Below are 121,983 nucleotides of genomic sequence, written 5' to 3' on the forward strand. Positions count from 1 at the left end.
GACTTCAGATCTTGTGCCTGACCCTCATAAAGCATTATGCATACAGGAGATATCAAGAGGGATCTTTTTCTTTTCCAAACCTGCCTGCCCTGCCTTGGCACTAGAATTGTCAAGTATCACCCCAGTTTTGTTCATCTGTGCAGCCAAGAGAAACCAGGCAGAGCCAAGCTGTTTGTCTGATTTCTCCATTTGCAGCTGCCATTATTTAGAGCAATTAGATGTCCCTGCTGATGGTGTTCCAGTGCTTCCCCATCCTGTGGGGCAGGAGCAAGGATTTCTCATTCCTCAGAGCTGTATGTGTTTACAAAGCCTTCCCAGGGCTTTGCCACAGGCACTGCAGGCATGGAAGGGTGAATACATCCCCACTGGAGGTTGTTGCCAAGCCTCCCTGTAGCCAAAGAAGAGGGAAAACAGCCCCACGCTATCTCCTGCAAGGCAGGGAATTGTAATGTCCAGTGAGATGTGGATACTGGAGCGCTCAGAGCCCTCAGCCAGGAAACCGGGCCCCTTTACAAAAACTGCTACACAGTCACATAAACACACCGTTCCTGCTCCAAAACACTCCTAGCATCATGGAAAAGGCGAGAGCAAGCAGGTGGATGGAGAGAGGAGGGACGTGGGAGCGCAGGGTGACGACAGCAGCAGCGCTGTCACAGCACCCAGGGCCAGGAGGCGGCCAGAGGGCACCTGCTTTGCTGTGGGCTTTGCTTTGCACCCTGGGGGAAGGAGGGAATGATGGAGCAGAGCCCTGGAAAGCTGGAGTGGGCTGCCTCCAGGCAGGCAGCACGCTGCTTTTGCCACTGTGTGTTTTGAGAGATTGTGTGATTTGATGTAGAGTCTGTTAGAGTTGGCTGTAACCTGCTTATGCTTTGTCCATGCAGATAAAGTTGCGTTCATATTACACTTCTCTGCCCCTCACACACACTCTAACTCTGAGAAGTGTGGTTTGAAAGAAAACACACACTGCAGCCTTCCCAGGAAATGCCCATAGAAACTGTGTGTGTGCAGGAAACAGCTACAAAGGGAAGGAGAGGAGGGACCAAAGCCCAGCAGACCTGGATTCTTAGAGACCATGTGCAGCTTCTTCCTCTCCAGCTCCTCAGGGCCCTTTGGCTGTCCCTTCATGTTGCTTCCAAGGCCCCACACATTACAAATGTCTTTCATGAGGGTTTGTCAGCCTCCCACCATGCCTGAGTCCCATCAAGTCTCTTCTCCTCTGAAGAAGACACTTGTGAGGGCTCAGTAGCCATGACTGAAGCCAGATTTTCAAACAGGGCCAGCACTCCATAAACCACTGGGCTTTTCTGAAAGTTTGGCTCTGAGGAAAGCCTTTATTTCCTTTTTATTTTTTTTCCCTGCACTAGAACTGAATCAGCAATATAAACATGAGGCTGAATAAGCTGAATATCTCCTCCCTAGTGGGTTTCTCTCTTTTTCTGCCTCCTTTATTTCTGCCAAGGTGCTGATAACCAGCATGTGCCATGTGGAGGGGTACCCTTGGGGCTGACAGAACCCTGTTCCATGGGCATTTTCAACGCAGGCTGCAGAAAGAGCTGGGAAGGAGAGAGTGGGAAGGCCTTGACTTGCCTCACAGGTTTGCCAGCAGCAGATTCTTCTTTCAGTGAGTGACTTGAAAATATTTACCTTTTTTTTGAAGCAAGAAGGCAGAGAAAGGATTCCCTTACTCCTTCTCCTGGTTTAAAAGAAGGCTAATTTGGGATGTGAAGCCCAAATCAGTGCACCTTCACACCTCCACTTAAACTGGACTGTTTCTCTTGAACAGCCAGGCTGCAGCCCCCCTGGCACCAGAACGTGGCTGTGCCCACGGCTCTCGTCCTCCCAGGATGCAGAAACATCAATGGAGTAGCATCCACTAAAAGTTTTCTTTTACCTAGAGGCTGGCATGGGGTGAGACCAGCTAGTGGCTCATGTTTTCACAGGTAGGGGCTCCAGATTTGTTCCAGAAAGGGTTTGATTTCCCCTAACTTCTTCTGAGCCCAGCAGCTTCAAAGACATGTCCCCCACACTCATATCATAACAACATTTAGAAAGCAGTTTGAATTTCTTCCAGCTGGCCTCATGTTACAGAGATCCCTATCAGCACCCGGGAGGAAAGAATTAGCAAGAATAACAAGCGTCTCTTTAAACTTCACAAAGAAAATGAAAATACAAAGGAAAAGGCCACGTAAAAAGCATAGATGTAGCCCAGTGACGTCCAAACAACGTGCTCTTTTCCTAGGGTTGTCTGAGGTAGAAAGGTTCCTAATGCTTGACTTCTCTTGTGTCAGCTGGAGCCTTTGAACACCAATGGCAGGGTTTATCAAAGCCAGATGCATTTGCACAGGTACTGTCTGTGTGACCTCCCCCCCAGCCATTTGGAATGAGCGCCTCGAGTGAATATTAACCCAGGCAGGAGCGTGTGCCTGGGGAGGCAGGGAGTCACCAGAGCCAACCAGACGATAAACATGGACTTTCAAATACATCTGCTTGGCTTTTCATGCCAAACCCCTTTCCTGCCCCGTGGCTCTCTCTTCCCCCAGAAAAGCACCCCAGCTGCAGACTTTTCCCGTTCAGCAGCAGATCAAGCAGCCAGGCTCGGGGTGAGCAGTGGGATAACCTGGAACAGGCAGCTCCCCTAGTAGCAGAGAGCTTCCCCCACCCAAGGCGCTCCCCAAACCTCTGCCAGCCGGGTTTGTTGTGGTTTCTGCCGAGCTGCCTCCTCTTGCCGAGCTGTCCTGCGCCCCAGCCCAAGCCCTGCAGCCATCCTCGGCATCTCTCTGTTGCTCACGGCCTGACGTGCTGACATGTGAACAACTCCTTCTAAAGAACAGATACCCTCCTTTCCAAAGAGCAAAGTCCCTTGGGCAGCTGGGGAAAACTGGCAGAGGACACAGGCTGGATTTGGGGTTGCTTTGCGCTCCCCGTGGTGCTTCAGTGGCCTGAGCCTGGGCTTGGGGACCCAAGCTGGTGCCTTTGCATGCTGGAAACCATTTCCGTTAGAAAGCCCGACGAGCGCTGTCTGTTTTGGTATTTGTGATCCCCACAGAGCTATTTTTCTGCATTTCCCAATACTTTCTCTTCTTCCCTATTCAGTCTGCAGATGGGCCCAGCCTCTTAGCTGGCTCCCTTCAAAGGAGGGCATTATGTTATGCCATCATTTATCATACTGTTCTTTTCTCCAGCAAATTCCCATTACGATTGGGGGAGAGAAAAAAAAAAAAAAAAAAAAGTCTGACAGCCATCACCTCTGCTCTTAGCTGAACTTTGGTTGGTTATTGAGCTATTACTCATAATTTAATTGTCTTCACTTGCTCTATCTAAGTAAAAAGATAGGTAAATCAATAGATATAGATGGATTAAAGGATGAAGGAGTGGGGGAGCAATTTGGGGTGATTACTGGCCCAAGTCAAGTTGGAAAGGGAGGGAAATTGCATTCAGCTGCACCAATTTACACCTTCCAAGATACTGACTTGCTGTGACCATGAAACATTTCTCACTGCAGAACTCAGCTGAGTGTCTGCTTGGGTTTAGTGTGCAGTTAAATGAAAATTCACAAGCAAAAGTTACAGATTGATGTCTCAGCTTCTGAGAGTCCAAAAAAAGTGAACTTGAGCATATGTAACTTCAGAGACTAACCTAATCTTCCCCTCTTGCTGAGAAGATTCACATAGCAACAGTGAAAGGGGCTTTCTTCAATTTGCTTTATCCTGTGTGTATTTAAGATAACCCTTTTCTTTCCAGAATTTCATTTAGCTACTCATACTACAAACACAAGGACAGATGGTCACCAGATCAAACTTAATCAGCATTCTGTATGCTGGATTTTGAGCTTAGAAATTCATCTGGTTCTAGTAAAGCACAGTCTGAAACCTGCCTGATGTTTAACTCAACCACAGAATTGTATTAAATTTCTAAGCCTCCCCATCCTCGCAGGAGATTGAGATGGGAACCATCAGGCAGTTTTTAAAAGGGGTTGATTAGTAGTTTAAGTATCAGAGATATCTGCTCTATTACTAGTGTCTCGCTGGAGAAGAGCATTTTTAATGGGAGGCTGAAGTCCAGTCTTACCCCTTTGTGTCTTCTTGGCATTCATGACAGGACTAAATCCAGCCCTGGAGTCAGAGGATGCAGTTTTGTTTACATCCTCTTACACCGCACTCAACTTGAGGTCTAGACCTTGGCAGTGCACCCTCGGTCAAGGCAATTTGAATTATTTTCCCATGGCTTCTTCTCATTCCTGCTTTCAGCAGGCTCTTCCCTTGTCTGCCTCTCTTTGTTGTTAGCTGTTGGGCTGAACTCCACGTGAGTGTCCCCGTCCCAAGGAGCTGGTGTTACACAGGACAGGACGAGCAGTGAGCCCCCCCAGGGAAGGGCAGTCAGGCTTCTCCATGCAAGGAGCACACGGTATCCAGGTACCTCAGGAGCCACAGCAAAGCCTCCTTTTCCTTAAGAGGAGTCAGGATTTGATGACCCCGTGTCCTTAGATCCTCTGTCCTTCAGGTGGTGCCCTCTCTGAAATCCCTCTGCTATTTTATCCCTCAGCCTGTCAGAGGTGAGCGTACCCCTGCACCCAACTCCGCTGCCTTTATTTGCAGAACTGTGGCATGGGGCTGCCTGGCTGGAAACCAAACCCCACTCCAAATGGCACAGAGGTGTCCCTGTGTCCCTTTCACGTTCGGTTTCATTGTTTTAGGATCAAATCCAACCACTGCAACCTACGGTAACTCTAGACTTTTCAAGGCTCAAAGCTTTCCATAGAGCACGATCTGTGGTTACACTGTGGAGAAGCAAACCTGGAAAAAAACTTGTTGGACTGGCTCAGAGGTTTTTTAGTTAGTGCAGAGGGCTGCCAGTGGTGAAACCAGCACTCCCAGAGCATGAATGAACGGAGGGTGTTTCATTCTGTGCAACTTGGACAATTCAGTCCTCACTGGGCATTATGGTTGCACGGGGCAGGTCGCTCTCGAGATGTATTTCCATTGCCACATAATAAATATAAATACTCCTTATGAGACACTCATGGATGGAAGGCATCTAGTGGTTGCTAAAGGTTAGCCTGGTGATGTATATTCAAACCCCTCCTGTTTGGCATTAATTAGCACAGTGTTCTATTTTGCAATTTCCCAGCACAGACACATCCAGATTCCTGCTAGGAATTGGAAATGGCATCATCCACCACCCACTCCTCCACCCAAACCAGAGAGCACTGATACAATCCCTCCCTCCCCTGAACCCCCCACAACACCATGGCAGGGACGTGCAGGGGCTTGCAGGATACAGGAATTTTTTTTTTTTTTTGCATTACAAAACCTAGACATTCCCTTCTAAGAGGCTTCAGGCTGGGATCTTCGTGAAGGTCTCTCCCATGGATCCCAAAAGCCCAGTGCCATGAGCTGGGGGCAGTCAGAAGCTCCTGGTTTGGCATGTGCACTGGGGTATTTCTGATGTCCAGGCTGAAGATTGCTGGTTGCAGGAAGGTGATGCCCTCAGGAGCTCCAGCCCCTCAGGAGCTAATGGAGGTTTGCAACTCACACCGAGTTGAACTCTTCATGTCACAGCACTGGGAGGAACTGGGATAAACCATTCCCTTACGTGTTTCCCATTTCTCTGGGCTTGGTTGCTCCAAGCCTCCTACAGATGCTTCCTAATGCAAATACTAAGACAGATGTGCAGGAGGTACTGTGGGAGCTGGATTCTGCCCTTGCCAAAGTCCAAGAGAGAAGGGAATGCTTGCACATTTTCTACTTATTTTATCTCTGTTGGGTGTCTGAAAAGCATTTTCTACCATCCCCAAGCTGCAGGGATAATTAGATGCTGTACCAACCAAACTGCCAAAAGATGAAAACTCGTGTGTTTCAATATTGCATGGAACACGGCTTAAAATAGCTAAGCAGATCCTGTAATTAGGAAAGTACCAACTAACACTCATCCTCCTCTGCTCTGGGCATCCCACCTTCGGAATGTTCTGAGCTCCTTGCACTGGCCTGGCAGTGCTTTTTCCACTTTGGTGCATCCTCAATGCAAAGGGACTTTTTTGCTTCTCTCTCATACGTGGTTCTATCTTGCCTCACGTGAGGACCATCAGACTCTGAGCTTTGATGCTGGAGCTGATTTTTCTGCGTTCTTCTCCTGACCTCTGGCTGATGGGACAGTGTGAAGCACCCATGGGGTGCAGTTACAGTCCTGCAGCTGTGGCCCCTTGCACCCACCACGGGGGACAGCCACCGTTGGATTGTGCCCCCAGTGTCACCATCCCTGTGGCACTGGAGCTCCACAGCAGCTCCACCTTTGCCAGCACCACGGTCCCTGCACGCTCTCCCAGTGCTGGAACAGCCAAGCTCACATGCACCAGTTCATTTTGGGTTTTATGCCTCCAGCTTCCCTCCAGATAAATGTATTTTTTTTTTTTTTAACTCAGAAATACATTCGTTCCAAGTCGGATGCCAACTGCTCCCAGTGCCAAGAAGATGCAGTGCTCCTTCTGCTCGCTCTGTTTTCCTGTGAACTTTATCAGTTTTTGCTTGTTTCTCTGTGACCTTTGGAGCCCATTCAAAGTCATCTGCCTCTTGCTTTGATTTTGTTTCAGTCCAGTGCAGGTTGCCAGCTGATTTGTTGCCTGTTTTAACACATTGCCAGCAAATCACCACCTCTTCATATTGTTCAGTCAGTCATCAAATCCAGGCTTGCCAGCTCCTTTTGTTAATGGGCTAGGAGGGATTGTTACATCTAGCTGATGGGACCAGAAAGCTGCTTAATTACAGCTAACAAATCTTTAAAGCCTAACGTAGGACTTTTACAGCCAGGGAGGGGTCTGGCCGCTCTTATGGACCCAAGGTCCACCTGGATGTTGGCTGTACCTCATCTTTCCCCTGGTTAGCCAGGCACTTCAGCTGCCACACGCACTGGTTCTACTCCTGAAGTTCTTGCACAGAGATTAGGCTTGTGCTGATTCTGGGGTGGAGACAGTTTTAATTGTTGAGCCAGGTGGGACCTCCTGGGCGCTCTCCTACAGCTGATCCCAATTACAGGCAGCCAGGGATCAGGGGGAGGTGAGGGAGCCCTGTGCCTCGTTAGCCGTGGTTATTCCTGCAATATTGGCAAGAGCCAAGGTGGACGTGGGAGCCTCTGGTGGGGTGCAGAGCCCACAGGCCATGTCCAGGCTCAGCTCCAGCACCACACAGCCCACAAGTGCTGCTTCCATGTCTGGAAGGTTCCATGTGATCCAGGTGTTCCTCAGGAGAGCTGTATTGAGGCCCATTTGTGGTGAAAGGCAGCAGTGCTTTCTCCAAGACTCGGGTATGTTTCTCTGCACATTCCACTGTGTTCCCTTTCCAGCTCCAGGTATTTTACTCGATGGCTCATTGAAAACCAAGATCTCCTTTGTGGGCCAGGAGTAAAATCCATATTTCTCTCCAATACAGAGGACAATCAGAAGAGAAGGCGTTGACCAAAACCAGGCTCATCCAGGCACCGTGGGCATCTCCCACAGCACCATTCAGGATCTGAGGTACTGATTTATTTCTTGAACGCAGACGTGGTGTGCATAGCTTTAAACTATTCTGACTCCATTTTCTGTGTATGGGTCCCAGGCCCTAAACAAGGGGGGATTTAGAGAGATAAGTGCTCACTGATTAGATGTAACTTGGATGAGTTTATATAACGCAGTGGGTGCAGCATTTTCAAAGGTCACTGCACGCTGCTTTGGCTCTTCCCAGAGGTTTAACTTTTCCTCTGGGTCCATCCCGCGCTGCCCCAGTGCCCGTGCGCGGCCGATCCCGACCCATTCCCGAACTATTCCCGATCCATTCCCGAACTATTCCCGATCCATTCCCCAACTATTCCCGATCGATTCCCGAATTATTCCCGGCCCATTCCCGGGGCAGGCGCTGTGCGTGGGCGGCGGGGGCCCTCTGCTGGCTGCGGGCGGAACTGCGCTCGGGGATGGAATCGGGGGCGCGCTCGGGGGTGGGATCGGGGACGCGCTCGGGGATGTTGGTGACCTGAGCTGGCTTTAAAGAGGGACAATAAACCAACCGTCAGAGCTGGGAACCTCCAGCATGGACAAAGGAAGGGGTCACGGTCTCTGTGCCTGCAGGTTGAGGGCAGGGGGCGGCTCTTCTCCCTCACTTTGCAGGGGAAGGAGTCCCAAGTAGCTCCCTGGTACAGCCCAGATAAGGCTGGAAAGGGACGGCAGCATAAGAGAGGCAGACTGGAGACGCCCAAGGCACAGGGGCAGAACAGTTCACCGGCACTAAACACGTTTGGGGCAGTGCCTGCAGAAAGGATGTAAGAGCAGGGGCCAGAATCCAGCATGCGTTTGTTCCCCGTGTTTCTGAAATAATCCCTTGGAGATCAACGGGGCTTCACATTTTCCCCCATCTGTTCTTAATCTGTTTGCCTGACAGATGCCAAACCACCATACCCTGCATGGGGAAAAAAAAAAAAAAACACCACAAAACAAAAAACAAAGCTTTGTATCTTCTCTGGTTTTATTCACAAACGTCCCCCGGAGCCCGGCACTGTTCGTGCCCCAGGCGTGTGCAGAGGCCCAGGGAGGAACCTGCCCCAGGGACAGATCTGCTGTCAGCAGGGGCTCACAGAAGGCCCAGAGAGTCTGTTCAGGGCACAGACTGTCTCTGACGGAGCAGCTTTGTGTTTATGCAAACCCGATGACTCCAGTTGGTGATTATCTGCTGCTGGCATCCCTCTGCTGCCAAGAAGCCTCTACCGACATCCCTGTCCCGCTGTTCCAGGCGCTGCAGATTTGTACGGCCTGAGGCAGTCCCAGCCAGGCAGGAGGTGGGCAGGGAGAAGGGAACTGCCTTGCTAAAGGTCACAGAGCAGAAGGAAAACCAGCACCCTGAACCCTGCAAAGGCTCCAGACAATTTGTCAAGCAGCCACTCGTCCCAGTGTTATCTCAGAATCTGTCCCGGCCAAATCTGTTGAGGACGTGAGCAACAGCATTTTAATGGTGCCCATGAATAGTTTATTTAAGGCTGAGACTTGGTGACTACAGCACTGTCATTATCAGTGCCTGGAATGAACCATCTCTGATAATAAATAATCCAGGATAACTCCCAACATCAAAAAATTTTCTGTCCTAAGTTGCTCCCATTTTCATCCTATCAATCAGAAAGTCTGAGTGTTTGCAACAGCTCACACAGTAAATTGACTTCAGCTTTCTTCTTTCCAAATACTGAAACTGGCTCTTTCCAGGGCACTGCCATGTAATTTACAGCTCTATCACCACCTCCTTAATAGCTGCCAAGTTCTTTGGGGTCCTTTGAAAGTGAACATTATAAAAAGATATGAGCTGAGACTGACCGTGGGTTTCAAGTCTGCAGGTTTCTATGTGCCTTTTTTTTGTTTTGGTTTTTTCCAGCAAGCTGATGGAAACCAATTCTGTATCTTTAAGGCAAGATGAAAAGATTTTAGAATTCCCCTGACTAGTGAGAACAGAGAATTGATACAGCTCTACAGCAGCCAAATGCCAGCACATCTCTGCATCTCAACGTCACCATTAGTCTCAGCTAAGAGATGGATGGGAGAGATTTCCTCTTTGTGTATCATTTGCTTAATCAATCTGAAATACAACCCTGCAGTCTGAAAACAGGTCTCAAACAGCGACAGTTAAGCAGCTGTGCAATTTGTCTGTTGCCCCAAGAACAGACTATTTAGATAAGGTTTGGCTGAGCCAAAAAGAAGGCTGGGAAAAGGTTCAGCAGCTCTAACAGGAGAGGGAAAATGGCACTGTCTTGGGCTGTTAGCATCACGGCAAGCCCTGCTCTGTTCAGGCACAGCTTCTCACCAGCCCAAGTCCATGTTCAGTTAATAAATGAAAACATCCTGTGCCTCCCCAGTTTGGCAAAGGTAGGATTTGGGGTGAAGGAGAGATCTCCTTTGCTTACCCTGCATGTTTTGCCAGTATCCCCCAACTCCCTGAAATGTCAAGAGAAAGATCAACAGAGTGAAATGTAATCTCAAAGAGAAACACGATATTTTTTTTTTAACGTCCTCACAGCAGCAATCATAATAAAAATACAAACCTGAGGTTTGTAAAAACGCAGCAATAAAACCACAGACATCTTTACAACTCCCAGATACCCAGTGCTCCCCGGCAGCGAGCGCAAAAACCCTCCCAGACACAAGGAGCAAAACTCTAACTGGGGACCGGGCCTAATTGTTTTACAGCCTGCAAAAAAATAAAAAGTAAAAAAATAATAAAAAAAAGCCACACATGACACCAATTCGCAGGTCATTACCAGCCACCATCAGGGAAGATAAAATAAACTCCCTTCGTTTTCCCTCGCCTAGAGACCACGGAGCAGCTGAGTTGTGGGGAGGTGGAATGCTGTGCTTACAGGCAGTACGTGGTTTGGGTTTATAAGGCCAGCTCAGATCTTTGTGCTGTTTCCTGGTCATTAAAAGCCCTTTTTAAAAGACAGATTACAGGCATCTGTACTTCCCGAGCTAAGAGTGAGCAAATTCTGTTCCACAGGAATAGAGATCATCTCTCTTAAAATGTGAGGCAGGCCCTCGGGCAATGTAGCTCAGTTTCCCAGTGTGCTCTGGCAGGTTATTTAATATTTCCATGCCTCGAATCTCAGCAAAAGGAATCCTATATTTAGGTATTTTCCAACCTTAATACTTCTGTGATTTCTCCCCCTCTTTGTCCAGCCAGAATGAAAGCTCTCTTCCCATGGGCACTGCTTGTTATGGGGAGGGGATGGAGGACTGTGGCAGCACAGGGCTGTGCAAGGTGATCAGACCCAGCAGTGATGGGAAATTATTCAGAGGGGGGGAAAAACTCAGTGTAAGGCCGGTTTAAAAAATCCAGAGTAAACAGCCCCAGCCTAGTACTGTACAGCTGTCCAGTCACATTGCTGTAGGATCCTTGATGCTGATAATTTAATGATTCTTTGGCCCAAGGGTACATCCCCTACTGCGAATCTGCTTCTCTGGAGCGGCTTTATCGCTGACCTGAAAGGCAGCAACCGTGGTTTGTGTGTCAATGTGTGTGACCAGCGCTAATGCACGGTAATGCCTGCAGCACATCCAGCGGGGCTGACAGCACCGGCAGGCGTCAGGGTGTGTGTTTTTGTTCCCTGAACACAGAGGTCAGTGGCTTTTTCCTGATGATCCTTGATAAAACACAGTAGGCAGGGCCTGAGCATACACATCTAAACGTGTCAGTGATTGCTTGCAGACTGCAGGCTATGATTTCTTAATTTTGGGGGGGGGGTTGTGAAAGTCTTCAAATGTAGATTTCACGGGTTTTCTTTTGCCCGGGGGAAAAAAAATATATTCTTCTCTTATTTCTAAGCTATTTGTAACTCGTCCTTTTTCCTTTGTGGACTAATTGTCTAAGTTTAGCTGTCTAGTTGAAGAGCTTTTTGAAAGCTGTTATGGGCTTAATTACACCCTATCTGATTGGAATAAGAACGCTTTCTCCCCAAGTTTCTGGGAAAGGCCCATGATATAATTGAAAGGTGGGAATTGCTTTTACCCTTGTTTGTACAGTCACAGAATTCTGGCTAATGGCCATCTCATGAATTAATGCTGAAAAATAATGGATTTACTAAGAGTCTGTTTGGTAAAGCGGAGATAAGGGGGCTGAGTAAGGGGCTGACGCCTTCTCCCAGCCAGCAATTGTAGCAATGTTTTATGATCAGGGAGCAGGTCAATTCACTTGCACGTTTAATGGATGAGATAAGGGCAGCTTGCACTAAATTAGCTTTCTGGGCAATACATGATCCAAGGGATGCAAAACCCTCCTGGCTGCCTGCTGCTGAGGGAGCCAAAGCGAGGCAGAGCCAGAGCAAAGCTATTTGCAGATGATGCCGTCTCCTACTAAAAACAGCTGCTGGTGCTCCTGAGCACCCGGCTGTAAAGTCGTGACCCAAAGGCAATGCGGGCCGGCGGGGCACAGCTGGGACACAGCTGGGACACAGCTGGCCACGCCCTGCCCAGCACCATTTCCCTGCTGGGAAGCGATGCTGCAGCTGGGTTGCAGGTAGGATCTGTGTGCTGTGCCCCCCTCCGTGCACAGAGATGCAGCTCACAGCAGCTCCCACCTTCTGCTGCTCCAGCCCAAAACGTCAGGCTGGATTGGCATCTCCTGGATCCCGACCTGCTTTCTCCTCCTCAGTAGATGCCTGGGCATCAGTTTCAGCATTTGCCATCAGATGTTCCTTGCTCTGCAGCAGGAGGTGTCCTCTGGTACCAGGAGCACCCCCGGCCCAAGTGTTGTTGTTGCAAACAAAGGAAAAACAATAACTAAAACCAGTCTCTGCCTTCAGGAGATGACAGCATCTCCCTTATTCCTCCCAGCTTCTGTAAATAAATCCTTGGTAATGTCACAGTTTTGCGAAGGATGATAAAAGGACCTGTCGTCACTCCCTGCAGAGACTTTTCCTGCCATTCACTGAGCTTTCCACTCCCTCTCCCACGCAGGGAGAAGTTTGTTAAAAATTAATTCTCATCTGATGACTGCTAATTATCTTCGAGGCTGTTGGTAAAGTGCAGCGAAGGGACCAAAGACAGCGCTCAGGAAGAGCCCTGCGGGAGGAATGCTGGCTTGGACGGTGCCACTGAGCGGGATCAGGCAGAGAGGATTTTAACTGGTGCTCCTGCAATAAGATGTCTGACAGCAGAGGTATGAAATAAAACTCACTGTTAGAGCTCTCTCTCTCTCTCTACACACACACATATATATTTCCTTCTGATTTTTAAAATCTTCCCCTTTGAAATGGGGAGGGATCACATCACCCACCAGATTTCAACATTTTGGTTGAGTTTCATCCTGGCTGTTGCTCCTCAAGCTCTGGGAAAGGCTCAGCACAATCCCTTCCCCTTGTCCTCGCTCTCCCAGTGCTGCCCTGAGCAGGGAACTCGTCCCACCGCCTGTGAGCTCCTGCTCTGATGGAGGGACAGCCACCCCAGAGTGCTGCTCCCCTTCCCGACAGGGTGAATGGGAAGCTAATCCCGGATTCTCATCTCAGCCACGCTGATCTAATTAATAGTAACTCTTTTGGCTTTAGAGGGTGGAGGGTGCCTGGATTTAGATCAGCATTACCGGAATCAAAACCAGGCCAGCTGTGCTTGTTGATATTAGAGATGCAGAGCAAAGAGAAACAACATCCGTGTGCAGCGACGCAGGAGAGGTGATTAAACCTTCCTGCTTCCAGCTCTGCTGCTCTCCCCTCTCCCTGTAACCTCTGCTTTTTAAAAAACAAAGCAAGCAAAAGAAAAATTAGGAGAGAGGCACCTGAAAAAGCAGAGAGCCAGCAAGAAGCTTTACATCATGACGAAGCTTTTGTGATTTCTGATTTTGGGGGACCACAAACGTGAATTTTACTGCAAAATTATCATGTCTGAGAGCCTGGTGATTGCACTTGGGTGGATTGGGGATTTGAATTTTTGGCTATCTCCAAAGTTCATGGATTGCAATGAAAGTCAGAGCTTCCTCCAGTTATAATTTCTGAGCTGAGTATTATACTGCACTCCCCTCTTCAGGATTGTTCAAGAATTTTGCAGATATTAATGACACATAATTACCATGTTCACGTTTCATTTTGAACATGAAGAGAGTGGGGCAGCTCAGTGCTGCTCACCTGGCGAGGGGCAGAGCAATCTTTCAAAGCATGACAAAGTGGGCTGAAACTTCTGAGAGCTGAAAATTTCAGAGATACCAGGGGCACATGGAGAAAATGCCCAGGGACTATTTCAGTTTTATTTCTGAATGAATGTATTTTTCTCCCTCGGTTTCCAACAGGTTTTCCTTACGTAGAGTACAGGTACATATTTCTGTTCTATAAATGTCGCATCTTAAGGCCTGTTAATAAAAAGCACTTCTTTGGAACAACACAGATGGGGGTTTTCCTTCATTTGTGTTCAGTTATTAGGGATCCATATTGAATTTAACACCCTTCTGTCTTTCCTTGCCAGGATGATTCAGATGGCAAATGCATTTCTCTTTTGGCACAGGTTCTAACTGAATCATTTTCCCAGACTAGGTTGTCACCTAACGGGATCCTAAATTAAGAGTCCACATTTTATATAAAAATCTGGATGGATAAAATGGAATGGCCTTCCTGCACTGCTGCTGGCAGAATTAAATCTCCCCCTGTAGCAGGCTTTTCACTTCTGAACACCCATCTAAAACTGGTCATCCTTGGGTTTAGCTTTGATTAAGGACTAATGAATTTTCTTTAAAATATTTCCCTCTAGGCTATGTTGTGCTTCCTTTCCCTGGCTTTAGGAGCTGCAAGGTGCAAAGTATGTAAAGATCCATCCTCTGTGTCCTCACACACAACAGAATCACCTTCAAGGTAGGTAGAGCCAGCAGCTTGATGCTGAATTTGATTTTGGTGAAGGTGCTAAACTCTTCCCTCTGCTGTGTATAGTGCATCATTTGACTAAGAAAATTATCCCTCTCTTCTAGAAACTTTATTGGCCTTTTCTATTGGTTGCTTCAAAAAGCCAAGTTTCTGTCTCTTAATTTTGAAGCCCCTTATAATGAAGTACGTTATTTCCATTACAAACGCATCCATAAATGCTTGTGTGCATCTGCCAGAGATAGATTCCCAGGCCAGTGACTGTGCCATGTGCCGTCATCTTCAACATTGATTTGTAAAGAAAATGCAGGGAATATCCAACCACGTAGGGCTGCACACCCAGAGCCTGCCCTACTGGTGGGCGGCTGAAGGTCACATTTATTCATATATTAACACAGAAATGACAGTGCAGAGTGAATGTGCATGTGCAGAGCAGGACAGGCGGCAGGAATTCCACTCAGCTCTCCTGGGGCTCAGCTGCAGCTGCGCTTGTTTCCGTGGGCTTGGGGGAGACTCACACACACGTGTGCCAATGGCACAAACACCTCCCCAAACTCCAGGCAGGCTTTTTCTCACACATCCACACACGTGTTGCCGTGATCCTTTGGAGCACACATCACAACTTCTGCTCACAGATGTGTTTCCACCCCGCTCGTCCTTCACACCAACACACAGGTGCACACACGCTGCTCCCAACACACGGACACACCTGGTGCACCTCTGTCCTCACTGCAGCTAGGAGAGAGCTCAGTCATTCTCAGCAGCTGCCACAGTGCTGCGTTCTGGATTTGGGATCAGGATGGTGTTGATAACACACTGTTTAGGGGGTTGTTAAGTTCTGTTTATCCTAAGTCAAGAACTCTTTTTTTTTTCTTTTTTGTGTATCATGCTTTGCCAGTGAGCAGGTCTGCAAAAGAAACTGGCAGGGAGCAAAGCTGGCACGGATGACCTGAGCTGGCTAAAGGGTCATTCCACAGCACAGAACATAATGCATGACTGGGGGAGTTACCCGGGCTGATCTGTGTTTGGGGAGGGGTCGTCTGACATCAGTCAGCTGGAAAAGAGCAATTGCACTGTTCATCATTCGGTTTGGGGTGTTTTTCCTTTCTTTTATAGTACCATTATTATCTATCATTATTATTCTAATTCACTTTATTTTCAGTTACTGAACTGTTGTGATCTCAACCTACAAGTTTTACTTTTGATTCTCCTCCCCGTTCCACGGAGGAGAGGGGGGAATTGGCGGAAGAAGAGAGGGGCCGGGGGGGAGTTTCGCGGTGCTTCATTTCCAGCTGGGCTTGAACCACGGCAGCCTCTCCCGGGAACGCACATCCCCTCCTCTCCCACATTCCCACACACCCGGCGCCCTCCTCATTCTCCTCCTCCTCCTCCTCCTCCCTCAGGCAGGTGCGCGCTCCCGGGCGCGCTCCCGGGCGGGCGGGGCCGCGGCGGCCGCGCTGTCCCCGCGTTACCACAGCGACGGGCCCGGTGCCGCAGCCGCACCTGCGCCTGCGCCGCCGCCCCCGGTGCCGGTGCCGCCGCCGGTCAGTGCCGGCCCCGCGGGGCGCCCGCGGTGCTTCGGGCGGGGCGAGCGGCGGACGCGGCTCGGGCCGAGCAGGTGAGGGGCCGGGCGGGGCGGCGGCTGAGGCGCGGGGGGCTGCGGCGCGCCGTGCCCTCCGCCCCGGGCCGGCTGAGGGGGCGCCGGCGGCATCGCGACCCCCGGGGCTGGGCGGGGAGCGGGGCGGCGGCGGCGGCGCTGCTGAGGCCTTTTTCCGCCTCGCCCGAATCCACCGCCCGCCGAGGGACCCTGCCGTGAGGGCGGGCGGGGCTGTGGGGACGCCCCGCCGGCCCCGGGACCTGCGGCGGCTGGAGGAGCCGCGCCTCGGCCGGGGGGAGATACTCTGGAGGTGGGGGGCGATCAGCCCCCCCGAGGGCCGGGCAGAGCCCCCCGAGGGCCGGGCAGAGCCCCCCGAGGGCCGGGCAGAGCCCCCCGAGGGCCGGGCAGAGCCCCCCGAGGGCCGGGCAGAGCCCCCCGGGCCGGGGCGGCCGTTGCGGGGCAGCAAACAGCGCGGCGAGTGCGCGCAGGGCGGCTCCGGGCCGGGCGCTGGCGCTGGACCAAAGCGCTTCCTGCGCGCTCCTGAGAGCATCCAGGGCTCTTTTCTCGTCCCTGGAACACGGGGGATGAAGGGACTCATCTCGCTCTACCCACCCTTGTCTTTTCGTTTCTGCCGGGTCGGGGACAAGGACGTGTCGGTATTCCTGTTTGGGATGTGCCCCAGAGCAGGAGAGCCCATCGCCTCCCCCTGCTCCCGCCCGCACCCGAGACAGGTTTTGCACCGCATCCTCCCACATCCTTCGCAGGCGCCTTTTGCATCGCACCTTTTTACTTTACAAAGTGCCAACAGTGTCATTTCCATGAGCAACGCAGGGCCTGCAAAGGGCTGGATGGGTGGATTGTGTATGTTTTGGAGTGGGCAGGGAATAACCTTCATTTGAGAGGAGGAGGTTTTTCCTTTGGAGGAGAACGCCTGTATTCTGTGGACATGGCAGCAGAGAAGTGCAGGGCATCTTCAGACATGGAGATGCTTCCAGACGCAGTTTCCCTATGCAGGACATGGGGTGGGACAGCAGGGAGGAAGGAGAGGCCCTTCCCGCCCTGGATCGCAGCAGAATGCACCTGAGCCCACTTTATTAAATTGAGTAAAGCTGAGACAGTGAAGGTAAATGTGAACACAGAAGCTGAGGCAGCCCTGGGGGTGGAATTGTCTATTTCGATCTGCATTGCAGGTGCATAGGAGGCATCCAGGGTACTTGTTGGCTTTACTTAGATGGTAAGATGCTTACACTTAAAAAGCTGTATTGAGCTTTTGCAATATCAATTATACTCCTTAATTAAAAAATAAAAGACAAATGGATGTGACTGTGAATACAGTGCCTTTTCCCATATAACTTGCTCATTAGTGAAAGCAGTTCTGTTGTGCACTATTATGACTGAGTCTCTGGGAGACTGACATTTATGCTCTTAAACTGCACGTTCCTTTTTGGTTTGACAGCTTAAAGCAAGTGCTTTATACACAGATAATGTCTGATTTGTGATGTTGTTGATTTTCCAAGCTTTGGTTGTACTGAGGCTCCAAGCAGTCTTTTTTAGTGAAACAACAAAGATCGGAAGGTCCAAATAGAGGAGAGTATCAGCTGCTTAAGTGGAAAGAAAGAATATTGGATAAACTGATGCTAACCACTTGTTTTCGTCCTCTTGTACTTCTGCTTAATGTATCTGTAAAGTTTCCTGCCTCATCCCCTTAGAAAAGACAAAGGTCTCATGACCAATCCAGGTACTCTAAGTAGTTTCTAGTCCAGTAGTTCTTGCAAACTGTAGAACAGCAATAATATAATTTCTTAGAGTTTTCTTTATGTCATATGCATATTTTCAGTGCTTTTAGCTTATGTTAAAATGTGTTTTGTTACAAAAATCCCACTGTTCCTTAGTGTGCCCTACTTCAAGAGGCTGTAGGTGTTAAGGGCGATATATCTGTTCATCCAGATCTACCACATTAGTCAATCCTTTAACTGCAGGAGGCAGAACATAAACTCCCCAGTGCTGTTATGGCAGAATGTGGATCATAACGTAAAGCAAAATAAAATATTTATTCAGCATTATAGAGGGAGTTCTGTTGTAATTTTTAGGTGTCTCATTTCTGTTCTGTGGCTTAAAAAAATAGTGGTTTAAAGTAGCGGAACTATGAAGGATTGTTTTCGTATTGGGTAAAAAGATTATTATTGATCACTTTACTCAAGTTCATGTTTAACTTCATTTTGCATAAGAAGGTAGCAAGTTGTTTATTTTATAGAGGGAACAGACATCATCTTTCTGAAAACTTACTATGCTCACAAGTGATACTTTGTGTGCATATTTATGTACATGTGTCTATTAGTAACACAAAGTGATGTGTTTAGTTGAGCAGCACTTTACTGAAAACTCAGCAACCAAGGAACTTGAGGAGGGGGAAAAGTTGAGTGTGGGGACATAGTTTTTTCTTATGGCTGGTTTGGAAAGCGCAGCCACGGAAAGGGAAACGTAAGGATGTTGTTGCTGAAGGGCAGGGCTGTGCTCTGGCTTCCTGCAGCACACGGGAGCACGAGTGGCTGTGACAATCCTTCAGCACAGACACAGCTCTGCCGCCGGGCTGCTGCAATGAGCCACTTGTGTAAGCAGAGCCAGCGCTCCCAGAAGGGTCTGGCAGAGCCCGGGGGCAGCGCTCCACAGCCTGGGTGGGGTTGGGGTGGGAGGGTGCCCTTTGTTCAGGCACAAACCTTACCTGCAGGGCTCTGCTTTCCTTGCAGGGATCCAATGTACATCTGAAAAGCACGTGAAGGAATAGTTCTCTGAGTGGAGCCCCTTTTACCACCTGCTGTCCCTCACCTCTGCTCCATCACCTTTACCTGTCTGGCTGTAGTATCATCAATGGATGTGGGCCCGATTCTTCTCTGTGCTCATTTTTGAGTGACGTAAAAAATATCTTCCTCTAAACCAGGATGTCCAGCACTGTGATAATGGGTGTTAGTCCATCTCCGTGTGAGCAGTGAATGATTTTTTTAATAATGTTTTGCCATTATCTACCAGCTCATTTCTCCTGGTGATGTTAAAGACTGTGGTACTATAAATAGGAATGATATATTTATATACTACTAGACATTAGAGGCATGACAGAATATTGCTGAAACTGATGTTTTCAGAGTGTACTGGAACTTCTGCAAGCTTCGTTTGAGTGGTTTTAAATAATGGTTGCAAAAAGGCTTTTCTTTGGATTGCTCTTTCTTTCCTGCTATTGGGGAGCATTTTTGTTCTCATTTTACTTCAAGGAGACCTTTGGTTTTTATTTAAAATGTTAAAGTACATTGCTGTTTGTTGTTTTGAATTATTTGATTGAGAGAGATGGGGTTTAAAAACAGCGCTGGACTGAAAACTGTTAAATGTCATGGCTTCTTTGTGAACAGAATGGTAGCTGTCTCCAGAAAGGCTGAAAATATGCCAGGGAACAGTAGCTGCCTGTAATCCGAGTCCGTGCCCGGAGGGAGGGCACAAAAGGCACTGGCAGATCGCATTTCTGTGGAGCAGAGGTGTCGAGCTCGGGAAGAGTCCATCTGTGAAGAAAAGCCGTGGGAATGATGTCAGAACCGGCAGGTTCCCTTTGTAATGTGTCTGCTTGTTTCCTTTCCAGCCTCAGGAAAGCTTGATTTAAGCTGTGTAGCTTTACTGGCTCTGTGTTGAGATACCTGGGTTGTGTAAGGGAGGGTATAAAGCACCTCTGTTTGGGTTCCTTTGTCTTGGCATCTTATTTAACACCAAAAAAAAAAAAAAAAAAATCTTGCTTAACAAAGGACTTGGACATAGGTCATCACCACTACCAGATTTCCTTCATCAGCAGCTCTCAAAACCTTTAGCAAAGTGGAGACCAGTTTTTGTTTGTTTGATCATAGTTGCTGTTCTAAAATAATAAAAATCGATGCCTTATGAAACAGCATCGCAGAATGCATTAGAGAAAAGCATCTCCTCATCTTGTTAGACTTGCCTGGAAATAGTTGTGCAGTTCTGTAGCGTTGCTTTACAATAGCTGCTCTCTGTAAATGATCTCTTTAGCTTGCTTTCTGCCATATTTCACAAATATTCCTGGTAACCTCTGAAAATCATAATTTCTGCAGTTCATGCAGTAGGAGCTCAAGCTCAGCCAAGTGCCTGGAGCTGGCTCTGCTGCAGGAAGCAGTTCTGCCTGTACCACCCCCCTGACCTGCTTACAGATTCTATTTTTTATTTTTATTTTTTCACCTTCCCCAGGCATCTATAGTGCTGCACAGTGAACCAACCACCTGAAAACAGGCAGTGAGAAAACGGGTTTGTTTTCAGCCGCACCAGTTCCCTGACCTGGTTCACTGAATGAGCAGGAAGGTGATTCTGGAGCATTTCAAGAATGCAGCACTACATTCTTGCTCAGTATATGTGAGTGGGATGGCTGAGAAAAAATCATGTCTGGGCAGTGAAATAGTCACATGTGTGTGTGGTGATGGGTTTCTGTCGAGTTTGGGAGTGGGAAAAGGCCCAGCCAAGTTGGTTATGTGAAACCAGCTTAGTAATTCTTTTGGTTTGTGTTTCAGCAGGCTTCAGAAAGGGCAAAGTTTTATTTTGCACAAGTACATTTTCTTCAATTTCTGGTGCAATTCATGCATTTTTGATCATAGGGGACAAAATTAAAAGCGGGCATGCAGTGTTCGTAAGTGAGTATGTGATCTGTGAAAAAAGCCCATGACTGTTCTGTAGTACAGTGTGATTTCTAAGCATGAATTTGGAGTTATGCTTAACAGATCCTTCTACCAAAACCACCCACAGCCTACCTTAATAACTTAAGTCCTGATTCAGCTTTAACTGAAGCTGGAGAACTTCTTTAATGACTTTGGAAAAAAAATAGAATGAGGCTCAGGTTTATGTGTAACATTGATACTGTGTTAGTCTGGGAGAATTGAATATTAATTTTCTTGTCATTCTTCTGACAAAAGAAATTGGTTTACTAGAAAGACTAATGTGTCTTTGCAATATTGTGACTGCCTGGTTGTGACTGGGGTGCAGTTTACGTTCTGTGGCTTTGTGGGAGGTTATATTAAAATAACAAACTGTTCTGTCCTCAGAATGAAGGGGTGAATAAAATAAAAGAGCCAATCTTTAGGAGCGTGTGCTCGAGAGCAGAAGAGAAGCAACCTGTTCCTCTACATGACGAGGTAGTCTTGCTAGTGAGGGCTTTTATTGTCATTTCATCATTATTAAAGGGGCTCTTTTGAAAGCCTCAGTGTCATTTAGGTAATACCTTGTCTACCTAAAGTGAATTAGGCTCAAATGAGGTCATTTTCAATGCTTCCTGCCAGAGTAAGCTATTTGTTCCTGACAGCTGTGCAGCCCTAGCTTTGCCTTCCCTGGTATTGCTCCTGATAACTGTGTCTGTAGGAAATGCCACTGCAGGACCATTTGACTTGGTTCTGCAATAGTCTCTGTCACAGTTGTGATTTTAATATCTGACTCCTTTTAGTCTCTTCCCTTGTGGCAGCTCTGGGCTTGGGTGGTCTCAAGGAGAGAGAAAACACCATGTGAACAGTTCCTGTCAGTGCTCCTGACTCCAGGTAGACAGTCAGGCACGTAGACAGTCGTGAGTTCTGTGCAAAAGTACCAGCTGGTTCCTTTGGAGCATCCAGAATTAAATCATTGCTACCAGGGTGGTGTCCACTCAATTATTCTTCCCGCTGCCGTACCAGCTGCTGTAGGAGTAACAAAAAATCATCTTCTTACTAAAATGCTGAAATGTGTGCTTGCAGGACATTCAGAGATTGACTGTAAAGAGTTTACACAGTCTCTGATCAGAAAATGATGGGAAAGTCAGGCAGAGAAACCACTGAGTAAAATAGCATCAAAAGCAGTAGAAATGGAAAAGGAGCTGAGAAAGCGAAATCATGTCCTTCCTCTGGGAGGACAGTGGCACAGCCCCTTCTTCCCCTCCATTGTCTCTGGGAGAGAACGACAAATTTTGTTTGGTTTAAAACACACAAACAAAAAGAATATGAGAACAAGTTACTGGGTCACTAATGATTGTTAGCAGTGTTATATTGTAGTGGAGAGGGCTGAGGATAGAGGTGTTGCTGCGAGAGGTGTTAAGGAGAAGGGAGCCCTGGAGAAGGGAAGGGATGTCCCGAGGTGGATGTGTAGGCTGAGTGTATTGTCTGAAAAGCTTGGCTTATCAGCGCTGGACTAGTTGAACTGGCTTAGTCTGATGCATGGTGAACGAGGGGTGAGCAGAAATCTGAAACTGGAGCAGTTTGTCACTGAGCTGGATCTGCTTTAGTGGAGCTGTAGTGGTGTGATAGAATCAGTTTGTGGGGGACTTAAATGTCCGAGCAGAAAGAGAGCAAAGCCCTCGAGTTGCTGTGGAGGCTGCCGGGTCTCCTTTGTTATGTCCTTTTAAAGGAGCTGAGCAAACACTTTGGGGATGGCATTGTGTCTCCGAGATGGAGAGCTGATCTAAGCAAAGAACAACAAAGTGACTGTCGGTAATTTCAGCATTACAGCTGTGTTTAGATAAGTTTGGTCAGTTCAGTGGCAATCTTTAAAATGGGGTCTGGGGTCTAAAACTTCAGAGGTTCTTACAAGAGGTATCCACTGTCCTTACTTAGTTCTTGAAACTGTATTTTGTAAGGCAAACAAATGACATTTTGGCAGCTTTTGTTGCATTTGGATGGAGTGCTGGCCAGTGGGCAGTTGAGAGGAAAATGTCTGCCCATACATATTGCAAAGCTGTGAGTTGGCAGGGAGCTAAAGCAGCTTCTCAGGTGATGGTCACCCCATCCACGCAAAAGGAGGTTATTGTGTTCTGTTCAGTGGATACCAAACAGGAATGAAAATGTTAAATCATTGTTATTTGGGCTTCGTTCCATCCTTTGGACTTGTGTCTAAGGTCGGAGATTAGCATCTCTCTCCTATCTTGCGGCGGGGTATAGAGATGCTCTGATTTTGTGCAAAGGCATCTGAAACACAGCCAGATGCTCATTGCCTTGAAACATTTTGAACTCTGTCCAAATGCTTAAGATCCAAAAAGGCCTGGAGCCTGCACATCCTCTGCAAGGCAAGATATGGCTGTTAAAATGTTAGTGACTGTTTATGGTGAGCATGTGATTAAGTTGCATTTTGAAAGCTTCTGTTCAATATTTTTTCCTTTTCCGTATAAGATTTTGTGTGTGTGTATTCCCTTTTGAAGAGAGCATGCACTCGTAAGGAGACGGAACTGTTCCTTTTTAAGGTGAGCTTACAGGAATGATAATTGAAGTTCCCTTCTTTACTGGAATATGATGGCTTAGGTATGTGCAATCGTGATTAAAGTGATTTCAAGAGAAATTGTGAATCCATTGTTTGGAGGAGTTGAGGCTTGGTCTGTGATCTATATATAGAAACATCTGGTCGTGTGGTGGTCCTGAGAAATGAGAAATTGTGGCTGTTTGAAGGGTGGAATGCACTGTCACTGACAGGTTGGACACCTGGTGTTTAGGGCCAATCCTGCTGCCAAAGAGGAGGAGTGTCACCCTCACCACCACCCCGGGACACCGCAGTGTCCCTTAGTGTTCTGTCATCCTTCCCAAAAGCTGCGTGCATTCCCAGGGGACTTTGCCAAGCTCCGCAGTGCACAGTTCTGTCTGTGTAAGAACGTAGCAAACATTTTTGTTTGTTTGTTTGGGGGGGAAGGGGGGAAAAGCATAGTGACATAACTTTGTGCCTGTGTTTGCAGTCACAGCATTCTTGCCAGCGCTGGTGTCATTTATCTGCCAGCATCCAGCCAGAGCCTGGTCGATTTGGGAGCTTGTCCCACCAATTTCCATGGTGGGAGGTGGAGATTGCTCCTCTGGGCTGCAAAGGGCGCCATTGACTTTTGCATTTCCTGTTTCTCCTGTGGTTTTTGACCTTCTTGTTTCAGAGAGCCTGAGATGAAATCAGCTTAGTGCAATCCCAGGACTATGGGACCTAGCAGATCTATGTCTCTGTACAGTGACTGTCTCTTTCCCTGTCCCTGGTTTGACAGTAGATGGTTTTGGCTGTTCCCCAAAGCACAGGGGGCAGAGTTCACAGTGCTGGCTGTGCTGTGTAAAAAGCAGGTGGGTGAGTGGGTTTGGAACTGGATCTGCTGCCCACACATCCGTGGAGGCTGTGGCTTCACCTCACTGGCTTTCCCATTCCCTTGAAGGGAAGGAGAGAGGACAGCAGACAACCAGGCTGCTGAGAGGGGAAAAGCACAGAAAGGCTGCAGGGGGGTGTGGGAGACTGCTTAGTGCAGAGGGGCTGCAGCTAAAACTCATCGTGGGCTGGTTTAATTGATCTCACTGATTAACTTACTGCTGCTGCAGGGAAGATGATGCTCTGGTGCTGGTAATTCTTATTTTCCTCCTAAGCCTGTAACACTCGCTTGCCTCTGATTATATTTGTTTTCTTCAGAGCAGGTAATCCTGGTGTGATCTTTTAGATGCAGAAGATCAAAGTGAAAAAGCAAATGAGGAGATTAATAGTGAGAGCCTTGTTCTGGTTTGATATTTTTTTTTTAACATTTAGAAACTAGTTTTTAATGAATGTATTTATTTGCCAGGACTGAGCTATTAACACTGACTGCTGATGATAAAATATTTTCCTGTTCAGGCAAGTATTTTCCAATTCAGGTTACAGTTACAGGTGTACAGCCACCATTAATACCCATTGTGAGAACAGAAGCTCTGGGCTATTGTGTGGAGGCTGTTCTTTCACCTACTCCTATCACAGCTTAGGGTTTCTTTTGGAAAATACATTCCTCGATTAAGAATCCCTTCTGAGCCTCGGTGTCCTGCACAGTCAGAGCTCCAGCTGTGGCTTTATGCTGCTGTCATGTTCAGTGGATCAGAGTAGGATGAACACTGAAGAAATGGGATAATTCAGTAAAGCTCCCGTCTGTCTGGTGTCAGCTTTGCAAGCCAGAGGATGTCACTTGGAAAATGTATCACAGCTTAAATATTCTCACTCCTCAGAATTAATGGTGCCCCACAGTAATTGCTGTGGCTGGGTAGTGCCCCTTCCAGCAGCCCTCCAGCACTGGCTGTGGGAGACCAGTGTGGCAGTGATGGGGTGTTGCAAAATTTGTTTAACCACCCTAGAAATCTCTTTTTAGGATATATTTGGTCCATAATTTTTGCTTGTTTGCTCACGGTGGTAATTGTAAAATGACCCGTTCACTCCACAAAGCACAGTTGGCTCCGCTGCCCACATTCTTGGGCACTGAACTTAATCCTTGATCTCTGTTACAAGGTAACCAGGCTGTTTGGCTCCTGCTCAGACGTGGCTTTCTTAACCTCTTTCACACCTTCATTTTAGGTTTTTTTGCAATCAAATACTTTCTGTAGGGATAAGTCAGCAGAAGATGAGGTCAGTTCAGGTCACTGATGAAATCAGGAGGGCTCTGTGTGTGTGTGATTTCTACACCACATCCCCAGGTGCTTTAGTGCGTCACCAAGATGCTGGAGTACCAAGTCTGGTGTTCTTTTGGGGAATAAAAGTATAAAATTAAGCACAGGGCTGTGATATGTTTAGGAATAACAAAAGTGTGTCACTTGCTCTGAGCTTATGCTCTACCAATTTTAAACTGGTAGAAGCTAATTCTTGCCATGAGACTCCATAGCAAAGAGTCCCAGTGGAGAACCCTTGCCATGCCAAGGCAAACCCGTTAAGGTCCATCTTGGACACCCTGTGTGGTCCTGTAATTCCAGGCGTGGTTGCAGTGGCAACAGGATTGTCCAGGCAACAGGAGTTCTGACTCCTCACTTTTCCCTGTAACCTAATTACTGTAATGGTTTCTACACATATAACAGAATTTAGCCTTTCCTATTCTATCCATTGTTGCTTTATCAGGACCGGTCACAACACTGGCAGCACAGGGCTCTTCAAGGATATCTGTCAGCATTAACTGTGTCTGTCTTTGGGTGTGAGCACTGCTGTAGCCAAGGCCAACTTGTACAAGGCTGTTCTGTAAGGGAAACCCAGTGGTGTAACAGGTTTCCATGTACTCATAACTTGAGCAAGAAAATCTGTTTGTTTTCTCTTGGAGTGCAGCACTGTCCTTGTCTTGTTCTGTGTTACTGGGCCCTGTGTTGAGGAAACCCAAGAGCAGCCAGAGCTTCCCTTGTGCTGGTCCCAGCACCCACATCTCAGTTCAGGCACCCCTGGCAGCCACATCCATGGCAGTGCCTCCAGCCTCAGACCCCTGCTTTGCCTCTTTCCTTAGAGCTGCTGCATTTTAGTGCTTTCTTCCTTGCTCTTGCCAAGGATTTTACCAATCCCCGTGTCCTCAGGGGTAAGTGGAAACCCTCAGCAGCATGGACACAGTAAGCCATTCCTCAGAACTCTGCTTTTAACTTGTAATGGGATTAATGATTTAGACTGTCTGAAGTTAATCCGTTAAATGTGTTAAGGCCAAACAAATGAGTTCCCTGCTCCAGCCTACAGTATAATTAGGCTTTTGATGAACTAAGAGCACTTGTAATCGAAACAGTCCTATAGCAGAAAACCTCTTGTGGCGTTTGATGATCACACATCAATCCGTGCATTAACAGTAGAATTCAGCCATCCCCGCTGATCCTGGCTGCAGAGGGAGGAGCCCCGTGTGTGCCGGGTAACTCACCATCACAATTCCATGTGTGCTCCCTGGCAGGGTCAGGATGGCCACCTCAACCCTGAAGAACCAGCTGCAGAGTGCCCAGAAGAACCTGCTGTTCCTGCAGCGAGAACACGCCAACACCCTGAAGGGGCTGCACGAGGAGCTGCGCCGCCTGCAGCAGCGCTGCACAGGTGCCCATTCCTTGGGGTGACTGCTTCCCACTTCAGCAGCGAAACCTCAGCAGCAAAGCCTGCCAGCAGGGTGGATTTGGGGGCTTTAGAGTGTATCTTGTGGCAAACTGGCTGATCAAAGCCAAGTTCTTTTTCATTTGTCCTTTAAAAAGCTGGTAGTTAGTTGGTTTACATGCTTGCTAATTTGCAGTGACTCTCCTATTCTTGCTTTGGGCAGTGGGAGGAGTTAATTCTGTATTTATTGCAAGTTGTCCTTGTAAATCTGCTCACCAGGTGATGTATGGGCTCCATGATGCTGTTCTAACAAAAATAAACAACTTTTTTTTCCTCAGATTTAACCTATGAGCTGACTGTAAAGAGTTCAGACTCGTCAGGTAAGGAATACATGGCATTTTTCTGATAATGTTCATGTTCAATGTTCATATTTTATACTTCCCAGATTTATTTATGAAGTAAATGTCAAAAGTTCTTTCCCAAGGTCATACAGGAAATCTGTGGACAAGCCAGGAATAGCACCTGGAACTGCTGACTCCACTAGACATTCAGTTCCCTGCTTGCTATAAGGGAACACAGGACACAAATTTTAGGGGCAGAAGAGTGAGACTATTTTTAAAACTTAGCTGAGCTGGTGCTGTAATTAACCACAAAACTTTTATTTATATATATTTTTTTATATGTAGATATGTGTGTGTACATACTAGATCCTCATTATTATGTATTATGTATCATGTATTATGTATTATTATGTATTGTGTATTATGTTAACAACAGGTGAAGAGCAGGAATAAGATAATGCCTTGAAGTTAATCCCCTGGATCAGGGATGGTGTGGGATGAGTATTAGTGAAGTTTGTATTTTGGATTCCTCTTGGAGAGGGCAAGAGGAACCCAATAACACTGTTTTACATAATGGCTGTTGTTAACTTGGAACGCTTCTGCTTCTCCTGTTCTTCTAGAAAGTGGTGGTTCACGAAGTGATGAACTCAAAAGTAAGTGCAAGGATCTCGAAGCTCAGCTGAAAATCAAAGAAGCTGAAAATAACGAATTGTTGAAAGAACTCGAACAAAAGAACGCGATGATAATGGTGCTGGAAAACACTATTAAAGAAAGAGAAAAGAAGTATTTGGAAGAGTTAAAAATGAAAAGCCATAAGCTCAATATGTTGTCCAGTGAACTGGAGCAGAGAGCGAGCACGATTGCCTATCTGACCTCTCAGCTGCATGCGGCCAAGAAGAAGCTGATAAGCGCCAGCGGGACTTCGGAGGGGACCCCGTCTGGCAGCCCCGTGCTGTCCAGCTACAAACCGTCCCCTCCCAAGGACAAACTGCCGGAGACGCCGCGGCGCCGGATGAAGAAGAGTCTGTCCACGCCGCTGAACCCCGAGTTCGAAGAGGCCTACAGAATAGGGTCGGAGAGCCGCAAGCTGGTGCTGCGAGAGCCCGTGGATGCCATGCCCGATCCCACGCCCTTCTTGCTGGCCAGGGAAACGGCAGAGGTGCATCTGATCAAGGAGAGGCCGTTGGTGATTCCACCGATCCCTTCGGATCGCGCGCCCGGCGAATCGCACAGCCCCGCCCGCGAGAAGCCGCACAAGGCGCACATCGGGGTGGCCCATCGCATCCACCACGCCGCGCCCGCCCAGCCGCCCCAGGAGGTGGAGACCCTGGCAGTGGATCAGGTCCACGGGAGCAAAGTGGTCAGAAAGCACTCGGGGACAGACAGAACTGTCTGAGCACACCACGGAAGCGCTGTTCTGTGCTGGTTATGCACTGTGAGCCTGTAGGGTAAATAGCACCTGCGGTGAAGTTTCTTTTGATGCCCCATGCATGCCAAACTCCTCCCGGGTACATCATTAATACATTTTGCTCTAATGAAACCTCCTAGGACTGTGTTCATATGGCAAGGTATATAACCACTCCATGCTGTGGCCAAATCAGGGGGACCTGACCGCTTGCTTCCAAGTGCTGCTGCATTTAGCGTAACTGCACGTGTGGACAAAGGCGCGGGCTGCGTTAGTGAGCAGAGAGAGCACCCCTCCCTCACACTGCAGCCACGTGTGTTGGCTGGTAACGTTTCACCTGGCAGGGCTTCTCTTGTCTCTGCTGTGTGTGAGCACCCCAGAGCCTGCACTGAGCTCTGCCACAGCCGCTCTCGCAGCAGCACTGAACGTTGGGCGCGTGTACGTTCACTTTAATGACCTAAGGACGTCCCCAGAGTCCCAGCAAGCACTACTTGAGTAATCCTAAATACTTTGGTTTGTGGCTTTAAGTAAAATATGGGTGGGGGAAGTACTGTTTAAAGGGTTATCGACCCTCAGAGGAAGAGTACGAACACTGGGTTCTTTGTGGGGATAGTTTTGGGCTTTCTTTAATCAAATGGCTTCACAACACATTTTATGCTAGTCAGTACACTGCACTTATAGCACCTTCCATACTGGCTCAGAGCTCCTTTTCCAGGGAGGAAATGTAACTGGCTCTCCAATGGTTCTTTATGCTCTAACCTGCACTTTTTTTTTGTAAAGGGATTATTTTTGTTTCCTAAAAATCGTAGTCTTGTTCTAGGCATCATCAGACAGTGCTGGCCGCTGCCAGATTAGAAACCTGATTTGCCCCTCAAATGTGAGTATTTAGTTTTAAGTGATGTAACCGATTCGTACAGGAGAACCTGGCATCCTTGATTTCTGTCCTTGTGGATTGGGATGGACTTGCCTTGCACTTGACCAGATTCCCCTACTCCTTTCTAGTAAGTAGCAAGTAGCCCCAACAGCTGTTAGACTACTTGATTCTTTTTTTATTATTTTTTTTCTAGGAAAGAAAGGCATACTAGGAGCTGGGAGGGTATGTAGTTTTGGGATAGGAGCACGACTTTGTCCATTTTTCTTACATTCTGTTCACCTCTGCTTCACTCTTGTCTGCAGCCTCTGAGTAGGACCAGCAAGAAACACTGGCTCCCAAATGCTGCTAAGCTTATGATGTGCCTTTAAAAATTTGGAACATGTATTCTCTGTGACAGCTGATGAAGGATCCCTGCCTGCCCTGTCCCCTCCCCTCGCCAGCTGTAGTTTGCCCCTCGTAAGCTTTTTCTGCAGCTGTGTTGGTGTGTCTCCCTCCGGAGCCTTGGGCGCTGTCGGCGTTGCTGGCAGAGGCCCTGGCAGGCTGGCAGAGCTCTTCTCCCGCCTGTGGTCCCGCTCCATTCCCGCAGCATGACCCTTGCAGCAGGGCTGATCCCTGGCGAGGCTCTGCCCTCTGCACCCTCTGTCACTCGCTGGCCCAAAGTCCCAGACCCGCCTCAGCCTCGCGCCTTGCTGGCTCTGTGGTAGGAATTTGTTTGACAAGTGGCGGGGAGGGATGGGGAAAAGCTGTGTCCCCAGAAAGGGGTTGGTTAAAGCAAGGTTGTGCCTCTGGGGTTTACTGTTTTTACGTGTATTGCGTTAACCAGCAGCTGGTTTGGTTACTTTGGTTGTTGGCACCATATTTCTATGGTCGTGTGTTGTATGAGTGACCTACCCTGCCACTTGTTGGAGGCTGGTGGGAGGCACCGCTTCCAGGCAGCAGAAGTGATGCTTTGGGCAATTAAAGACATTTCTTACAACCATCCAGGCAAACCTTCGTCTTTGTGCGTGCGAGACCAACTTCCTCTCTCTTTGCAGCCACAGACCAGCTTGGAGCCGTTCCAAAAGGAAACACAAATTACAAAGACCACTCTATTCTTCAAACATGTTTATTGGGAGTATAATACAACCAAGCTAATGCTAACTAAAGTCAGGTGTGCCTAAGTGAACACAACCCCACCCATGGTGCCAAGTCTCTGCCTCTCAGGGTTTTTTCCCTGTGCCTCTGAAGCATTGCACTCTGGGGGAAGAAGGTGCTGCCTATTTTTGACTCATTCAGCATTCAGGGTGAGACACACGCCTTGGAGGACCCAGTGGGAAATGTGCTTGGTGGTGTAAAGGTCAGCTTCAAAGACAAGGCCGAAGCCCATGGCGTTGCGGCGCAGGGACGTTGTGTACACGGGGGTCCGGAGCGTGTTCTGAAAGAGCGCGGAGGCAGCACGGACACTGAGCAGTGCCTGAGCTGCTGCACGGAGCTGCAAACAGCAGGGGCCTCCAGGAGAGAGCACTGGCTTCAGAAATGAACTTCTTTTCTTACAGGTCTTAAATAGCCAATACCCAGAAAATCTGAATGTCCTTTATGTCATTTACTGGGGATGGGGAATAATTGAAAGAGTAGGGGGAGTGTAAGAGTATCACAAGCTCCCTGTCCCAGAGTGCCTGAAGGGAAAAAAGGCATCAAGTGCATCAACCCCCTAAGAAGAAAATAACTGTAGTGAATGGTAGTGTAGGGAGAAGTGTTTAACCAGGTGCTTCAGCTGGGAGTGGTAATGATAAAATGCAGAGAGGGCAGGGCCTGCCAGCTGCGGAGATGTGACGGCAGAAGATAATTCAGGAGCCCTACCTGGAGTCTGAGTCTGTGTGCCTCTATGGGGATGATCCTCAGGATGGGCAGCTCCACCACCGGGACACGGGGCTTGCTCTGGATGAGGCAGCCCTCCTCTATGTCCCAGTCTGCTCCTTCCAGGAACAGACCAGAAACATAACAGCCTGCAAAAGCAGAAAATGCAAGGTTTGGGTAATCTGATCTCCTAGAAAAGATCTAGGAGATCTTTTAAGATAATGGTTCCTGCAGCTCCTGCATTTCAAACTGCAGCTACACAGGGTGCAGTTTTCTGAGAGCTTTTTTTTTATCATCCAGCTGTATTAGGAAATCAAATGAAATTGTCTCAATTGCACTACACATGATAAACAGTAGCAGGAATAAATACGATTTGCTGCCCTCCAATTGCCCAAGTCACAAAGAGCTTTGTAATTCCCCTGGGCCTGATCATTGGGTCACTGAGAGCAGGTGAAGGGTCAGGACAGTTGTTCTGGTACAAATATGAAGTATAGCATTTAGATTTAACAAAAAAAAAAAAATTTTTTTTCCTCCTCTGTTCCAAATCAGAGCTGATACTCAGAGCCTTTCTTAGCTGTTCCCTGTATCCAGCTTGTTATATTTAGTTATTAGAGCAGTGCTAGTCCTAGAGAGCTCATAAAGAGATATTTACACAATAACTGATACATATTTGTAGGCACTTTTTGCTTAAGTACATTTCAATATAGTATTTGTGGTGTAAATAGATCTTTACAAGCCTGCTGGGATTGGTAATGTTCTAGGCATAAAGAAATCTGCGTGTCTTTATATATATGCGTGTGTGTATGTGTATAGATAGATAGATACACACATATATATTTTATATATATTATATATATATACACACACACATTTATAGATATATATTTACATATACACACACACACATATATATATATATATATAAAATCCCTGCCTGTGGCTGGGAAGAGTGTGCTTCATGCACACAGGATCTCTGCAGGGACCAGAACCCAACTACTTCTCAGATGGAAATCATGAGGACTGTGAAATGCAAACCCAGGGTAAACACCTGCCAAGGTTTAACCAAAGTAATTTAGCGTGCCAAGCAGATAGCAATTAACTACTTTATTATTTTTGTCAAACGGTTGTGAAAACACCTACCCTGAGAAGATGCTTCAGTGATCTCTTGTGCTTTCCTGTACTTGGTTACCTCTGTGTAGAGGGTGGAGTGATCCAGGGGCCACCTGTTCTTCCTGCAGGTGGCTTGGACGAGAGCGGTCAGGTAGGACTCGGGGATGTGCAGGCCCGACAGCCACATCACCTCAGGCTCCCCCTGGCTGACCTGCAACCACAGACGGTGATGGGCAGCACCCAGTATGCCCCTGCGCTGCCCTTAGAGAGGAGCTGGGCTCAGTCTGCCCTGCACCACAGTTGGCACTCGTGCAAGAACTCACCTGAAGTGTTCACTGCCTTCTGCACCAGCCTGCACAGCACATCGTGCAGGTTAACAGAACAAAAGGCTTTCTGGAGGCACTTGCTTACCCATCTGGTGTACTGGTCATATCGATCTCTAAAGAAAATAATCCAATTTCCAAGGGTTTTGAGGGTGTCAGGGGCCAGGCGCCGCCAGATCTTGGGAATCTGCCCGTTGAAGAGAGCCTGAGCCACGTCATCCAGTTCACTGCTCATTCCGACTTCCCCAGCCAAGGCCTGCAGCAGGGGTGAGAGTTGTGAGGGCGAAGCCCAGCCGGTGCCACCGAGTTGCTGTGATTTTACTTACACGTTGTAGCTCAGCCAATGATTTTCCCATTCGAACAATGAGCTTATTAAAACGTTCCAGTTCCTGCAACAGCACCACAGTCGTAGGGGAGATTTTTACCCCATAACCTTTACGTATGTGGTCGAGATCAAACACTTGGGGTAATTTGTTTTCTATATCCTTGGCAACATTTGCAATATATTCATCTCGACTAATTCCTGCACCAGTTTCACCTGAAAAAAAAAAAAAATTAGTGAGACTAAATCTGAGAGAAGGCTGAGAGCTGAGTCACCTTTTGGCATCAGTCTCCCTCCCTCTCCTGCTCTGACATTTGCCCATGGCCCTGCACGTCCCCAGCTGTGCCTGGGGGCAGGTGTTGAGCTGCTCCCAGCCTGAGCCCTGCCGTGGCTTTGTCCCCGCTGTCCCACTCCCCGTGCTCCCCACACACCCAGGGGCTGCTCTCGCTGTCCCCCCAGGGCTCAGCACTCGCTGCTGGAGATTTCCTGTTCACAGAAATGTTCAGACAGGGCACGCACCAGTTTGGGGCTGCAGCTCGAGCAGGTGGACCCACATGTCCCTCACGGCGTGCATGTAATACCCGATCTCGGCGTTGGCGTGGAGGCCCAGCACCTCGGGGGTGTTGGAAAGTGGCAGAGCTTCTATGGCCTCTGGAATACAACCACACAGGCTCTGGTAACCCAGAACACCACTGCAATTTTGCTATTGTTCTGCTTGAATAAAAAAAAATCAAATGCTAAAGCTGGCGTTGGAGCAATGCACAGATCAAATAAACACTCCTAAGCACATACAGAGCCTCCCCCATAGAAATATTATATATCACTTAACCAAATTAACATGCTGCTTTACAGAGGTTTTGTGGTTTGGGTTATTTTTTTGGTTTTTTTAAACACCTGAGGAGCTCAGTGACAAGCTCACATTCCCAAAAGCTGCTGTAAAGCAGTGGATTATAACACTGCAATCCATACACCAGCAGTGCCTGCTGTTCTGTTCAACTCTCACACTCCATTGTATGGAGACAATGTACACTGGAAGCAGACTGTTTTTTAAATGTAGCAGAAGAAGCATTTCTTACCAACAAAGTCATCTTTTCCCTTCCCTTCTGGAATTTTGTAATCGACTGTGTCACTTTTATAAAAATGGAACACTTGGAAAGTGTCAAATAGGAAATCCCCAAGGTACTCATCCATGTAGATGGTCAGGATGCGCCGGTCAAAGCTGTCGATTGCACGCCCACCATACATGACCTGGAAATGAGGGACATCAGTGTCACAGCACCGGCTTTGGGAGCAGGAAATAGAGTTTAAAAAAACCACTGAAAGATCAAAACTACTCTTTGCTTTTGCAGTGGTTATGGTGTAACAATGCCTCCCTTACGGATCCCAAGGACATCTCCAGTCCACTCTCAGGGGACAGGAAGGAAATATTTGGCCTTGATCTGAAGAGAGCTGCTCTGGGCACTCCTCATCACCCATCTGGATGATTTGTGTGCAGTGGGACCTTCCTGAGGTACCAGCTCGTGCTCCCCTGGGATGCAGTGCTGCAAAGGGACAGTTTCCTGCAGGATTTCATGTTGCAGCAGCTGCCAGTGCAGTGCAGCTGCACCAGCTCTGAGAACACGCATTTGCGGAGCTGCAGTGATACCCCACGTGCCAACAGCACTGTGCTCTTCCAGCACAGGGTCCCGAGGGCTCTCTCAGATTTAATTAAGCACTGTCACTCCCTGTTGTGCAGTTGCACACAATGGCCCTAATTCCCTGAGACTGAGATTAAGGCCCTTGCTCAGGGCTACACTGGAGTTTCAAACCCGCCCAGGAAAGATTCCCAGCTTTACCTGCCCATGCAGAAAGGAAACTTCATTTATCTGAATTGCTGTGGCATTGTAGCACTCACCTCCCCAATAAGATATTTGAGACTGCTCCAAGGGATTTGATCATCCTTTTGTTCAAAAGCTTTTGTCAAGTATGTGTTAAGGATTTCCATGCACACCTAATGAATTTGTTGGAACATGTGAGATAAGATTCATAAATCAGATATACATATTCATAGGTTTTATTTAATGTAGTTCTTGTTTGAAAACTAACAATTACTTTTTTCTGAAATAATTAAAAAGTATAAATCCTCTTAAGAAAAGAAACCCATGAGAGAGGCAACAAAACCATGAAGGTTTGGGAATCTAATTTTTAGCATCCCAAACTGACATTATAGAAGATCAGGAGTCTACATGACTCCACAGAAGCAGAAAAAAATCTTAAGCAAAATCTAATAGTGAGAAAGAGTAAAGCTGGATAAATTCTCTGTTTTCAAAAGTAATCTGAGCTACTCAAGAACATAAGAGCCATTGCAATTGTTTTCTTACCTGGAAATCAGATTCATTAAAATCGTACGGAACATTCCAGCCAACCTTCCCAAACTTCCTTCTCTCCTGAACCACAGCATGGAAAAATGCCAAGACATAGACTAAGGATTTGAAGGCAGGATGTGGGCACTGCTCTAAGGCTTCCTGGGGAATTTTGAAGTAGGTGGCTCTCATATTCAGTTTCAGACCATTAGGTGGTTCTGTAACAACCTATCAAAATAATTAGGGAAGCCATCAATTACTGGCTAACTTGAGGAAAATAGGTTGTAAATATATCACCTTAAGTAAGCTAGACAACGCAAGCATGACATTTTAAGTTGTTTTCCAAATGCCTATCAAATAATGGATTTTTTTCTTAAGTAAAGACATGAAACCGACCTTTTAAGTTTATCAAGGTAAACACAGCTATGCAAAGAGAACCCGATATTATTTTGGAATTAATCATGTTATTAGCAAGACATTAATATTTCTCACAGCTGAAGATCAGATCTAATTTACTGAAATACCAGTACTTTACACATTTTAATGTGCCCTGTATCCCCACAGTAAGATGCTTTAACAGCATGGTTTTACTGCTGATCAAACTGCCAGAGCTGATTCCTGGCAGCTTTTTCAAAAGGCTCTAAAACCTCAGTTCGCACTGCTCCTGGCAAGAGCAACTAAGTGCAGATCTGCAGCCTTAAAGATCCACTCCAGCTCCTTCCCACTGCAGGAGGAGTGGGAGAGCAGCCCAGAGCTGCCACTGCCACTGAGCCACTGCTTTTGTGAAATAAAATAATGTTTACAGGACAGGGCACCACAACAGCAGTAAAGCAGCCACAGAAAAGAACATTAGGGCAGAATCACAGCCTGTGCCTTCAAAATAATCAGCTCAGCAGCTGGAAACCATTATTCTGTTCCACTGGCACTGCCAGGCTGACACAGGCCTTGGTTCTGCACTGCAGCACCAGGGCTGGCTGGGTTATTTCTGTCTCCAGCTACTCCTCACTTGTGGCAGCATTTAAATCTAAAAACCATTTGTCACATTTCCAGGTTTACACACAAACCTCTGCTTTGAAATAATTGCCAAACAGTTTTCACCCAAAGGAAACATCCCAGTAAAATAAACAGGATGATGAAAAAAGGATTTGGTTTAAATAAAGACAAAAATCAAGTTTCATAAGCCTGGGCCAGCGTGCTGCGCTCGGGTCAGGCTCTGCCTGTTCTGCTGGCAGTGCCAGGATGTGCCCTCCTGGCTGGGCTTTCCCCACCTTTAAGGCCTTCTGCAGGATTCCAATGGGGAAGCCTTCAGTCGGGTCGGTCGTCAGCCAGAGGCGAAAGTCTTCGTGAGGCTCTGTGATTTTCTCCACGGCCTTTTCCAGGTGGATGAGCCACTTCACCAAAAGGTGACAGTTCTGCAACATCAGCCACTGCCCTTGAACCACTGCTTCCTCCAGCAGCTGCAGAGCGATCTGGGGAAGGGGAGAAGCACCTGTAACTCTCCTTTGCCCTGAGAAGAAACTGCCTCTGATGGGCTCGTGCAGTGGGTTTTCCTGCTAGGAAAGTGGTGGTCTAAATGAGGCTGGTAGGAGTTCTCCCACTGACTGAAATCATGTTAAGCTCTGAACATCCTGCCTTAGAGTCCATAACAAAAAGAGAAGTCACAGGAAAGGCAGAAGAAGCAGCAGGAGAACTTCCAACCACCTCATGTCCACACACAGCAACATCTTCTCATCTCTACTTTTAACAACTGAAAATCTCATTCTGAATCTACCCTTGCTCAAACCAGAACAGCAGCCACTCAGCCAAATGGCCTCTTTCATGTTCAGTAAAGTGTTATTCCTAAACTAACAAATCTATGTCAGAACCATGAGGCAACTCCTTTTAAAATGGAGCAGATCTATGGAAAGGAAATTTGATCAGTCCAAAGCATTAGGAGCATGGCTTCCAATTCACACTCACTGCACTCAGCACATCCCCGCCCTCCCACCCGAGTTACCTCTTCTTGGCCTTGTCCCATGGCCAGGAATTTGAGTCTATCTGCTTTAAAATCTGTCCTCTCAGCCAGTTTCATCAGGTCACTGACAGGATCAGAGCCAGGACTCAGGATAAAAACCACGGGCGAGAAAGGGGTGCTCTGCTGCAGGATGGCATCGAAGCTGATCACGGGGGGTTGCACATACCTGGCAGAGGGAGAAGCCCAAAAATTTGGCTGATTTGCACAGAGCAGCTGCCACGTGTGAACAGGGCAAAGCTCACCAGGGGCTGCACATAGAAATCATTCAGAGTCAAGCCCTGCTCTGCTCTTCAGGCAAAGGACAGAACCATTGAGGAAGCTGATCACAGCTGCAGCTGCGATCAGGGGGTGAGAGAGAGGAGAGCGACTCACGTCTCGCCCATCGTCACCGTCACGTAGTCGGTCACTGCCCGGTACATCCGGTCCACGCGGAAACACCGCAGCAGGAGAAGCTTCTGGAAGTCTGTGATGTTGCCCTCATAGTGCAACGGCAACGGGATCTGCTCCAGAGCATCTGTGTCGTACCACTGGCAAGAAAAGACAGCACACAGGGCAAATGAGTCCAGGCTCTGTCAGGGAAATGATTAGGAAAGAGAAAATCAATTTGATGAATGAGGGGCCAAGAGACAACAAAACCACAAAGTCAATCACTGATTTACTGTCGTGTCATTACAATAATTTTAATATTTACTGCAAGTCAATTTTAAAAGTTCAGGTGAATGTAAAAAAATCCAACTTTCTCAGTGTAAAGTATTCAAGCACAGAAACACACTGTATTAAGATATAGCAAATAGCATCACAGGCAAAAAGGTACCAACAGATTGCTTGCAGGAAGACTTTTTATAAGGCAAGAAGACATGGAATGAAGCTAAAGGAGGAACAAAGGATATCTGTGTTTGTCAACAGCCTATAGAATTCACTGCCACAAGATCAAAGCACAATTTAGCAGCACAAAAACAACACTGAAATGTCGACTGTGGAACAGAAAATTTCCACTGATTTCAACAGGGTAAATAACTCCTCTAAGGCATTTGACTGACAAATAAAAATTGTACAGTATACCAGGGAAGGTTTTTGGTTTGTTTTTTTTTAAATAATATAATCCTTAATTCTTCTGCAAATTAGTCAATCACTAACTGAGGTCAAGAAGCAAAGAAAGGCCTTGAGGGAAGAAGCCCACAGTGACATCTCCCCTGTGGAGTGTTGTGACACATTGCATCACACTTGAAATACCAGAAGAAAAACCAGGAGACAAAACAGCATTGCAAAAAAGCACGTACATTTTTCCATACATCTGGATTTTCTTCCACATCATCTGGAAGAGATTCAAATTTCTCAGGAAATAGTTCAGACAAGCGAATTAGATCTTCCCAGCCTTGATCTGGAAGCCAAGCGAACGGTTTCTTTCGGGCACTCTTCTCCAGGGAAATATTGCCTGGGCACATTCAGAAGCCAGAGTCAGTGTCTGTGTCAGAAATCCTCCAATGCCTGACCACACATCCAGCCCCTCTGCACAGAGGAACCAAGTGGAAATTTGTTCCTGGAAGCACTGTAAGGTTAGACTGGTCTGCTGGAGGGAAAATGGCATTTTATGTGTGCTTGCAAAAGCCAGAGTTTTATCTTCGCAAACATTTCTAAAATTAGGTACACACGGCCAGAAAATAACTACAGATTACTTTCCTCATGTAACATCCTAACAATTAGCTAATGTGAAATAGAAATAGCAGCGTCTCCAGTTTGTGTAACTCCTCAGTGGGAGAGCTCCCCTTCTTGAGGTGCTGGCTCATAGTAAATCATCTCTAGTCAAGGACCTGTCTTCAGAAGATCTTTTAGTTATTGCTATGTAGAGCTACATATTCACATATAAATATTCACTTTACCTTTCAAAAAGAACTCAAATTCTTCTTGTGGAACTCGGCCTTCAGCTTGTTCTATCTTGACAGTCATATCAAAGGAGAACAGTAACTTGTGCTTCTCAAACAAGCCTAAGTTAAAAGGACATTTTCAAAAATCAGCTGCTAAAGCTTGTGGAACAGGAGCAACCTTTCAACCCACGTCCTTCATCTGTTGTGGGGCTGATGGGATGCTCCACCCCTGCAAGTGCTGAGGGATGAGGCCCTCAGCAACCCAATCTAGTGAGTGGCATCCCTGCCCATGGCAGGGGATTCGAACCAGATGATTTCTAAGATCCCTTTCAACCCAACCATTCTGTGATTCTACGATCTGCTCACCCCACAAAGACCATTTGGTTGATATCTGGAATTGATATTCCTAAAGGTCTTCTCCAGCCTGAACAATGCCATGATTGTGTGATCAAGGGGATCAAAGCTGGGGCTGTGAATCAGGCTTGAAGAGTCAATACAGCCCCTGTGAGCCTATGGCTGCCTTGACTGCTTGTAACTGTGCTAAGAAAAACATTTCTGCAAGAGTGACATGGGCAATGTGCAATGTTCCTTCTAACAGAAATAAGCAGGGAGTAAAATGTGAACCAGGAGCAGTGCTGAGACATGAACATCACTGAATTCCCTGCTTGGTAACTTGCCCCTTTAACATGAACCAGCTGAAGTCAAGGCTTCACCTCACTTGCACAGCACAGTCTCAGCCCCAGTTAAACAGCACTAACCTGTGCAGCCATAGTTGTAGGTGTTCAAAGTCAGCGTATCCATGATGTTTTTTAACCTCTTAGGAAGAATAGGACTGGGCATGGATTTCCGAAGAGAGAATCCAAAAACCTCTAAGAAGGAGGCCAGTGAGAACTGGTACATGATGTTGACAAATGCCATTTCAGCCAGCACAGAGAAGAGAATGGCCCCCCTCTTGGCTGCAGGTCTGTAGCCATCACGGAGAAGGTCGATATCCACCGCGGTCTTCTCAGCCAGCTTCAGTTTCTCAATCACCTGGGCAGACAGGGATTTTGTACACCTGCAATTACTGTGCTGATCCAGAGTGGATCTATTATACCACAGTAATCAGGGCTGCTCAGTGCCTGCCTCTCTGTGTGACCGTAGAGGGAATCTGGGCAGGTAACGCAAAAGAAGTTGTACGAATTATAAAAATTAAAAGTTAGATAAAATTAATCCCACCCTGCATATTTATGAAAAGTAAAGGCAAAGATTTACCAAAAGTCATGGAAATAGGGTGGGAAAGCCCCTCTGGGCACCTTTAGTTCAATTTCTGCCCAAAGCTTGGTTATGACCACCCCTAGATCAGGTCCAGTGTGGCTTTGCCCAGCTGTGGCCTGAAAATTCCAAGGATAGATTCTTTAGCTTTGGAACCGCAAAAAAAGATTACTTTGGCCCTGTTAAGGACTCCCCTGATCACAGACTACATTCTGTTCATAGACACCCTTCCAAAAAGCCCAGAGCTGGTACCTCAGTAGCTTTGAATTTTGTCTCTTCCAAGGTTTCCACCAGTTCCACATTGTCCAACATGTTTCCTGTGGAAGTTGACAGTCCATGAAGGAGAGTGTCTTCCAGATTTTTCAGCAGGTTCTTGTTTTTGCTTGTCTCCTGGATGAGACGTTCTCTCTGTTCCTCCAACTCCCTCCTTTCAAAACCCGTAATGACACTGAGCAGCTGATCCTCTAGGCCCTTGAGTGTAACTACAGGTACAAACATGGACAGAGCACTGGGTTTTGGAAGCACAGGACAGTGTTTATACAACTTACTTAATCTCGAGCCTCTCAAAAAACTACATTGCAGCACAGCGATCTGGTTAATGACTGTGTATCTTAATTCTACCAAATCATCCTCACCTGACCAGTGCAGGAAGAGATATTTAGCTCAGTTGCAGATTAGAAGAGAGAAGTGAGAAGCACTTTCTATTAAATCAGATGCTGAGTACAAGGGAGAGAATGAATTTTTTCGTTTCATTGAGGTTTCATACAATGACCCAGGTCCTTAATTTGCACAACAGCATAATCCCTACTTTGTTATTAAGCACACACTTGAGCTTACCTGTATAATTTATAACAATAGCTCTGCCAAACACAGAGGGAGAATACTTTGGGTTTGCTAATTTGGTGTTCAGGTACATTTTAAAATTACTGTCATAGTCAATCTCTTTGTCCCCCAGGACAATGAATGCTCGCCCCTGTGCAACTTTGACATTTTTTTCTAAGACGTTGTCTATCACGGGGTCGATGTATTCATCAACACTGTGCACCAGGAAAGGGGTTCCATACTTTATGGCCTGTTCCAGTTGTTTCAGGAAGTCTGGGTCATTAAAGGAAGCCATCTGCAAGTGAACAATGGGAAAACATGAAAGGAGAAATTATATTCAATTTGCTGAACATTATTATTTTGTAGTAGCTGCCAACACTAATTGTTCTTTGCTGCTTTTTGTCTTTCCTTGCACAGATGATATAAACTGCACTTGCACAAAACAGTAAAGGTGCTTTTTTCTGATTAGCTGAGAATAATTGCCATTTGGAAATTACCCTTTAAAGTTCTAGCTGTGCCTCTAAGTGTGTTTATTATCCTACACAGAAGTTCCATCCTGGAGCTGACATAAATCACGATCTACACCAGACTTTTGGTTAAACTCTTTCTGCGTGTGCAGACAGGCTGAGAGAGCTGGGGTTGTTCATCCTGGAGAAGAGAAAGCTCCAGCGAGACTTTATAGCACCTGCCAAAATGTAAAGGAGCTCCAAGAGAGCTGGAGAGGGACTTTTGACAAGCACATTTAGCAATAGGACGGGGGGAATGGCTTCAAACTGAAAGAGGTCAGGGTTAAATTAGATACTGGGAAGGAATCCTTCCCTGTGAGGGTGCTGAGGCCCTGGCACAGGTTCTCAGAGAAGCTGTGGCTGCCCCATCCCTGGCAGTACCCAAGGCCAGGTTGGACAGGACTTGGAGCACCCTGGGATAGTGGAAGATGTCCCTGCCCATGGCCAGGGGTGGAACGAGAAATCCTTCCCAATCCAAACCATTCAATAATTCTGTGATATATAACTGGCTCCCCATTCAAGGTGACAGATATAAAGGCAGCTTTGAAAACAATCAGTACTGAGGTAAAGCAATCTTCCATCTTTACCCTCAGATTATTATCTTCTTCTTTCTTCTTAATCCAATGCAATGCCTGCTGCTGTGGGTCAATACAGAGCGGGAAGCGGCTGGAATACGTTGTCAGGATGCCATTCTGGACAGAGAGCTCATCTGGGGGCAAGCCTTGAGAAACCCACCTGGGAACAGAATGGGCCAAAGACCAGCCTGGGATGAAGCTCCATGGGAGAGCAGCACATTTCATTTGTCAGTAACACATGCAACTCAGTGAGCACACGATTAGACACACAAGGACACACACAGAGTGTGATTTTGGGGACAGTGTCACAGCTCAGACTGACTCACAACTGCACTGCTCACTGGCTGCTGCCTTAGGTGAGCAACCCTGTGGTACCTGATACATGGGCTGCCTGGGATTGGGTTTAACACAAACCCATTGAAGTCAGTGAAAAGACACCTGTTGTGTTATGGAAATATATCTTACAGAGAACTCCTAAAAAGCTTCCTAGAAATGGCATTACATGTGTCGAAGTTCAGTGAATGTCCCCAAGTACAACTGTTTGTTACAACAAATGGCCCCTTTTAATCAGGACATGAATAAGATTCTGTCTCTGGTATGGCTGTGCACCTCCACCCATGATGCCAACTCTGTGCTACAGATTCAGCTCCAGGCTCCCACGTTATAACGTCACACTCAGCAGTCCCTGGGTCTCTCACTCGACGTACCTGCTAACCTCCACCTCATTGGTCAGGAGGCTCTCTAGCTTAAATGGATGGCTGACAGGGATTTCTCGTGAGAAAATGTCCTCTTGCCACACCTGATAGAGCATTTCATGACGGAACTCCCAGCTGAAGGCTCCCACATAGCACAGAAAGGCAGCAGCGAGCAGACAATCTCCAAGCAACTTCACCTTTCGTATTTCTAATTCCTTGAATTCTTCTGTCCACCTGATGGAATTATATGGGAGATTCTGAACCAGGAAGATGAGACTTATGTGCAGAATTTCCTGCTACTTCACGTACAGGTTAGACAGATTTACAATCAGTTTTCTCTTGCTATTATAGTGGCCACAGACACTGCGTTCACCTGAACCTTCTTCCATTTAATCTCAGTTATTTTCCAAGAGCTAATGGATATTAGCTCAGAACAGACAATAGCTCTTCTCAGAGACAAACACCATAGAAAGCAACATTTTCAAAAATGTCTTCACCGGATAGATTTTATCCCTGACACATGAACCTCTGGTGTCAAAAATGATCCTCTTTGAATCTAGACTTACCTCTCATTCTCAGATTTCAAGCCAGCAATGAGCTTGTCAGCAGCCTCTAATCTTCTCTGCATTATCTCTGCTTCTTCTTGTAACTTTTTGTTTTCTTCTATTGCCAGCTCATATTTTTCCCCCAAAGATTTCAGTTCATCCTGAATGGCAGCCAGCTCTGCCTGTATCTTTTCCAGTTCCCTCTTACTTAACTCGTAGTTCCGTTCTAGCCTGGCCACCTAAAGCACATTTTGAAGGAAACATAAGAGTGTCAGAGGACAGAAGGACTTTGGAGAGAAGTATTAAGTTCTCACATTTCTTTTGGTCATACCATATTTTTCAGAGTGTTCTGGTAATAAACAGTGTAAGCCAAAATAACTGACACTGTCACCCTCCTCTCCCCATCCCAAACACCCATCATTGTCTGACACTGCAGTTCCAAAGCAGAGGAATCTCCCAGTTTTGTACCCACAAGGAATATTAAAGCACTGGAAGTCAGCAGGACTCTCATGCCCTGACAAAAGGAGAGGTTTGTCCGCTTAATAACAGAAATATTAACTCCAAGAATAGTCAGACACGTCACCTAGTGAATATATTTTCTCTGTGGTCAGTTGTATTTAACAAGCTTTTCTTGACAAAATTTCCAAGTGTCATCTGTGGGACATTAGATTTCATTTGGTAATAAAGCTGAATTTCCAGTCATCCTAGAAAAAGCTAATCAAAAGGTCTGTGCTTAAGGAACACAGATTTAGTGTACCACTAACCTCTGCTCTGTCCAAATGCCATGGGGTTTAAAGTTTGTTTTTAATAAACAGCTCTAAACTGTGTTTTTCTGAGCACGTTGGATTACAAAATTCCAACTGAACAAGTTCCTCCCCCATCCCTCAAGCCCTGACATGGATGGCAACCCACAGCCCAGCACCCTGGTACAACAAATACAGTGATTTATGACTGAGAACCTGCCTCACTGCTATTGCAATAGCTCTCCTAAACACCACTTTTTAAGCACTTCAATAGGAAAAGTGGGCAGTCTATGAAATAGTCAAGTATTCATCATTTGTTTCTCTGAGTTTGATTCCAACACATTTTACCTTTTCTTCCTTTGGCTTGACTGTTTTAACTACATCACAGTAGGTCACCACTGCTTCAGCAAACTTTAACATTCCCAGCCCTGCTCTGCTGATAGCTTCCATTTCTTCCCAGGTAGTATTAAGATTCTTTAGGAGAGCTAAATTGGCAAACACAATAATATTGCAAGTGAGCTCAATAACTGTGCAAAAACCCTCACAGAAAGAGCTTTTCCTACCAGCAGCATCAGCCAATGTCGTGACAGACAATAGGAAACATTTGTCAGAATATTAAAGTGACTCTCTTGGCTGTTCCCATCAACAAGATCCTATATTCACTGCAAGTGCCCAGAACAGGAATTCACCTCTCATAGCTTTCACGTTGCTCCATGGAATTTCCCTAAAATCCGTTGTCAACAAAAGTCGCAGGAAATTTGTGTCAGCCATCATTGCTTTGGCATTCTTCCAGTTTTGTTCCTTGTAACCTCTCATTATAAGAATACAGTCCAGAACAACCTGCACCTGCTTGGGGGGTGTTGCAAAAGATCTAGAAAACAGGAGACAAAAAGAGAGAACAAAGGAGACAAAGCACATGATGCCAGACATGGATGCTTCTGTTCAGACAGGCATTGCAATACAGGAGCCTGTACATGAGACAAGCCACAACAGCGAAAAAGATAACCCAAGTCAGACAATAAATTATTAATTACTCAGAAGCTCAGAACCAATTATTGTATTCAGACAATTTGAAATCCAGTAAAGGATTTCAACAGTGGAAAGCTTAAAACACTGAGCTTCAATATTCTTTCCTAGGGCAGTGAAGTAGCTGAAGAAAAATCCAGAGATCCATGAGAGAAAGGAAACTGAACAAGTGTGGCAGGGAAGGGAGAGCCATTGCTATTTTGGGGACAACTATTTCCGGGAGAGCCAAAGACTGTATGTGCATTTATATCAATCCTAAATATATATATATATATATAAAATCAAAATATAGGGAGGAGTAAATTCAGCAGGGAAATACATTTTTGTACTATGGAGGTATCCCTGAAAACTAACTGTTATGTGTTCCTACTTACACAGGAAAAAAGGAGGAAGAATGAACATGTTTGGACATGTTCAGGCAAAAACCAGAGCAGGTTCTGGTGCATCAGGCACAGGCCAGAGGATGAGATAAACAGCAAACAAAGGCCTGGAAGAACTGTCTTTAGGCAAAATTGTGGGCTAGGAATCAGGGCATTCTGCTGGGACCTCTGTACCCAGACAATTGATGTCCTGACCTTCACAGGTCAGGTGAGAAATATGAGGCTAAGGCTCAGACCCAGCAAACAAGGGTTTCTCCGTGTATTTCCCAGAGCTTATGCTACTGTACATACAAATGAGTCACCTGAGTTCAGTAACTTCAGCCTTGTCAAGCTTCTCCACCTCCCGTTTGGCAGCTTCCATAATAGGCTTGATTTGATCCAGTGCTGCCTCAGCCTCTGCCTTCTCCACAGCAATGACTTTATTCTGTTCCTGTATCTCTATAGCTTTCTGTTCACCCATTTTTTTCTTCTCCTCAGCTAGTAATTGGAAAGGCAGGACCATAAATGGATCATTCAAGTTTGCATAAAGAACATATACCAACACACTAACAGAGATTTACTCATTGCTGAAAATCAGAAATTACCAGCAAGTCAGAACCTTTGTGTTGCCAGCTTTCCTCTGGCTACAGTTACATCACCAGGCTAGGAACAGTTAGTGTTCCACACGACAGCAATGCACAATCTCTTCTCCTCCACATTTCCCTCTGATTTTCCTCTAATCCTAAATTTCTGAATCACAAGTTGCCTTTCTTGCTGCTGCCTTTCCCACATTATGCCCTACACCATGGAAAGGGAAGACAAGGGCAGGCAAAGGTTGTGGAAAGTACTGTGGGCCAAATGTGGAGCAAAGATGGCAATGTGGGCAAGGCAGGGGACCTGCTCTTCTGGCATGGCATGGGAGCAGCACACACAACAAGAGGGATACCTCGAGAAGCAGCTGGAGCTCTTCAAGGGTTTCCCAGCCCAGCCTAACACAGATGATGTGAGCCCTGCTTAGCCCAGGGGACCCTTCAGTAGCTGTGAACTACCCACCTATTTCTGTGTTCATTTTAATGTCTCGTAACAAAGCCTCACAAGCAGCTGTTTTTTCTGTTAGCACAATCTTTTGCTCAGCAAGTTTCACGTTCAGCTCAGCCAGCTCTACAGCAGCTTCCTTTAGTTTAACTAAGCCCCCATCCAGCCGTTTGCATTGTGCTAGATAGGGAAAAAAGGGAGAAATGTCAGTGATTCATTGTGTTCAAGCACACAGCAACAGACAATCTCACAAAGAGAAAACATCCTTAGCTGACATAGTGGCCCTGTGCCACAAATTATTTGCCATGTGACACTGTTTGTGTTTTATCCTCTTCACATATTTCAGTGCCACTGAAGTATGAACAGGAATTGCGCTTGAGGAAGAAAGTTAAACCCTGAGCGAGGCCACGCTGGTATTGGATTTCAGCACGACTCCTCCCCAGGCAGAGGAGTGTCTGCTTTGGAGCTTCTGGCTCATGTTCATTCACAAAAGGATTTGAGGAGAGCCCACTGTTTGCCAGAGTCTGAACGTTCACACGTGGCCAGGATTTTGGGTCAGTGTCAAAACACAGCCCCACGGCTGTGTGCCAGCACAGCATTTGAGATAGTACTGCTAACACAGTTTTTGCATATTCTGGATAATATGTGGGATTCTCACCAGAACCTCTTTTGTTTTTAAAATATTTAAATCACTTATTAAAAAGGAGAAAACATCTACATAGCCTTACCTAAAATGAACTCGTTTTTCTCCTCCAGCAATTTTGCATAGGTATTGAGAAAATCAAGGTAATTTTTTGGTGTGACGTGATTTCTACGTCTCAGTTTCTCCAGAAATTTCTTGCTGAAATCCCCTACAGATTCATGCACCATGACTATGTGGTCAATCACTGATTGGAAGTTCTCTGGTGGGATACGTGGGTTTTTTCCTAAAATTGGGCAGAAGAAATAAAACATTTCAAATATTTGTGGCTTTTTTCAGAGTACACAGACTGCCATCTTTCTTTTGTACATCTAAGCCAGGCACAAAGTCTGTTTTCTGGGGCAAAGAGCAAGACCAGGGCAAAGGCAGAAAGGAACCTCCTGGTAGGCAGCCCACATTGTCTGCAGAGTTGGGAACTTGAATTTTAGCAATTTTCAAAATCTATTTGATCAAGACACTACCATGCAGTGACATTTTTGGACTGGGTTTTCACATTACCCGTTTAGACTCAAGGTAACAAGCACAATGGGAAATGAAATTGTGAAATGTACAATAACTGCAAAGTAAAGGATATATTTCTTAGGCTATGCCAAGGGTAAATGGGTTGAAATACTGACATGTTACATACCCAGAAAGGATTGTGCCACTGCACACAAGGCCTGGGCAGGCCAGGGCAAGAACCAGTCAATACCAGTGTTGTTGACAAGACCTTAAAATAAAAGGACAGTGTTATCTGAAAAAATCCCTTTGTAAAACTAACCCCTAATCAGAGATGCAAACCTCTAATTAACTTTATTTTCATCAAGAATTTGTAAATTGGTCTTGACTCCTTCTTAGGAACAGAATTTACCACAAAGCTCATACTTCCATTTTGCCAGTAAATAATGAGCTTTGCCCCTGTGTCCTACTGTACCATTCCTTAGGCTCTAACGACACAGTCAAGAGCTGCAATAAAGTATTTTAGGGCCTGGTTCAGCATTCCCACCTGTACCCGTCCTTCACAAGTCTCTCCTGTTTCCCAGGTCTCCTTTCAGCCTCCTGCAGCACCTGCCAGGCTCAGGTGTTTTTTCTCTCCATGGGTGTCCCTCCCGCCACACCCTTTTTTTGGATTTGGATACAAAAATATTTTTCTTCCCACCATCCTAGTTTCATAATGATTTAAAATCACAGTATCTGCTGTAAATTACAGAAAAGAGGCTGCAAAGGCTGCTGTGTGCTTCCAGTTCAGTGAGGATGGCCAATTGATTTCAGCTGGAAAACAAACTGATCTGATAAATGCTAATCAATATTGTTCACTGATATGTGGTAATTAACTGGAAAAAAATCATGCTATGCAAATCCTCAATCATCAAACCTGCTCTGCTTAGTTTTAGCTGCCAGACATCTCTCAGTGTCCACTGGAGATTTTTCTCCTGCCTGTAAAACTGTATTTCACAGGGAAGGGACTAAGCAGAGTACACAGCTGATACCTGGGAAATTTCTGCACCACGTTCTCAGGTCCTCCCCAACTGGGGACATTCCCAGGACAATGTGAAGGTTGCTTGCACATTTACTTATGAAATACTGCCAGATACTCTCTTTAGCTGAGCCCACGCCAGCTCTAGCAGCTTCTTCTCCAATCTGAGTTAGTATGGAGTCTTTTTCATCATCTGCAAAAAGGGCTGGCACCATTCCTGCAACATAAGGACAGAAGAATGCTAGTGAGAACAACCAGTAAGAGGAAACCATATGGCTGGGGATAGGGCAGATGAGAAACCAATTTTAAACCCAGCTCTGCAAAAATGATTCTGAGTAGTTTTGAATGAACCAATTCATCTCCCTATGCTTCTCCTCCTCCCCAAAGTCCTCATCCAAAATAGGTCATACTTGGGATTTAGAGGAATAATTAATGCATTTTTGTTTGGGCTTCAGCAATGTATACAAAATGCCACAGGAACATAAAGTACTTTTAACTCTGCAAAGAAAATCTTCAGTAGTGTCTGTGAACCATCAGTTCACATTTTTGTCCTCTCAATCTTGTGGCAAATACTGCATAAGTAACTTAATGACAGACCAGGGACAGGGAAAACTAGAATAAGGAAAAGGATAAAATTAGCTCATCTGTTCTCATATGAGACCGTGGAGGAACTTCTATTGAGAGGGTGGTCACACAGTGCCAGCTGCTGCTCACTTCCAGCTGCTTCATTCACTAGAAGGCACCAAACTACATTTCAGGACATATATACATAAATATACATGTGAACAGTTGCTGCAGTTCAGGTGAATGCTATTCAAAAGCCAATTGGACAAGTGGGTTTGTGGCCAATTGCAGCTGAAGTTTCCCTCAGTCTTGGAAGAAATCTGAGACTCCTGCAGCATCATCACCAGCATGAATGAACTCTAACTTCTCCAGACATATAAATAACTGTAAGAAGATTTCAGAAAGCCATTATTAAGGCCAAGATCATTTCAGGTAGTACTGAGAGGTGTAACTAACTAAAGCAGCAGAGGACACAGGATGAACCAGTAATAGCTGTATCAAGGGTACATTTCAGATTATGAGTCACAAGCAGAGAGGCTGCCAGTGGCACCTGAAGTCAACATGTTGTTGATGAGTTCCAGGAAACTCTCTTCTGCCACGTGGCCATCTGTAAACAAGAAGACGATTGACCTGTCCTCAATGCCCAGCTTCTGGTACAAATTTTTCAAATCATCTCGGAAATTATTTTCTCCATATCCTCGACTCAAGATGATCTCAAATACCTAAGGATGAAAACATACACTGAGAAGACACAGATGGACCCAAGACATGATGGTAAACTCTGAATTTCAGTCTGAATTTCAGTTAGACTGAATCAAAGTGGTTGGTTTGGCCTCAGTCATCAGTAACTATTTAAGTATCAATAAAACTGTGCATTTGTACAACTCTTGGTGCTTTTTCATTTTGCTTTGCATTTTCAAAATTGCATTGTGTTCGGCCTCCTTTTTTGTTCTTTCCATCCAAGCCTTTTTAAGTAAAGTGCCTCTGAGAGGAATATTTCCTCTCTGAAATAATACAGTATCAATCACAACAACCAGCCCTGGAGTGCTGCTGTAACACATGTAAGTATCAACAGCAGTAGTTAGGGACAATTAGTTGTTCATCACCAAACCCATCCTTGTTTTTCTTCCCCAGTGCCAAAATCCAGACTCAGGCACTGACAGCTTCCTGCCCAGATCACACACAGGATCATCTTGGATCTCCTGGCAATCACCTCACCCGGGGTTTCTCTCCACGGGGAAGAGCTGCCAGCCTCATCTTGTCTTGACTGACTGACTCACCCCCATTCCCAGTTTAATCCTGATCACAATTTCACTTTCCTTGTCTCTTCTCCCAGCCCAGACACGGGGTGACTAACCTGGCACCCAGCTGTGTGAGCAGCCAGCCTCGTCAGGGACTGCTTTCCTGAGCCTCCCACTCCGATCAGCAGCGCGTGCCCGCGGTCCATGCGGATGATGCGATGGATACGGATTAAATGCTCCAGAGCATCGTCAAAAAGAACCAGATTCATTTTAATATGATACTCGTTGTAGTCATCCAAAATCTCCTTCAGAGAAAAGTGAACAGAGCGTTACTAGGAGATCAATGAAACAACCAATAGCACTAAGAAAATATCCCATTCAGCAGCATTATTCCTTTCCCATTCCCCAGGGAAAATGAACTATTGGAAAACACTGCTGAGTCTGTAGCTGATCCTCAGTTTTCACCCCTGCAAACCCCAAATGGGCATCAAAGCACATAAAGTTCTGTGTGCACACAGAACAGAACAAATTTCCTGCAGTTTGAGGCAGGCTCCTGCCTGTTCCTCAGGCACAGTTCCCAGCTGATGCACTCTACCTTAAAGAGAGCTTTTGCTACATCATAGTCTTGAATATCTTCATAAACACGAGGTTCTGCCTCATTCAGGGCTGTTCTGAAGTCTCCAAAAAGAACTGGATCCCTCATGACGTGCTCCAACTCATCCGCAAAATGCTCTTCAACCAAGGTTTTTATATGGCCTTGCACCTTCAAGGATATGAAATGAGTCAGGCAACACAACAAAGCATTTGATTGTGCATCCAGTAATGCTCAGAAAGGTGATAATGCAGATTCTTGCTCAAATACTGATTTATTTCAAGGTGATGCTAATGTCACTAGAAGATCCAAAGATTACAGCCCCCTTCTGTGTTCTGTGTACAATCTAAAATGATATCATTCAGTTCAAGAATGGCTCAAGCCAATCAACTGTAGAACATGAAAACAAAAAAGGAGAAGCCTGTTAAATAAAACACCTTCTCATATATTGGTGTAAACAGTATATTAATAAACTTCCCTTTTCAGCATTCATAGATATCTCACCAGAAAGATCTCTCACAAAGTTTCAAAGTCTGCATTAATATTCTGCATTGTGAAAATTGAGCTGGAGATGTATCGTTCTATGTTAGAGGAGAATGTTTTAACTAGAAAAATCTGAAACTGTCTTGGCCTCTTTTTATCTGAGTCACTTGCAAAGCAAGCAAAGCAAGTTGCTTCTGGACGAGTAAACTTTACCTCTATTTCTCTCCTAAATCTCAGGATTTAAAATTGGAATTGTTCTCTTTTGTGTTTTATGATAGAATTTAAAGCATTTTCCAATTTGCATAACAGCCAGAACCGAATCCACTGTGCAAGAACTTGGCTTTTATCCTTTTTACTACTTGACTGTACAGTCACATTCTGGTACAACCCTTCCTGAAGGAAAATACTGACTTGAAGTGATTTCCTGAGTTTTCTCCTGTACTTCTCTCACACTCTGTCACCTGTTCTTCTGCCAATCAATTTCCCTGGACAGGCAAACCAAGTGATACTTTCCATTCCTTCAGCAGATCTGCTTTCTTAGTCTGCCATCATCACACTGTTCTAGGAAAAAATCTTCTATGGGCCGTGTTTGAAATTAATTAGCAACATCTTGCTTAGACAAATCTGCAGTTAGACAGCAAGACCCGAGTCCAACACTTGGTAGTGTTTCTGTTGCAAATTAATTGCCATAATAATAGTCAGTGACTACTAAAAAACTGAAAGAAATTACTCACCAGTTCTTTGTCTGCTTCATTAATCAGCCTGTCATGGAAAACCCTCAGGCATTCATTCCTCCAAACTCTCACCATCTGGGTCACTGTGTGAAACCTGAAATAACATCAAAATGTCAGACTGTACCAAATGAGCTGACATGATTCCTAAGGCCATATGGTTAATAACAAGGACCAAATTCTGGATCAATCTTTTTACTCTTTATGATTTGGTTCTTTTCATAATAACTATTTTGCTTGCATTTTTACCTCTGGTATCTTATTTAAGAGAGACTAATGCATCAGGTTTTGGCATCAAGAGTAAGATCACAATTTAGGATGTTCTATTTCTCATTGTGGTTTAATGAAAAGTGACCAAATGTGACAGATTTTCTGTACCAAATTACCTCAATTTCATTCAGATTCACCAAAAAAAAAAAAAAAAAAAAAAAAAAGAAGTGTGGGACCACTAATGACAATTTTTCTATTCTTACCTTTCTGGTTCTGTAAGAACAAGTCCATTATAGACCCTGGAAAGATCCCGCAGGTTAAAAATGTAGTGGAATTTGGAAGGAGTAGGGGGCAGATCAGTAATGATCATTTTATAAAGTTCCAAAGTGCACAGAGTAATCTTGTCAGAGATGGCTGATATGGACTCATTAAAGGTCTGCAAACATGAGAAAGAAGAGGTGTTTTCATGAGATACCCCAGACAGAGCTCAATGCTATTAAACATAATCTGCTTTCCAGCTTTTAAACCTGTTTGGTTCAAAAATTCTCTGTGGTATGAACATTTTGTAGTGAAATGTTTAGGGCAGGCTCCGTCTTCACTCTGGAACCTGCTGAGTGCTCAAGATAACAAACTCAGTGACTGGAATTCCCACAGGATTTCTACAGCAGAAAAATTAAACTGCTCTTTTCTTATCTAATGTTGGAGGTGCTTTGCCAGTAATGCAGTCTGTTGCATTATATGACATTTTTCACACTCATTCAGGAAAGAGTTTTCTGATCTTTGTGTGTTTGCTTAAAGGAGCTGTAACCAAATCATTCACACATTTCAAGCCACGAAGAGCCCCAGGTTTATAAATTATCTGCTGGCTTGAATGTTTACATATTACACAAGAACAGTGTGAAACCCTTTGAGACAGAGAAGAGGAAAAGAAAAGTTTGTGTGAGGTTCTAGGTATAAACAAAAAATGGTAACAAAGATTTCAGGTCTTGTAACAACACAGAAATAAATGTATTTTTAAAAATGATACACCTGTTGAGCAATCCTTCAAAAACAGTGAAATTACCGCAGTGTGGCCTTTCAGGATGGAGAAGTAGATCAGATTCAGCGATTGCTCAGAAGGAAAAGGGATGTTAAAAACACTGAAGAGTGAGATGAATCGAGGGTCCACTTCATTCCGACCTCCTCCAGCTTTGCCCATGGCAGCAACAAAACCCAGGTCTCGAAGAAATTTAATGTTCATCTCTTTACCACGGTCGTACATGAAACCTTTCTCGAGCAGCAGCTTCAGCAGGGCGATGGGCTGCTGTGTGCCGTACTCATCAACCTGCAGGATACACAAGAGTCAGGAGACATCAAAGCACAGTACATCAGCTCACCAGCTACTGCTTTAAATGTGGGAATATTGGGTTCCATACTCAGGAGAACATTACAGGGACTAAGGGACACTTTGTGAACACTCATCCCGATGTCTCCTATAGGGAAATACCTCTTCTCTGAGATAAACTAAATGCACACTGGATTTATACATGCAGGGACCATACCAGTGCCACCCCAAATATTTCTATATTACCTTGCAAAACTATTCCCAGCTTACCCTTGGCATATTCATATCATCCATGAACACAAGGAGACGTTTTCCCATGGGAGGGCCAAAAGTGTCTTTAGTGCGTTTTTCTACGTTTGTCTCCAGGTTTCTCTGAATGTCCATGGATGTGGTACGAGAGGAGAAGTTAATTACCAGCACCAGCTGCAAATAGGAGGAGATGATAATAATGGATTCAAACCCGTTTTGTTGTTTTGGTTTGGTTTTTTTACTAGAGCATTCAAAAATATTTTTATAGTAGCTGTCAGACACACAGGAAATGCTGCTCAGGTCAATTATTCACTTGAATTACAGATGACAGAAGTAATCCCATCCTTAGCACTTTGACAATACATTTTAACTTTATATAATTGAGTCTGTAAAAGGTAAAAGAGGACAAAACATCTTTGATCTTGTAGAATTTTCAAATGAGTCACACACTTTGCGTCTGGAGTTTGCAGCCACATTACCCAAGTCAATATTGCAACCTGTAGACTCAGGCTTCACAATGCAAATTCAACACAAGGGCAAAGAATGGAAATGCAGCTTTACAAAGAGAGCAAAATGTCTCACACATACATTAAAGTCTTTGTCCAGATTGTTTAGGAAGTTCTGTGTGGTTGCTGTCTTAGATGTACCCGATTCACCTACAAGCACAACCGGGCGTTTCACTTTTACCATCTGTTCCAGCAACCAAGCAGTGCGTGTGGTATCCACTGTGGGCACTGAAAAAGAGCAGGAGCACAATCACTGGCTAAATGAAAATGCACTACAGCTGGGGATTTATATTTATAGAATAGTGCTGGAACACACTCTCAAGGTATTAACATGCAGTTGCACAGAGACATAATCTGAATTAGCGATTCACTAACAATGCTGAAAGAAAATTTTAATTGCTTAACCATCTCTTTTCAGTCTTTGTCATAGGGACCTTTTCTTCTATATATATACGCTAAAAAAGAAGTTATCTTTGATATAGGAGGGTCATGGTTTGGTTAAGCTCCATTTAATCCCTATTTCAAGGATATAATCAGGATTTATTTTGATCATAAGCATTTTCCCAGAACTCTAGAGAGCTGAATTTTTTTCTATGTGAATTGCCTGCATTTGGAGCAATTTCAGAAAATTTATTTCTCATTTCAGTGAAGTTAACCTGTGCTGAAGTTAACCTGTGCTTGGAGTATCACTGTAAATTAATGTGCCTAAATTTGTCTTTAACTATGAAAAGCACCATTAAGCAATGCTTGAAGTAACAACCAGTAACAGCCCTAAGAATGTGATTTTTATCTACTGAATACCTGAACAACGAGCTGTTTTCCTAGAATTTCTGGTAGAGCAAACTGTGCATCTTCTGCTATTCCAGCTTTTAAAAGGCATTATTAGCTCCTAAATAAGCCTTATTAACTGAATCGTGCTTTCATCCTTTCCTCACTTTTTGATTACACAATGCTGTAAACATCAACTTTATGACTGCTAAACTACTGTGAGAAGAACTCTGAAGAAACTGATTTGTGACGACCTTCAGTACAGAATAAGGATGTCTCATGTTAAGTACCATGCACTCAGTGGTGGCACATTATGAATTAAAAGCACATCATCACTCTATTTTATCTTACACTCACCTAGAATGTCAAGAAATTTCACTTCAGGATCATGAACATATGCAGGAACAAGTTGCATCCAAGGTACCCAATTTTTTTGAGATGCATCAAAATGGAAGTCATACAAAGTTGGCAGCTGACCTGCAAACCATTAAGCAACTGCAAGTTTTTTAGGACACTGAAATATTTCCTAAGAAAACAATCTGATTGAGATGAAACTGAAAAGTAAGATTACAGACCAGTCTGGGCAACACTTTGTTCTATTTACAAGTGATTTAACCCATTAAGGCATCAACCAAAATTCCTTTACTCTAGCACCTTCATGAAAACTATGACTTTTCTATTCCAATGAATGGGATTCAGATTAAATTAGGATAAGATCCTACCTGGCAGCTCCCCTGGCTTAGCCAGGACGTTCTCACCCTGAACAATAGTCATGCAGGAAATCCGTTTAACATTCTCATCAAATTTAATTCTCCCAGCATCAAGAAGTGAAGCACCTAAGGAGCAATACAAAGCTTCCAAGAAAAAACACTCCAGAACATCAGGATTTTCAGGCTGTACCAGCAGGATGTTCAGCATCACAGTCAACTGCACGATCTGTTGGAAAAAGGACAAATCTGTAAACAAAACTGCCATTTAAATGCATGAAAACTCTCAATATGCTTTCAGCTGATTGCTGGTCTTTTGTTCTTACAGGTGGATCTACTGCTATGTGTATTAAGTTCAGTAGAAGAGCATTGTTAGGTGCTAAATTGTTTGGAGCCTTTTTGTGCTTGTTCATCAGCAGCAAACTGACATTTCAGCACAGACTCTCTTCCTGTGCCTTCTTTGGGAAGGTTTTACTTTCTCCATAATTCAGTTTTCTTTTTAGTTAAACATGTTCAATCTTTATTCTCTGTTTCTTACCATATTTAAATCTGTTTGAGGAACAATAGTCTTCAGCCTTCGTTCCTGTTTGCCATCCACAATTCCCTCCACAATCATATCAATAAGGTAGGGCACATACTTTTGAAAGAGACGATCCAATTCCACTTTCTCATTCTAAGGAACACAAAAAGACAATAATTCAGCTAGAAAGAAAAGTTCTGACAACAGAGCTTCCCATCAACACCTGGCTGACCAGATATGATTGTTCTTGAAGGAATCACTTCTGCCAAAGACCATCTACAGTTCAGTGTTAAATACAGATACTCTCTGAACAAGTGCAGAAATTCCCACCTCATTTTCTCTTTCTTTGACCCACTTCTGCCAGTAGGGCTCATATCTCAGATTTTTAGGATCTACAAAGACCATTCCACAGCGGGATACTGTGGCAGGAGATGCATACTGTAAGTCCCCAACCTACAAAATAATCACACAAAATAATGATACACACTAACTGCTTTTCAGGCTTTGAAGCCCCATCTGTATCTAACCCTTCCTGCATATTATATTGTACAATTCCTTACCTCAAACAACAAAGCACAGTGTGCCTGAAGCCTAATCCGCTCCCCATTTGCCAGGGTCAATAACTTGTTGTCATCCATGACAGAATTCATGTTTTCAACCCAGAGAGCATCCACATCTCCATCAAAGAGAATGTACCTGTGTACAAGAGCCATGGGGCACTGACTGATCTCTGATTTTGCTAACATATTTCTGAATTCAGAAGTGTCATCAAAGGTGTCATTGTCAGTCCAGGCATTTTGAAGTCTACCATGCATTTTTTATAATTGCATAGTTTCACTGAGACTAGAAACTCACAGGAGACAGAAAGACCCCTAGACACTTTCTATTTATTTAGCATTTGGTTTTTTAAATAGTGCTATATCTATTTTTTTTAATTGATCTGAACTCCAGGATCTCAAAACCACCACAAGGATTTCTAGCTGCCTACCTTCTCTCTTTCTTGTCAGTGGGTCTGTTGATATCCCGAAAAATGTTTGACAGGACTCCATCTGTCCAGTCTCGTGTGACAGGGTCAAGGACCCCATACAGCTCAATCACACTCATAGCTTTAGGGTTCAGTGTGTAAAGCTTTGTCGGCAATCCCAGCCTAAAGACACAGCAAGAAAAGCAACAGTGAAATGTCACAGCATCATCTCATGCTAACCCAAGCAGCTGGGCAGCTGTTGATCCCGTCATGACTGGACAGAGCTGAGTAATACAGGCTGTGCCATTTTACAGCCTGCTTTACATTCTACACTCACTTGTTTTGGGCCTGGCACAAGGTTTTAATAACAACTGTCTTGCCACCTCCAGTAGGTCCAACCACCATTGTGGTATGACGAGTTAACATTGTCTCATACATCTGAACTACTTTATCCACCTGAAAAATAAACATGGGTTCAGTAGTCCACTGTCATAACTCCTTGGACAAGGTTAGCAGCTGGGCTATATCATGTAAGTTTTCCGGGAGCCACTCCAGGGTGCAACAATGCACCTGCAGCCTCATGTTTAAAACAAAACCTCAAGCAATTAACATCTTTTATACCTGGACTGGTAGAACAATATAACCCCGTTCTTCCAGCACTTGTTCTACAGCATCATTAAAGTCAGGGTAGCGGACTCGAGGGCAATCCAGGCCAGGAAACAGGTCAGAGATTAGGCCAAGGAAGAGAGGTACATCTTCAAAGACAAATTTAGGAAGATTCATATCTCGCAGAGCTCTCATTAGCACAACTTCCTAGACAAAACACAGCAAAACCAATCTTTACCAAATAGTTAACTTAGCAGCTAAAATGAGGTACTTCAAGACTTTAAATCTTTAAAAATTATTGCTCAATTACCTCAGTACAGCTTTTAGAAAATTTTTTGTCATCAGTTTCTAGTGGAAACAACAGTGGTTATTTTATAAGGATTAAGCATATCAATAACTAAGAATAACACACTGCTTTTTTTCTACCATGTTAATCAAATGCCAAATGGCTGCAGTGGCCACATCACAGCTTCCCTGAGCTGCAGCACTCACTGTTCAAAAGCCAGGTATTTTTAGTCATCCAGAGATATTCATCTGGCTAATTACATCCTGGACTTAACAAGCAGGAAAACATCTCATTTTCCATAGATGTCTCTACTTTGACTGGAGTTATAATGGCAGAGAGCACAAAGAAACTCAATAAGAACAAAGTGAAATAATAAGACAAATAACACCAATGTTCCTATTTCCAAACCAGACAAACTACATCAGCTGGGGAAGCACATCCCCTTTCTAATGAAAAAGATGATATGCCCAGGGTAAAGAAGCAGTAAATCTACCTCACTGAGGTCTGCTGATCCTCTTTTCAATTCTCCAGCCATTACCAACACTGACTTAAGAGCCCGCAGTCCAAAATCATAGTGATGTTGTTTAGAAAGCTGTTCCCTTGCCAGCTTGTACAGCACTGTCATCTTTTTGGCCAGGACCTGTTTGAGATTTAATTTAAATTATCACAAATGTGGACAATGTTACTGGCCATGCAAACATGGGTGGGTACATAGGCATGGGTAACAAGAGAATTTTCTTACCTTTGCTGTAAGGAACCCTTCAGAAAACAGCATTATTTCACAGATCTGCTGAAGATCTGGTACAATGACAACCACAGGCCTGAAGAGAGCTTTTACAGACTCAGGGAGCTCAGTCCGTCCAGCATAACCAGGATTCATTGTAATAAAAATGCCAATACGGCTGTCAAGGGAAATCTCCTGTCCTTCAAACTAAAGGCATAAGAAAACATTAGAACAATGTGAACTAGGAACTAAAAAAATATTATTTGCTCAAAGAGAAAACTAGTAATACTGGGGCATCCACTTAGGACAAAGTGCTAAAATATTCAGCTTTAGACAGGCATCTTGATACAAACAGTGGGATAAATGTACCTTCTTTAAGATATTTCACAAGCCTCAGATGTTCTGTCTGAGGTTTTTGAATTCCAATAAGCATCAGTAAATAAAGCCTCAGTAAATAAAGCCTCACAATCCTTGTCAAGTGAAATTACTGCTGCTCCTCATTACTGCTAGACTATTACCCCATTTACTTGCTATTATCCTATTAGGATCACTTTTATCTCTCTTCACAAAGGAGGAACCTAGCAAAGGATTAGGCAATCAGCAAGGATTTAACATCTTTCAAACCAAAAGTACATACTCAGGAGTTTAAAATGCTCAGCACAAACTGAATTACAGAAGCAGCAGCCCTTTGATCTAATGATGGGGTCTAACCCTGTATCTTGGCATGAAAACCGAGATCAGCCTTCACAATTACTCTTCTTTTTTAATGTTTACCTGAAATCTTTTCCACCCATTCATTAAAGCGTTCCGGATCGTCTGAATCTGGGAAGAAATGACTGAAAGCACAGAAGCGTCGATGCGATTGAACTCATCAAAGCATCCCCATGCACCACACTGAGCAAGGCCTGAGAAAATTTTACCCATTGCCTAAAAGGAACAACAAGAAAAACTTCTCAGCAGTGACTATATAAAGCATTCAGAGTCAAAAAAATTTGGAAGACAATAAAATTCTTAATGGTGGATAAACCTCTGGATGTTCATCAGTCATAAGGTCTTGCAATAATTACTTGCCAAGTGTAGATTGCCTATCATAAACTTAAACACACACATACACGTGTATCTATTTAATGACTGTATGTAAGCATTCAGTCATCGCTCTCCTGCTTGAAAGGGCCTGAAATTCCTTCAGGAATTTATTCAAAATCGACAGTTTTACTAAATTGAATTATCAAACAGCGCGGTATCTCTAAGGGAAATACTTATGTAGAAGTTCAGAGTATGTCCTTATCCTGGGCACTGATAAAGAACAGAAATTGGCATTTTATCAGAGAACACAGATCTTTAGCTCTTACTTTGAAGTCCATGCCTTCTCCACAGTTTGTCACTACACACAGCAAACCCAGTGCTTTGGCCAGATCTTTGGTTGTTTCTGTCTTCCCTGTACCTGCTGGTCCTGCTGGTGCTCCTCCCAAAAACATTGATAGAGCCTTCAAAGACAAACCAAAAAGCAAAGCAAAGCTTGGATCAGATTTATGTTAGGTTGGTAACAAACCCACAAATGAACCCTTGGGTACAATAGACTTTAAACTTTATCTATAAATCCCTTCTACATTGTCTTTGAGGAAATGAGGTGAGAAGGGTACCACAACCGATTCCAAACACCTTAGCGTTCACACTGGGAGACAGCAGGAAGAGGCAGCAAAACAAGGATGCGACTGTCGAAGTGTAACAAGTGGTTGGTGAAATGTCCTCGAGCGCACCTGTGTGAGGGTGAGGTAGATGCGGTCGGTGAGCGGGGTGATGACGAGCCGCCCGTTGAGCCCCATGTACTCGTAGCCGTAGGAGAAGGCGCCGGTGCACTGCCGCACCATCAGCTCGTCCGGCTCGCGCTCCCAGTAAAACCGCAGCTGGCTCTCCCACTCGAACTCCTGAGCCTGCAGAATGCTGCATGGAGACAGAGCTCACCTGAGCCAAAAGGATGGCGGTGCAGCTTCTAGATTGGGTGTTTGCTCAGGAGTAGGAGGTGGTGTCTACCTGTCTCTGACGAATACGTCAATGATGTCTCTGGCGTGCACGTCGATGATGAGGACGGTGTTGTATTTTTTCCTGTCGTTTTTGCTCAGGGGCATTGTAATGCGGGTAACCAGGTCATCGATTTGCTTGTGCATTTTTTTAGCATAAAATTTCATTGCCTGCTTTTCTCCCATTTTCACTTTCCGAAAGACATCCTCTACCTCCCAAGTCCACCACACTTGATTAGCAGCAAGCACCATCATGCCTTGGAAGAGCAACATCCAATCAACTCTATGGAAAACACATATAGTGAGGGAGGCTGAGTTGCTGTTTATTTTAAGTAACTGATCAGGAAAGAAAAAAAAAAAAAAAATACCCACACAACAAAAAAGAAGTTCCTCCTGTTCCTGCAACAGCTACAACACAAGCCAAACTTTTCAGAGATACACAGAATTCTATCAAAGTATGCTGTGGAATTTCAAAAGCCTAGGAAATATTCTGATGGAAAAGCTGCTTGTTCCAGGTATAAAATTGCCAACTGGTATTCATTGTGAGAAAAACCTACTGAACACACAACACCAAAAATAAAACTCAGGACTCAGGAAAATAGATATGAGAGATTATGCCTTCTTCATAGTTGGTTAAAATAGTACACTGGAATGTATTCATATCCCTCCACATAGAGAAACACAGACTAAATTGGGTAGGAATTGTAAAATTATGCCTTAACTTTTCTATATCACTAACACATCAGTTTATTTGTGTTATCCTTGACACTGATTGTTTCACCTGCTTCTGTCTTCACAATATCGAAAAATGGCTTCCTTGGTGAGGCGTCTGTTGGTCTGTCTCATTTCCTCCAGCACCACTGTCATCCAATTCTCCACTCTGCCTGCAGCAGGGACATCCTTCCGGAATTCCATCACCTCCCCCTCAGCTGAGATCATGGCTGTGGCAATCTTCTCATCATTGTCACCGTCCTTGAACCTCAGCAAGGCTATATTATCGAACATCTGAAATGCACCAGCAAAGAAATTCACCAGCATTTTAGAAATAAAGCCTCCAAGATGAAAATGTATGCAGCCCTGGCTCTCCTCCAGAGAAACGGATCTGACTCCTAAATAATCAAATACAAATGCTGATATATAGCCAAGCAGCAGAACTGCAGAATATCAAGCAGATAATCAGGCACAAATGGCATTGATTTTTCTTTTTTTCCCTAGAAAATAGGAGCTAGGAGGAGCTACAATCTCTGAGGAAAGTTGTTTAATGATAAATCATTCTGGTGTATCTTGAATGTTCCTCTGCCATAACTGCTACCAACCAGTGTGAGAGGCAGCAGAGACTGTGCATCAGATTTGATCAGGTTATTCAGAAGCTTCTTCAATATGCTGCCAGGATTCTCTTTGTATGCAAAAAGTATTCATGCATCCTTTATGAGCATGTACTGTACAGTCTGTTAAACTTTTTAAAGCACCCAAAAGCACAAGGCACTGTGGAAAGCCAGACATTGTACCTTTATCATGTGTTCCTGGACACAGAGTGCACTGCTGCTGCCAAGGATACTGAGCAACTCATCATCAGATATAAAGAAAAATCTGGGGAAAGCATTTCGCTTGGAATCCAAATAATCATTCAAGCTTTTTTGGCATTTCTCCAGAACATTGTTTATATGATGGAAGTCTGACAGACGATTTGGGGCTTCACAGCATTTTTTTATCGTCGGGTCTTTTACAGTTTCATCCATTATCTACACAGGGAGAAAGGGAAGTTTAGAAAATGTTGAACAGCAATAGGCTATATTAAATTATATTTAATTCATGACAAACCATGCAAACAGCACAAGCAGTACAGGCCCTTATGGAAGTGAATCAAAGGGTTTGAAATGGTTTTGAAATGGCTTTGTGGTGCCGCAGTGCTGTATGAAAACATGAAGGTAGTTTTGAAGACAGAACTGTAAAAGCAAGTGTCAGCCAGACAAGCCTGTATCCCCAGTCAGGCCATCTTAAGCACATACCCGACTTTGCTCCTGGACACAATGGTACTTCAAGGAGTGATCAATCATATTTCAAAATCACAGTACTCTCTCAATTTTGCACATGGGAAACAGAAAAGAAAGCCATAATCATACCAGGAATATGTGTTCAACTATGGGGACAGTGGCATGAAGCAGCAAAGCCTTTTTAGCATGTGCATAGGTCCTCAATCGATAGGAACACATCTAAGAGTCTTCTTATCAAGGTAAAAGTAAAAAGCTGTAAACAATGAAAGGAAAAGGAGATTCTGCCTACCCCATGCTGCCAGCCAAGGATCTCACCTCTGCCCATCTTAGCTAAATCAGGAGAATTCTTCTGGTTATGACAGATGTAAAGGAAAACACACAATTCCTGGGTTCCTCGATCTCACATTCATTGAATTATAGCACATTATTTTCAGAAGACTTATAGAAGTCTACAAGTAAGTGTGGAACTGGAAGCAAAATGGACTAAATAATTATGGTGATCACAAGTGAGCTACTTGCCTGTTTAAACATCTTGTCCACACGGTCAAATATTTTGACTTCCTCTGGAAGCTGTGATCTGATATCTGCACTAACAAAAATGCTCTCCAGGTACATCCATTTTCTCTGAACTGATAGCCACATCTAAGAATCAAAGGTTATCATAAGAGGAAAGAGAAGTACAATGGAAATTTTGGATTATAAATAATAAACATTAATTAATTTGTCCAGCGCTTTCCTCGTACCTCGCTTACTTCACCAATCAATGACAGAGTTTTTTCCCATTTTTGAGCAGATGAAAGAAAAGGACCCACAAATCGACTGCCCAAAAAACTCTGAAGATTGACATTGTTGTCATCAAGAGTCTCTAAAATTTCCTCTACAGATCCCAGAATAAAGCCTCGTGTCTCAGTGCCTTTGGTGTACACTTCTACAGGGAATTTCATATTTTCCCACGTTTCTATTATTTCCTTCATTCCCTGCAGGTGAACATAAAAAGATGCATATTTCAGTCTTCAAAAACTGGAGAACTATAATCTTAGCAAAAAAAATGAAATAGCTAATCCAGTAAAATTTTTGCACAGATTTTCTAATTCTGGTTTATAAAGAAGGCTTTATTTCAAAGCATGATAGCAAGAGAATGGATCCTTCTTCAGATGCATTTTCATAGGACAAACTTTCTTACTGTAATCATAGAAATCCAATATGCTGCTGCCAAACCCAATTCTGCAAGGATCCTGTGCCAGTAGGAGCTCCTTAACAGAGCTATAGATCTTAGCTCATGTAGCTCATGGCACCTCCCTGAAGATGGCCAAACTTGCAGTCATGCCAATTTAAAAATCTTAAAGAAAACTGATTGTTGTCATCTTTGTCTTTTTAATTTTACTATGATTCTATAATTCAATACATTACCTTCTCAATGCTAAGCTCTTTAACAGCAGTGCCAACTATATCGCTAATAACCTCCTTGTGTCTGTGAAGTTCCATGGCAAACATATTTTGCAAAGTGAACGTTTCTGTTTTCATTTCAAACCTTGTTCCTGTTCTCTCCATAAGGTCTTCCCAATGCCTGTTTTAAATTGACACATCAGTTTAACACCATGATACAGTAAAAAGAAAAACAAAAACAAGTGTAACATATAATAATGAACTCATGTTTAAGCACCCTGCTGTTTAAACAAGAACTACTAGTTTGAATACATAAAGTATCCCAGTCATGGCAGCATCTTTCATGCTATTGCACAAGCTCATTAGCCAGAAATAAAATTCCAAGCTCCAGGACATGGCATGACCCCAGTAATGGAAACTGAAAGTTCTAACATCAAATACTTCTATATATAGTGATGTAAATAAATCAAAACAAACCTTTCCCTTAAAGCTTTATTTTTCAAATCAAGCAACAAAGGAATGGAGTTCAGAAAAGCCTTCAGTTTTTTATCCAGTTGGACAGCTATTGGCATACCGCGCACTTTTCTGGGCAGCTTCCGAAGGACTTTCTGAAATCCTTCGGTTCCATCCTGAAGAACCCTGACATTGAGGTTTATCCAGAGAGTCTGAGACCATTCCTCTTTAGCTGCCTGGAAATAAGGACATTAAGATGGGGAAAAAATCATATTCCTTTTAGTTTTAGCCCCCAAAATGTAATTGTATTAACATTTTACAAACACAGGGAGAGACAAGTCCATATCCAAGACAGATTTATAGCCAAACACAATCACTTGTATAAGAAATAGTAAAAAAGGAATATGGAGAACAGGAACATATTTTACAGAGCATTTAAATTTTGGAGAAATTAAACTTCTTTAAAAATAGTTAAAGCCTGAGATACCCACTGTCACCTGTACACATCCTATATCCAAAAATAGTTTCACTGAACTGACCAGGAACCATGTTCAGTAAAATGCCATCCAACAGTTATTAGAGCCTGGGAGAAATCTGTTTCCATCTGGTGAGTGGATGTGTTTGTCCCACCATGGAGACACTGACAGTGCTGCACTAATATTATTAAAATCATTTCACAGGGCATAGCTTATTGCATGCAAAGGCTTCAGAGCTGACAGTAACCACGGAGCAATGCATCCTCTTCTTCTGTCCCCCACCTTCGCTGTGTGTCTGTGCATGAACACAGTGCCCCTGCAGACTCAGTGTGACACTCACTTTTAGCTGTGCATAAATATCATAGACCTGCTTCAGAGCTTTTGCATCTTCCTGTGCTTTTATTAAGTTCGGGTACGCCGTTGCTGGCAAGCCCAAAAGTTTCTCAGCACTGCCCAGTTCCCGCTGCCTTTTTTCCAGTCTCTCTAATTCTTTTTCAAACATAGCCATGAGTTCTAGTCCTGGGAAAGGAGAAGATTTTTTCCAGATAAATCATCACAGGGTTCATGGGAAATAAATAAGACAGAATTTGCAGATAGTCTGTAGATGTTCCAGTACTAAAAATGTTCACATTCCCAACTGAGGAGTTTGTATGTTAATAAAGAAAGCATCGTTTTCTTGTTTTATATAAAATTTGAATTGTCTGAAGACTAATATTTTCAAAACATCACACACATTAATCCATTTACCTTTATCAAGATCATCCCCAACAACACCAGGCCCCTCAGTCAAGAGTTTCTGGAAAAAATCTTCTGTCTCTTTGGTATATTCCTCAACCTGTTGCTGTGTCACCTAAAGAGAACAGCGTTTAAATAGTTCCATTAAAAAGCTTCCGTTTCTAATTGTTTTCAATACTAATTACAAATATTACCTTTGTGAATTTTTCTTTTACACCTCCTTTACAATCTAGGTTACGACTAACTTCTGCTGCTTCCATCAAGAGAGTCTCCCACGCTTCCCTAAGATGGTCAGACTTCTCTTGCTCTTCTTTAGATACCTAAAACAGAACAAGTAGCACCTCTCACAAAAACTAAGCAGACACACACTTTCAAAAGGAAGTGAGGAATATGTGCTCAGGTTATAAATTTGAAAAACACAAAACCAGTACTGAAGCAACCTTAATCAGATTTAAACACATGCCATATGTCCATTTTAAAGTGGGCATACTGATTTGAGAAGGGAATCCCTCCAAACCTCAACAACACTGTCATTCTGTAACATGTCTTGAAAGGAAAATGCTTCTTCATTCACATGTGAGGCATTTGTGCCCTTAGCTGAGATCTGAAAGATGATCAGATGTGCACTTACTGGAATATTGTACATTGCAAGAGTTCTGTATCTCTCCCCAATGTCCAAGTATCTCAGTTCCACCTCCATGGTTATACCTTTGACCACCCCAAACGCGTTCAGGACAACTCTGAGATCGTCCAGGGTTTCAGGAGGTCTATTCACATTCTCTGATAATCTCTGTAAAAAGTAAAGATCATTTCCAGAGTCAACACTGACAAAGCAATTGTCAGAATTACAATAACGAATCAAACACAAAACACAAGCGAATAACATGCCAGATTCATTTTTAGTCTATGTGATAAAGATAACAGAAAAAACAAACTGAAGACACCTACCTGAATCTCATCTCGAAGGCTGAAGAGCTCCTCTCTCACTAACTCATTAAGCAGCTTCCCAAGTGACATCACCCAGCTTTTAGCATTCTCCTGCACTGCAGAGGCTAAAGGAGACAGCTGAAGCCTGATAAATTGTTCATCTTTAATCAAGGGCTGTTGAGTCACTTCCTGAGCTACCTTCATATAGAACTGCAACTGCTCATCAAAGACAACACAGGCAGGCTTTTCTGCAGCTAAACGGTGCAGGACTGCACCTCTGTCTGATTTCCACAGCAGCTCATACCTCTTCCATTGGTTCAAACACTTGCTGAGAGAAGCCAGGAGTTTGTGGACATTCTGAGTGATGAGAACAGCCTGTTCAGCTATCAGAGGGCTCTGGGAGATGTCACTATAAAAGCTGAAAGTGACAACTTCATCCACCTTGACGTGCTGAGGAGGGCATTCGATACACGTACCGTGCATCCAGCGTACGAAATGCTGGAGTCATAAAGACAGGGTCAGAAAACAGTTACCTTGCTGAGTCATTTTAGTTAAATCATTCATGGAATCATTTAGGTTGAAAAGCCCTCTAAGGTCATTGAGTCCAGGACTGTCAAGTCACCACTAAATTGTACATGTCCCCATGTGCCACATCTACACATCTATAAAATTAGAACAATGTACCGGATATTTTGATTTCAAGATAAAGCAAAATTAATCTCCCCTTTGACATTTACGTTTACCCAAGCATAAAATAAGATTAGTTCATTATAATCACAAGCAAATTCTGGAAACAAAAAGAAATATTTATCAAAAATCACCTTAGTGATCTCAACACAGTCTTGGATAAATTGCACAGTCATTTTTTCAATCTCACTGGCATTAGGTTGCAGGGTTATCTCAGTATCAGATAAAACCACTTCTATTTGTAGTAGTGGCACACTTGCAACAACAGTTGCATTAAAAGCCTGTAAATTCCTGAGAAAGGAAAAAAAAAAAATTAGTGTCAAAGATAGAAATAATCAGGTGCTGCCCCCAGGAAAATGCTCAAGAGAGGCTGCAATTTTCAAGTGTGTGCTTAGATCTGTAACCTGCGTTACCACTGATTCCAGCTGGAAACACTGATGTGTCTGGGAGAAGAACTGTCCCACTGAACTGATTTAATGCAAAAGCTTGACTTGCTAAAAGAAGTTGTCGGAAGGAATGAATGGAGATATTCTGGTGCAAAAGGATCCTGAGACTGTGGTCAACTTCCACTGCATGAGCCCAGACAAGAAATCGCAGCAAAGTCATCTGAGCATGGATCAGATTACAGAACATGGATCATGGGAAGAAGAGAGGGTTGGGAAGCTTACACAGATATTACAATAGTGCTGCAATGCTGTAGTGCAATAAAACCTCGCTTGCAAGAGAAGCCTTCATAATATCTTGCTCCAGCACTGGCCTCAGCCGCTGCAAAACAAGTAAAATCTTTGGTTTTGGACTCATGTCCCAGGCACTACAGGGAGGCACCTGGCACTCAGACACCAAGTTCTCAAAATCGTGCTCTTTAAGAGAACAAAACCTTGATTTTAGAGATAAACCAGGGAAGTGCAACTACACATATGGCAAAAAATGTGTCTTATTTCTCTCTTATGCCAACAACATGCCAATATCCATTTTCTCAGAATCTGGGTTTCATCTGTACCTTGTTACCAGTTCTTCATTCTTCACAGGAAAAAAAAAAAAAAAGGCAAATCTTACAGAAGCTGTAAGTCACAGATGGGTTCAAACAGAATGTCAGTACACACAACTCATCAACAGAACCAGGAGAACCTGAAAATGACTGGAAACCTATTAAAGCAAACAATTGACTTACTTCACAATTAACTGTGTCAACGCCTGGTAAATTCTGTTTTCCCAAGATGCATAATAGGAAGCTAATTTTGGAGATTTGCCACTATTTGTACTGGCAACTCGTCTTTCCACTTCTATTAGCTGTTGTGGAATTGCAGAATACTTTCTAACCAGTTGTTCCACTTCTTTTGCTTGTTCACACTTAACATAGTCAAAAAACTCTTTTGCTCCTGCAACAGATACAAAAAATAGCATTATTAACTGCAAAAGATCTAACAGTTTTATACAATGGAATAATTACCTGGGTTTTATTTGTGAACATGAAATTGATCTTACATAATGATAAAAAGTATCTTCACTTATAAATACTTAATTTAATAATATTTCAGCCCTCTGAAATATGAATTTTAATTGGAATCAATTATTTAATAGCAACCTTTGTACAACTAGGAAGTGTTGAAAGTAATTTGATCCATCACCCATTCAAGTGACAGAGAGATCTGGCAGACAACCAGCTTGCTGCCATTTCTGAGGAAACCAGTTCCACCCTCTCTTACACCCTGAATTACTACTGTTACCAGTTTAGGTAACAATTAAGAGGGTTGATCTTAGCAACTGAAACCACAAAGTAGCAGACAGAAAAAAATACAACACCACAGAGCTTGGAAATGAAAATATAAAGACTTACCAGGAAGTTTGTCACCATTTTTTGAACGTGGAAACTTCAAGAGGTCTGTTGATTCTATGGACTGAAGTTTGCTGCTTATGTCTTCTGAAATATTATGAATCTGATGGACAAGTAACTCTAACTTCCCAATGGTTTGTGTACATTGGAGAATAAATTCACCAATACCTTGAAATAAATCATAACCATTTGGTTTTTTCTCTTTTAACAAGTAATTCATGAATGCATCAAAATTGCCACAACCAGACATGTTTTAGCTCTAGGAATGACCCAAGGTTTTGCAAAACCAGATGTTTTCTCAGCTAATCCTTCCTCTTGCTCCCTTATAGCTTTTAGCTAAGGGTTTCTAACCATCTCCAGTCTTTTAAATATAAAAAACCACACGAAATATCTCCTGGTTCAGAGTTTGTCTAACCTGCTATTCTGCCCCTGTGGCAAGAGGATGGATCTTATGTTCTGCCACCATAAAAAATAGACTGCAGAACTGAGGAGATTATTTTAACTGAAAGTAAACATCTGAGGCCATTTTAAAATAGTATCACCCTTACCTACAGACTTCCACGTGAGTCTTTTGTGTCCTGATTTCAATATTCTCCAGAGTTCTTGCACATAGTGATCAAGAAGTTTGGTTTCTGCTTCATTCATCATCCCCATTAATTTGTGATAGCGATCCAGCATGGCTTTCAATTTACTTGTGTACCTAAGGAATGTAAGAAACACAAAACAACAAAACACAAAAAATGATGATTTTCTTGAAAAACAGCTCCAAACTCCACCAAAGAGCAGAGAACTTCCATCCTTCTACTCAGACTTCCATATAAAGCAAAATTTGCAGAACTAACCAGTGAATGTGTATTGATTATAAAGGTAATTTATTTCCCACTGAAAACAAAAGAAAAGTTTCATATGGTTGGACAAACCTCTCCTGCCCCAGCTTGAAGCACATTAGAGAACTGAACAGGTGAACTTTAAAATCCATTTAGGGACTTCTTGGCACATCTCTGTGCTAAATGTCTGTGATAATTCAGACACAACTGACTCATCCAAGGCTGTACAGGAACAATGCAATAGTGAGTTGAAATGAGCTGAAATCTAAATGGTAGTAACAATTCATTGCAAATTATTTTCCTCTCAGATTTGGACAAGTTGTTAATTTGTATAACAATCCTACGGCAGAAAGGATGCAAAGAGAGCCAGAGGAAAGCTTAAAAGAGCAACATGGCCATTAGAAATCCTACCCTTAAAAAAAAGAATCACTAAGAGCTCTCATATTTCCAGAATGTGATGACTCAGGGCCTGTTCCAGTTTGGAGTGAAAGCGCTTGGAATGCAGCCATAAGCTTGTAAGTGAGCAGATATTCTGTTCCAGCCTTACCTAAGGTATTTGTCTTCCTGTAATGCCATGTATCTCGCCATTTCTGGGACTGGAAGCCCTAGTTGTTCCATGTACTTTGTTTCAACAATAATCTCTAGGATTTCAGGAGAAAAATTCAGAGTGAAGCAGACACTTTTCTTAGTGGCATCAGGCTCCTCTGTTGCAGAAGTCTACGACACAAGAAAGAGCAGCAGAAAGGAGAGGAACAAACTTGCGTTACAAGGTAAAGGTGAGCTTTTGGAGACATTTGATAAGGCAGTAGGTAAAAGTCAGAATGACTGACATTCAGAGCTTGTGGAAATGCCTTTAAAATGTGATAGTAGCCTCAGCAGTCTTGGTTCAGAAATTACACAGAATTACCTTTTCAGTTGTCAATTTCAAGAAACAAACTGAATCACCTCTGTTTACACACTGCTGCAACCAGATACAACAGAAATTCCAGAGGAGATTCAGAGTCAGACAAAAGTTCTGTAGGAACAGGATTTTGCAAGATCTCTGCTGGAAACCTGCTTCTACCTGACTTCAGTCCCAAATACTGTAGCAATGTCCTAAAAATGTTGTACCAAAACCTAAAAAATTAGCAGGAACTACAGCACAGAAGAGCACACAGAGAAACAACATTCAAATTGCCAGGTGATTCAGGAACTATGTCTTATAAAGAACCAAAAAAATTCAGAGCTCAGAACTTTTTCCAAATCTGTGTTTAAAATATTACTCTCAGAAAATTCTCACTGAGCATCAGGTAGGTTTCAGTTTTTCTTCTCAGAGAAGCCTGGTACACAATCTTGCTACATTTCACCTGCTCAGAAGCCTCTGGATGAACATTTGTTGCAGTCCCATCAGTGACAACAGACAGTAGAGTATCTTTCAGCAACAATGGAAGCATCTGTTCTGTCCTCTCTCTCCACTGACGGTATTTTTGAACTTCATACTCTTCCATTTTCTTGACCACTTGGAGATACATTTGTTTCACCTAGAAAGGACAACTCTGGATAACTCATTTCAAAGACCATGAGAAACGTCCAGCTAACCTGTCCTAATATGGTCTCTCAATATGGCTTCTGGTTTTTATTAGATAAGAGAACAAGTAACACCCTGTAATAAATGCAGACACTGGAGAATTTGGTCTCTTGAATTATGGAATTGATTCCTTCACTGTCTCCCTGGGAAACAGTGGGAAGGTTTCAATCCAGCGTTCACATCTAACATGGCTGGCTGTGTGCAAAGACTGGGGACTTCCCCTCACACAAGAGCACTTTCACATCTTTAGAAGTGTATAACAAAAGTGTTTCTTCCTTCATCAAGTACCAAAAGACCCAACATACTTCCTTTCCACGTTCAGAGGCAAGCAACTCCTCTTCTTCTTGGAATCGAGTAATGGTGTGTTGGAGCCGTTGGGAGAGGGATCGGGACCAGGATATTGCTCCAGCCACTGGAGGATGGTTCTTGTACAGAGGTGGATCCTTGAGGTTCTGAACAAAGATTTGCTTAACAATTTCAACCTAGAAGAGAATAAATATTGCAAAGAATTATTTTCTCTGAGCTTGTCCATGATCACTGTCTGATACACAGCAGGAGGGTTGAGCTGCTTTTTACAAGGTGCAGGAATAACCACAAGCCTTGTTGCATTCAGAGAATCTTCCTGTTCCCACTCAGTATCTCACTTATACATAATGTGCACGACATTATAGCAAATTAATCAGACTATTTCTCCAACTGGGTCCCAAAAATGAGAGCAATTATCATGTTTATCTATAAAAGTTTTCAGTCTTCTAGATAGTAAATGCCACTACACAGGTATTTAGACATTACAGATTTATGATTTACATTAGGTAAAGAATTTAATGTACTGGATAAGAAAACCATAAATTAAATACCTCTTTACAATATTGCTCCAAAACACTACGGAACTTTTTCATTAACTTCTTATTAATAGCTTCACGAGTCTGGATGTGTTTGTACTTAACCAGCAGGTCAAAAGCAGCTTCTGCTGATCGAAGGGTTGTAAAAGATTCATCAATAAATCTTGTCATCTTTTCTTCAATATCCTAAACAAAAGGAGAAAGCAAACAAACCCTGTCACTTAGAAATTCATCCTGCAAAACCAGGAAAGGGTGGTAAAATGAAAATACTTTTTAATAATAGCAGTCAAGTTTATTTGTACTGTTTTTCTGAGAATCATAGTATATGGTACTTACCATAACATCTTCTCTAAATTCTTCCATAACAAATGCCCAGTCACGTGCAGTTTCCATGCTAAAAGGGTCAAAGGTCAGGTCTTCCATAGGACTAATTATTATATTTACTTCTCTCCATAGTTCATCAATAGCTTTTGGATTTTCTGTCACAGTTGTCAGTTCAGGTATAAATACATTGTAAAGCTCTTCAGTGACCTATTCATTCACAAGAACATCCCATAAAGCTTTGTTTTTAATATTTTTTTGGCCACTGAACACATTATTGTTAAATTTTTCCTCCAAAAAATATCACCCACTCAGAGACTGATCCATTTGCGCTACGATTTAAATTTCAAATCTTTTAATACGAGACTCAGATAACAGATAATACTCAGTTATTAGTCCTTTTCACTCCACTTTACACACAATTTACTGATTGACCATGTTGCTAATTATCCTGAATTAAATTAGCCTAAACACAGCATGTCTCCATTCATATGTTACTCTGCAATTAATACACAGATTCACAGATGGCCAAATTTTATATTATAGTACACTTTAATGGTATTTTATCTAACTCATTAAGGTGGCAACCCACGAAAATCACGAATGTGTCAAACAGTTGCTACAAGTCTCTTATCTTCACACCATGTACACAGTGGCACCTTTCCCCAAGCAGTACTTGCAGAAAAGTTATCCCACCTCCAGCATTAAATGCTGGAATCAAAAGCACCGCTCAGGTCACAAACACAAAACTAAAAGTTGTTAACAAGTCTACACCTACAACAAAAGAATCCCCTCTACAGAAGAATGCTGTGATTACACAATCTCTTTATTTATTGTCTATATTCCTACCTGAAAAATATCATACAGATCTTGACAGATTGAAACCATATAATCAGTTTTTTCAAATAAACGTTTCACGTCAAATTTCCAGTATCGCTTACTTCCTGACTCTTCAACTTGGATACAAGTAGTAAAATAACATTTTTTCCATTGTTCAAGAATTTTTTTGGCTTCTGTTATTTTCTTTTTTGCAGCAGCTACGTCTTGTCTAATAATCAAATCAACACAGTAAAGATATTATAAATAGAAATACTACAGATAAAAAAATCATATCTCGACTGGAATAACATACCCTGGTTTAGCAGCTTCTAACTACAAGATCTAGGCAAAACTTATAACCTATTTTCAATGTGATTTTCAAAGGAGATATTATTTGAGGTTATAAATTTGGTTATATTTATGCCACTTTTTTACCTATTTCTATTTGTTTTATTGGTTTATATTCTTTCAATACAAAAGAGGACAAGAACCTATTTCTTCGGGGCCAATTTAGTAATTTATGAAAATTACAAAATAATTTGACTTTTAATTGACCTTCTAATACAACTTCAGATGGCTGAAAAACGTGGACACCTCTTTGGTGGAAGCATCATGTACTGCACTTTGTGTAAGACAAGCAAAACTTTAATTAATACCTCCCAGTTAAACGGAAACACAGCACTTACTTAAAGAGCGTCTGCAGATCCACAACTCTGCGCACTCTCATGGAAATCTCCCATGAAATTCGTTCCAAGAAGGGCACCATGCGCTCGTCCTTGTTGTAGCACCGTGACATGGTCCACACCAGCCTCAGGGCGTTCAGCAGGGAAGGGATTGTATGCGAGATAACATCGAGCCCAGTGCCAGTTGATAAATTCTGTGAAATGCAGATTGTGGGTAAGATGTCGTGAAAACACACAAAGTCATATTCAGCTAATATTAATTAAGCTAATAATTATTCTGTAGATGCCTCAGGTTATGAGAGTCTGTAACATTATAAAATAAATAACCTGGACAAGGAGACATCCTGGTGCCTAAATAAGGTTAAAGATGTGCAAATCTGCACCTTTTGCTCCAAATGATTTTAGGTCCTGATCTTAAATTTTGGCTCAACTCTTTGTTTGGATGATCTTTAATACAATTTAAATTTTGAAAGATCAGCTGTAATTTGTGGTAGAAACTACCTAAAAAAATGTAGTAGAGAAATCTTTGTTATCCCCAGTTGAGCTATGCCATTAAAACTCCCAAGGTTGGACTACAAACCAAGCGCTCACAGCTCTGAGCTTTCAAACATTAGCACCACTGAAACTCAAACAAAATTAGCAACTCTTTTTTAAAATTAAATATAATTTGTTAATCTAGAATATATCTTTATTGCTGCTAAAAAGGGAAAAAATAAACAAGAGGTGATTACATCAACAGAGAACCCAAACTCAGGTAAGTGCATTTCAAACTTCACCAAGTTTTCTCAAGGATGGGTACCTTCAAATGGCGTTCGAGAGTTGAGAGAAACTTAGCACTATCTTGAGCTTCCATGTGATGTTTTTTGAGGTCACCTAAGACTATCTGTAAATCTCCAGTAAACTTAGAATCCGCTTTCTGTAGTATTTCCAAGATTTTTTGCACCTCTGGAAGCTTTAGCTGTTCAGTAAGAGCACTTAAAGTAGCATTTTTTTCACGCCAGAGGTCAATTTCTGCAAGTGGACCATTACCCTACAAATAATGTGGAATCAAATAAAAACAGCTGAATTACCATTATGCAAGAGTGAATATTTATAATCAGGATTATATTTGTTCCTTCTTTTCAATAAACTTTATGCTGCGAGAAACTTGATGTGATTCAACCATGCAAAAAGCCAGACAGAAGAAGATCCCTGAAATAAAGAGTTGTGCACACACTGAAGGGAACTGCTTAGGGGGAGTATATCCCTGAGCTTATGGCTTTGCACAGGTAAATTTATAGACATAAAATCCCTCAGCATGTTTAGTGGGATCAATTATATATGTGCTTGCAGAATTTTTCTTTTGTTTGAGATCACTTTTTTTGAAAAAAAAAAATACATATATATAGCTGTCTATTTAAAAAAAATTACTCAGTGCAGCTTTTAGTATTTCTTGGCTCTTTAGAAGAGAGCAGATAACAAAAGTCCCTTAGTTTTCCACAGTTATCCTGTGTGGGTATGATCTGCAGTTAATTACTTCATGTTTAATTTATATTTTACTTCCCAGAGTCACACAGTTCCTCACTACTTTTGTTCTACTTTTCAAGAATTAGTAAATGGTTTTCCAACAATCAAACATGAGGAGGAATTAAAAATTAACATAGTTCTTGTGGGGAAATGAAGCTAAGCCTCCAGGAATAAAAGCATCTTGGTGTTACAGGCAACATTACCTGTGGAACCTTTTTCAGCTGTTCCTCCAGAACTCTGGATATTAATTTCTGCCAGGTCACTGCACATCTTTTCAGAGACTGAACCACTACTGGAACTGTGACAAGAAAAGTCACTTCTCTGTCTAGATTTACAGTTGGCATCTCCAGTTTAAGATCTCCTGTTGGAAGAAAATGCACACAGAATTACCTCTCTTGTTCTGGCAGCATTGGTAACATGGCTGGATATGTCCACCCTCTCTCCTACTCTTACTCCAAACTCTTTGAAACATTTAGCACTGATTTCATCCACTTCTCCGTGCTGCCTGCTATGCTTCAGGGTGGGAAAAGCACAGCTGGTATCAGCAAAGAGCAGCTTTAATCAAATTTGTTTGTTATTCTACATAAAACCACTCTCAGGTGAACCTCGTTCCACTGCCATGTGTTCTAATCACCACCGTGCTGGCACATTCACTTCACCTGGAATACTCAGCTGAGTTTCACTCCTCGTTGGAGCAGTAGAGTCCTCCACAGAGTTTTCAGGTTCAGTCTTGGATAAATTCATTTCTTCAGAACTTGTGTTTTCACTGTCTGAATCAGAGGAAGTTTTCTCAGTCTGCTGCTGACCATGGGAGAGAGCTGATGAAAACTGCAAGGATTGAAACAGATGTCATAGATTGGATAGCTTATATTATTAAAAAAAAAAAAAAAAAAAAAAAAAACACAGCTTACTAGCCATTCACTTAACCACTAGATATTGTTCTAAAATTTAATTTAAGTGTGTTTCCTTCCCTTTCACATCCTTATCATCATTCTGTCTGCCTCAAGTTCTACAGAGGAATAGCTCCAGCATGCCTTTATGAAAGTCTGAGCACAGAAATAGCAGTGTCTGGTGTCACAGTCTTAAATTATTCCCAAATAAGGGTAAAAAACAGGGGAACAGAATATCAAATAACAAAAACTTCATTTTGGCATATGAAGGTCAGTTATTAAATATTAATATTTCTCATGCATAGTCCATATAATACTAAATAGGCAAATCACTCCTAGAAACACTCGAGCTTGCATATATAAAAGCTGTGACTCATTTACCTGTGAGATGGCATTCTTTAGCATCGAGAGAGTATCATCAGTCAGCATACCAGACTTTATCACTTGAGGAAGAATCTTATTAGCTTCAGTCTGGTCATTAGGTACAGCAACTCTTTCTAAACAGCACACAAAAAATTAGTATGAATCTAATTAATTGATACAGAAAGTATAAAGTAATTTTCATAATAAATTAAAACTCCAATAAAGCACATATTCCAAATTAGTGCTGGTTTTAATAGTGCAAGTGCTTTTTCAGAAAGGGCAGAAAAATACTTCAGCATCATCACCTGGTTCTAAGTCTTTACAACCCAGCCTGATAGTTAGAAAAGAGTTTTTTGTTCAAAAGAACAGTGGCTCAATTTGAACTCTTACTCAACAGACAGAGGAGGAAAATCTTGCACAGAAATGCTGTTAAATGACAAAGCATCCCGGACCCTGGCTCTATTCTGAGCATTTTCCTATCCGGTTAAATAAGTTGGGTGTGCACTCTCCTGAGTCCCAGTCTCTATCATATCTTCACAATGGGAAATGCTGTTTAATGCAAAGCTGAAAACGCTGAGCCTGCAGTTCTTTGGGGCACATACCTTCGGTGTCTCTCAGAAAATACACAGTAGAATTTGACACAAACTCTTCGGGAATTTCATTAAAAGCCACATGGAAACGCTCATTCATGCCACCTGCATTGGCACAAATGCAAAATGGGAGGAAAGCATGATACAACACTGCAGAGTGACGATGCAAATCCCACAAATGGAGGGGACAAAATTCTAGAAATGGGTGGGATGGAAGGGGTTCAGAACACAACCCAAGGGATGGAGAGACAGGAAAAGGGGTAAAGACAGGGGTCATGGGGCTGCGACTCAGCAGATGGGACGAAGAGGGGTTTGAGGGAGGGGAAAACATGGAACTGGGGCCAGGCAGTGCCCAGGGAGAGCCTAGCGGGCCGGGGCAGGGGAACCCTCTCCCACCCGCTCCTCACCGTCCGGGCCGGGCCGCTCGGCCCGCAGCAGCAGCAGCGCCGCGCCCGCCCCGCTCGCATCCTCGCTGCCCCCGGCGCCGAGACCGAAGAAGAGCAGCACGACCCGCGCATCCTCGCCGCGGCTCAGCAGCTCCTCGAAAGGCGCCGGCTCGCTCAGACCCAGCAGGGCGAGCGCTCGGTCCCGCAGCCACCGCACCCGCACGTCGTCCAGGCTCATGGCAGCAACCGGCCCGACGCCTCCCGGTGGCCACGGCAACGATGCCGGGGTGGAGCGACGGCTGCTGCCCGCCTTCAGCCCGCTTCGGGAGGCTCCGTGCCAGCTTCAAGAGGAGCCTGGAGCGGCTGCGTTCCCGTGCAGAGCCCGCCCCTCGAGGGTGCTCCTTCGTCTCCACACCGGCCTCCCCTCACGGGCGGTGCGTCCCCTCGGCAACAGCCGCTCGTTCCCCTCAGCGCCCGCCGGCCCCCGCGAGCGCTGGTTCCCCGCAGCACGGGCGGCCCCTCACGAGCGCCGGGCCCGCTGGGCACCGGCCGCGCGTCACAGCCGCTCCCTCCCCTCCGCCATCGCCGTCCCCCACGAGCCCTAGCTCCCTGCGGCATTGGCCGCTTCTCAGGGACGTTCCTTCCCCCCAGCCCCCGCCGTCCACCAGGGCACTCCTTGCCCTCGGCACCGGCCACCCCCTCAGGGCGCTCCTCGCCCTCAGCCCCGCCGTCCATCAGGGCGGCTCCATCCTCTCGGTACCGGCCGCCCCTCAGGGCCGTTCCATGCCCTCGGCACCACCGTCCATCAGGGCGGCTCCATCCTCTCGGTACCGGCCGCCCCTCAGGGCCGTTCCATGCCCTCAGCCCCCGCCGTCCATCAGGGCGCTCCATCCCCTCGGCACCGCCGTCCATCAGGGCGCTCCATCCCCTCAGCCCCGCCGTCCATCAGGGCGCTCCATCCCCTCAGCCCCGCCGTCCATCAGGGCGCTCCATCCCCTCAGCCCCGCCGTCCATCAGGGCGGCTCCATCCTCTCGGTACCGGCCGCCCCTCAGGGCCGTTCCATCCCCTCAGCCCCGCCGTCCATCAGGGCGCTCCATCCCCTCGGCACCGGCGGCCTCTCAAGGCCGCTCCTTGCCCTCAGCGCCGCCTGAGGCAGGGAAAAGCGTACGGACAAACACAGGGCCCGCTCGGCACAGCGCAAACGAGGCTTTATTGGGAATTCGTATGAAACAAGTGCAAAAATTTAATCGGTGCTGTTCGTATGGCACAGATGTTAAAATATCGTGGCAATATCCCCATTTTCACACTGATACAAAAATAATATAAAAAGACCTCTGTCCACCTATACGGTATAAACTAGGTTGTACAACAGCAGGGAGCGCTGTTTTTGTGTCCTTACAGCCAAACAGAAACAGGGATCAAGGCCAATTCTTTATTCCATGTGCAAAAGTTATTCCTTGCTACAGGAGAAAAAAGAGGAGTTATACTTCTAATCCTGCCTTCTTCCATAACATTAAATATAAATATCAGTGTGGCTTCCAAAAGCTTAAAGTAGTAACTCCAGGCAGAACCCAGAATGAACAGGTAACATTTCCAGTGCAATTTTAAATATGGCCAAAAAAGATCACATTGCATTGGTGTGTATAAATTTACACTTTATAATCATCCTGGAATACAGACTGAAAACAGACATTGCTTCTATTGCATTGTTGAATGGTTCCCAAAGTGCACAAGATGCTGCTGGGTTAAGTATGTGAGAAGTAGTGAATGTTTAATATAATGAAAAGTCTTCCAGATAACTTAAAAGTAACCATTCAAGAAAGAGACTCAAAAAAAAAATGCCTACATGTGTTTCAGACAAGCAGTAACAACTTTTTTTTTTTTAAAGAATAAAATTAATTTACATTAGTTTATCAAGAAAAATGTACATTTCATATCTATATATTTTACAAGATGCTCTAGATCTGCTATGTCTTTCTATGGGAGGTATGTTTTGCAGAATTGTTTGGCTGCATTATAAGGCAATCAGTGAAAACCACCTTGTTCCACAAGAAACCATTCATAGGCAAGATCCAATCACGCAGTTATTTGCAGACAATTCCAAACATTTCTGCTGACAGCAGCCAAATTATAACGCACCATCTTTATTAAAATGTAAAGAAATGTGCTTAAAAGAGAAAGGCGTAAACTTGTATCCTCCGCCGGAGTAGAATTTGTTCTGAAATTCCACCCTGAAACGAGACAAAAAACCAGAATTTGTACACAAATTCAGCATCAGTTATCAAGGGACAGAACTGTGCAACCCAAGAAGCTGAACAAGACCAACTCCAACCCTCTCACTTGTTTTCTGTGCAGCTATTTAATCTTCCCATTGCAGTCCCAGGCTAACTTTACGTTTCTCAGGAGACCCACACTCACCAAACCAAGTTGTAACGGCTCATTTCTCTGGCTTACTCATTTTTCTGAGTGAGCCTCAGTGAATTGTTTTGCAAACTTGCAATATCATGAGGACAATCTGTCACTTACATAGCTCCACCTCCTGTCTTAGGACACTATACGGCTTTGTTTACATTGTAAATTACATCACATTTCAAACTAAACATGCTCTGAATCCACTCCAAAGTGCAGAGCTTGTGATACAAGACTAAGAAAGGATTAAAATTTAAGTATTTTAATTAAGGGTTAGCAGCCCCATTTACTAACATGAATGTTCCGTTGAACCAAATAAATGGACTGAAACCTTATCATGAGATAACCAGACTGCAATTAAAACAAGTTACTAATATTCTATATTACGAAAAGCCGCAATACTACAAAATGTACTTATATTTTGTGAATGTGGTTGGAGTTAAAATGCATCATAAGCCAATATATTTGAATCTACTGAAAATATTCCAGAGGAACAATGAAATCCAACAAGCCATTTATTTAATAACTAAATAAATATATTTCAGTAGCAATGAGGCTATTGAATTTTACACTTTCCCTTTTTAATAAGTCACCATAAAAACTCCTCTTAAACAAGCCAGTATATGCTGACGTGGTATATTGAAAGAAACCAAACATACCAGTGAAGTCGTATTGCATGGAGAAAAGCAGAAAGCCCCTCCATGATCAGCAGAATAAAAACTGTCAGCACAGCAAAGAATGCCAGAACAGGGATTAGCAGCAAGACACCGTACTTCGTATCCACACGGAGACCCACTCTCATCACCATCTGCCACAGAACTTCTGATAACTCTAATAAAAACCAAAAAGTTGTCATAATTAATGCTGGATCAGGTACTGAGCACCTGCTGAACATGGGAACTATAAACAGTCCGTCTCCCCAGAGAGCTGCCCCCATCCCCTCAAATGTTTAAAGGTACACCTCAATGTCAAAATCAGATCTATTGAGAGCAGTATTTTACATAAAATCACAGTTTTAGTTTGGAGGCTTCCACAGATCATTAGTAAATAGGGATATTTTTTAAAACTAAGAAAAAGTGTATTTCATAGTAGTATCACTTGAACAGGCCAGCCTCCCTCTAACAGCATTAAAAACACAGATGTAGGGAAAAATCCAAAAAAATATCCCAAAACCCACCCCACTTACGTGCATGAGCAAGACTTAATGCCCAGAGTCTCAGGTATGAGGCTGTGTTAGAGATGCATCCCAGACAGTATTCAATGGTATGAATTGCTTGATTCATAAAAACATCTGCAAAGTTCATCTAAAAGATAAAAATACATTTGCATCAATTTTGTATCAATTTTAACAACATAGAGAGCAAAACACGAGAGAACAGAAACATCCATCTGCAAATCCTTATTGCATGGAAGAAGAATTCCATTGAAGGGTAACAAACTGATTTTATATCAGGTAAAAAAAGTGTGCCATGTAGAAGATCCTTATTACAGAGATAACATTAAAAAAAAAAATCAGATGCTACAGTTTTCCAGTATTACCTTGTTGATAGATAAAAGCAAATGAAATTTATGTTTTCCACAAGGAATATGATCTAATACTTGAAAACTTTTAAGTACTATAAGCAGCCATTGTTCTAATTCCCATTCTATTGAGGTTCTAAGTTTACAATATCAATTTTTCCATCTTTAAAAGCAGGGGTAGTTATCAGTAGTGCCACTGATAGAAAGATAACCACAAATATAAATACTGGTTACTAACAGAGTTCAAAACTGATATTACTGAAAATTTCAACACTTACTTTGTATAACACATTTGAGCAAATAATTCTTCTATTTTCTATACACAAGAAACAAGAATCTACCACCCCAGGGACACATGAACCATACATATTCTGCACATTAGGAAACTGAAGCAGTTCTTTGTCTTTCAATTCACATGGAATCAGTGGAATCTGCCCAGACCTTTAAAAATTTGCCCAAACTAAAGAGCAGCAGTGGGTGGGGACTAGGAATGCTGCCCATGCCTCCAAACCACATTAGCAGTAATCCTCATCACAAGATGTAATTTACCGACATAGAAAGACTTTTGTCCAGATGAAAAGCCAAGATTAATTAACAGGAAGCTGGGCAGTCACCCCCTTGCCTCAAGTTTAACCCTAAAACCAGACAAAGCCCAGGATTTTTATCCCATTCTTCAGGACAAGAAAACCTGTACTCCTAGATGCAGTCTTAATTGCAAATAAAACACTCTTTCGGTTCTCTTCTACAGATAAGCTGTGGCTTACTGTAACAGTCTGAAAATACCAAAAAATAATGATAAAACAGCAACAAATAACTGTAAGTAAACTGCATTTGGACACCAAGGTCTTTGCAAAGGCTCAGCTGAGTTTCTTCAAAACTTCTCAGCACATGGTGTACAGGTTATCTATTGATTGTCTAATTTGCTTTTAGGAACATAGCAACCAGAGATAAAGTAAAACCATCACCTCCTCTGCATCCCCCTCTCTGTGCCCGCTGTCTGGATGACTGCTGCCTTCCTCGAGATCATGGCATGACAGGAGACAAAGCTCTTCCTCGCTCTCTTTTCGGATAAGCTTGTAGCCGCTCTACAAAATGGGAAAGTATTGTCAAGCAAATCTGTCTTCAAGCAGGCTGCCAAGGTCCTTTTTTAAATTTACTTAAAAGTAGTCACAGGCAAAGGGAAAAAGATTTAGAGGAGCAAAGCACTATTATGTGTTTCAGTCCAAAATTTTCCAAACTGAGCAGAAACTGGTAAGACAAGGAGTTCAAACTGAAATTTAGTTTAGATATAGAGAAGAAATTCTTTCCTATGAGGGTGGTGAGGCCCTGGCTCAGGTTGCCCAGAGAAGCCGCGGCTGCGCCATCCCTGGAAGTGTTCAAAGCCAGGCTGGAGGGGTTTGGAGCAACCTGGGATAGTGAGAGGTGCCCCTGAACATCGCAGAGCGTGGAATAAGATGAGCTTTAAATTCCCTTCCAACCCAACCCATCCTATGGAATGCCCAAAAAGGACACACTCTACTGCAATAGAAGAGCACTGAGGAAATGTGTGAGTGCCTTTCAGCACTTACCCTGTACATTCTGATGCCCCGGCCTCCGCTGTGCAGCCAGTATAAATAAAGTGGTTTGCCAAGCAGCATTACAGGAACACAAAGAAAAGCAACACTAAGTAAAAACTTCTGCAGAGGAACCTGTTGAGGGGGGGGGAGGAAAATCAGATTAAATCACAAAATCCAAAGCAGGAAAAGCCATCCCCTTTTCCTTTAAAAAACTATCTGCACAGGGAACACAGGATTTCCAAAAGCTTGGAGGAGCATTACTCACCTGGCCACTGAAGAAGCTCTTTGTTTCACTGCTGGGAAACAGGAACATGTTGATAAATTGTATCAGAATGCTGGGGGCAGCTGTGGAGTCCTCCGCAGAGTATGCCAACCATTTAAAGAAGATCATGAACACCAGGTAGCCAAATATGCACAACATGAATAAAAGTTCAGGAATAAAAACCAAATAAATATTATGGGTCTTGTTGAAATGCCTGAAAGGTAGAAATGGGGAAAAAACAGAAGTAAGTTTTACCAACACAGCCCAAATGTGATTTCAATAAAACAAATCACTTTTAAACAGCAAGACTGAGATTACAATGCAGAGCTGATTTCCTTTTATTCTGTGAAGTTTTATCAGGTATTTCAGTGGAAATAAAAACTGTAAGATGCACAAATCTTTATTTACTAACAACTGAAATAAAGTCTTGTATTAATTTATTTTGGGATTTTTTAGTATAATACTGACCCATCATCTTACATATAAGAAGGAATACCACTCCATTATTGTTTTTTTAAAAGAACAGTTTTCACAATTACTCTTACTCTGTTCTCAAAAAATAATTCCAGTTTCTCTTACAAGATTAACTGTTATAATTCCAAACTTCACAAAAAATACAATACTGGTATTATTTTAACTTCTTGTACTTACAAGTGGTTAAACAGCCCCAGTACAACTCCAAATGTCATGTGAGTCACTCCAAAGATCACAGACATTTTCATTTTGAATGAATTTAAGAAAGTGAGACGGTTGCTTGCCAAATTCCATATCTGGAGAAGAAAACACCAAACCAGCATTGAAGAACACCGTAACAGAAGGAATAAACCAGTATTCCTTTTTCTACTGGGGACCAAAATTCTACCTCAAATGGAAGTCACAACTGAAATTTGAGTTTTGTAAAAACAGTTCAATCTGTGACTTGTCAGAAGGTGTTGTTGAACAGGGAATGCAAACAGAAATGTACTTTTTTCTTAGTCAGATCTGTCTTACTTATACACATACCAAAATCTAATGGACAAAGACCGATCATCACAAGTGGATAACTAAGAATGGAACTAACCGGATCAATTCCAAAGGGATAAACTCCATTGTAGACACCAGAAACATTTGGATCCAGTGCTAAATATCGATTAGATTTCAGATCCTCGAGGCTGCAGTGAAAGAAAAGCACACTCAGATTTGAAGTTTTAAACATAAGGTCAACAAATTTTCATCTCTGCAGGACACTGCTCCTGCTTTGCTTTACCTATCCCACCCAATGTCACACTTTGAATGGATTTCTAAGCACAAAAGTCCTGACTAATACAACCAATAGCAAAATAAAACACCTAGAACCTCACAATCTGGGCTTAATTCACAAACTTCCAACACAAAGTTTATGGATCTTATTCTACATTCCCCTAGAACTCAAAGTTTTATTTTAAAAGTTCACAGTTTGCTTTTGCATAAAATTCACTGTCAAGCACCCAAAGAATATTTGCTACCTTTTTTCCCTTTTGCATTTGGGGAAGTTTCTACTTTATTTTCATATAGTTTTTCAGTACCACAGCACACACAACCCATTCAAATTTTAACTAAAGCCAGTGGTCCTTGACTATTTGAAGCCACATCCTGTTTCGTAAAGCACCATGAGATGCAAGTTGTGAACATTTAAATACCAAAGGGTCATGACACCTCAAATCAATGAGGTTATCCCACTCTGAGAAAGTAGATTTGACAATTCACATAGACTATTTTTTTCTTTTTTTTTTTTTAACTGTCAAGAAAAGCTGAGACTTAGCAGAGACTAATGATTGTCAGGTAATTAATTTACTTCATTAATAGTCAATTTATTTTAGTAGAGGTTAATGCCACTCAGCTATTCATTCCAGAAGTATGACCTAGGACAAATAAATCCAAAACTAGACCTGTGTTTTCTATTCCTCTGCAAATCTTTATACAGACATACACACACACACTTGGAAAATAAAAACTAAAACACCAGTGTAAAGACAAACCAGAAGAGGATAGTTAAAACATGTGAACAAAAGGGTTAAACTGCTGCAGGAAATACAGCTCTGGATTAATGGTATAGCAAACATGCTGCTCACCTCCAAGCCTTCTGTTCAAACATTGCTGAAACATTCCATCCAGACCCAAATATATTTACTGACTTTGAAAAACAGTCATTGTAGATCAATCCAGTGTATATAGAAAACAGCCCCATTAACAGTATCACGTATCGGCCTTCAAATAACATTTTCATTATCTGTCAGTATTGGGGGGAAAGGAAATAGAGAATATCATGTTATGTGAACAAAGCTTAGCTAGACATGTCTAAGAGAAACACATTTTTGGACACATAAAGACTTCTAAAAACTAACATTTATTTGTGAAGAGTTGCTAAGGAATGTGAACTCCCATGACACACACTGAGACTTTTATCACCTGCATCCTTACAATAAGGAAGGGTCTTTTTAAGCCGTTTCCTTCCTTGGACTACTTTACAAGAAATTATACATTTGCAGGCATTCTTAATTGAACATAATTCTAATGAGAGACTCAGATGTTCCTGCATTCCAACCCATATGATTAAAAAAATTAAAGTGAAGTTTATGAAATTTCAAACAGCAACTCTTTTTATAAACAATAAAAGGTGGGATTTGAAAAATCATTTTCTCCTCACATCGTCACTGTAATGACATTCTGTAAACCACATCACTGAGTAGCCCTGATAGAAGGAAAGACAAAGTATCAATTAATTTTTTCTAAGTCTTTCATTACAACTTGATTATTTCTGCTCTTTCAAGTGAATAGTTTAAATATTACATTAACCTCCAGGAATATGGGAGCTTTAAACATAGAAAGTCCTAAAAGAATAAAATAAACCCTAATTAAATACCCAGGCAAAAACCAGTACTTTTCAGAAGCACAGTGACTATTCAAATGATCTGCTGGATTGGAAGTCAATAATTTATAACTCCTTTTACCTCATCTTGAGCTCTTTTTAACCTAGGGTGGTTCTCATACAGTATTGTCAGGAGTGCAAATATGAACATGAGCAGCCCGTGCCCGAAGTCTCCAAACATAACCGCGAACAAGAAGGGGAAAGTGATGATGGTATAGAGAGCTGCAAGGGCAACACAGCGGATTTCAGGCACAGCACAACAGAGGAAGTTCTGTCTGCATTATCCCCAAGCAATCCCATCCTCAAATCTCTCACAATTTCTAAGTTTGAAAGACATTTCACCCCCTACTCACAGACCTGTCCCCCACACTGAAATTTAACTCAGTTTAAAGCTTGTTTATTGTGTAGCAATGATAACTTCACAGCTGAGCAGTAGCTGACAATTCTCAGGATAATAGTATGAGCCCAGGAAATAAAACCCAACCAAACAGTTCTTCCTCTGTGGGCATTTCAGGTCAGTATTATCAGGTATATTCTCCTGTGCAGAATTACCCAGTCAACACGTATATATTAAAGTGGGCTATGCAACAAGCTGAATTTTTCAAGTGACAAGCTCCACACTTCGGTAAGATCAATCACCACTATCAGTTTTCCTTTTTCCCCCCTTAAATATCTTCCTTACCCAAAGTTAGACATATAAAAGACCCAAAATAGCTAAAAATAAAGAACTAAAAAAATAACTAAAAGAACTAAGAATAACTAAAATAACTCAGCAAAACCAAATCCCATCTTGCTGCTTGGAGCGCTGTCTGTGCTTTGGATGAGCTACTGAATTTTAAAACAGCTACTAACAAGCAGTATGATCGTCACCATTTGGCCTTTGGTCCAATTCAGCAAGGTATCAAGGCAAACAGCAATGAGAGCACAGCTCAGAGCTCAGCTTTCAGAAGGACCAACCTGGATTAACTTCCCCGTAGCTTCCAACTCCATAAGCATCAACGATGTTTTGGAACCCTGAGGTGAATTTATTGGTGCGTATCAAAGTCGGAGGAGGCTGTGTTGTTGGGATGGTATTCATGAATGAGGAAATCGTAGCTCCACTCTTCCTCTAATTACAGACAGAGGATATATTTGTGTAAGATCTCTGCTAATCTAATCAAAGTGAAAACATTTGGTCTATCAGCAGTTTCACTGATCCAAAAATACCATTAAATTAAGCCCCAAGTTTAACATTTATCCCTTGTACCCCCTCTAAAAACAGATTATGCACAGTGTTCTAATTCTTAATTCATATCAAGTATCAGATGAGACTTACCAGTCATAATATTATTAAAAAAGATTTGTTAGAACAAATTTTCTCTCATAAGACAAAAACCAATGCAAGGCAACTGGCACTTTCTGCATGACTGCAAATAGCACTGTGGGCCCAGCGGGATTCAGGTCCAATACAGAAGTTATTCAAGAAAAAAAAAACACTACACACAACACTAAAAAAAGGCTCTGCTTACAAAAAAATTGTTTTATACAGAGGCTCAGATCTGTTTGTGCCTACTTTTAGTCTACTGTTGATAATTATTTTCTTTCCTTATGTGTATAGTTAGTTCAAGGTAAAAGCTTTAACATCAGTGAGCATTCAGGTGACTTACTGAGCCTTCCTCCAACGCATGGCGCAAATTCTGGAGATCAGCCACTGGACACCAAACCTCAGCAATTAAACATTTATTTGTGACATCAAAACTGCACAGGTTAAGGACGTGGTAGATGGCTTTCATCTTCTTCACTTGGATAACCCAAGTATAGATGGATTCCGATGCTTTATACAAGACCTGGCGCAAGTACTCCTCGGTTTTATTCAGCACCTTTGTTTGAGAAAAAACCCAAAAGATCTCCCTGAGAATGTGACAGTGGTTGTGCTGATCACAGCAAGGGCACCTCGTACGTGTCCAGTGCTGGGCTGTGATTTCAGGAGGGCAAGCAAACCTCTGCTGAGAAGAGAAGGCAATGCCATGTGCTGTGAGGTTAAACAGATACGTGCAACACGAGACCAGGGACACAACTCACTGTCCCGTCAGCTCCAAAGCTGTATGTATGTTAGAAATCATATTTAACATTGTGATTCATCAAATGACTTCAGTGCAACAGCTTCCAGCAAAAGGAAATCCGTTCTTTACTCACAGTTTCAAGATCCTGAATACGAACATTGAGCCCTTCGACCACGGCCTGGCGCTCCTCGGTGGTGTCGGGGTAGGGGTACACGTGGCAGCGATAGCTGCAGGAGCACAGCGTTGTGTTAAATGACCAAACCCCACCAAAACACATCACCCAAGCCCCTGCCACAGCGAATTTGTAACACACCACTCAACAACCATGGAACAGACTCAGCTCAGGGGCAGTATTTTGTTTGTACTTGGTAAAGACTGCAAGTGAAATGACTCGTATGTTTATTTGTACACTACGTAATTATAGAGCTGGATGCAATAAAGGGAGGAACAAATTTAACATAAAAAACCTTGCCTAAAAATCAACACTTATAAAAAAAAGGGGCACAGGGGAAAAACCAACTAGAAAAAAAAAAAACCACCCCAGGTATAAAGGAATGTATGTATATTAGATTTACTTCTTACCAGTCACAAATCTTCTTAACTTTTTGACCGATTTGTTCACCCCAATAGGACACTAAAAAAACAGCCCACTTTGTGGTTTCACCCTAAAAACCATAAAAAGTTTTAACCAGCAGTTCCACTGTGACATGATTAAAGAGCTAAGTAACAAAGCTGAACAACTAGAAAGAGCTTTCACCCATTTAGTGAAGATCAAACAATAAAATTCAACTGTGTCAATATCTCTTTCTTTGTTTTAAAATTAGGGAAAATCAGAAAAAGTTTCCAGGGAAAATCAAAGGAACATTATATTTTACTCTCTCAAAAAGAGTATTTCATAAAGGGAACAAATTAGAATTCAAGAAAAAAAAGTTACAGATTAGGCTGCCATAACTGGTTGACAAAAAGTTAATTTTGTAAATTCACAGAAAAAACTTCACAGAAAACTAGCTGCACTTGACTCTTTCTTAACTACTGAATGAACAAGTGCAATGGCTATTAAAAGGCAATGCACTGCACAGACCTAGTTAATAAATATCCAAGCAGTCATTTCTGCCACGTATTTTGACCAAGGTGGCCAATCATAAAGTCCCCACTATTCCACAGTAAAGTTCTGCACTCCTCAAGCTGAACCATGACAAATTAACCTTGAATTTTAAAATCTTACAAATCTAGTATTTCAAAATAGTTTTTTTCCTCCAAGGACACTGGGAAATCATTTCCATTTACTGCAGAGAGACCTGAGCAGCAATTCTTCCAATTCATATGAAAAGAACAAATGAAGTTAATTGATCATTACAATGTGTACTCACTGTATCTGGATCCTCCAGAGCCTTATCCAACTCTGCATAGGTAAGAAAGGGATAGCCTTTACAGACTCTCCACAGCATTTTTTCAAATGCTTCAATCTTTGCTATGTGAACTAGCCCAGATATGAATCTAGGAAAAGGAAAAAATTGAAATACAAGATAAAATTTACAAGGAAAAAAATTGGAAATTCAGAGTACATCACCACAATAATGTAGTGTGTGCCACGGCTAGGGAAGGAAGCATCACCCTGAGGAGGAAGTAACTGGTGTAGAAAATACCAGGTGGTATATAAAATTTTTATTTGCGAAATAAACAGACTACAGACCTGAGCACACAACCAGAATTACTTCTAACTGGTTATTTCTGTGATAGTGTGATCATTTATTTTTTCTTGGAAGATACCCTCTCATACCAATGCCATAGACAACAGTATCCATTCAGCATTTCAAAGGCAACACCATTAATGTTACATTTACAACTGACACTGCCCTGCCAGGTGATTATAACGCTGTTTATCACAGAAAATGAGTTTAAGCAATAGAAGGAAGTATTGATTTAGAGATTTTCCTTCACACACATCCTTGGTTTGATGGAAGCTTTGTGACAGCTCTTTTGGGCATTGTCCTGTTTATCTCATCAAATAATCTGCGTTTGTTATAAAGGTGCATTGGGGCCAGGCTTCTGTCCTGTCTAAAACTGTTTGGCACATCTGAAATCACTACAGGCCATCTTTTCAGAGAACAACTCATTCTTTACAGCCCCTGATCAAGCATTTGTAAAACAGCACACGCCATACCCACCCCAGCGAGGCGCTCAGCCTGTGCGTGCGGTTGTAATCCACCAGTGGCTCGTTTTCCACAGAAGGAAAGTCTTCAAAATTTCCATGTAAATGAGATTCATACTAGCAAATAAAGAGAGAACATTCAATGCTTTCAGGAAAAAAAAACAAAAAAACTCTCTCATTCTATTATTATTTTAAAGAAGGAAAGGTAATTAGGTAAATGGTTTAATTAAAATATAAAACTCATTTCCGTGTTCAGTTTTCAAGCAACAGAGAGATCCTGGCTCTCTCTCAATGCACTCATTGCTCTTAACAATTATAGTCAGTGCTGCAAAATTACACTGTAAATTTCTTAGCACAATTTATGCACCAAAATAGCACAATTACACTTTCATTTTCAAACAATTCAACGGGTAAGATCACAAAAATGCCAGATGACAACACTCCCTGTCAAACACCCCAAGCAATACCTCAGGTGTTCTCCTGACAAAATTCTGTGTGATCTGTAACATGTACTTGTATTCTGTCAGTTCAAGCAGGTTTTTCCTCAACTTTTCTTTGTTTTTAGTTACTTCCCTCAATTCTGTCTCCAGCTTCTGCAGCTGTTCCTAAGGCACAGAGTAAAGAAAAGACACAGAATCAATTACAGGAGTCTGGAAAACAGAGCAGCATTCATTTTCAACACAGTGATAGGAGTTTCCCATTTCTTAATTAACTAAAGCTCCACGAGTTTTATCCCTCAGTCTGCCAAAGATTGCTTTGTATCGAGTACACTTGATCCTCCACTGGCATCTGTTCAGCCTGCTGCTCTGCCCCTAATTTGTGTCAAAATAATGCAGACCTTGAAGCAGAGCTACAGATAACACAGGGTGGAAGATACTAATTTATTCTTTTAATATAATTACAACAAAACAGAATGTTGTTCAGAATTAGATCTGTGTTTTACAAGCTTCTACATTGAACGCAACAGCAGAAAAAGCATTCAGCGAAAACAGCAGCACGTTTTGCTGAGTGACCAGCACCTGCAGAGCCTTGGGCAAGTAAAACTCCCTCACACTTGGAAACTTTGGATGCACAAAGAGCCTTAGGTAAGTACCAAAGTAATAAATGAGGCTGAGACACTGCACCTACAGACAATCTGCCTGTAACAGTGTGATGTGCCAATCCATCAAAATACAGCGTATGACTGCACGCTCTCGGAGTTTGCTTTGACCCTTTCACAGGAATTTTGTGTTAATACCAAAACCTCTCTGGCTCTGAAGTCACACTGGCAGCAAGAAATCAGACAAAAAGGAAACAAATGCTTCTGCCCCACCCCCCCCACAATCTTAAATCATGAGTAATAAGATAGCAAGCCATTAAGCTTGAAATTAAGTTCCGAGACTTCGGCATCTGTTCAGTGGAAGTTACCTGGATTTCTAAAATGTGTTTCAGCAAGGGAGCAGGAGGAGCAACATCTCCTTCAGGAAGTGGAATATCTGCTTTTTTAATTTCTTGTACTAAATACCCTGGAGTGAGAAGAAAAACAGAATCAGAAAGGAAACTGCATTGCCTCCACTTCCTAGAGTGCTGCAGACTTGACCTTCAGCTGTTCTTGATGGTGCTAATCACACTGCAGCATCAAGCCCTGGCTGCTTCACCCATTCATTTTAGCAACAATGCACACACAGAAGTCTTCAAAAAAGAACTTAAAGAGTGGTAGGGATAAAACACACAAACTATTCCTGCCTTGGAAGTCTGCAGAAGCAAGCAAACTTCAGAGGTTTCTCTTTCCCAACAAGTATTCTCTAAGCTTTTCCCATTTCACAGAACCTCTTTGTTGCTGCACGGTGCCACTTTCTGCCAGTGGTGCAACTGTGTCACTTTCTGCCAGAAACAGACGCGCTGCTCACTGATCCATATTTGGAATAAAAAGTGTTCAAACAAAGCAGCTTAAGCAACCTTGACAACAAACGCAACTCACACTGGGCAGGGGGACTGCCAAAATAGCTGCTGGCATGACCAGCACGTGCCTCTGAGGAGAGATCCCAATCAAAGGAATCCTTCAATTGTAACTTTTCCTCAGGATACACTGAAGACATCTGCATCTTGACTGTAATGCTCTGCACACCCTTCTCTATTCATTAACTACCATGAGAACATGATTATTAATAACTTGAGGTATTTTTGAGGGTGCCTGGAAAATCAACAGTATTGAGTTGCACAAAATGATAAAACGGGGAATATCTTACAGTCAAGGAAATATCCACAGTAAAGCTTCCACTTTCCTAGCAGAGTTTTTAAGTCATAAGCACTGAAACAGCCTCTATTTAGCAGCAACACATGAGCAACCATTCTTTATATCTGTGCTTACAAAAACCCCCCAAATCTATACTTAGTGTACGTAAATTTCACAGCTTTCAAAACCTGGGAAAGTTAAAAAAAGCTGTAGCTGAAACCTTCACTCTGGTAATGCCACAGGTGAGAAACAGCAGACATGAAAGCAAAGCTCACCAAGTATTCTTTCCATTTCTTCACATTTCTTCACTTCATTCACATATTTTCTCTGAAACACACTTACATTTGGGTTAAGCTGAAGGAGAAGGACAAAATACTTATTAGGCATTTGAAACAGTAACCTCCCCTAAGAAACCACAGCTGTTCCTGCAACTTCCTGGGGACAATTTGCACGAGCTCTGCGCTCTAAGCGCTTTTCAGCTGAGAAGACACAAAAATCTAAAAAGATTACAAAGTTTTCAAATAGAAAAGTTGGTTTTATTAAAGCAGCATTATCCATGCCATTGGCTAGTTTAAATCAAACAACAAAATAACAAGGTCTACTGGAGAAACCATTCCTAATCTTATTTTGACAGTTTTAAAATATCGCTTAACGACGTCAGTTTAACAAACCATTTTACAGATTTGTTGTGATGCATTTCGACAGTCTATCTGAAATACTAAATTTTACATACATCCCCATAATATGAACATGCAATATCTCTGACTACTTATGCAGCTATTAAACCAGAAGCATTAATGCATTATTACTACAATAAATTGTGAATAGGTAAATAGAATGACATCAAAATGTTGAACATACACTCACGCAATCATTCTTACAGATTTGCCTCCTCCTCCCTGCCATATTTACTAACCAGCTGTTCATTTAAGTCTTCCCAGCTTTCCCTGTAACGATTTTGCAAGCTGCATTTCTAACGTATATTTGGAAGACATTCTAAAGTCTCAGTCAGCAAGCAAAGATCGTACAATTATGATGAGACAGCGCAAAGACACGGCTAATTATCGCCCAACCCAACTTTATGCTAGGCAGGCAGGCAGGCAGTTTCCTCCAAGGCAAAGTGCCCCTCCAGGAACAGGAACCTGTGATAATAAACCTACAGAGCAGGTGTTTCTATGGGTCTGGCAGTGGGGTGGATGAATCCATCAGCTGTGCACACACGCTCAGGCTGAAGGCAGCGAGGCTGCAGGTGTGTATGGGGCTCTCCCATGCGATCTCGCTGCACATAACCCCAGGTTTAAGCTACTTTTGTGAGAAAGGTGGGATACAGCCATCCCAAAGAATTCCTCCGGAGAGTGCCGGGGAGGCCGGGGCACCACAGACTTCCCATCCCTCATGCCATCCACCCGGGCGCGTTCCGGTGTCTCCTCTCCGGGTGACCCTGCCTCGGCAGAGGGTTGGACTGGATGATCTCCAGAGATCCCTTCCAACCCTAAGAATTCCGTGATCGGGCTCTCAGGCCAATGCCACACAGGGACGGGCCATACACCTGCCCATCGCTGTCAGGAATAAAAGCAGTTCCCACCGCTCCATCGAGGCCAAGCCCACACCTTCCCGACGGCGGCCCCGGGCCCGGCTCGGCCCTCACGCCCGGGCCCCTCAGGGTCCCCGCAGCCCCCGCGCCGCCCCGCACAGCCCCGGCGGTACTCACGTCTCGGAACTCGGCCAGGCCGCGCTCGCCCACCTCGCTGAGGCACTCGTAGGCCGAGCCGCTCTGCAGGAAGAGCTGCGCCAGGCACACGGGCTCTCCGCGGAACAGCGCGCCCATGGCGGCGGCGCGGCCCGGGGCTCCCGGCGCGGGGGGCTCAGCGCGGCGGGCGGGCGGAGCGCGGCCCGGGGGCGGCCATGGCGGGGCGGAGCGGGCCCGAATGCGGCTTCCGGGGCGGGGAACGGGCGGGGAACGGGCCCCAACCGGCGGCGGGCACGGGCCGGGCTCGGGCACTGCCGGCGGGGCTATTGGGAACGGTAACCGTGTGATTGCGGGAAATGCAGGACTGCGAGAACATCACGGAATCACAGAAAACGCTGAGCCGGAAAGGGACGAAAAGGATCATCGAGCCCAGCTCCTGGCCCTGCACTGCACCATCCCCCAGAGCCACAACGTGTGGGTTTGGAACGGATCTTAATAACAAATAACACCCAGTCCCAACCTTTCCTGCCGTGGGCACGGGCAGCTCGCACTAGACCAGGTTGTTCCACTTCAAACACTGCCAGGCTTGGGACATCCACGGGGCAACTTGTTCCAGTGTCTCGCCACCCACACAGTAAAAAATGTCTTCCTAATATCTAACCTCAATTTTTCTTCTTTCAATTTGTACCCATTACTCCTTGTCCTGTTCTACAGTTCTTGATGAAGAGTCCCTTTCCATAGCCCTGTAGCTCCCTTCAGATACTGGAAGGTTGCTATGAGGTCTCCACACAACATTTTCTGCAGGCTGAACATCCCCAGCCATAGCCTATCTTCATAGCAGAACTGCTCCTGTCCTCTCCTCAACTTTGTGGCCCATCCAAACCACAAGAAAATCCCAAATGTTGTGTTTCATCAGCTAAGGACAATCAGTAGATATTTTCTGCGCCCTGCAGACAGACACAGCTGGTTGCCAAGGCAAAGCATTAATTGGAAAAGAGAATTTCAGATCAAGAAATGAAAACAGATGAAGGGCTGTGATTTCTGAGAAGTGTGAGAAGTCTGCCCACTGCTCCAAAAATAGGTGAGCACAAGGGGTTTACTGCCAAAAGGAGCTTCTACTCTAGGAGAAGAGAACTGGCTTGAGAGGACAATGGTCCATCCATGAGGACAATCCCAACACTGCTGCAGCTTCTGGGCTGGATTCACCACCTTCTTGAAGTCAACTCTGCACTTTGCAACTCCAAACACAGAGTCTAGAGCTTAAAAATAATTTATTGCTTTTTGTTTTAACAGCCATTTTCTGTATGCTGTAAAAGTACTGATTTTATGTGTCTTCAAATGTTTACATAAATTGTCTACAAAACCCAAGAATGCTTCTCCATAATTTTGACCTATCTGTTCCATAATTTAGAAAACCAAGGGTTGCTCATAATTGCTGCAAGTAAAACAAGAAATGCCAGAAACAGGCCTTTAGCAAGACTCTGGGAATATGGTTCTCCTGGAAAAAATAAAACAAAACAAAAAGTGTAAGCGTGTGAGAGCTAAATTTTAGTTTTTGCAATAACCCAAAGATACAGATTAAAGTGTATGCAAAAGCACTCTTTCAGATTAAACTCCCCACATCTAACTATGTTTCAAAGAAGTAGGGCCTTTCCTGCTTTGTGGCATCCCACATCGTTTATAACTTTACCTGTGAAAAAGCGTGTCAGTGGATAAAGGAGCTGTGGCCAGCACACCTCATTTCGATTGCAGTCAAACTCTGCATAAAGCTTCTGATACCTGGAAAAAAGGAACCTTTTGGTCAATGCAATTCACGTTACATCTGCTGAACATAATGGGAGGTTATCAATGTTTTTACCTTGTCACTGGCACGGGTGGCTGAGCTGGGACTTCAATGAACTGAACAGAAGCTGTGATGGGAAGAAAGCTGAGGGTGTTTTTGCAGCCAAGCCCGCACTGAAACTGCCATAAGATTGTTGAGAAACTGTAACAAAAAGAGTAACTATTGCTTGAGGGCTGGAAATGGAAGTCTAGACCCTAAACACAGGCAGGAAAGGACAAACCACACAGTATTTATGAGGAGGTTGATAATCCCTGGATTTTCCACATTGGACAAGGAGAGAACTTGCACAGTCTGGAAATGAGGTAAAACAGAACAGAATCCCAGTTATTTGACAGGGATTGACTTGGTGGAGCGGGGGAAGTGTTTGCAGAGTGATAATTCCCTGCTTCAGGAAAGAATAAAGCATTTAGCAGTGCTCCCAAGAGCTTTGCAATGGGGTAAACCACAACACAGGATAATCTTGTTGCTTCCACCACGTGACTCCTGATGGGATGCCCTGTGTATGCTTGCTGCTGGCAGCATCATATTTTATTTAATATTTCAGTGAAGTTTTATTTAATATTTCAGTGAGGTATAAAGATTATCTGCTTTTAATCATTAGTTTTTTCTTTAATTTTCATTTCAGAGGGAGAAAGGCTAACCTGGTTGTGATCAAAGGAATTTGGGTTGGAAAGTGAAAGGCATGTAAAAAAACAGCAACAAAACCCAGCCTTTTTGTTTGTAAAATTAATTTGGGAATACGTTGGGTAAGCAAGGCTCAAAATGAAGCATTTATTTGTCAGGTAACCAGAGACACAACTCACTTTACCTGATCTGCACAGCAAGAATCTGCTGCTGAGGAATCCCTTGCACTGCTCCCACTTTAGCAAAGATTATGCGAATATTCAGATTTGCAGGAATATCTGGACAAATGCCTTTTAAGCCTCCAGTGCTCATGTTAGTACTAAATGGATCAAGACCTATGAAGGAGAACAGAGGGATTTAAATGTAAATATCATAGAAAACATTATCTATAAACATAATTATTGCATAATTAGATTATTCTCATAGCACAGTGAAATGCTGGTAACTGTCACACAGGTACACATTAAAAATGTTTCTCTCTATAAAAAACACCAAAAGGAGTAATTTCTCAATGGATAAACACCAAGTCTCATGTGTACAGGCTGGCAGTAACATATGCAGTACCCACAGGCATACTGAATTATGTGCCTGTGTGTACACATGGATGGACGGATGGATGCAGACACACATATCACTAGCTTTAGGTATTTGAAATTACAATTTGGATTTATTTTGACACACTTTATTTACTTTATGGGCATATTTAGACTACAAAGAACAACACAAGCCTCACTTACGTATAATTTCCACCCAGTCATTTAGATCACTGTAACTGGAATTGTCCCTCTTTCCAATGTGAGTAGCTTGTATTAATGCATTCAATTTCTCAGTCACGTTTCCTCTGCAAAGTAAGAATGTAACATCACACAGAAGGTAAATCTCTACTGTCTCACCACTCTGGGTTGCAATATTATTGTATCCTAAGGTCAGTTTCATCTGAAAGATGTAATCACACAACAAAAATAAACTTGAACCATTGAAGGGAAGAAATGGCAAAGTATTGCAGCCAACACAATCCTCATCTGAGTAAAGAGTGAAACCATTATTGTGATTTCCCATCAAAAACAGAAGTGACACCATTAACCACAGAAAGCTGAAACGCACACATGAATATTTAAAAAGAAAGTACCAGTGCTGATGGGAGGAACTTGTAGAGTCTCATAACAATCAACAAGAGGGATGAAGCAGGGATAAACAATTCAGCTTGTGTAGCTCACCTTAAAAGGCTGCAATCTTCATTAATATCAACTTCAAGAATGCACCCAGAGTAGGAGTCTATTCCAAATAGAACTGGTCTGTAAGTTGCTGATGCACATAAACCCCTGCCAGCTGTGAAATGAAAACATCTTACTTAAGTTTTCCTATTATCCCTCTTTGCATCTCTAGTTTTCAATTTTGTGCAAAACATCAAACATTAGAATGCAAACTCAGCATGGTAGAGTTCGAAAACAGATACAAGTCCATTCAATTTTCCAAGAAAGCATTAGAGGTTTTCTCACTGACCTTTGAAAGTTTGGGAAGGAAAAGCAAAATCTGGCAGAGATTTTTAACTAAAGTATGTTTAAAAAAATCCAAAACCCAAATAAAACTCCAACATTTTAGTATTAACTACAACTTAAGTTGCAACCTCACAAGCCAGTACCTGGCTGCCAAACGTTTAGGCTTCCAAGTGGATCAGAATCATTCAGATTTGCAGCTCTCACTGGTTTTCCAACTTGATACCCTAAGGAGAGAAACGTAAATTAAGAACACGGTAGAAGAACCTGTAAGCATTAGCATTATTTGAAATGTCATCAATTTGAAGTAAATGACATTTCCATTACAGTGGGAATGGCCTCATTTTAAATAATCAATATCTACGCAACAAAAAGAACCACCCACTGCTATTGGCAGTGCAGTAAGGCAGGAAGGTGAAGGCTGCCAACATAAAGAAGTACAAGAAATATAAAATGTAACCACTGATAAGAATCTGTACAGTATGAAACTTATTTTTTTTACTTTAACAGGCAAAATAAAGTATTAATACCTGGATTTTCAAACAGTTCCTCTCCATTAGTACTATTGGAACTTAGAAATTCAACTGTGAATCTCTGTGTCAGGATTTCTGGTGAAAGAAAAAAGTATGACTTTTAAATAAGTAAATTAGCGAAATGCATGTTCTGTGTAGGGCACAAACTTCTGTCATTAATGAATGACAGAAGATCCAAATTAACACAAATTAATGGAAATCAGCCCCATGCTTTTCTTTTTACAGTCCAAGGGAAATTATTTTTGAGAAGAATAAGTAAATAAGAGATTCTATCACAGAATTTCTATACAGAACACAAAGAAATAAATCAAAAATCATGAAAGAAATGTCATGGTACCTCCATCACATAAGCTTCCAAGGAAGACAGTGACATTTACTTGCTCAATGTTCTTGCCTTTCCAAATGAATTTATAATGTTCTGCAAAAGTTACATTTTGACACAGAACCTCAGCAGCAAGAAGGTTTTCTGGCAGAAGCAAAAAAGAGAAAAGGTCATAATGAAAAGCATTCTAATTAGAAAGCTCTGCTACTGCATCTGAGAAAGAACACATTAAAACCTTGGCAAAATTCTGGAAATTACAACATTCATCTTTTTGAGAATTTATTTCACTGTTTCAATGTGCAATGGTGCAATCCCCCGTGTATGCAAGATAAGGAACCTGATTTCCTGACCAACTGTGATGAACTGGAGTAAATTAAATACTTCCTGCTTTGCAGGAAGCCAGTTTACTTTCAGTCTTAGATAACATACAAAATTCCTCCTAAGAACTGCAGCAGGTAAACATTTTAGACATCAAAATAATCTATTTCATATACAATCCAGGTTAAGTAAGAAACATTATTTAAATGGAAGGGACCTACCACTTTCAGTGATGAATTTGCCCCTGTCAGTGATGGCTCTATAGACGACATTTTGTTGGATGAAGTCTGAGAACAAAAAACAAAGACTTCCTATTTTCACATCCAAGGTGCAATTCCTGTTGTTATGAAAACTGAGTAGGAAATTATTTAGAAAATTAATTTTGGTAAAGATCCAGACTGTTTATGTATTTTGAAAGCACAGCTAATTATCTGTGGGTCTTACAGAGGTAATACAGACTAACAAAATTAGACAATTATGGAGCATAAAATAAAATATGTTCATTCTGGTAATCACATTATCTCAAACTCCAGAATGACTCTTCCTAAGTACAGGCTTTTGTGATGCAGAGAGTAACCACTTCTCACTAACTCTAAAAAGCTGATGCTGCACCCTCCTGACAGAAAAAGGGCTCTGCAGCAGTCTGAAAATGAGTCACCAGGAACAGGTCACTGGGAAACAAAGGCCCACCCCACTATTTCTTACCTCCTAAATCTTGGGAAACAGCAGGACACTTGCTGGAAGATCATGAGAAACAGGAACAGAACATCCCCAAACGCTGAACTACGGCCACCAGATAACACAGATGTAACACTTAACGACTGTGCCAACAGCCCTCGGGTTTGTTCTGTTCCAGCAGCTCTGAGAAACATGAAACACATTCCTGCTTGGATTTCTGCAGCATACCTGCAGTGCCACTGTTTATCCTCACGTCATGGGGCAGGCCCTCCTTGTAAGACTCCAAGCTGGTCAGGCACTTGACATCAAAGCTGTGGAGATAGGGCACGGGAGCGTTCCCAACACACTGTCCAGCCAGGGATTGCTGCAGGGGGTTCACAGAAATAAGGATTTTCTTGTCATTTGAAGATCATTTGTTAGTGAAATGCCCCACGTGTGCACTACAGCCACACGTAGCACTTTGACAAGCAAGTTATAGAAACACCTCAGCCTCCGGCAAAAGAGAGGTTAACATTTTAAAAGCACAGCTTTAAAAGTGGTTTCAATGTACACCACGACTTAATTTGTGAAAATGATTATAACAAACAAGTGTCCCCAAAATGCAGGGATGGGCTAGAGGATGAGGAAGGATAATGTTTACTTTTAATAATGACTTTGTGATTTTGTTTTGGGTTTTTTGGTGACAAATACACCCCACCACTTCCCAACATCAATCAGCTGAAATTGGATGCAAAGCCATAAGCAGGAAGTTCCAAACAAACCAAGAGGAATCAAAAGCTCATAAGCACCAAGTGATTACCTGGGGAACAGTAAAATACTCATCTTCTTCTGTTATAATTGGATCTCCTTCTCTGTAACCAGTGAAAGGTTTCCCAGGAGAAGTTTGCAGAAGGATCTTAAATGAAGGAACTTTGGGTGTAGAACTACAAAGAAGTTTAAAAAATAGACAGTGCTTTACTCTTTACCACAAATAATACAGGTTTGCTTTCATGTCCCCTCTTCTTATAAATTACCAATGAAATTTCTCCACTCGCATTTAAAGTTTACACCCTAAAACCCTAATTTCAAACTAACTTTCGTTATAAGGACAAGTTATATTTTTGACTGCATAATGAGTGTGATGAGAAAATAAATGTTTTTAAGACTTACATAGAGCCATGATAAAAATAGCCAAGAAATGGTGTGTTGTCAAGAGAAGACTGTACACAGAGGAAGGGAAACCACTCAGGGGTGTATTCCATTGACTGAGAAGAGCACAGCTGATCATAAGGTGGGTTTACATCCCCACCAAACACTCCAGTGAAACAAGATCCACTGAATAACTGCTGCAAGTCTGGTGTACACTCCTGGAAGGGAAAAGAACGGTCACTTTCAACAAGGTAATTGCAATACTTATGGCAATATAATGCCAAACTTACAGGCAAACCAAGCAGCTTTGTAGAGAGAACATATTTAATTTTAGAAATACTGGAATATCCAAACTGGGAATATCCCTCTGGCCCATCTAGTCTGAAGCATCCAGCACCTCTCTCTCTCCACAGACAAGAGAGTCTAGAAACTTTGAAAACACTTAATCGAAGTTTAATGAGAAATAAGTACCAGATCACAGCAGCAACGAACATCACAAGCTCCAGCTGTTAAGTTACAGGGACAAGAGCCCAAGGGCTTAAATGCCTGGTTTGGGATGATAGTTGCATTTTCTGTAACAGAAGCAGAAGAGAAAATCAGATTAAGTGGACTGACATCCAAATAAAAAGACCATGCACACAGCAGTTTATTCTGTGTAGAAACCTTTTTTTAAATTCCGCTGTTTGCTCAGCATCTCTTATTGCTGCCCAAATCCCGATTTTTCCATACTGAAAGGAAAAGAACAGCCAAAATTCCATTTTTTCTTTAGCACTTACCTGACACATTTCCTGTAAAGGAAGAATTGGCAAATATTTCAGCTTGAATCAGGAGCTGCGCCAGCATCACTGAACCACGGCAAGCTAAAACCTGGAGTGTCTCCAGCATGCACAGAGGTGAGGGGCAGCACTCGGTGACATTGGGCAAACACAGCTCCAGAGTTCTGGTGAGGGTTACAGTCACCTTGGAAGTGTTCTGGAAAAACACAAAATAAACTTTGACAGCTCTGATGGCCTGTATTAAATTGCTCTTGTCTATACCATTCATCAGCTTATGAGAGAGAAGTTGGAATGAAGTGGAATAACAGAAGAATCAATATTTTACATACCACACCAGGAGTTACATCCAAATTCCAATCTCCAGCTCTTTTATTACCGCTGCAATTTGCAGGTTGCAATTTTCCTGTAACAAAATTTAAAAAAAAAAAAAAAAATTAAAGCATTCCACTGTCATTTTAGAAAAGACTGGGAAATGAGAAGTACATTTAAACTCTTCTTGTGCCTTCAGGTACACCCTGAGGCCCAGCCGACATGGAACCAACCCAGAACTAAGAGGTTAATAACAGGAATGTCTGAAATCCCTCTTTTTTAACTATTAAGACACTAAATGGCATGCATTAGCGTTTCTCTAGTAACTTTTGTGTCAAAAAATATTAACAATTCAAACGTATTTATTTACATGGGGAAAGGGGGTTGAAGTGTTCTTACCTGTCTCTGCATCTTTAGGGCTTAAAATTATAGAAAAATTAACTCCTGAAGAATTGCCAAGAAAAAATGAATTGACTCTTGGCCCTGACATATGAATAAACGAAGGCTGAAAGCCTGAAAAAAATAGAAAGAAACAACTTGATTGAAAAGGTAACATAGACTTACAGATCTTGTGCTTGGGCTATATTCTTACACTCTTAGACTTCAAAATGTTACAAACAGAAGAAAAATACCATGTAACGCCTAGTACAGGGTTGTATTTCCATTCTTACCAAGTGCTGGAGGAGAGGGTGTTGCTTTCTACACCACAAGTTTAACGTGTGAAGATGCCCCATAAACAGGCAGTAAAATAACATTATAGCACTTCCAGCCCACGCAGATACTACACAGCTCCGGCAACACCATATTTAGCACTTCTTGCTGACTTCAGCTTACACTTTTTTATTTCTTTGGGCCATGAACTGTGCCAGGGATGTCCCGCTACCTGCGATCAGGAACTGCGGGTTCCTGCCTTCAGCATGTGGACGCGGTGTCAAGTTTAGGAGTCGGAGTTGGGAGTTTCACTGGATTTTTCTTTCTAGACTTTGGCAAGGTTGAAAGGTCCGACATGAGCTGCTCGACCCTCCCCCTCTGTGCTGAGCAGCGGCAGAAACTCCACGGCGAGCACGTTCGGGTTTGGGAAGGCCGCCCTACACCGAGCCTCGGGGAACCCTCAGGGTCCGCGCCGCCTCCCCTCACACCCGCCCGGGCAGATCCCGCCGCCATCCCCACACCTCCGCCCGTCCCTCGCCCCCCGGAGGCCGCCATTCACTGCGGCCGCTCACGCCCTGACCCACCGGTATCCCCGGCGGGCTGCCCGGGGCAGGGAGCCGCCCCCAGCAGCAGCAGCAGCAGCGCCCCAAAGCCGACAGCCCCCATCGCGCTACGGCGGCCGCCCGGCCGCCATCTTGCAGCGCCAGCGCGGCGCCATGGCAACGCGGAGGGCGAGGAGCCGCCTCACGGAGGGGCGGGAACGCGGCCGCCTGACGGGAAAGGCGGGAACGCGGCCGCCTGACGGGAAAGGCGGGAACGCGGCCGCCTCACGGGAAAGGGCCCCGGGAGCGGTGATGGTGGCGGGGCGGCTCCAGCTCCCGGGCCGGTCACAAACGAACAAAGCTAACAACGCTAACATAAAAGCTCTAAGAGAGGGGAAAAAAAAAAAAAAAATATATATATATATATATATATATATATATATATATATATATATATATATAATAAATAAATAAATAAATAAATAAATAAAATTTAGGGCTCTCAGACCCGAGGGTCAGCATGGTTTGGGAAGAGGGAGGTAGTGTTGATTATGAACATGAAAGAATGCAGAATGTATGGACCACTAGGACATCTGGCTGGACTTCCAAGTTAAGGAAGAAACTAATAAAAACAGCTCAGTAACTGTGCTGAAATCAGATCTGAGCAGGTAAAAGGGAATTCTGGTAGACCAGTGACCCAAGAAACCCGCAAACCCAAAAGAAAGAAACTGAGCATGTGGACTAATTACAATGAGAAGCAAATCACCAACCAATAGGTATTATACTATACTCATTAATAAGTATGTAACTGGTAGCAAATAACCACTAATCCCTTTGATTGCTATAATATAGAAATAGTTACATTTTCATAACTGATGCGCATTTTACGGAGCAGTTCCCATCCACCTCAATGAATAAAGTAATGTTTATTTTCTAAGCTTACAAACTGGTTAGAGAGTTTTATTTCCCCCACACGTCTGTCCTGCAGCATCACCCCTGACTCCGCTTGGACCTGTCCTCCCTCACCCACTGTCAGTCACATCACACCATGAGACCAAAACAACAAAACTCCAAGAAAACCGTGTAGCTCACCCTTAACTATCAAAGCAATATCTGACCACATGTGAAAAAGAGACAGTCTTTATTACAAAAGTTTTATACAATGTAAATTATAAATACAGCCTTCACACAAAACGGCTTTTTTTCAACAAAAAAAAGCTCGCCTTGTTACGTCGGCAAGCCCAGAAAAAAACTGGCACTGCAGCTGTTACAGTGACAAAACCTGATGTGAATATCAAGACCTGACAAATTCCTCTATACACATTGGGAAAGAAAAAAAAAATAACTCGTTTTCTATGTGGAAAAAAAAAAAAAATTCCTCTCTGTTCCTTTCAGGAGAAAGGTTAAACTACCAAATTACGTAGTTCTCTTTAGAAGGTGTTTGCTTCTTTAAATGAAAGCCACATTCAGAAGAACACAGCAGTCCTTCCTGCCATAAAAGACACCGATCCAAAAGTCTTTGTTCTTATCACATGTCAGATGGAAACCCGCATACTAAAAATAAGAAGTGTGCCTGTTATCATATTACAATTACATTTCTTGTTCTCCAGTTTCAAAATAAAACCTTGAAGACTAACCAGCTAGTCTGCATTTATGGATGTTATTTTAAACAAAGGGAGGCCTTTTCCTTCATAAATGAAGAGATATCAAATTGAGAAAGAAATACCACAAGGACAGTACAGTCACAGGCATATGTGAGTGCACAGGCAGGGCAATTAGCACCTTTTTTTTTTTTCCAAGTGGCTCACAAACCATCTTGAAAATGATGGCTCATATTGCTAGTAAGAAGTTGAAGTCCCTGAACAACACAGTGCTGCCAGTTCTGATCCTACACACTTGAAATGGTCATTCTTAACTTTACACCAAAGCTCTCTTGACCTTGAAAGTAACTCGGAGGCGTGAAACTTTGGAGTGGCCAGAATACCCTCAAATTCACAGGCTGTGTCTCTTTACCAGGACATAACTTCTGGTTCCTCTTACAGTTAATAATTAGCATTTCAAACAGCACAGATTACATGGTAATACAGTGATTTGTTACTTAACAGGCTGCATAGAAGACGTATGTTTTAAATATTTATCCCCTAAGAAACAAGTAATAGCACTGCATACAGTTCTCTTTCACATCCAATAAAAAGTGCCATGAGTTTCTCAAGTAGGTTCCATTTCATGGAATTACTGGAGGAGGTAATGATGTATTTACATAATGTTGCTACGCAGCTACCTTCAATTTCTTCTTCTTTGCTTTCATGACAGGTGGCAACGATATTTTGAAAGCAGTCCTGGAAAAAAATATGGAAAAGCAACTGTCAGATACACTGAACATATCCCCACACCCATCCTTGAAATACAAAGAATAAACACTTACTCGCAGGTACTGCAGATAGGACTGAAGTTGCAGAATACTGAAAAATCAAAGAATTGGCTTTCAGTAAAACAGGTCACTCAAATGAAAGAAATCAGACTGTTAAATATTTATAAACTTACTTGACAAGCAGACAGAGCACACGTAGCCAATTTCAATGAGGTTCCGATGACAGAAGCAGGCAGCTCTGTAGTCAACATGAACAGGAGGTGGAAGGACGAGCTGTGATCTCTGCTCTTGATCAGGGAGAAAAACCCACTGCACGGATAGAGAGGAGCATTTTGTGAATTGGGTTGGTATTCCTGTATTATCTCGACAGTGAAGTGAGTTATATTTCACATCTAACACATGAAAAACACAGCAGTGTTTTTTAAGTGACTTACCAACAAATACTGCAGAAGGGATGGCATGTGGGGCACTTTCAAATATATGCCACCCGTGATATCACAGGCCTGCAAAGCAGAGACAATGCTCAGATTGTTGTTTGATGACATTAACAGGGCAATTAAAATATCCACGCACTGCACGAGGCCTGCATGTCAGAACCGACAATCCACTGAACGTATTTCCACACCCACTCTTGATTAAAGGAAAGAGCTGAAGAACATGTTGAACTATCAAACATCAAGTATCTATGAGTTCATATAAAAGGCAAATAAGAACAGCAAGTCTGTACCTGTTGTAGAAGACCTGAATCAGAGTCCAAGACACAGGCATCAATCAAAATACTCTGCAAGACATGAAATGCACGAAGAACAAATTTAGCCAGGACCCACACAGCCCTGGCAGTGTTACTGTCATGACTTGTTTCCACAATAAATGCACTATAAATTATGCAATCGTGAGAGAAATTAACATTTGTGTTATCTTTGCACAGAAATAAAAGATAACATAAATGGAAAAAAAGGCCAGCTTCACCTGTTTCTGTGCTGCGAAGATCACATTCATGAAATTCATGTATTGCAATGCGCTGTCGTCTGCAGCTTTTATGACCTAAATAAAAACTCAGACTTGTTAGCCTACATATATCACTGGATTTCAAGAGTAAAAGAAAACTCTGACAGCAGAAGTTCTTACCAGAATCCTTGATTTCATTTCTTGATTGGCTAAGTATTAAAAAAAAAAAAAAGAGAAATGCATCAGCACATTGTTTGTATCACCCCTTTAATTCTGTGGCATCTGACACGTCAGAATATACTGGAAGTTAGATCTAGCAGGTCAGATAAAATATCTATATGAAACTATTTCCAGTCCCACTGACAATTATCTGTGGTCTAATTCCACTCAACCTCCAGTTATTCCAAGGAAATTCCAGCGACAGTTTTATTTGCACACAACAGAAAATCTCCCTAAGGACATGGGCTATTGATCAAGTCCTTTAACTTTTTTTTTTTTTTTTTTTTTAATTAGGCAACTTCAAATTATCAAAATAAACCTCTACCTGTTAGTGCCAATTTTGGAAATGGGGGTGTGTCCAAACATGCATATTTGTTCGTGTGTGCATGTGCATTTTTATTTACCTGTTATTCAGGTTAAAATATTTACTCACTGTTGAAAACAGGAAAAGAGGAGTTACCTTTTAGGTCTTTGCCCATCTTGTTGATGTCTACACAGCTGGCATTAAGGAAATCTACATTCCATTCTTGGAAATAACTCCATGATCCACACCACACATTCACCACCAATATACATTTTGATAAGCACAAGCCACAGTTACCAGGCAAATGTTTCAGTTTTCAGTATCATAACAAAACAAGAGCAGTAAAAGTTAGTATTATAAGAACCAGTCTTAAGAACACACAAAGGCTTTGAAGATTCTGTGATCAAAAGGATACAACAAAGTGCTTTAGCAAGCGATCCTGCTAACAGGGTTTCTGTTTGCTGGCCCTTCATGTCAGCTGCAATACAAGAAAAAGTGCAAAAGTTACTTTTATATATAAAAACAGCTACTGAACCTGACAATACAAAATACTACAGATTTTTATCTTTGGCAAATAATACTAATGCAGAGGCCTGAAGTGTCAAACATATTTTAAGCATATTCAAATTCATATTATGAAAACAGAGGACATTTCTGCAACTCCTTCACAGACCAAGCATTTTACAATTCTGTATATTAAGTCTAGAATTTTCTTCTGCTTACTCTTTGTCATGAGGTCTTTAATCTCTTCTGCAATTGCATCATTTATTGCTGTTAATAATTCATATTTTCCATCCTTGCTGCCGGAGCTATTAGATTCCATGGAAGGGCCTCCCTCTCCGAAGGGATCTGCAGCAGCCCATTGCTTCCCAGGGTACAAGAAACGGCTGAAACAGAGGAAAAACAAAGTATTCATGTAAGAAAAAACACTATAAATTAATCAGCTGCAGATAACAATACTCTGAAGTTTAATTTTAAATGCTTTTAATACTCTAGACATTAAAGAGGCTAGGTAAAGTAGGTGACTGTCAACTTAAACTGGAGTAAAACCCACAGTCAGCTCCCTCCTTCTGAGACATCTCTTAAGAGATCTGGCATAAGATTCTTTGGCTGCACTTGGGGGAAGATGCTGAGACTCACAAATATCTGGGTGGAAAATATCCCCTAAATAGGGAGCTTCTTCTGCCACTTGCATTGTTCCACTCCACACATATCTACCATTCTTTCTCAGAGTATTTTCAAGTCTATTTAAACCTCCCTTCTGTCTTCTAAGTCTTTTTGTTGCTTTGAAAGTCATTAAGGTTCTTTCCCATATAGCTTCAGCTAATTTCTTTTTTTAAGACAACGATATATTACACGCTTTTAACTTGGTTTCTTGCAATCAAACAAGAAAACCAGGAGTCAGATACAGGAAACTCGAAACCTTCACACTGTTCAGAAGCAGCTCTACCTTTCCTGAGTGTGACTCGCTATTACAGCCAGTTTGTTGGTGCGGTTCATGAGCAGGTGAGAGTTCCCCAGCACCATCACTGCATCGATGCATTTCGACAGGGTGAACTGCTGGGAAAAAAGAACAGAGCGGATGTAGCACAACAACATTTACAGTGAAGCAATTCAGAAGAAGTCTGTGAAATGACTGCAGCTAAAAACTTCAATTTGAAGATGCAGAAAGAGGGTTTGCTGTTAAAAAAGCCCCAATAAATACAGAACGCTGCATAGCTATTTCAAAAGGTATTACGATACCCATTATACCTGCTTTAGCAGACAAATTAGCACAGTTCAGAAGTCAAAAAATTGATACAATTTCCCCCAGAAAATGGCCATCAGCAGCCCCAGCGCCCAAAAGCCGTACCTCAGCCTCTCCCAGGGCCCTCTTCCCCCACCAGATCGGGTTTGTGTCGAGGACGATGATCAGCAGGCTCAGCTCATCATCTGCAAAGGGACCGCAGAGCAGCGTCATTCCGAGCCCCGAGCACAGGGGAAAAGCCCCGGGGCCCCGCTCACGGCCCCCTCCGCCTCCCCACAAGGAGCCCGAACCGCCCCGGAGCACCCCCGGAGCCCGCCGGGGCAGCCCGGCCGCGCTCACCCGCGCTCATGGCGCCGGCCGGGCAGCGGCGGCTCCGGCGCCCGCGGATGACGCCCGGGCCCGGCGCCCCTCATCCGGGCACGCCCCGGGCCGGCCCTCCCCACGGCCCGGCGCGGCGGGCGGAGCGCAGCCAGCGGGCCGGCGATGAGCACGGACGGTAACGGGGGCGGCGATGGGCACGGACGGTAACGGGGGCGGCGATGGGCACGGACGGTAACGGGGGCGGCGATGGACCGGGCCGGGCCGGGCAGGGCAGGGTCGGGTCTGACGCTCCGCGTTGCTTTCCAGACTTGATCGAGACGTTCAGGGCGCAGCTGAGGGACGATCCCGATGTCGCCTCGGCCGTGGCCGCCATCCGCGCGCTGCTGGGATTCCTCAAGCAGGACCGAGGTGAGCCCGGGTGCCCTCACGGGGACCCCGCTGAGCCCCGGCCGCCCGCGGGGCGAGGCGCTGACCGCGCGTCTCTGCCTCTCCCCAGGAGAGACCATCCAGGGCCTGCGGAACAGCCTGCGGGACGCCATCGACACCCTGTCGCGGGTGGACTCCTCGGTGGCCGTGTCCTCCGGCGGGGAGCTCTTCCTGCGCTTCATCAGCCTCACCTCGCTGGAGTACTCGGTAAGGGCTGCCCGCCCTGCCCCGCTGCTGCTGCGGGACCCTCCGGCCGGCTCAGCGGGCATCCCGCTCTCTTCCAGGACTACTCCAAGTGCAAGGAAATCATGATCGAGCGCGGGGAGATCTTCCTGACGAAAGTGTCTCTCTCGAGGAATAAAATCGCCAAGCTGTGTCACCCTTTCATCAGAGATGGTGCTGTGAGTAGGCCTGGGCAGGGTCGCTCCTGTTGGGTTTTGCTGTTGCTGGCAGTGAGAAACAGGAGGGGAGAGGAGTTTGATGGAGGCTTCTGCACAACATTGTTCTGCACGGCAAGCCGTGACACTGCTAACAAAAGCAAAGGTTTGCCAAGGCTCCGCAGAAGTAATGTGAATTATTTTTGTCCTGGCAGCGAATACTGACACACGCCTACTCCAGGGTGGTCCTCAGGGTGCTGGAAGCAGCTGTGGAGTCCAAGAAGCGATTCAGTGTTTATGTGACTGAATCACAGCCAGATGAAGCAGGGCGAGTATTCATTAATTTGGTTTTTATCTTGGTTAACAGGGTAAGTTACAGCTACCGTCCAACTTGTCCTGCCCTAAGAAAAGCTGCTAGGTTTGGTTGGAGCATTTTAAATGCCAAGTGTCACTCATATCACGTTATTCTGGACAAGTGAAAAAAAATCTAAAAAATACTGGTAATTAACTTTCCATACTTGATATTCTAATTAGTGTTATCTAGGTTTTCCTCAAAGGTTCACAGACTTTTGGTCAGTGCCAGGCAACCTACTTTTCCCTTGGGAGATGGGAGACAACTGCTTTATAATTCTCTCTTTAAGAAGTAGGTTAAAATAATCAGTATTATGCTAATCATAGCAAAGTAAAATCTACAGCTAACAATGTCATCTAAAGATGCCAAGTAATTCCTTCAGAGCAGATATTGTTGTGTAAGTGAAGGAGTAAACCCTGCACACTGAGTAATACGTGTCACTAACACCACGTAACAGTTTCTTCCATTTCTATACAATAACTCATCTTCTACCGGCAGGGAAATGGGGGCAGTCACAGGCTTCAGTCTTTCAGACAGTATTTTCCTATCATTGTCTTAAAAAAAAAAAAATATATATATAAAGGTCCAAACATTTTCTTTACTAGGCAAAAAATGGCAAAAGCCCTGAGGAAGCTGAACATCCCCGTGACTGTGATTCTGGATGCTGCAGTTGGGTAAGTCTGAGCATAAATTTTAATGTTTTTCATCAAAAAATTATTTTGACAGTAAGACAAAATAAACTTAGATGTAAGCAGCTTGTTCAAACTCCAGGGATATTACTTAGTTTGTCACAGTCATCCAACAGGCCAAACGAGTTACAGCTTTAGGTGCACGATTAGAATGTGTCAGCTACAACACATGCATCTGATTTTGCATGTTGGAATGAAAGGAAGAACCAGACCTAAGAGCTTGTACAGATCTGTAAAAAAGAGCTGAGGTGCTAATCAAAGAGGCTGCTTTTTTTCCTAGTTTTCATAAGTGTTATCATTTTGTGGTTTCTTAAGGTATTTGCTAAATTACCACTGCCTGGTACAAGTCCAATACATGAGAATAGAAACAATTACAATAAATCTGAACATTCCTACTTAGAGTTCAGCCTCTTCCAGCATTTACACAGTTGCCAGGGTCAGCTGTGGCTGGGGAAGATATGGCTACTTAATATTCCTGCAGGGAAGCAGGTGAAGTATCACTCCAAGGATGTATAACAACATCTGGATTTACAAGAGGTCGATGAAACTAGTGCAAAAAATGGAAAGATTGTTTGAATTACTCATTTCTGTTCTGTTCAGCATGTCATTTGTCCTATTACTCAGTAAGGCTTGGATTTTTTTTCTCCCCTTTTAACAGCTACATTATGGAGAAAGTGGACCTGGTGTTAGTTGGTGCTGAAGGTGTAGTTGAAAGTGGAGGCATTATCAACAAGGTAATTGTGAGTTTCTTACATCATTCTGTAAACTCTGGACTTTTAAAGTTTGATTTCTTTGAAGCATTTAAAGCTTTCTTTGAAAAGTCTCTTCCATTTGGATTTTTTCCAATAAATGTCTGTTGATTGTTGGAAACTGGGCAATACTGTCAGGCAAGCAGTGAGTCTGCAATGTTGTTTTCCATCCGTCTCCACAGATTGGCACCAATCAGATTGCTGTGTGTGCCAAAGCCCAGAATAAGCCGTTTTATGTGGTAGCAGAAAGTTTCAAGTTTGTAAGGCTCTTCCCTCTCAACCAGCAGGACGTCCCCGACAGGTTTAAGGTAAGAGAAATTCAACTTCCATCTTACCCAGCTAAGGTGCACACTGGTGTGTCTGTGAAAAATTGTCTTCTCTGATTATCTGGCTCTCTCTGCTGTGGGCTGTTATGGGGCTGCTCCATGATACAGTCAGGCACCAAACAGCCAAAATTTATCTTGATAACTGATACTCTGTTCCTAAGGCAGTTCCTTTAAGGCACAGGAGCAGCTGAGGGTAAGAAGCAGTTAAAGCAATAAACTTCCAGAACTACAAATTGTACTTTTTACACAAGAAAAAAGAGCTGAGACCCAGGTGGCACCGGTCTGTGCACTTGACTTCCTTCAGTTTTGCCACAAACATCTGCCTGAGGCTGTAGCGCTGCTCTTGCCCAAAAGAGGATTTAAGTTGCAGTTGTGTAGTAATTAATGGTCTCTGTTTCCTTCTAGTACAAAGCAGACACTCTGAAAACGGGTCAGAATCTAACAGAGGAGCACCCCTGGATTGACTACACCTCCCCATCACTCATCACACTGCTCTTCACAGACCTGGGGGTGTTGACCCCTTCAGCTGTCAGTGATGAACTCATTAAACTCTACCTGTAACTCAGGGACTCCTGCACAGGATGTGACATCTTCAGAACTATCAGGGTTCTACGAACTCGGAGGATGATACGTGAACATGGCAAGGAAACGCCATTAGAAGGATTGACATAATTACGGACCACTCTTGAAAAAATTCCCAAAGTTATTACAGCTTCTAAAGGCCGCAACTAAATTATTTTAAAGAGGGGTGGAGTATTTTGATACTGTAAAATAAAAGCCCTTAACGGTGTATCCAGACTCATTCTGAGGTGTGCTGTTACTGATCTGTGGTATGCACTTGAGAAAACCAAAATTAAAACACGCACAAGGCTGCTGATGGGAACCTGCAGCCCCTGCCACACCACAGTGGTGCTTTTACTTTGTTCTCAACAGCTGCAGGCTCTGTGTCTTCAGGGATGCCAGGTCTCTCTATGAAGAGATTAGATCAGCTCTGTTATCTCTATCATTAAATAGAAATCCAGTTTTATTGAAATAAGCAGTGTTTTAATGTAAAAATGTGGTCAGAGTAACTGTCAGCCTTCAGCCTCCACGTCCTCAGCAGTTTCTGTTTTGAGCCTTTGGTTGCCTGTTAGTTTCTTCTCAAACTCTTCTTCACTAATTTTTCCCTTTTTCAGTCTTTTCAAGAGCCTTGTGTCGTTCAGCAACTCTTCCATATCCTCGTCTTCAATATCAGAGCCCTGTTGGAAGTTGAAAACAACAAATTAAACACAACACCAAAAGGTTTTTATCCTATACTGTTGAACACAAGAGAAGATTACAAGCTAGAGTTTGCCAGGAGTATCCAAGCAGGAAATAATATTCAGTTCCTACCCAGACACCTGTAACTCTCAACTACACTTGCCCCAATTTGACAAAAGCACCTTCAGGCCATACTTCTGCACCTCTGAGAAATAAAAATCCTATTACTGACCAGCATCAGTGCTGAGAAGTTGTTGTAGTGTTTGCCTTTAAAAAGCTCTATAATTTTTTTAAGCTTTGCTTGTCCAAGTCCTAAAAAGTTATTTTACAGCCATGAGTTCCACCACACTAAAATCCCAGGGCTCTGTGCCGTTGGAAAGACTACAGTAATCACTTGCAGTTTAAGGGGATGGACACTGTTACCTCTTCACGCTTCCTCTTAGCTGTTACTTTCTTTTTCTTCTCCCTCTTGGCTTTCTGCTTTGACCACGCTTTGTTCTTTACAAATTTCTTTTTCCCTTGATTTTCTTCTCTTTCTTTCCTTTGTTCTTCTAATTTCTTTTGTCTCTGTTTTTCTCTGTTTTTATCCTTAAATGAAATGGTGTCTGTATTGATAGTGACTGGAGTAAAGTCTGGAAAACATTTTCCTCTTAGTTCAGGCATCTTTGGCATTTTTAACAATGCAAAACCTCTGGCAAGACTGGCAAAATCCAGATCTGTTGAAATAAAGATTATCAAGTCAGTTTCCTGCTGGATAAAAAGTTAATTCAACTGAGAAAGGGAAAAAAAAAGTCAACATTATTTTAATGGATTGATTGCACTCTATACCTTAATACTAGCAACAATACTAAGTCACTTTTACTTGTGCTTTTATCAGTTTGGTCAAGTTCCATATTTAAATGTTTTCTCTTGAAACAAGATGCTTTAAAAAAATACGAGTTTTGTCAAAATCTGATGGTGCAGGAAGTGAATGTGAGATCAAAAATCAGAAGCTGAAGCTTGTGGACACCACCACTGTGCCTTTGTTATCTGAGAAAAACAGAAGGAGGTACCAGCCCTGCAGGGAATTAATTACCTTTGATCCGGAAGATGAGGTTACATTCGTGTTTGGCGTAAGCCTGGATGTAAGACACGAAAGCTTTCATCCCTTTCTCAAACACTGCCCTGTCAGCCAGGGCCATGGACTTCAGCTTGGGAAGAAGATCCAACACATCTGTCTGCGGTTTCATTTCCTGCATGGGACACTGGGAAGCAGAAAATAAACAACAAAACCCAAGGAAAAGTTCAACCAAATGATGTGAAATGCACTGTGAAACCTCAAACACACACTTCTCGCCCAGTTAATCCTCAGCTCTGAGCCCCTTCGGTCACTCCAACACACAAGCTGACCATCAGTCCCACCCAGCAGAGGAGTTCTCACACTGCAGCTCCACAGAGGCAGCATCTTCATCTCGTGCTTTATCAGGCTCTGGTCTCATTAGGTGTCCAGAGAATCCACACAATTAATCCCACAAATGGCAGGAGCAGGAATGGGGCACTGTAGGAGTTATAAGCAAAGAGCAGAGAGGCTGCAGGGTGTGAGCTGCTGATGGCAGGACCAGAATCCAGCACTGCCCTCCTGCAAATGCTCCATTTACACCTTAGGAGCAAAAGGCCTTTCCTTATTGCATCACACAAATCCAGTAGGTAACACTGGAGCAATCATGTTCCAGCTGCATTAGGTGATTAATATGCAGCTCTTGTCTTTTAATTCTGCTAAAACATTACCCACGTTTATGACCCCAAGTTCTACAAATTCTGATTTCAAAGCTCCTATCTATGTCTTACTTACTCTTTCCTGCTTTGAGGTAGAGTAAAAGCCCACTCACCTTTTGGTTGATTGAGAGGAAGTTAATGTAGGATTCTTCCATGGGAAGCAGAAACACCAGGGCACTGCCCACGTTGCCGATCCGCGCCGTGCGACCGCAGCGATGCACGAAGGCGCTGAAACGACCCAGGAGAGCTCAGTTCGATCTGGGAGCATTGGGCAGCAAAAGGGCAAATCTTTGGGATGGAAAATACTAAATAAAGCAACAGGAATAAGCAAAGTGTAACACGAGAGACGTGTGGCGATCCCACTCAATTGTTAGGCTAAAGCAGGGGGTGTTTAGGGAGTGAAGTTCAAGCAAGTTGCAGGAAGAATTATGACAGCCAAAGTTAAAATCCATGGAAAAGCTCCTTCCCTGTGAGCTTTCAATGTACCATTCATGGAAGAGCTCCGTCCCTGCTCTCATCTCTGCTGTCCTTCACCCCACTGCCACCTCTCACTCCTCTGATACCCTCACACAAAGCCTCACCCCAGAGTCCCCTCTGCACACAGAGGTGACAATCACCCACCTGACACTGCACACCACAAAGCCATTTCAATTCACAGCAGTGACAACAAAAACTGCACTGTTCCAGCCTCCCTAGCTCCTGCATCACTCGGTGTGCTCTCTCAGGTTAACCTCCAGGAAGTGATTAAATGTGTTTCATGCAGTTTTTTGTTCCCAGCTGATACCTGAAGAGCACAGCAACAGGAGCAACGGAAAGCAAAAGGGGCTCAGGATCTGAAGTTGTACCTGGCACTGCTGGGTGGATCGTACTGCAACACCCAGTGCACTTCTGGAATGTCGATGCCACGGGCCATCACATCTGTGCACACCAAAATGCCCCTAGGAAGAAGAAAAAGTGTATTTTCATTATGAAAATTATTGTGATTTGTATTACATTTCTAAGACAAACCAATTCCCTATTACATATCCAAATTTTATACCAGCACTGTATCCACCACAGCTGAATGTATTATAACAAACGTTTAAATAAAATACTTGAGTGACAATTTTAGCAAAACTGCCATGCTGTTCTTTTCAATAGCTGTTCTTACAATCTGCTGCTTATTTTTTCTCGTAATATAAAAAGCTAAAACTCAGGTTCCATGCAATAAAAAAAAAAAAAAAAGACAGTTGATGAGGCAAGAGCTTCTTAACAGCATCCTGCAAAGCTGCCAAAGAACATTTCCCTGTGGGCAGGTTACAGCACTGCGCTGCCACGTTCTTGTTCATACAGTAATAAAACAATATCCTGGGTTTCCACTCTGGTTGCTCATCAGGAAAAGCTTCTTTTTGCTACCAGTCTGTTTAAACATCAGGGCTAAAGTGTGATTGTAGCAAGTGACAGTGCAGTGTGTCCACCTCCTGTGCTGCCACATGGATTCTCTACAGCAGGGTGGAGATGCTGCAGTCACATTTCCCCTTTGTTTGTGGTCGTACTTTGGGTAGCTCAGCACAATTTGTGACATTATCAATTCACTCAGGACCAGCCTGGAGCATCCTGAGCCATCCTTCCACACCAAGTAGCAGAAGAACAGTCAGACAAAGCCACCTTCCCCTCACTGTTTTGCCTTCTCACTATTCCCACCTTCTTACCCTGGGAGCTTCCGAAACTCCGTGAAAATCTTGTTGCGCTTGTGCTTCATTTTCCCGTGGATGCTCATTATTTTCACCTGCTTAATTAAGGATTCCAGAGCCTTCCCATAGTACTCCACGCAGGCACAAGTGCTGTTGTGATGAAGACAGGCATAAAAGTAAAAGGTTAAGCTGCATTTTTAATCAGGTTTAGACAGTCAAGCTAGAGTTTCCCAAGCTCTTTCAAAAATACACGCTATTTTTATTTAAAACATGCACATAAGTTTTATAATTAACATATGATCCTCTAGAATATCGTACTTCAAAAATGCAATAAATTTATGTTTTGCTTAGTAACACGATCCTGACATGAAGCAATGATGAATCTCTTTTTAGGCATCACATTGTAAAAAACAGTTCACAAAATCAATCACTTTGAAAATAGCCATGTCCTTTGCAACAAAGGGCACAGCTCTGGAATTCAATTCAACACCAAACTGTTCTCATAATGAAACACAAACAGAATTACCTGAAAAAGACCAGATGTTTTTCCTGTTTGTGCTGCCGAAGAAAATGCACCAACTGGTTAAATTTTTCATCTGCCTTGCAGATCTAAACAACACAAAAGAAAAACGTAAGAGAGTGGACTTTGGCTCCTCTGTTAACGTGATCCTAACCGGCCAAGATTTAGTGTCTTATTGATAGGAAAAGAGGAGAGGGAGCAGGAGGCTCAGTCAGAGCCCAGGCTCACACCATGTAGTAGTTCTCCAGGCGTGTCGGGGTTTTCTGGGTGTTGCTGGCTGCCACTCCCTTCTCCTTGACCGAGATGCGGACGGGGTTGCGCAGCCCAGCCCTCACCAGGTTCTCCACCTCCTGGGTCTGCGTGGCTGAGAACAGACCTGTCCTTCTCTGCTTGGGCAAAAAGTCCAGAATGGCATTCAAGCTGCAAGTAAGCACATGGGAAACGTAACTGTGCCAAGGCTTCCCTCGGGAAGAGGCTGAATCGTTGGAGTTTACAAGTAAAACAGGGTTTGTTATCACATTTCAAACTCCTATTGAAATGATTATCTTAACTCAGAGAGAAAAAGAAAAGAGAGATCAAAGCTTATTGGTTAAAGTGCTTTAAGCCATTTTGGTGTGTGAACAACGGTATTTAACCAAGCATTAACAGAGATATGCTGACATACATCTCAACAAAGGAAACTCTGCACTCATCCAGGCTCCACATTTCCTGATTCTCTTCCCCCTTAGCAACTGCTTTGTGTAGTTACAGAGCAAAGATGAAATCTCAGAACAAACCTAACTTTGGAGGCCATGGCAGGCCAGGCTCATTCACATCCATCACACACCAACTCATTAAAAACTGCAGAAGAGCCACCAGAATTTCTTATTGCAATACCTTGCTTCAAAGCCCATATCTAGAAGTCTGTCTGCTTCATCCAACACCAGCACATCCAGAGCCTTCACAGAGCTCGCCAGGTCCAGCCCGTCCGCTTTCCTCCTGAACAGATCCTGCAGGCGCCCCGGGGTGGCCACGATGATGTTCCCACTGGTGGTGCACACACACACACAGAGCAATTCCCTAACTACAGGCTGAGGAATTTGGGAGAACTCCTGATGTTGCTAGCACAGCACGGCTCTGCCTCGCGTTCTTCAATAAACCAATGTCATTTTGTCACTTCTAATCCGTATTTCAGATGCCATGGGATGGGGGGAATGGCCTGGTGAAAGCAAATCCCCTGTGGCAATTTTAGAATATAAACAAGCATGGAAAGCAACTATCAGGAAATATTTGGTACCTCCATGCAAAAGCCAGTGGCAAATAGGATTCCTTCCAAACTCCAACATCAGTATCAGCACCCAACAGTTTCAGGGAATTAATGAGCAGGGAGAAGTGAAATATTCACTGAAGCTCTGTTCTTCACCCAGGCAGTAGATAAATGGTGCTGATGTCACGTAAGAGCCTCTCCTCACGCTGTACCTCATTCCAGGAACACACCCCACAATTTCCCAGCTGACCCCAAAAGATTCTGGCAGCACCATCCCATTCCAGCACCAGCAGGACCACAGCTCTGGGCTGGAAACCCCGACAAGGAGAAAACCACAAACAAACAACTCACCCATGCTCCTTAAACTTTTCAACATCTTCCATGGGGTTCTTTCCACCAATTAAAAGAATCTGACTAAAACAAATAAACCAGGAAGATTTGGGTCATCTTTCAAGTTTTGCTGGCTCACAGTGACAGGAGGAACTGTGGTCATGGAAATGATGAAATTCACCCACCTGAACATGGGGAAGTGTTTTGTGAAATGTGACAGCACCTCATCAATTTGAATGGCCAATTCCCTCGTTGGTGTGATAATTATAGCCCCAACCTGCAGGTGAAAAACAGGAATTTGAGGGGAGAAAAAAGAAAGGTTTGGGCAGAATCCTCCCTTTCAAGCTAAGTGAGTATGAGCCGTGATTTTGGCCTGGTTTCAGATGAAACATTTCCACAGAAATACAATAAAGCGTAAAAAACATCCCAAAATGTCTATGAAAGACTTTGTATCAATGTGTAAAACACCTCTGCTCAAAGAGCAGCATCTAATAATGACAAATTTAACAGCAAATGACAGTGAAGCTCCCTGCACACTAAAATGTATTCAAGGTCAATGGATGCTAAAAAGCATTCAAATCTCATTTGCAGTTTATCAGTGTATTCCATATTTTGGGACATTTTTCAGAACCCTGTTCTGCCACGTCAAAGAAGAAGCTGTATCTGAGTACAATGAGAGCACCCCAGTTTTATTTCCAAGTTTTAACCAGTTTATTGTTACTGTTACACCCAAGAGCTGAGCACACAGTCACTCCCTGTGTAGGCAATTTTCCTTATGGTTACTTTCCTTGAAGTTCTCAAATCTCACTGGCACATCCTAAAATGATACTCAGTACTGAATATTTTAATCTCACCTGCATTTTCTTTAGTTTTTCTTCCCGTCTGAGAAGAATTTCCAGTATGGGAACCACAAACGCCAAAGTTTTTCCACTGCCTGTGACCTGTGAGAGTGGAAGCAGCGTCAGCCCTCGCTCAGCTCCAGAGACAAGCCTGGAAAACAACGAGCTGGACGAAGGAAAAGCACTCACCGCTTCTGCAGCCACGTCTTTGTTACTCATGAAAAGCGGGATGGTCGCAGACTGAAAAAAGAGAAGCATCGCGTGAGCGGGTGGAGCGGGGGGAAATCTCCCAGATGTGAAACTCCTCCGAACATCAGAGATTGCTGAGAACATCACTCGAGCAGAGCCGGTGGGAAAGCCACGGATGCGGCTTCTCTCACTGACACAGGACCCGGTGACTACTGCGACCGCCACCGGCCCCGGCCCGGCCCGGCCCAGGCGCTCCTGACACCGCCCGCTCTCCCCTTCCTCAGCCCGGCCTCCCCTTCTCCGGGAGTTCCGCGGGTCCCCGCACCTGCACCGGCGTCATTTGGTGGAAGCGGAGCTCCCGCAGCGCCCGCAGCACGCCCGGGCTGAGCGGCACCGGCAGCGAGCCCCAGCCGCCCTCAGTCACCGCCTCCATCTTGGCCCGCCGGTGTCACCGCCCCGCCGCTCCCCCGGCGCGGGGCCGCCGCGGCCGCGCTCTGCGGAAACGCGCACCGCGATTTCCCGTTCCGCTGCACAGCGGTTCCGCCCGCCCCCGCCGCCGTGGGAAAAAACCAAACTTTGGACTTAGCAAAAGAAAATCCCATTTTTATGGAGAGCTGCGTATCGCAGTGAGTACTGCCGCGGGTTTTACAGCAGCGCTGTGCCACCAGAGTACCCGGAACGGAAGATGTAGGTCCAGAATGAGCTGATATTTATTCTACCCACCCCCAAAGCGGGATGGACTCTGGATAAATTCCT

At 43.4% G+C, this 121,983-nt stretch overlaps 7 protein-coding genes and 1 long non-coding RNA gene across 12 annotated transcripts; 3 read left to right on the top strand and 5 right to left on the bottom strand.

The window, feature by feature from the left end:
* The first annotated feature begins 7,081 nt into the window (after positions 1–7,081).
* LOC120760610 (uncharacterized) lies at positions 7,082–10,375 on the top strand. The gene is made up of 3 exons (XR_005703421.2): positions 7,082–7,296; positions 7,422–7,507; positions 9,384–10,375. It is a non-coding gene; the product is annotated as an uncharacterized LOC120760610 (long non-coding RNA).
* Positions 10,376–15,861: 5,486 nt separating this feature from the next.
* Positions 15,862–30,321, top strand: CCDC92 (coiled-coil domain containing 92). Of its 2 annotated transcripts, none has more exons than XM_040080882.2 (4): positions 15,862–15,955; positions 26,592–26,728; positions 27,061–27,102; positions 27,684–30,321. In XM_040080882.2, exons 2-4 carry the CDS (start codon positions 26,599–26,601, stop codon positions 28,457–28,459), a joined length of 948 nt encoding a protein of 315 aa, XP_039936816.1. In that variant the 5' UTR covers positions 15,862–15,955; positions 26,592–26,598; the 3' UTR covers positions 28,460–30,321. The 2 variants fall into 2 exon arrangements, with proteins under 2 accessions (XP_039936816.1, XP_039936817.1); XM_040080883.2 differs by lacking the exon at positions 15,862–15,955 and adding an exon at positions 17,082–17,168.
* Positions 30,322–30,441: 120 nt separating this feature from the next.
* On the bottom strand, positions 30,442–78,890 carry DNAH10 (dynein axonemal heavy chain 10). The gene is made up of 77 exons (XM_040081126.2): positions 78,674–78,890; positions 78,279–78,371; positions 77,695–77,810; positions 77,083–77,251; positions 76,627–76,784; positions 75,717–75,947; positions 74,921–75,111; positions 74,265–74,463; positions 73,431–73,625; positions 73,110–73,280; positions 72,558–72,734; positions 72,032–72,205; positions 71,233–71,402; positions 70,407–70,558; positions 69,862–70,026; positions 69,196–69,403; positions 68,159–68,315; positions 67,359–67,835; positions 67,042–67,200; positions 66,605–66,730; positions 66,423–66,525; positions 66,016–66,194; positions 65,224–65,435; positions 64,771–64,927; positions 64,104–64,337; positions 63,880–64,002; positions 62,875–63,108; positions 62,148–62,371; positions 61,380–61,649; positions 61,106–61,289; positions 60,698–60,832; positions 60,120–60,272; positions 59,364–59,552; positions 59,115–59,261; positions 58,351–58,542; positions 58,067–58,185; positions 57,754–57,912; positions 57,326–57,461; positions 57,096–57,218; positions 56,784–56,918; positions 56,261–56,474; positions 55,896–56,015; positions 54,853–54,998; positions 54,286–54,438; positions 53,755–54,015; positions 52,955–53,127; positions 52,485–52,578; positions 51,271–51,438; positions 50,792–50,980; positions 49,985–50,156; positions 48,884–49,087; positions 48,043–48,123; positions 47,443–47,640; positions 46,733–46,894; positions 46,003–46,177; positions 44,984–45,165; positions 44,643–44,779; positions 43,573–43,790; positions 43,019–43,240; positions 42,324–42,471; positions 41,246–41,525; positions 40,661–40,890; positions 39,913–40,186; positions 39,170–39,274; positions 38,570–38,724; positions 37,662–37,816; positions 37,272–37,455; positions 36,544–36,744; positions 35,294–35,503; positions 34,828–34,923; positions 34,010–34,181; positions 33,453–33,584; positions 32,938–33,149; positions 32,700–32,867; positions 32,319–32,499; positions 31,182–31,327; positions 30,442–30,756 (listed from the first exon to the last, which is right to left on the bottom strand). The coding sequence occupies exons 1-77, from the start codon at positions 78,888–78,890 to the stop codon at positions 30,610–30,612; spliced, it is 13,578 nt and encodes a 4,525-aa protein (XP_039937060.1). The 3' UTR covers positions 30,442–30,609.
* A 1,181-nt stretch (positions 78,891–80,071) lies between these two features.
* ATP6V0A2 (ATPase H+ transporting V0 subunit a2) lies at positions 80,072–95,553 on the bottom strand. Its single transcript, XM_040080886.1, has 20 exons — positions 95,409–95,553; positions 93,973–94,051; positions 92,890–92,987; positions 91,950–92,087; positions 91,499–91,599; positions 90,701–90,827; positions 89,913–89,995; positions 89,464–89,557; positions 88,935–89,147; positions 88,246–88,396; positions 87,371–87,510; positions 86,492–86,649; positions 85,462–85,552; positions 85,053–85,171; positions 84,405–84,615; positions 84,152–84,271; positions 83,549–83,668; positions 82,249–82,366; positions 81,722–81,893; positions 80,072–80,884 (listed from the first exon to the last, which is right to left on the bottom strand). The coding sequence occupies exons 1-20, from the start codon at positions 95,523–95,525 to the stop codon at positions 80,782–80,784; spliced, it is 2,553 nt and encodes an 850-aa protein (XP_039936820.1). The 5' UTR covers positions 95,526–95,553; the 3' UTR covers positions 80,072–80,781.
* A 1,088-nt stretch (positions 95,554–96,641) lies between these two features.
* Positions 96,642–104,778, bottom strand: TCTN2 (tectonic family member 2). Its single transcript, XM_040081296.2, has 18 exons — positions 104,650–104,778; positions 103,814–103,927; positions 103,435–103,508; positions 103,106–103,301; positions 102,801–102,901; positions 102,351–102,547; positions 102,001–102,124; positions 101,430–101,565; positions 100,745–100,810; positions 100,221–100,349; positions 99,881–99,958; positions 99,497–99,577; positions 99,072–99,183; positions 98,592–98,695; positions 98,039–98,189; positions 97,246–97,371; positions 97,078–97,166; positions 96,642–96,885 (listed from the first exon to the last, which is right to left on the bottom strand). The coding sequence occupies exons 1-18, from the start codon at positions 104,729–104,731 to the stop codon at positions 96,779–96,781; spliced, it is 2,067 nt and encodes a 688-aa protein (XP_039937230.1). The 5' UTR covers positions 104,732–104,778; the 3' UTR covers positions 96,642–96,778.
* A 953-nt stretch (positions 104,779–105,731) lies between these two features.
* GTF2H3 (general transcription factor IIH subunit 3) lies at positions 105,732–110,598 on the bottom strand. Of its 2 annotated transcripts, none has more exons than XM_040080898.2 (13): positions 110,536–110,598; positions 110,302–110,381; positions 109,900–110,006; positions 109,173–109,336; positions 108,865–108,927; positions 108,606–108,635; positions 108,107–108,135; positions 107,948–108,022; positions 107,706–107,759; positions 107,413–107,481; positions 107,152–107,287; positions 107,033–107,069; positions 105,732–106,946 (listed from the first exon to the last, which is right to left on the bottom strand). In XM_040080898.2, the coding sequence occupies exons 1-13, from the start codon at positions 110,543–110,545 to the stop codon at positions 106,877–106,879; spliced, it is 924 nt and encodes a 307-aa protein (XP_039936832.1). In that variant the 5' UTR covers positions 110,546–110,598; the 3' UTR covers positions 105,732–106,876. The 2 variants fall into 2 exon arrangements, with proteins under 2 accessions (XP_039936832.1, XP_039936831.1); XM_040080897.2 differs by having other exon boundaries at positions 109,900–110,009; positions 110,536–110,593.
* A 37-nt stretch (positions 110,599–110,635) lies between these two features.
* Positions 110,636–114,238, top strand: EIF2B1 (eukaryotic translation initiation factor 2B subunit alpha). 3 transcript variants are annotated; one of them, XM_040080971.2, is made up of 9 exons: positions 110,636–110,692; positions 110,824–110,925; positions 111,014–111,150; positions 111,228–111,344; positions 111,536–111,648; positions 112,278–112,346; positions 113,020–113,095; positions 113,293–113,418; positions 113,842–114,238. In XM_040080971.2, the coding sequence occupies exons 1-9, from the start codon at positions 110,680–110,682 to the stop codon at positions 113,995–113,997; spliced, it is 909 nt and encodes a 302-aa protein (XP_039936905.1). In that variant the 5' UTR covers positions 110,636–110,679; the 3' UTR covers positions 113,998–114,238. The 3 variants fall into 3 exon arrangements, with proteins under 3 accessions (XP_039936905.1, XP_039936906.1, XP_058278797.1); XM_040080972.1 differs by having other exon boundaries at positions 110,637–110,720; XM_058422814.1 differs by lacking the exon at positions 110,636–110,692 and adding an exon at positions 110,716–110,748.
* Positions 114,239–114,446: 208 nt separating this feature from the next.
* Positions 114,447–121,675, bottom strand: DDX55 (DEAD-box helicase 55). The gene is made up of 14 exons (XM_040080970.2): positions 121,553–121,675; positions 121,228–121,278; positions 121,054–121,140; positions 120,385–120,476; positions 120,221–120,283; positions 119,500–119,649; positions 118,854–119,043; positions 118,630–118,712; positions 118,122–118,253; positions 117,276–117,368; positions 116,544–116,658; positions 115,751–115,919; positions 115,099–115,391; positions 114,447–114,674 (listed from the first exon to the last, which is right to left on the bottom strand). The coding sequence occupies exons 1-14, from the start codon at positions 121,658–121,660 to the stop codon at positions 114,510–114,512; spliced, it is 1,791 nt and encodes a 596-aa protein (XP_039936904.1). The 5' UTR covers positions 121,661–121,675; the 3' UTR covers positions 114,447–114,509.
* Between the last annotated feature and the right edge of the window lie 308 nt (positions 121,676–121,983).

This window comes from Hirundo rustica, chromosome 17 (assembly GCF_015227805.2).
Source record: "Hirundo rustica isolate bHirRus1 chromosome 17, bHirRus1.pri.v3, whole genome shotgun sequence".
Taxonomy (NCBI): domain Eukaryota; kingdom Metazoa; phylum Chordata; class Aves; order Passeriformes; family Hirundinidae; genus Hirundo; species Hirundo rustica.

Bases quoted from the DNA above. Each gene is read 5' to 3' on its own strand.
- DNAH10 (XM_040081126.2), bottom strand. From the start codon at position 78,890: ATGAGCCTGGACGACGTGCGGGTGCGGTGGCTGCGGGACCGAGCGCTC. The intron at 43,241-43,572 runs GTAAGTCTAGAT...TAATTCCATCAG, and splicing joins TTGAAATCTGAGAATGAGAG to GTGGACAGAAGAATTCAAGG. The intron at 41,526-42,323 runs GTAAAGATGGAA...GTTCACTTGCAG, and splicing joins AAGAAGATAATAATCTGAGG to ATGGCTTCCTTTAATGACCC.
- GTF2H3 (XM_040080897.2), bottom strand. The intron at 110,010-110,301 runs GTACGGCTTTTG...CTTTTTTCCCAG, and splicing joins GGGCCCTGGGAGAGGCTGAG to CAGTTCACCCTGTCGAAATG. The intron at 106,947-107,032 runs GTAAGTGTTTAT...ATTTTTTTCCAG, and splicing joins CCTATCTGCAGTACCTGCGA to GACTGCTTTCAAAATATCGT.
- DDX55 (XM_040080970.2), bottom strand. From the start codon at position 121,660: ATGGAGGCGGTGACTGAGGGCGGCTGGGGCTCGCTGCCGGTGCCGCTC. The intron at 121,279-121,552 runs GTGCGGGGACCC...CTCTTTTTTCAG, and splicing joins ACCAAATGACGCCGGTGCAG to TCTGCGACCATCCCGCTTTT. The intron at 120,284-120,384 runs GTGGGTGAATTT...TATTTGTTTTAG, and splicing joins AAACACTTCCCCATGTTCAG to TCAGATTCTTTTAATTGGTG.
- ATP6V0A2 (XM_040080886.1), bottom strand. From the start codon at position 95,525: ATGGGCGCGCTGTTCCGCGGAGAGCCCGTGTGCCTGGCGCAGCTCTTC. The intron at 89,996-90,700 runs GTGAGTACACAT...TATGGTTTTTAG, and splicing joins CTCTGGAGGATCCAGATACA to GGTGAAACCACAAAGTGGGC. The intron at 84,616-85,052 runs GTAAGTACAAGA...TCTACCTTTCAG, and splicing joins CTGGGGCTGTTTAACCACTT to GCATTTCAACAAGACCCATA.
- EIF2B1 (XM_040080971.2), top strand. The intron at 111,151-111,227 runs GTAAGGGCTGCC...GCTCTCTTCCAG, and splicing joins TCACCTCGCTGGAGTACTCG to GACTACTCCAAGTGCAAGGA. The intron at 112,347-113,019 runs GTAAGTCTGAGC...CCCTTTTAACAG, and splicing joins ATTCTGGATGCTGCAGTTGG to CTACATTATGGAGAAAGTGG.
- TCTN2 (XM_040081296.2), bottom strand. From the start codon at position 104,731: ATGGGGGCTGTCGGCTTTGGGGCGCTGCTGCTGCTGCTGCTGGGGGCG. The intron at 98,696-99,071 runs GTGAGCTACACA...CTTACTTTGCAG, and splicing joins GAAGATTGCAGCCTTTTAAG to AGGAAACGTGACTGAGAAAT. The intron at 97,167-97,245 runs GTAAAAACATTG...CCTTTTTTCCAG, and splicing joins CCACCCGTGCCAGTGACAAG to GTATCAGAAGCTTTATGCAG.
- CCDC92 (XM_040080882.2), top strand. From the start codon at position 26,599: ATGGCCACCTCAACCCTGAAGAACCAGCTGCAGAGTGCCCAGAAGAAC. The intron at 26,729-27,060 runs GTGCCCATTCCT...TTTTTTCCTCAG, and splicing joins CCTGCAGCAGCGCTGCACAG to ATTTAACCTATGAGCTGACT. The intron at 27,103-27,683 runs GTAAGGAATACA...CTGTTCTTCTAG, and splicing joins AAAGAGTTCAGACTCGTCAG to AAAGTGGTGGTTCACGAAGT.